The sequence below is a fragment of the Oryctolagus cuniculus genome, chromosome 7, assembly GCF_964237555.1.
Source record: "Oryctolagus cuniculus chromosome 7, mOryCun1.1, whole genome shotgun sequence".
Taxonomy (NCBI): domain Eukaryota; kingdom Metazoa; phylum Chordata; class Mammalia; order Lagomorpha; family Leporidae; genus Oryctolagus; species Oryctolagus cuniculus.
The window spans coordinates 111053430-111197608 of record NC_091438.1 but is presented as its reverse complement, the minus strand read 5'-3'; the positions used below and the strand labels follow the sequence as shown (position 1 = coordinate 111197608).

At 42.8% G+C, this 144179-nt stretch overlaps 2 protein-coding genes across 12 annotated transcripts in view; one reads left to right on the top strand and one right to left on the bottom strand.

Moving 5' to 3' along the window:
* Nucleotides 1-44032: 44032 nt before the first annotated feature.
* On the bottom strand, nt 44033-119486 carry TM2D1 (TM2 domain containing 1). 2 transcript variants are annotated; one of them, XM_070078399.1, is made up of 7 exons: nt 119206-119486; nt 117496-117569; nt 102949-103057; nt 85722-85813; nt 76513-76586; nt 63052-63182; nt 44033-44423 (listed from the first exon to the last, which is right to left on the bottom strand). In XM_070078399.1, exons 1-6 carry the CDS (start codon nt 119370-119372, stop codon nt 63072-63074), a joined length of 627 nt encoding a protein of 208 aa, XP_069934500.1. In that variant the 5' UTR covers nt 119373-119486; the 3' UTR covers nt 44033-44423; nt 63052-63071. The 2 variants fall into 2 exon arrangements, with proteins under 2 accessions (XP_069934500.1, XP_051713659.1); XM_051857699.2 differs by lacking the exon at nt 44033-44423 and adding an exon at nt 61949-62264.
* A 10133-nt stretch (nt 119487-129619) lies between these two features.
* PATJ (PATJ crumbs cell polarity complex component) overlaps nt 129620-144179 on the top strand; it is a 438074-nt gene continuing 423514 nt past the window's right edge. For 9 of the 10 annotated variants that reach the window (XM_070078398.1, XM_070078393.1, XM_070078397.1 and 6 more), the window contains exon 1: nt 129620-129829. The gene's annotated coding sequence lies outside the window, so the exon portion shown is untranslated. Of the gene's footprint in view, nt 129830-129925; nt 130330-144179 lie in introns of those variants that run through there. The other variant, XM_070078389.1, reaches the window with a different exon arrangement.

The following is a 144179-nucleotide window of genomic DNA, read 5'->3' as shown; positions in this document are numbered from 1 at the left end:
AGTGGAGGATGGCCCGGGTGCTTGGGCCCCTGCACCCACATGGGAGACCAGGAGGAAGTGCCTGGCTCCTGGCTTCAGACTGGCACAGCGCACCGGCCGTAGCGGCCATTTGAGGGGTGAACCAATGGAAGGAAGACCTTTCTCTGTCTCTCTCTCTCTGTCTATAACTCTACCTGTCAAATAAATTTTAAACAAATACCTTTTCCCATGAAAGGAAACCAAGGATTTCTTGAGAATTGGCTGAGGCCAAGAAAGGGGTAGAATATATATAAAATGTGCCTGGAACATCTTGATATACCAGACTGTTAAACGGACTCCTACTGGCCAAGGATGGGGCAATTTCAACTTCAATAAAAATTATCATAGATAGCAATTCATCAAATATGTTTAAATCCATGAGTTTATAATATTAAAAAGAAAACAACCAATTGATCACATCATAAAGATAAAAAGGAACCCACTTTTTTTTAATTCATTTATTTATTTGAGAGGTAGAATTACAGACAGTGAGAGGGAGAGACAGAGAGAAAGGTCTTCCTTCCGTTGGTTCACTCTCCAGATGGCCACAATGGCTGGAGCTGCATCAATCTGAAGCCAGGAGCCAGGTGCTTCCTCCTGGTCTCCCATGTGGGTGCAGGGGCCCAAAGACTTGGGTCATCTTCTACTGCTTTCCCAGGCCATAGCAGAAACCTGGATTGGAAGAGGAGCAGCTGGGACTAGAACTGGCACCCCTATGGGATGCTGGTATTGCAGGCGGAGGATTAACCTACTGCGCCACGGTGCCAGCCCCAGTTCACGTCTTTTGAACTGAGTAAATTACCAAATTATCCTTGCCTGTTTTTTTTTTTTTTTCCAGATCTATTTATTTCAAAGCAGAGTGACAGAGAGAGACAAAGAAATGGTAAGAGAGCTTGTATCTATTGGTTCACTGACCAAATGGCCACACAGCTGGATCTGGGTCAGGCTAAAGCTAGGAGCCAGGAACTCCAGCTGGGTCTCCCACATGAATAGCATGAGCCCAAATATTAGGGCTATCTTCTGTTGCCTTCCCAGGCATATTAAGAAGCTGGGTTGGAAGCTGAGCAGCCAGGACTCAAATCAGCACTCCAATATGGGATGCTGGTGTTATAAGTGGCAGCTTAACCTACTATGCCAGAATACCAGCCCAACTTTGCCTATTTCATATGAACTGCCTTATGAAATTGTAGATAAGAAGTGTCTCTTCATACAATTATTCTATAATTTATACAATTATTCTAATATAAAAAGAAAATGATAAAATATCATAAACTTACAACAAATGAACAGATATAGACTTTTTGAATCACTAGATGCTAAAATCATAAAATGTAAAGAAGCAGACAGACATTATTTGCCTTCTGTTGAAAGCATACACCATCACCTATCATATTGCCAGAGGAATTGAACATGGGGCCACGCCTCTGGCTCCAACTTTTCATTCACAGGAAATCAAATGGTAAATAAACACTAAATTACTCCATGAATATGTGATTGAAGAATCCAGGCTTTGGGAAACTACAATTCAAATGGACTGGGATAAATTGTGAGGAGTAAAAGAGAAGACATAGCGAGGGAATCAGGGTGAAAAGCAACTTAAAATACACACTTTAAGATGGGCATGATTAAGCTACAACATGTAAGGATGCGCATTTAAGTATCGATCACTACATAGAAGTTAGGACAGTTGCTACTTTTCATAGAAAAGAGGACTGTGGTTGAAATGAGGCAGACCTAGGAGCTTCTGGAGCGGCTAGTAAAGTTGTATATTTCTTAACTCTCTTGACTCATGTTTGGTCACAGATATGTTCACCCTAAAGTCATTCACTAAGCTATAAAAAATAAGATTTGAAAGATGTTGAAGTGGTGCTTTTTATCATAGCCCCATTTAATTCACTATTTTGGCTATTGCCAAATGTGTACAGATTTTGGAGAAAGACAGTGGAGTTCTTAAACTTATTTATGTGGTAGTATTTCAATTGCAATCACTTTTTCAAATATGGTCTGCTTTTTCCCCAAATAAATAATTTATTTAACGAGTACAAATTTCATAAGTACAACTTTAGGATTATAGTGATTTATTTTATTTTATTTTATTTTGTAACAGGCAGAGTGGACAGTGAGAGAGAGAGACAGAGAGAAAGGTCTTCCTTTTGCCATTGGTTCACCCTCCAATGGCCGCCACAGCCGGCGCGATGCGCACCGCACTGATCTGATGGCAGGAGCCAGGTGCTTCTCCTGGTCTCCCATGTGGGTGCAGGACCCAAAGGACTTGGGCCATCCTCCACTGCACTCCCGGGCCATAGCAGAGAGCTGGTCTGGAAGAGGGGCAATCAGGACAGAATTCAGCACCCCAACCAGGACTAGAACCCGGCGTGCCAGCGCCGCAGGTGGAGGATTAGCCTATTGAGCCACGATGCCGGCTAGTGATTCTTCAAATACGGTCTTTACTTGAGCAAATCAACACAAACTTGATGCTTGGAATGCAGTTATAGATCTGATGATGCTTTGTTCTCTACCCCAATGAGCAAAGAAAACCTTCTATTTGGCAGGAAAGAAAGTGGATCACCTAAACTGTTTGACCTCAGGGCTACAGCAACTCTGGCTCTCCACAAAGTGTGGTCACCAGGATATTGCTGGCCTCATCACCACACCGGACATTATGCTAACTGAGTACACTGATGACATGGTATTCGTAAGATATCATAAAGAAGAAGCAGCCACAGTCCTAAACACTTTGAAGAAACACGCACCTGCAAGGGCGTGGGGTAAGTTTCATAAAAATTCAGGGTTTTGCCACCTTGCTACAGAGACACTTAGAAGGCTCGAAGGATTTCGGAGATACTCATACCACATTCTGATAAGCTACTGGGCCTATTTACCAATACAGCCTAATGCTGTCGGCTTTGATTAGGTCCCAAAGAAAGTGATGATTCTTCAGCTGGCCCAGGATGTCAAGTAGCTAGCAGAAGCATGACGCTCAAAGTGTGTATAATGGATGAGGACACTGGACAGATAGCTCCAAGTGAAGAATCAGCACAAGGCCCTGAGGAGCAAAACCAAAGGAAAATTGTGACCAGCTACATCAGGAGTTCAACCTATCATCCACAGATACCTAGTGTTTCTTTTTGAGAAACGTATCTTAGCTAGTGCACTGAATCCTTGGCCATGGGACACCAAGGGGCTGCATGACCCGAGTTGTCCATTATTGGCTGTGTATTATCTAATCTATCAAGCCACACAGTTGGGCATTACAGCAAGTCTCTATAATCAAGTGGAAGTGTTAAACACTCGTATAAGATTGTACAAAGGTAGGTGGTAAAAGCAGAGGTGAGCTGCACGGGCCAGTGAGTCCCACTTGTGGTGCACCTGCTCCAGCAGGTAATACCACTTTTCTTCAACTCATTCTCATAGTTAGTTTCGTGGGGAGTCACTTATGAAAAGTGACTCTGAGGCCAGCATTGTGGCACTGTGGGTAAAGTTACTGCCTGTGATGCCAACATCCCATATGGGTGCTGGTTTGAGTTCCAGCTACACCGCTTTTTTTTTTAAAAGATTTATTTATTTAACAACAATAAAACAAACAACCCAGTTAAGAAATGGGCCAAGGATTTAAACAGATATTTTCAAAAGAGATAATCAAGCCCTTTCCCTCCCCTTTTTTTGTCATAATGGACCTTTGTGGCCCTTGTTGCCCCGTACCTTCGGGGCACGTGGCCTTCTGGCCACCTGAGTTCTCTGCCTTAGCTTTGCTGCCAGTGATAAGCTACTAGTAGTAGATGCTCATAACCAAACACTTGCTGCATGTGGCTTTTGGCCTGCTCTCTGCTCAGTATGAATCTACATTTCCTTTCTCTCTTAGATATAGCCCCTCGCTCTCCTATGCATTTGTCTCACTGAATGAAAAGCTTAAAAAACTTAAAAAAAAAAAAAAAGAGGAAATTGAAATGGCCAACAGACACATGAAAAAATGTTCAGGATCACTAGCCATCAGGGAAATGCAAATCAAAACCACAATGAGGTTTCACCTCACCCCCATTAGAATGGCTTTCATACAGAAATCAACAACAAATGCTGGCAAGGATGTTGGGGGTGGGGAGGGGGGGAAGGTGTTGGTGAGAATGTAAACTAGTAAAACTACTATGGAAATCAGTTTGGAGATACCTCAGAAATATGAATATAGACCTACCATATGACCCAGCAATCCTACTCTTGGGAATTTACCTAAGCAAAATGAAATCAGCAAATAAAAAAGTTATCTGTACCCCATATTTATTGCAGCTCAATTCACAATAGCTAAGACATGGAATCAACCTAAATGCCCATCAGCTGAAGACTGGATAAAGAAATGATGGGATATGTACATTATGGAATACTACACAGCAGTAAAAAAAAAAAAAGAAATCCAGTCATTTGCAACAAAATGGTTGAATCTGGAAAACATCATATTTAGTGAAATAAGCCAGTCCCAAAGGGACAAATACCATATATTCTTCCTGGTCTGTGATAACCAATGGAGCACCTAAAAGGAAATCTATAGAAATGAAATTGACACTTTGAGAAGCAATGACTTGAACAGCTCTTGTCTGCCCAGGAAGTTTTTTTTTCTTCATGGAGAAATAGACTGAGAATGGGAGAGGGAAGAGGAGGTGGGGTGGGAATAGGGGTAGGAGGGCAGGTATAGTGGGAAGAATCACTATATACTTAAAGTTGTACTTATGAAATTCTTTTTTTTAACTTTTATATAATGAAAATAAATTTCCAAAGTACGGCTTATAGATTACAATGGCTTCCCCCCCATACCGTCCCTCCCATCCGCAACCCTCCCCTTTCCCACTCCCTCTCCCCTTCCATTCACATCAAGATTCATTTTTGATTCTCTTAATATACAGAAGAACAGTTTAGTATACATTAAGTAAAGATTTCAACAGTTTCTTCCCACACAGAAACATAAAGTGAAAAATAATAGATGATTTTTTAAATGATGATGAAATCAGATCAGACCTATTGTCATGTTTAATCCCAGTGAGAGTCAAGTTGGGAATTGATAATTTCTTTTTTTTTTTTTTTTTACAGAAGATCAGTTTAGTATACATTAAGTAAAGATTTCAACAGTTTGCACCCCCATAGAAACACAAAGTGAAATATACTGTTTGAGTACTCGTTATAGCATTAAATTTCAATAAAGTTGTGCTTATGAAATTCTCACTCATTAAATAAATGGTTTCTTTGGTGAAAAAAATACTAGTTAAGAGATTTCCCCCTCTGGGGCTGGCGCTGTGGCACAGTGTGTTAAAGCCTCCGCCTACATATGGGCACCGGTTCTAGTCCCCGCTGCTCCTCTCCCAACCCGGCTCTCTGCTATGGCCTGGAAGAGTAGTAGAAGGTGGCCCGAGTCCTTGGACCCCTGCGCCTGCGTGAGAGACCCGGAAGAAGCTCCTGGCTCCTGACCAGATCGGCTCAGCTCCAGCCACTGCAGCCATCTGGGGAGTGAGCCTGCGGATGTAGGACCTCTCTCTGTCTCTGCTTCTCTCTGTAACTGTCTTTCAAATAAATGCAATAAATCTTTAAAAGAGAGAGAGAGAGAGGTTCCCCCCAAAATTTTTATTTATTTATTTGAAAGGCAGAGTTACAGAGAGGCAGAGAGAGAGAGAGAAAGAGAGAGAGAGAGAGAGAAAGGTCTTCCATTTGCTGATTCACTCTCCAGATGGCTGCAATGGCTGCACCAATCCAAAGCCAGTAGGCAGGAGCTTCTTCTGGGTCTCCCACGTGGGTGCAGGTCTCCCAAGGACCTGAGCCATCTTCTATGGCTTTCCCAGGCCATAACATAGAGCTGAATCAGAAGTGGAGTAGCCAGGATTCTAATCAGCACCAATATGGGATGCCGGCACTGCAGACAGGGACTTTAACCTGCTGCGCCTCGGTGCCAGCCCCCCCACCCTCTAGCTGTTCCACCTCTGATTCAGGTCCTTACTAATGTGCCTGGAAAAGCAGCAGAAGATGTCCCAAATGCTTGGGCCCCTGTCACCCATTCGACCTGGAAGAAGCTCCTGGTTCCTGGCTTCAGCTTGGTTCAGCCTCGAGCCATTGCAGCCCTCTGGGGAGCTCTCGCTCTCACTCTCGCTCTCTCACTCCCTCTTCTCTCTCTCTCTCTTTCCCTTCCTCTTTCTTTGTAGCCCTGATTTTCAAATGAATAAATAAATCTTTAAAACGGAGAAAAGAAAATTGAGCCGAGGAAACAAACAAATAATCTGCAGTAATATGTGCCAGCTAAATGTAGACTGTAGGAGTCTCACATCCTACTTAGGGGGATCCTCAAGAACAAGAGAAAGGTAATTCTTTCAGTCGGCAGCACCTGGAGCAGTAGGTATTTTTGTGTCCTTTGCCTGAAAGGAGCCAGAAGAGGCAGAGATCTACAGCAATTTCTGGGTAATGCTGAACAGTTTTGCTAGATGGTTAAGGACTTGGGAGGAGCAAGTTTGGAGGGTCAGTAAAAAGGATGAATGTCAGAAAATTGTAAGGACAAATCTCACAGAATGCCACCAGAGTGTGAGATATCCTCTGTGAGTATTCATTAGAAGGCAGTCATGAGGCTGGCGCCACGGCTCAATAGGCTAATCCTCCACCTTGCGGCACCGGCACACCGGGTTCCAGTCCCAGTCAGGGCGCCGGATTCTGTCCCGGTTGCCCCTCTTCCAGTCCAGCTCTCTGCTGTGGCCCGGGAGTGCAGTGGAGGATGGCCCAAGTCCTTGGGCCCTGCACCCGCATGGGAGACCAGGATAAGTTCCTGACTCCTGCCATCGGATCAGCGTGGTGCGCCGGCCACAGCGCGCCGGCCCCCTTGGCCATTGGAAGGTGAACCAATGGCAAAAGGAAGACCTTTCTCTCTGTCTCTCTCTCTCTCACTGTCCACTCTGCCTGTCAAAAAATGAAAAAAATTTTTTAAAAATTTAAAAATTAAAACAAATAAAAAAAAGAAGGCAGTCATGATCTCCATAGCAATAGGAAAATGATGATTTGTATACTACTAATCCCTGAGTTTGCTCATTGTGTTCACGAGTAAAGTGGCCATCATTGCAAAGATGATTGTTATTTATGGATTCAATAATGTAGATAGATTTCTCTCCCTTGCTGTGCTAGATCTGTATCTCACCACTGCTGAGTGCTTGCTCTTCCAACAAGAAGACTCATGCTTAGCCCCTAGATGATACCATATCCTGGGGAGACAAGCCAGCCACTGGGAGGCAGATTAACTGAACCATTTCCATAACAGAGGGGGCAGTTCTATGGCCTCAGTGGATTAGAAGTTGGTTCTAGGCCTGGATGTACCTTCCCTGTCAGTGGGGACGGATCATCATAATACACCACCTTAAGAACTTAGAGGAGTCAGATACAGTAGTGATTTATATAGGGAGAGATTATGACTAGGAAAATCAAGTACAAAGGAACATTTAAAAAAAAAAAAAAAGCTACTCAAAGTCAGTCTATATCTGCCAGGTGCTACCACAGTTGCTGCAATTCCCCTGCCTACAGGTTGTTTATATTTCCTTACAGTGCAAAGTCAGTGTCTCTGCCACTCACTGTCACCAGCAAAGTTCCCAGCATGCGTAGCACTGTGCCTGGGATGTAGCAGAATTCAATAGATAATTGTTAAATGTTCATTGAATCTCTCATACATTTTAATATCTATCATAATACCTTAAACATATTTTTAAGATTTACTGATTTAGTTGAAAGGCAGAGTTAGAGAGAGTGGGAGACAGAAAGGTGTTCCATCCACTGGTTCACTCCCCAGGTGGCCACAATGTTTGTAGCTAGGGCAATCAGAAGCCAGGAACCAGGAGCTTCTCCTGGGTCTCTCATGTGGGTGCAAGGGCCCAAGCACTTGGGCCATCTTCTGCTGCTTTTCTAGGCCATTAGCAGGTAGCTGGATCAGAAGCGGAGCAACTGGGTCACAAACCAGCACCCATATGGGATCATGGCACCACAAGCAGAGGCTTAACCTACTATGCCACATCGTCAGCCCCCTTAAAAATAATCTGATCTATGCAAGTCCTTAACAAACACTTGATAAGTGAAAAAAAATTATCAGGATGAGGAGTCAGCAAACTAAAGCCTGCTGGCTAAATCTGGCCTGTCATCTGTTCTTGTATGACCCACGAGTGAAAAACAGATTTTTACATTTTAAAGGGTTGAAAAAATCACAAGAAGCATACTTCATGACAATTACGCAAAATTCAAATTTCAGTATCCATAATAAAATTTTATTGGAACACAGCCATGCTCATTTGCTTACATGTCCATGGTGCTCTTGCACAAGGGCAGAATTGAGGAGCTGTGATCTTATGACCTGCAAAGCTGAAAATATTTACTATCTGGCCCTATACAGAAAAGGTTGCTGACCCTTGAAACAGATCTTCCAAAGTACAGAGCACAGGAATTTGTAAGAAATTGGTTAATACAAATGTAACGCTGATCCTTTTTCACTAGAACACTTTAACTTCTTCTAAGGAAAACCATTTTTCTTGTAGGTCTTGGCTTTGCGGCATAGTTCATTTCAAATTTGTCTGTCTCTTTAGGTTCCACTTTGCCATGTTTGAGACAATCTGATACACAGTAGTGAGACAAATAAATACGCACAGAGGCATGGAAGAAGAGCAATAGAGAACATCAGAAGAAAAGACAGGATGTTGCACTCGGGCACATTCAATCAGCCAAGGGAAATTTCCTTCTGCAAGCATCAATTCAAAAGAATGTAACAGAGCCTTTTCCAAAGCTTACTACCATTTTTATTGCAGCAAAATGTTTATTGTGATTTCTGAGAGAATGGTTGTCTTAAAACTGGTATTTACTATAATACGGTTTGATCTGCATTTGATGAAGCTGTATTTCATGAGAACACATAGAGGTTCATGAAGGAAACCAAATCTTCCCAAAGAGAGAAATTGGAGAATTTATTTTTCTGAAAAAATTATTTCATTAAATCTGAAAAGTTGCTATATTCTATTATTTGACTTCTTCATCAGTCTCTATAAAACATCACTTAGGGTGGGCATTGGCCTAGCAGTTAAGAAACCTACATCCAGGGACTGGTACTGTGGCATAGCAGGTAAAGTCATGGTCTGCAGTGCCAGCAACCCATATGGGTGTTGTTTCAAGTCCCAGCTGCTCCACTTCCAATCCAGCTCCCTGGTGATGTGCCTGGGAAAGCAGCAGAAGCTGGCCCAAGTCTTTGGGCTCCTGCACCCATGTGGGAGACCCAGAATAAGTTCCTGGATCCTGGCTTCAGATCAGCCCAGCTCCAGCCATTGTGGCCATTTAGGGAGTGAAGCAGCAGATGGAAAACATATCTCTCTCTCTCTCTCTCTCTCTCTCTCTCTTTCTGCCCCTTCCTCTCTGTAACTCTGCTTTTCAAATAAATAAACAAAAACTTAAAAAAAAATAAGAAAGAAAAGAAACCCACATCCAATATCAGAGTGCCTGGGTTTGACACCCACTTGCAGTCTTGATTCCAGCTTCCAGAGAATGTAGACCTTGGGAAGCAGTGTTGATGACTTAAGTGATTGGGTTCCTGCCACTCACATGGGAGACCTGGATTGATTTCCCAGCTTCTGGCTTTGGCATGTCCTAGCCTCAGCTGTTGTAAGCATATGCAGAGTGAACCAACAGATCTCTCTCTCTCTCTCTCTCTCTCTCTCCAATAAACAAATATATAAATAAAATTTTATTGTCAAAAAATAGACCTGTAGACCCATAGAACAGAATAGAAACTCCAGAAATCAATCCATGCATCTACAGCCAACTTATCTTTTAAAAAGGAGCTAAACTAAATCCCTGAAGCAAGGACAGTCTCTTCAATAAATGGTGCTGGGAAAACTGAATCTCTGCATGTAAAAGTATGAAATTAGGTCCCTACCTTACACATTATACAAAAATCCAATCAAATGGATCAAAGACCTAAATCTATTACCTGATACCATCAAATTACTAGAGAACATTGGGGAAACTCTGCAAGACATTGACATAGGCAAAGACTTCCTGGAAAAGACCCCAGAAGCAAGGCAATCAAAGCCAAAATTGACAAATGAGATTACATGAAGTTGAGAAGCTTCTGCACTGCAAAAGAAACATTCAGTAAAGTGAATAGGCAACTGACAGAATGGGAGAAAATATTTGCAAACTATGCAACTGATAAAGGATTAAATATCCAGAATATATAAAGAGCTCAAGAAACTCAATAACAACAACAAAAAAATCCAGTTAAGAAATGGGCAAAAGACTTGAACATTTTTCAAAAGAGGCACTCCAAATGGCCAACAGACATATGAAAAAAATGCTCAGGATCACTAGCCTTCAGGGAAATGAAAATCAAAACCACAATGAGATGCCGGCGCCACAGCTCACTAGGCTAATCCTCTGCCTGCGCTGCCGGCACCCCTGATTCTGTGCCGGTTGCTCCTCTTCCAGTCCAGCTCTCTGCTGCGGCCCGGGAATGCAGTGGAGGATGGCCCAGGTCCTTGGACCCTGCACCCACGAGGGAGACCAGGAGGAAGCACCTGGCTCCTGGCTTCAGATCGGCTCAGTGCGCCAGCCACAACTCGCTGGCCGTAGCAGCCATTTCGGGGGTGAGCCAACGGAAAAAGAAGACCTTTCTCTCTGTCTCTCTCTCTCACTAATTCTGCCTGTCAAAACACACACACACACACACACACACACACACACACAATGAGGTTTCACCTCACCCCAGTTAGAATAGCTCTCATATAGAAATCAATAAACAACAAATTCTGGCAAAGATGTGGGGAAAAGGTACCCTATTCCACCGCTGGTGGAAATGTAAACTGGTACAGCCACTGTGGAAGACAGTATGGAGATATCTCAGAAATCTGAATATAGACCTAGCATGTCAGTCAGCTATCCAACTCCTGGGAATGTACCCAAATGAAAAGAAATCAGCATATGAAAGAGTGACCTGTACCCACATGTTTATCGCAGTTCAATTCACAATAGCTAAGATATAGAACCAACCCAGATGTCCTTCAACTGAAGACTAGATAAAGAAATTACGGTATATATATATATATATATATATACACACACACACACACACACATACTATAGAATACTACATGGTGGTATAAAAAATTAAAATCCTGTTGTTTGTAATAAATTGATACAACTGGAAACAATTATACTTAGTGAAATACACCAGTCCCAAAAAAACAAACACTATATGTTTTCCCTGACCCAAAGTAATGAATAGGGTACCTAAAAAGTAATCTATAGGAGTGAAATTGGCACTTTTAAGATCCAACGATTGTTTATAGCCCTTTTCTCAACTGTTGAGGAATAGTGTTCTTTTCCTCATACTATTTGTTGAGATCTTTTCTTAGTGTAGGGTTAATGTTATGAATATAAAGTCAACTGAAAATAGATCTTAGTTAAAAATAAGAATGGGAATAGGAGAGGGAGGAGGAAGAAGGATGGTAGTGCGGGTGGGAGAAAGAGTTGGGTGGAAAGTATCACTATGTTACTGAGTCTGTTTAAGGAAATACATGAAATTCGTATAGCTTAAATAAAATTTTTTAAAAATATGGGCTGGCGTGGTGGCGAAGCAGATTAAGCCTCCACCTGCAGTGCCGGCATCCCATATGGGCACGGGTTCAAGATCCGGCTGCTCCACTTCCAATCCAGCTCCCTGCGAATGCACCTGGGAAAGCAGCAGAGGACGGCCCAAGTGCTTGGGCCCCTGCACCCGTGTGGGTACATGATTGAGCTCCTGGCTTCTGCCTGGCCCGGTCCTGGCTGGTACAGCCATTTGGGGAGTGAACCAGAAGATGGAAGATCTCTCTCTCTCTCTCCCTCGCTCCCTATAACTCTGACTTTCAAATAAATAAATAAATATTTTTTTAAAAAATTTTTTAAATAAATAACTTTTTAAAAATGCATCACTGCAGTCGGCGCCGCGGCTCAACAGGCTAATCCTCCGCCTAGCAGCGCCGGCACACCAGGTTCCAGTCCCGGTCGGGGCGCTGGATTCTGTCCCGGTTGCCCCTCTTCCAGGCCAGCTCTCTGCTATGGCCCGGGAGTGCAGTGGAGGATGGCCCAAGTCCTTGGGCCCTGCACCCCATGGGAGACCAGGAGAAGCATCTGGCTCCTGCCTTCGGATCAGCGCGGTGCGCCGGCCACAGCGCACCGGCCGTGGCAGCCATTGGAGGGTGAACCAACGGCAAAGGAAGACCTTTCTCTCTGTCTCTCTCTCTCTCTCACTGTCCACTCTGCCTGTCAAAAAATAAAAAAAATAATAATAAAAATGCATCACTGCATTTATCTACTATTCATCTCAAGTAACCACATGGTAACAACTGACTTTCATTTGTTTTTCTCCACTCTTCAGAAATTCTTTATCATTTAACTTTATAATAGGCAAGCAGAGTCTGGCCTCTACTAAAGTGACAAGGACTACTTTCTCAATTACTGTACCTAGATAATAGCATTTATTCGGGCAGGTCCAGTGCTATTCAATCAGGAAAGATTCAATACCAAAAAAAGCTGATTTGCCAAAAGGGAGATTAGCATAAGTGCCTCCAGTCACATTCTATTTTTTGAAGTTTACAGGTCTCAGGGAGCCCTCCTTGTTGGAAGTTCTATTTAAAAATTATGGGAGGATTATGATACTAGCATCCACCTGATAGAAGAAACAAGAAAGGCAAGTGGGCCATTTGAGAAATCACAACTTTTAAGCTAATTGCAATTTTGAAAGTGAACCTAATGGCACCACAGAGAACAAGAAGAAGGTCTCTAATCTAATCCTGCAGCTTTGTGACTGTGAACAGTAGACCACATGGTATATTCACTTCCCCTTTGTGAGGGTTCGCATAGCTACCTTCACCAAGGACTGCTCTCTGCTCCTCCGTTGTGTATTGCGACACTCATGGTTGACGAATTGTTGTCAAGGGCACACTAAGGCTCTTGCATTTTACCAAACAACTTTTACAGAACACAAAAATTTTCCAGGGGAAAAAATGCAGATTTAGCATTATGTGTTTTCCTTAACACGTTAAACAGGATGGTCTGATACAAATGGCAAATAAAATGAGAGCTAGCTTGAGAAAGCAACTGCATGTGGTAGAATTAAGGGTAAACATATGCAAATAGTCTCGGTCCTAAAGCTGACTTCTGAGGGAAATGTCAGTGCTACTGAGTATTTTTCAGAAGTAAAAATGGCAAGCACCATTGTTTTGCCCTTTACTGGGATCACTAGAAGGAAACACTTCTAACCCAACCCCAAATGTCATTTCTAAATAGAAAACTTATATAATATGCTCGTAATGACCACAAAGCTTGGAAGTATTTTGCTTCATTTTATTTTTTTTCCTATCTGAATTTTTAAAATAATTTCTTAATCTGTCTCCAACAGCCTGTCTCAGGATGATTGTAATCTCAACTACAAGGCAGACCAGCAGTTCTCACTGAGTCCTTGTCAACACCTGCAAAGAGTTACAACCTTTAGGGACTTCTCTAGGATGAGACACACACCCTCTTCCTTCTCTGTACTAAGGTGTATGCTTCAGCACTTAACTTACAAACCTCATAAATCCTGGGGTGCAACTTTGGCCCTTGGAAGCAGGAGAAAGGACACATCAAATGACAAAAGGTCTGACAGAAATAAGAAATGCATGACCATTTGTTAATTCTGAGTGGTGGGTACAAGGATGTTTGTCATTTTCTGATTTTCTGTATTTGGAAAGTTTTGCATCTTTTAAAATCATTTTTCTCAATAAAAAAAAAATGCCAAAGAAGTTACCAGGTACTCGAATTCTAAATGAAGAAATGAAAAGGCAGGGGGAAAACTGCACAGCATTTTTCTTTTTCAGGGGTAGTAAGTTGAAGCAAACTCTGAACTATAGTTGCATTGGAGGGACAATGATCTAGGGGGTCCCTGGGAGCAATATTCCTATTCCACTAAAGGAGGTGAGCCAAGATACTTATAAGCTCAAGAGAACCTTTAACACAGGAAGCTATTTATCATAACAAGCTTGGTTGATACTGTTCCCATACTGAACCAATTAGGTTCGCCTATTTCGTCATACTTCATAACTTGGGATGATAGGTTTCCAAGTATGGTACAGTGTAGTAATTGAATTTTGATCAAACACACATGGCCCATAACCCAGTATGTGAAATTTTCAGAACAGTTCACAGCTTTTAAATATCCAGTCAACATGTTGCCAAAAGTACAGGATGTACTTGATGCAAGGGGGAGAGAAAGGGGAGGGCTGAATCTTGGTAGAGCTGTAAAACAAATATTTTTGTTCTTGTTCTCTTCTTATTTTTCAAATAGCAGTGGAGAAAGGCCGTGGGATATCATATCATAACTCATGTCTTCCCCTTGCTTGCTCCATGTGCATAAATATCTTCGAGTCTCATTTCAGATTAGGATTTTGTTTTGCACAGAAATATTTTCATGCCACAGGCCTGCTACACATGACCTACCAGTATTTCTCATCATAGCACTGTACAAAAAGTATTTCTCAACAATCCACAAGGTACACTGGTAAATATCTGAACAAGAGTCATTATCCCACCTCCATGTGATCTACAAGGGATGAAGAGACAGACGTAAAATAAAATCAAAGCACGAATAATTGTGTAATTATAACCTATGACAAGTAGAATGAAAGAAAAATAGGGCATCAAAGTGACAATAGGAGCAGGTGTTTAGCACAGCAGTTAAGACGCTACTTGAACCCCAGCCTCCCATATTACAGCGCCTGGTTCAAGTCCTAGCTCCTCCTCTTCCAATCCAGCTTCTGGCTAATGTGCTCCCTGGGTGGCAGCAGGTGATAACTCAAGTAGACCCACATGGATCTCTGGCTCCTGACTTCAGCTGGCCCTAGACCTGGCTGTTTCTGGCATCTGGGGAGTGAACCAGCTGATGGAAGATCTCTTTCTGTCTATCTCATTGTTTCTCTGCCTTTCAAATTAAATGAAAATAAATTTGTAAAGAATTTTAATTGCTAAAAATGAGAGATAATAATAGGGCATCTGATTTATCCAGAAGGGATAGAGTTAGGGAGGAGAAACTTACGTCTTGGCTCTAAGGAACTGCCATTTCAATTGATTTCTGAAACATGAGAAGGGATTCAGTAGACGAAATGCAGAGAGAAAGAGTATTTTCAGAAGAAATGAGCACACAGAGAGAGAAACCTTGAACTAGGGAAGAGTTTAGCAAGTTCAAGGACCTGAATATAGGCTACTATGTTTAGAGAGAGGCTAAAAAGACAGGTCAGGGCCAGACCACACAAGGCCATGAAAAGGATTATGCTAACGCAGTCACTGAAGGGTGGCAAGCCAGGGAGTGACACGATAGAAGACAGGCAAGACTAGAAGGAGAAAAACCAACTAGAACACCTTGGCAATTGTCCAGGTGGGAAATGACAATAACTTGGAAGACAGCAGGGATGGAGAACAGTGGACAAATGGGAGTGAGATTTTGGAGAAGAGTTGATGTTATTGGATGATAAGTAGATGCTGAAAGCGAGGTAGAAAGGATATTCCCAGGTTTCTAGCTTGAGCTGCTTAATGAAGAGGGTCTAATGAATAACAACTTGTTAGTGTAACTCCAAAGGCAACACCAAAGTGGTATGAGAGTCAGTTATACAGGATGAGAGTTAGACAGTTATACAAGCTCCCACGCCTGCTACGGTGCTCGGCCATCATTGGCTGCTGTAGAAACAGATGCATTAATCAGGTACCAGGACACAGAAATCTGCCACCTCGATGCTCATCAAACTTTCCTTTCCATAAACCAGAAGCATGTCTCTGAGCTATGAAAATCAGACTCGAATATGAACTCTGAAAGTTCACCCTCGGCTCTTACAGACATGGTCACAGATGCCTGGCTGTTGAACTAGGAGAGCTTGAAAGAAAACAAACTGCCCCTTGAAGTTATTTAAAAACTAAGCAAGATTCTTTATTCATTCAACCAATTTATACTGTGTTTACTGTAAGGGGTATGAGGCCAATAAGATGTGTTCTTTGCCTGGGCAAAGAGAAAAAGAGGCATAAAAAAGGTACGTACAACAGTGTATTGTGTTCCATAGAGCAAGCTACAGACTTACAGCTAACAGATGGTAGGCATATTAATTCTAAGTGGGACTACTACACAGGCATAGCTGAGAAAGATTTCAGAGAGGTGGTTGTATTTGAGGCAAGTTTTGAAGGGGCCACAGCACAGACAGAGCCATGAACACCTTAAAGAGCCGGAAGTATTCTCATTGGAGCCCTCTTTAGGGAGTCGTAGGGTGTCTAATTCCAGGCTGGAAAAGTATTATTCTTTTTTTTTGTAAAGGTTTTAATTATTTATTTGAAAGTTAGAGTCTTTTTTTTTTTTTTTTGACAGGCAGAATGGACAGTGAGAGAGAGAGACAGAGAGAAAGGTCTTCCTTTGCCATTGGTTCACCCTCCAATGGCCGCCACAGCCGGCGCACCGCACTGATCCGATGGCAGGAGCCAGGTGCTTCTCCTGGTCTCCCATGGGGTGCAGGGCCCAAGCACTTGGGCCATCCTCCACTGCACTCCCTGGCCACAGCAGAGAGCTGGCCTGGAAGAGGGGCAACCGGGACAGAATCCGGCGCCCCGACCGGGACTAGAACCCGGTGTGCCGGCGCCGCAAGGCAGAGGATTAGCCTAGTGAGCTACGGCGCCAGCTCAAGGAAAAGTATTATTCTATTCCAAATTCTGAAAACCACTACCAGCCTGATTGATCTGTTATCATTTGATGCAAGTAGAAAATTCTAATTTGTGGGAACCCAAACCAATAAGCACCTTTTTTTAAAAGATTTTTTAAATTTATTTATTTCAAAGATAAATTTACAGAGAGAAAGTTCCTCCATCCACTGGTTCATTCCCCAAATGGTCTCAGCGGCCAAGCGAGCTAATGCAAAGCCAGGAGCCTCCTCCGGGTCTCCCAGGAGGGTGCAGGGGCCCAAGCACTTGGGCCATCCCCCACTGCTTTCACTGCTTTCCCAGGCCACAAGCAGAGAGCTGGATCAGAAGAGTAGCCAGGGCAAGAACAGGTGCCAATATGGGATGCAGCACCCACCCCGAATAAGCGTCTCTGGATGTGGCCATACATGAGTACTTCCAGCACCCGTGTGAGCTTTGGGTTTCCCTATTTATGTGGCAGGTCCTCTCTCCCAAGATTCACAAGCAGGCCCACGATTTGGCCACGGCTGTGGGACCCCTCTTTCTCAGGTGCCTAGAAAGATGTGGCATCAGCCCAAGGCAATGCTTATGTGGGCCGGAGAGCACAGACAATAGTATGACTGTGACATTTAATCTGTCTGGCAAATTGGTGCAGCTGCTCTCCTACAACAAACAGGCAGGCAGAGGGAGCGACCACCGCCACAAACAAACAAACAAAGTGTGTGCGTGATCCTTAAATTTTAATAGCTATTCAGACAGTCCTTAGAGAGGAACTTGGCAGCTCCGGCCTCCAAGGCTGCTCCCCCACCTGTCTCCAGGCACAGCAAACACAGCTGTGTGAGGAAACAGGAAAGAAATGGTGCGAGCCGGAGGGCCGAGGGCGTGGGGGGAAGAATGGGAGCGCGCCTTTCCCATAAACCCACTTGGGACAGGGCCTGGCTAACAACTGCAGAAATACGGGAGGACACGCCGCCAGGCTCTTTGTAAGACTTCGCGTTAAGTGAAATCACTCAAGACGCAGCTCCAGGGCCACTTCAGAACCCCGAGGCCGAGCGCACGAGGGGCGCTCAGGGAGAGCCCGGGGCTTCTGCTTCTGTCAGAGTGAAACACAACGGCGCTGCATGCCCTGGCAGAGGCCCTGTAGAACTTCCTGAAGTGTCTAGAAACTTCTTTATCTGTATTTCCCCGGGCTGAGAAGTGCACACATTTTTAAAGTTCAGCCCTTGACAAAAGTCAAGACTGAGGCAAGATGTTTCAGCCGCCCTGATCCAAATGTTAGCATTTCTGCAGCGGTCAGGGGCTTGCCGCGCCCCAAAGCAACGGGTCGGGGGAGGGCGGGAATCGGGAGAGGGAAAGAAGTCGTTCGAGAGGATGAAAAACAAAGCCAGGAGGTATTTTTGGTATCATGGTAATCACAAAATAGCACGAATGCGGTCTGTGCCTGCGTGCTACCCCAACGTCGATTTGAATCCCACTGAACGCTGGTTTGAAATTTTCCATTTTTGTAATTTGCTTGCCTTTGTTAAGCCAAGACTTGAGAGAAACCTGGCAGCCGGCTGCAAGTCTGGCACGATTTCACCTCAGACGCACCCGCTGGCTTGGGACGTTGAGGGAGACCGCACAAGAGCGAAGGCGGCGCTGGGAGAAGCGGCGGCTCGGCAGCCGCCCGGGCAGGCCCGCGGCCTCGCAGCCAGGGGGTTTGGCTCCCCCTACCGGAATCGCGAGGCCGGCAACGCCGCGGCCTGGTGGGGGTGGGGCACCGGGCCACCTGCCTGGAGAGTTTCCCAGCCAGTGGGAAGGGAGGCAAAGCAAAAGGAGTGGGAAGCAGGGATTTCCACACCACATCGAGGCAACAGAGCCAGGTCCGAGTCAGCACAGCGCTTCGTGTTTGGAGGAGAAAAGATAGGCACGCTGCCTCCATCAAATTTACGTACAAACTTGGGCCTCGTGCTTACATGGAAACCCGGGTTGAGAGCCAAGCAGTGAGTGGTCCCAGTGTGCAGGCCCAGCACATAGTGTGTGCTTAGCAGATAAATGCTGATTGAATGAATGAATGAATGAATGACCCCCGGGCCGGTGCTGTGGCATAGTAGGTTAAGCGCGGGCCTGCAGCACCGGTTCCCAGCGGCGCCTCTTCCCATCCAGCTCTCTGGGAAAGCAGCAGAAGATGGCCCAAGTGCTTGGGTCCCTGCACCCACATGGGAGACCCAGAAGAAGTTCCTGGCTCCTGGCTCCTGGCTCCTGGCTCCTGGGTTCTGGCTTTGGATCGTCCCAGCTCCAGCAGATGCCACCGTTTGGGGAGTGAACCAAGGGATGGGAGACCACTCTCTGTGTCTCTCCCTCTCTGTCTGTAACGCTGCTTCTCAAATAACTAAATAAATCTAAAAAAAAAAAAAAAAAGACTCAATGCACTAAATAACCTACTCTATCAAACAGAGAGCGAATGTGATTAAAAAAAAAAAAAAACACTTCCCTGCTTTTTCCAGTATTCATAAGTTGTAAGATGGGTTTTGTTCATGGCTAGTAATTCCTGCAAAAATCCTGCACCAGGTAGGCTAGTCCAGTGCTCTTGCCCCCACCCCCAATGTGCATAGCAGGGATTGAGAATCAACCCCATTCCATGCCCTCATTTGGAGAACTTCAGTGCATTTTCCTGTGCCAGCCAGTTGCTGACAGATCTGGTTTGGGGCTAACTTTTCTTGACCTCTCTAATGTTTATTTTCTAAGGCAAAAGAATCATTTTGCCTTACTGTAGGTTGGTCTGCAGGCTATCTTGGGAGGAAGTTGGCTTCCCTGCATACTTGTTGTTCTGTCCCTGAGGTCAGTCCCAGCTTCTGCTCTGGCCTGAGGCGGCTGCTCCTGCTGCTTGACTCCCAAGATCAGATGCTGCCTGAAGCTAATGCCAGCTGGTTGCTAAACTTATGAATGAATTTCTTTAGCCTAAAAGACAGAGTCTTTGCTCTTGTGGGTTAGTGAGCTCTTAACAGGCAGGTGCTTTGTTTTAGTGGGACAAGTGTCTTACATCCAGTGTCTACCACATCCACTTAATAAGCCGTTGCTGAGTTTCTCAATGATAATTATAGGCGAACATGGTATTTTCCAATTGAAAAGGAACTTTTGCTGTAGGCAGTTAGCGCTTGGTTTCCAAATTAAAAGGTGAACATCTTTCTGGTAAATGAGAGTCCATTTCGTTATATTGGGTGAATGTGATCCTGTGAAAGTTAAGGGTGGAAAGACCCAGGTTCTAACCACAGCCCATCTACAAAATAGAAATGGCACTTCCATGACCTCTGAAAGCACTGGAAATGAATTCGTCTTATTATTAATCATAGTAGCAATAATAGCTTTGAACTATTAAGTGCATACTGCATTCCTGGCTCTCTGCTATCCACTCGATGTGCATTGTAAGCTGCAATCATTAGCCCTGTTTTACAGAAGGAGGCGAAACTCTCATCCATGGTGCCAGTTTACAGTGGGAAGGCCAGTACTGGAACCCAGTCCCGAGTCCAGACTCCTAGACAATACTGACCACAGTAATCAAGCTGTTCCCTGATTCTGTGCTGGTAGCACTCAAATCTCAGCCTCCAGTTCTGAGCTCTCAAGGCAAGTCCAGACCTCTAACTCCAATTAATGAAAGAACATAATCCACGACATGTCCCAATATTGTCTTTTTTTAAAAAGATGTATTTATTTATTTGAAAGTCAGAGTTACACAGAGAGAGAAGGAAAGGCAGAGAGAGAGAGAGAAAGAGAAAGAGAGAGGTCTTCCATTCACTGGTTCACTCCCTAGTTGGCTGCAATTGCCGGAGCTGTACCAATCCGAAGCCAGGAGCTTCTTCTGGGTCTCCCAGACAGGTGCAGGGGCCCAAGCACTTGGATCATCCTCTACTGCTTTCCTAGGCCATAGCAGAGAGCTGGATGGGAAGTGGAACAGCCGGAATACAAGCCAGCACCCGTATGGGATGCCAGCACTGCAGGCGGCAGCTTTACCCAATATGCCACAGCACCAGCCCCCCAATATTGTCTTAAACTTCGAAGGGCCTTTGCCAAACTCCTTCCTTCCTTGCTTCCTTTCATGAGCATTTACTGAGAACCAACCAGGTTCAAGCAGCTATGGTTTAGAGTCCAGCCAGTGGTTCTTAACCGGGAATGATTCTGCCCTCCAGCGACCATTTGGTGATGTCTGGAGTCATTTTTGATGATCACAGTTGTGGGTAGAGGATTCTACTGGTATCAATTCAGTAGAATAAAAGTTGCTCTAAACGTTCTATGACATGCAACATAGCAATAGCAAACCACGAATAAAGAATTATTTAGCCTAAAATATCAATGGCTCTCAGTTGGGAAACGTCTGATAAACACCATCATCAATCATGGAATATAGCAGAGGTGTGTAGCAATTTTAAGCACAAATTTTACATAGATACCTGTGTGATGACCAAGAAGTGCCTGGAGTTCCATCAGCAGCAATGGGGTTTGTTACAGGAAAGGCTTGGTGGAGGAGGTGGCACTTGAGGCAGGCATCAAAGAAGAGATAAGATCTAGATTCAGGATGAAAGGAGCAAATAGTGCACAGGGTGTGGGTGGACCTGAGGAATGTTGGTTTAGTTTAATTGCGGTAGAGGAGGTGTGAAGAGGAAGAGTGGAGAAAATGGGGTAATATTCTGCCAGGACCAGATCAAAGGGCCCGAGAGCCCAGAGAAGGACTTTGGCCTTTATTTGGAAGAAATGGGAAGCCATCTAATATTTTCACATAGGGGAAAACGTGATCAAAATGTTCCAGGGTGGGCCGGCGCTGTGGCCTAGCAGGTGAAGCTGACGATGCAGTGCCAGCATCCCATATGGGCACTGGTTCAAGTCCCGGCTGCTGCATTTCTGATCCAGCTCTCTGCTGCAGCCTGGGAAAACAGTAGAAGATGGCCCAAGTCCTTAGGCCCCTGCACCCACATGGGAGACCCAGAGGAAGCTCCTGGCTCCTGGCTTCAGATCGGTGCAGCTCCGGCCATTGCAGCCATCTGGGGACTGAACCAGTGGATAGAAGACCTCTCTCTCTCTCTCTCTCTCTCTCTCTCTCTCTCTGCCTCTGCCTCTCTGTAACTCTGTTTTTTCAAATAAATAAAATAAATCTTTTAAGAACCATGTTCTGGGGAAAGGACTCTAGCAGCTAAATAAAAAATGGATTGCAGTGACTAAGCGGCTGTAGTCAGACAGGTTAAAACAGTGTCACTATATATTTACTGTTTATAAAATCCACTTAGCTGCTTTTGTTATTATTAGTAATGAACAGTAATTGAGTGATTATTATGAATCAGGATCTAACTTAAACATGATATATATAATCTTCCCAACTAGCATAATAAGAGTTTCCCCCATTTTATAGATAAGGAAACAGAATTTTAAAGTAAATAGTAAGTGGCAGATTCAGGATTGGAGTCCACCTCTGACTACCAATGACTGCTCCTAATTGCTTTTTTTTTTTTTTTTTTTTTTTTTTTTTGACAGGCAGAGTGGACAGTGAGAGAGAGAGACACACAGAGAGAAAGGTCTTCCTTTTGCCATTGGTTCACCCTCCAATGGCCGCCGCAGTTGGCGTGCTACGGCCGGCGCACCGCGCTGATCCAATGGCAGGAGCCAGGTGCTTCTCCTGGTCTCCCATACGGGTGCAGGGCCCAAGCACTTGGGCCATCCTCCACTGCACTCCCAGGCCACAGCAGAGAGCTGCACTGGAAGAGGAGCAACCGGGACAGAATCTGGCACCCCGACCGGGACTAGAACTCGGTGTGCCGGTGCCGCAGGTGGAGGATTAGCCTAGAGAGCCGCGGCGCCGGCCACCTAATTGCTTTTTGTGCTGGCTGCACGGTCTGCATTTTTGGCCTTTTTGACCAGATCAGATAGTTTCTAAGGCAAGCAGTAAAACCTTGCAGATCAGACTAGCACTGGGGATCAGTGTAAGACAAGCAGCCTCAGGAAGTCTACTTCTCCTTGACAGTCTAGAGCTGACTGGGGATTAAGGGACTCTTTCACTGATCTGATCTGGGAGGTGTGTGGAGCTTAGGCATATGTCCTATTACAAATGCAACTATCCAATGGTTTTTGCAAATCTACTTTGAATTAACTGCATTTCTCCCAGGGCGATGGTCAAGGAGAGCAACAATGGGACCCTGAATGGGATAGCTGAATCCCAGACTGCACCGTTTGTGTGAGGCCTCTCCTGCCTGATGAGGTAGCACGCAGGAGGTAGGCAGTGGAGGAGAAAAAGGCTATGATTCAGAAATTCCTTGTTTACTTGGCTGCTCCACAGATTGCTAACTGGGTTCAGGTGTGAGCTCTGGTTTTGTTTCAGAGGCTTCTGGCCACAGGTGAGGGAAGGAGAGGAAAGCTGTGGGCAGAGCCAGTGGCAGCACCACAGCTGGTAGAGGTACAGACAGGGGCAGGGTCTTACCTGTCTGCTGGCCCCAGCAACACTGACAGGCCTGTGCTATGCCTGCTGCCAGAGTGTCTTTGGTACCCAGGGCACCAGCTTTTGTCATGAAAGGAGATTGCAAGGAGCCAGAGAAGAAGAGGATCAAAATGTTGGCCACAGCCAGGCAACCAAGAACCGGGAGGTAAAGTCCACGTGGGAGCTTCCTTGAATCCTTCCGCAACTGCCAGTAAGGAATTGAGACAGTGACGTTCTCACCATGCAGGCAGGTTGGAGTCAGAAAGACACTGTCTGGTGGCCATCTTCACTGTCCTAGGTCACTCTCCAACACAGGATCGTCTTTAAATTGTTTTGGAAAGTTTGGGATCTATGCTTTAAAGGTCAAAGGTTACAGGATTCCAGGAGTACAATTCTGTCTAGAATCCCACAGCTTCAAAGAATCATAGATTCTTGCTGGAACCTCTTACATTATAACTTTCTTTTTCAAAAAAAATATTTATTTATTTATTTGAAAGTAAGAGTTACACAGAGAAAGGAGAAGCAGAGAGAGAGAGAGAGGTCTCCCATCTGATGGTTCACTCCCCAGTAGGCCGCAAGGGACAGAGCTGTGGCAATCCAAGCCAGGAGCCAGGAGCTTCTTCCAGGTCTCCCACGTGGGTGCACGGGCCCAAGGACTTGAGCCATCTTCTACTGCCTTCCTAGGCCATAACAGAGAGCTGGATCGGAAGTGGAGCAGCCAGGTCTCAAACCGGCGCCCATATGGGATGCCAGCACTTCAGGCCAGGGCGTTAACCCAGTCCGCCACAGCGCCGGCCTACATTTTAACTTTCTAATAAATACACTTTATAAAAAAATCAGGTTATGATCTCCCTTTTCAGACTTGAACTCAAGGTCAAGGATGAAATCTGTACCACAGAGCTCAGGAGATGTTTAGGAAGAGTCCTCTCTGTTTAGCTAGTGCAACATTCACTCAAAACATTGACAGCATTCATTAAATGCATTAATAAAATTTTTTACATCCAAATTTTATTTTCACCTAGTTAAAAAATAAAATAAACACTAACCTTATGCATCAATATGCCTGTTTTCACAAAGCCTTTCCCACAGTCTGTAAGTTGTCCTAATACTAAGACCAAATGCCAAAAAGCAAATGTTTTTTCCTTGAGAAAATCTGGAAGAGGTAATTATACTAAAACATACTACTCAGAAGGATCTGTTTCCCTGTTTTGCTTGTGTAAGTGGCATAATTAGGCCTCTTCAAGCCAAACAGTGTCCTAAGCAAAGAGTAAAAGCCAGAAATCAAACTTCTCATCACAAAAGCCTCTCCGTTTGGTTGCTTTTCAGGGAAGTTCCTGATGGAAATGAGTCTTGAGACTAAAAACACGTTTCTCAGGATGTGAGGGTCTCAGACAACTGGTCTCTGCACGCCCATGCCATACTTCAAACTATCTCGCTAATACCCGACCTAGGGTGTGATGTATTGTTCAACATTGAAGTATTAGATTAGCTTCAAATCTTTATTGAGTACCTATTATGTATTCAATGTAGAGTTATAGAGATAAGAAAAGTTAAAATATTACCTTAACCCCCAAAATTTGGCTCCTTGAAGAAAACAGCGATATAGCACAATGAAAACAAAACCCACTCCACACTCACTCACTGAGTACGGTCCTTGAGGTAGGCCCTGTGCTCGATTAGGGATACCAAGGCTCATTTGGTTTCATTTTATTCCACACTTATTATTTGCTCAGCATATATGAGTATTTAATGAATGTACCCATATCAGACCACTGCCTTTAAAACCTGAATGTGTATGCAAATAATTCCGATCCAGTAAGTCTGGGGTAGGACTGACACTGTGCAACTCTATAAAGCTCTCAGGGAACACCAATGCTGCTAGTCCGTGAGCTTTGACTAGAAAGTAACTATACAGTGTCCTAGTCCCTGGCTATCCAGAGGCAAATAAGATAGCCATGGCCATGATCCACTGAAGCTATTATTCTAAAGTGGATATAAATATTAGACAAGTCAATATAAATATAAGGCAAGAACTTACAAAAGAGCACAATGATAGGGAAAGTTCAAAGTTATTTTGGGAGCATTGTGTGCGAAAACCTAACTTCATCTAGGGATCAAAAAAAAGTTTCCTGAAGAAGTAATGTTTAGGTTGATAGGAATGTGTAAACAAAAAGCGAAGGAAGAGAATTTCAAGCAAAAGGAACAGCATTTTGAAAGTCTGGGGGAAACAAATGAAAAAAAAAATTCCTGAGGCTTTTCCATTATCAGACTCTGGGGTGAGTATAAGACTCTGGCCTGGGGAATGCCACAGTTCAAGAACAGATACGGAAACAAGACTTCAAGACAATGTGGTGGGGCAGGCGCTGTGGCGTAGCGGGTAAAGCCACTGCCTATGGCGCTGACATCCCATATGGGCACTGGTTCGAGTCCCGGTTGCTCCACTTCTTATCTAGCTCCCTGGTAATGGCCTGGGAAAGCAGCAGAAAATGGCCCAAGTCCTTGGGCCCCGGCATCCACATGAGAGACACAGAAGAAGCTCTTGTATCCTGGCTTCAGATCAGCCCAACTCTGGCCATTGCAGCCATTTGGGGGAGTGAACCAGTGGATGGAAGTTCTCTCCATCTCTCTCTCTCTCTCTCTCTCTCTCTCTCTCTGCCTCTTTGTAACTCTGCCTTTCAAATAAATAAAATAAATCTTAAAAAAAAATTCAATACAGTCTACTTAAAAAAAAAAAAAAAGACAATGTGGTGAGAGTTTCAACAGCAGGAAGCACAAAGTGAGAGAAGAGTTCCCAGACCATTATCTAACACAGCTCAGAGAGAGGATATTTGAGCTGAGCTTGATGAGAGGGAACAAGGCAGCAGAAAAAAAGACATGGTAAGGTGGGAGATCTGACACCTACTTGTAAGGACACCATCAAGGAGGGAAAGTGCTGGGGCTGGCACTGTGGTGTAGCAGGTAAAGCCACCACCTGCATTGCCCGCATCCTATATGGGCACTGATTCAAGTCCCGGCTGCTCCACTTCTGATCCAGCTCTCTGCTATGGCCTGGGAAAGCAGTAAAAGATGGCCCAAGTCCTTGGGCCCCTGCACCTGTGTGGGAGACCCAGAGGAATCTCCAGGCTCCTAGCTTTGGATTGGCGCAGCTCCAGCCATTGCAGCCATCAGGGGAGTAGTGAACCAGTGAATGGAAGACCTCTCTCTCTCTCTCTCTCTCTCTGTAACTCTTTCAAATAAATAAATTTTTAAAAACCTTTTTTTTTTTTTTTTTGACAGGCAGAGTGGACAGTGAGAGAGAGAGACAGAGAGAAAGGTCTTCCTTTTGCCATTGGTTCACCCTCCAATGGCCGCCGCGGCCGGCACAGTGCAGCCGGCGCACCACACTGATCCGAAGGCAGGAGCCAGATGCTTCTCCTGGTCTCCCATAGGGTGCAGGGCCCAAGACTTGGGCCATCCTCCACTGCACTACCGGACCATAGCAGAGAGCTGGCCTGGAAGAGGGGCAACCGGGACAGAATCCGGTGCCCCGACCGGGACTAGAACCCAGTGGCCGGCGCTGCTAGGTGGAGGATTAGCCTATTGAGCCATGGCGCCGGCCAAAACCTTTTGTTTGTTTTTTTTTTTTTTTTTAAAAAGGAAGGAAAGTAGACATTTTGTGCTGTATGGGCCCCATTATAATACAATCAAGTATCTAGGAACAGTGTCTGTCACTTAGCAGGCATTCAATAAACATGTTGAATGACTGAATACATAAACGCTGTTAATGGTAAGCACAGGATGTCCTAGATATAATTGGCACTAAATTGAGTTTTACCAACTCCAAGAGATTTGATCTCCTAAGGAATTAGAACACAAAAAGCTTTGAAAAGATGTAGGACCTGGTATTGTGGTGCAGCAGGTTAAACCACTGCCTGCAATGCCGGCATCCCATATGGGCACCAGTTCACGTCCCGACTGCTCCACTTCCGATCCAGCTCCCTGCTAATGTGCCTAGGAAAGCAGAGGAGGTTGACCCACGTATGTGGGCTCTGAGTCTATGTGGGATATCCAGATGGAGTTCCTGGTTCCTGGCTTTGGCTTGGCCCAGCCCTGGCCCTTGTGGCCTTTTGGGAAGTAAACCAGCTGATGAAAGGTCTCTCTTTCTCTCTCTCTGTCTCTCTCCCTCTCTCTCTCTCCCTCTCTCTCTCTCCCTCTCACTCCCTCTCTCTCTCTCTCTCTGTCTCTCCAACTGTATTTCAAATAAATAAACCTTTTTAAAAAATAATGAAAGAGTGTGAACATGAGCTGGGCTCAAAAGAAGCATCAACTCTGTAGGATGTGGGCAGACCAATAGACCTCCAACCTGAGAAGGGAAAATACCAGTGGGAACAGTGGGAGTAAAGGGTGAAAAAGGCAGGAAACGATCACCAAGCGAGGTTTCCTAGCCCTGGGTCCGTGGAACTTTGGGGGCACTGAGAGCATTTTTTTTCTAGAGAAAGGGATGAGAAGTTTCTTTAGGTGATCAAAGGAATTCAACATCCCTAAATAGGTTAAGACCCTCCGGGCAGAAGAGAGAGCCTGTTCCAGGTAGTTGATGCATCACTCACTGATGACAAATACTTATGCTGGTGGAATTCCAACACAGGAAACCTTGGGTCTGAATGAGCTGGATCAGTTTCAGGCCTGCCTTTAAGTAGCATGTTAGCATGTCCTTGCTGCTGCCTATCAATCCAGACCTGTCCACGTTGTCAAGGCCTTCTTAGCAGCCCATGGCGATGCCTCCTTCCAAAGGCGATTTACATGTACTAAGGTTCTTCCTCCTAATGAATTTCCAGTGGGGACAGTGCCCTCTTGTTAGACTGTCAATTGTTCCTGTTTCTCTGATCTTTTCTCAGCCTATCCATTGAGCTACAGTTGCTGCAGCCACCTGAGTATCGCATGGGCAATTAATTGGAACAGATTTAATAAATGTATTAGAGAAGGAAGCTGTATGTTTATGGACTACAGCAAGCACCTCCATGGCCATGCATAATGGGCCAGGCACTTTTCCATCCACCTGTTTATGCTACCATAGTGAACACAAAATTTACATACCTGGAAGAAAACAGTATTTTCTGAAACATTAATAATAAGTGCAGGACATTTGTCTGCTTTAGGTAGATATCTCCATGGCTCAATTTTGCATTTTCAGTTAACAATATCTACAGTGTTTCCCTTTATCTTCTTCCTAAAATACACTGGTGGTAATTGAAATGGCCCTTCTTCAACCAAGAATTGGGGTTTTTCAGGGACCCGTGTTGTGGTGCAGTGGATTAAGCTACCACCAATTACACCTGCATCCCATATCAGAGTGCTGGTTCAAGTCCCAGCTGCTCCACTTCTAAGCCAGCCCCCGGCTAATACACCTGGGAAAGCAACATTAGATGGCTCAAGTTCTTGGGACTCTGCCACTCACAAGGGAGACCTGGATGGAGTTCCAGGCTCCTGGCTTCAGCCTGGCCCAGTCCCAGCCATTGTGGCAATTTGGGAAGTGAACCAGCAGAATGAAGATCTATCTCTCTCTCTCTCTCTCTCTCTCTCTCTCTCTCTCAATAACTCTGACTTTCAAGTCAATAAATTTTTTTAATTTTTTTTGAAATAGCAAAGAGCCACACCCCAAATTGAGGGCACAGGGACTGATTAAAGTTCTTAGAATAAAATAACCACAGAGCAGAAGCCTTAGCAAGCAGACTCTTCGAACAGAAGTGAGAACTGTGATGCTCAGAGGGAGGCGCACTGGGCCTACCATCTCAGGACTAGACAAACCACAGAGAAATGTTATTCAGGACTGGATGCCACATCCTAAGGGGGTAACAACAGGTCCATGAAGCTGAGAAGTGCTCATGAGAGGAAGGCAAGCAGCAGGAGCTGCCACTGAAGGAATCTTTTCAAAGCGCCACTTACCGTACATTTCACCCTTGCAACCACGCTAGGAGGGCACTGCTCTTGTTTTGCCCATATCACAAATACAGAAATCCAGGGGCATTCACACAAGTGGAGAAACTGGAACGCCTTGCAGTTGCATTTGACTCCAGTGGATCTCAGTGCAGACTGCTAGAGATGATGGGAAATTCTAACAATGAGACCATTGCCACTGTGTGCACCAATTAGAAGACACCCGCTATGAAGGCAGTGGCCACGTTAATGTGATGCATTTATTTACTCTCCAGGCTGAGCACTGAGCTTGGCACAAGGAGGTCTTTCTCACATCTTTTGTTGCATAAAATAACTGATTTCAAAATGCTCTAAAAACTGAATTATTTATCAGATGAGTGAGGATGTAGGGGGGGACACACTGTGGGAGCATAGATTGTTAAGTCATTTTACAGGACACTTGGTCAGTAATTATCAAAAAGTGAAGAACGTGAATCCCTTGACCCATGTTACATATCTAGGAATCTATTCAATCTATTCTGCCTAAATTCTGATGCATATATTCAAAGAAAAAATATAAATATATATATAGATGCACAGAGATAACCAGATATATAGATACAAAGATACATACACAAAGATATATATATATATACACATATATATATTTCTGTTTTATTACTGTTCTGTTTTATTAGCAAAGAAAATGGAAACAACCTAAATGTTCATCAATGGGGTAATAGCTTAAAACAATTGTGATATGGGGTGGGTGTTTGGCTCAGCAATTAAGTTACTGCTTGGGCTGCCCACATGTCATACCAGAGTGCCTTGTGTCCAGCTGCCTCCCTGCTGCCCATTCACAGAAAAACCCACACGAGCCATCCCCATATCTCCAACTCTTCTGCTTCCAATCCAGATTCCTGCTAATGTGCAGAGGATGAGTCATGCTACCCATGTGGGAGACCTAGATGAAGTTCTGGCTATTGGCTCCAGCCTGGCCCATGCTTGGCAGTTCAAAGCATCTGGAGAGTGAACCAGTAAATGGAAGATCTCTCTCTCTCTCACTCTCTGTGTGTGTGTGTGTGTGTGTGTGTCTGTCTGTCTGACTTTCAAATAAAATGCAAATAAAGTTTTAAAAAATTTTTAAATTATGATACAACCATACAATGCAATACTATGGAGACATTAAAATATGGGACTAGATGTACTAGGTCAACATACAAAACTGCAAATTCTTTACTGCTATTGACCTGAAGAAATAACAATTTTATATGATGCAACTTAATATATGTACAAACATGAAAAGATTGCAAAGCATATCGTTCATTGAAAAACGCCAGATGCAGAATAGTACATGTAGTATAACATATTTATGTTGAAAACATAAGAACCAAAAACATAGAAATAGGAGTTGACACTGTTGCACAGCGGGTTATGTTGCCGTCTGCAGTGCCGGGATCCCACATGGGCAGCAGTTCAAGTCCTGGTTGCTCCACTTCCTTTCCAGCTCTCTGCTGATGTACCTGGGAAAGCATCAGAAAATGGTCCAAGTCCTTGGGCCCTTGCACCCATGTAGGAGATCCAGAAGAAGCCTCTGGCTCCTGGCTTCAAATTGGCCCAGCTATGGCCATTGTGGCCACTTGGGGAGGGAACAAGCAGATTGAAGACCTGTCTCTTCTTGTCTCTCTGTAATTTTGCCTTTCAAATAAATAAATAAATGTTTAAAGAAAAGACACAGAAATAAACAAAAAAGGCACTCACCAAAGAGTCATAATGGTTACTTCTGGGCTTGGCAGCTTTCATATTTTACTCAATAAAGTTGTATATTGTCTTAATCTTTTATGATGAGAATGTTTTCATAATTTATTTTTAAATTTTAATTACTTCAACTGATTTCAAAATATTAATACATTTAGAAACTTTTTTTCCCAGTTCTACAAACTCTCAGGAACTCACCATTTTTCTCCACTGGCATAGACATGAATAATGAAGAATTAGCCCTAATCATTCAGGCAAAGAACCCCAGATTATTATGAGAACAAGGTAAAGGCACAGCCTTGGCTTGGATTATCGCGAGACAATTATCTGAAAAGTTCCTGCTTATTTTTCCTGTTTGAACTTGGCTTTTCAGATTAACGTGAAGTGATCTCTTTTTTCTGTGACTCAGAAACTCACAGAATTTGGCAGGCAAAGAAATACAAGGAAAAAAAAAAGGAAGAAAAGGCCCCGGGAAGGTGGGGCTGAGGGAAGGTGGTTGGAACTTGAGAAGGCTTTGCTAAGTAATAGAACTCACCACGTGCCCCCTGGGAACAAAGGAACAGAGGCCAGGGTAGACAGTAGCTATTCCTCCTTTTCAAAGCAGAAACACCTAACATGCTACACCTCAACTCCTCCTCACCCCATAAGTGGCTGATATCTCAGAAAGAGACAAAGAGAGGCAGAGAGAGATCTTCCATCCACTGATTCACTCCCCAAATGGCTGCAACAGCAGGGACTGGGCCAGGCCGAAGCCAGGAGCCAGGAGCTTCTTCTGGGTCTCCCGCGTGGGTGCAGGGGCCCAAGCACTTGTGTGATCCTCCGCTGCTCTCTCCCTGCATTAGCAGGGAACTGGATCGGAAGTTGAGCAGCTGGGACTTGAATAGGTGCCCATACAGGATGCCATCATCGCAGGCAACAGCTTTATCCACTAAGCCACAACGCTAGCCCTGGCTGATATCTCTTACTGGGATAGCTGTATAACAGAGGATTTCTTTTTCTGTTTCCCTAGATGATGGGTAATAAGGGGGAAAAGTCACCATTACCAGGTTATCCAGATTGTCAGTATCTCTTGATTCTTATTTCTCTAGATCAACTTTATTGAGGTATATTTTGCATACAGTAAGATTTTGTTTGTTTGGTTTTGGTTCATGTCCATGAATTTGAAAACTATACAAAGGCCAACAGGGGTCGGCATCATGGCCCAGTAGGTTAATCCTCCGCTGGTGACACTGGCATCCCATATGGGCGCCAATTCTAGTCCCGGCCGGTTGCTCCTCTTCCAGCCCAGCTCTCTCTGGGGCCTGGGAGGGCAGTGGAGGATGGCCCAAGTCATTGGGCCCTTCCACGCACATGGGAGACTGGGAAGAAGCATCTGGCTCCTGGCTTCAGATCGGCACAGCTCCGGCTGTTGTGGCCATTTGGGAGTGAACCAACAGAAGGAAAAACTTTCTCTGTCTCTTCCTCTCACTGTCTGTAACTCTACCTCTCAAATAAATAAATAAAATCTTTAAAAAAAAGCCAACATTTTAGCTCAACTATTAATGGAATGCCTAGAAGGAGGAAAAGGAGGCAAAAGTGAAAGAAAACCATGCAGAAAATCTGTTGGCTTTGGTGTGTTTGAACCACTCAGCTGTGAGCTTTCCCTATACTCGCTGAGTTGATCTTCGTAGCTCTATGAGGATGCAAGTACTATTTTTATTCCAATGTTACATACAAAGAAGCTGTGGCTCAGAGAGGCTGACTAATCTGCTCATAGTCACACAGAACAGAGTGGAGTCAGGATTCCCACTCAGCAGCTACTGCTCTAAGTATTAGTTGCTGTGTTAGGTCAATAAAAATGTGAGAAAACTGATCTCAGCCTTTGTGAGCTCATGGGTATACATGGGACAAGATTTTCACTTTGGGAAAGTGGCCTAATATTTCTAAGTAAATGGGAATTAATAATCTTTTATTGCCTTCTTTACAAGGTCCATTTATTTATTCCACAAATTCTTAGTGAACATCTATTGTGTGCCAGGTGTGGTGCTGAAATTCTCCCGTGGAGTTTACATTCTAGAAAGAAGAGAAGGCAATAACCATGTAAGAAATAGATATAGAATTAAGGGAAAGGGGAGTGGCAAAAGGAGGAAGAGGAGAAGGAAAGAAAGAAGAGAAGCAGGAAGACAGGGAAGAAAGGAGGGAAGGAAGGGAAAAGAATGGGTGTTGGTTTATATTGCTGATTTCATAATAATCTGTTATGGGGCCGGCACTGTAGTGCAGCAGATTAAAGCCCTGGCCTGAAGCACCAGCATCCCATATGGGCACCGGTTCTAGTCCCAGCTGCTCCTCTTCCGATCCAGCTCTCTGCTGTGGCCTGGGAAAGCAGTGGAATATGGCCCAAGTCCTTGGGCCCCTGCACCCATGTGGGAGACCTAGAAGAAGCTCCTGGCTCCTGGCTCCTGGCTCCTGGCTTTGGATCGGCACAGCTCCAGCCGTTGATGCCATTTGGGGAGTGAACCAATGGAAGGAAGACCTTTCTGTCTCTCCCACTCACTGTCCATAACTCTACATCTCAAATAAATAAATAAAATCTTAAAAATAATCTGTTACACAGTGGTAGGAAACTATCACAGGTGCAGAGTACATTACTGAGTGACAGAAAGTCCTGAAGTGCTTTTGAGACAAATCTAAAGGACAGGTGCCAATTCAGTCTAGCTGATCCCAGCCTCATCTGGCTCCCCATGTGTGATGGGCCATGAACAGGGATAGGGTATTTGGTGATTATGTGACCCTATCAATATTTGATAGTCTCTCTTCCTGGCCCATCTACCAAATGCAATATTACTCTATTCTTGGCCCTGTGGCCACATTTGGTTTTGCTAAACTTGTAAAAACATTATTCAACTCAGGAAAACCTGTATCTATAGGGCTGGCATCTCCTGGCTAGAGGGATAAGGAGTTTTGTGAGATCACAACACTCACCTACTTCTTGAATCCTTCCAGAACACAGAACCCCAAGGTTGGGAGAGATCTTGATGGTTTCGCAGTAACATCTACTTGCAGTTGTGTGACTCCTCCACAGCCTGTCTGCTATGGCCTCTGTTCAAGGGTTGAACGTCTCCAAAGAGAAATTGTGGAGACACACCTGGTTCTAGATTCAGACTCTGTTTCTTATTACCGGCTGGTCATGAGAAAGTTCCTAAATATGCTTGAGCTTCAGGTTCTTCAGCTGTCAATGGGGAACACTGGTATCTTGGCAGAGCTGCTTTGATTGAGCTAATTAATAGTGTGAATCACTGACTCCTGTTCCTCCCTGTCTCCCTCTAGTGACGAAACACTCTAGCCCAGTTATTATTTCCTTTCTCTGATTTCTTTCTTTTTAAAAATAGCTTCATTTTTAATTGACGGGTAGTTACTGTACATATTTGTTGGGTACAGTGTGGCATTTCAATACATAAATACAATGGATCATAATCATATCCATTAGCTCTGACATTTATCATTTCTTTGTACTGGGAACATTAAAAAATCCTCTCTGCTAGCTATTTTGCAACATTTAATTGTTGTGAACTACAGTTGTCCTGCTGTGCTGTAGAATATTAGAAATTATTCTTTCTATCCAACTGCACCCATGTACCCATTCACCATTCTCTCTTCATTGCTCCCAAACTCCTATACCCTTCCTAGGCTCCAGTAACTATTATTCTACAGTCTATTCCCATGAGATCCACTTCTTAGCTTCCATATTTGAGTGAGAACACACAGTATTTGTCTTTCTACATCTGATTTCTCTTTACTTTTACCCTTTAACAGCTATTTTGGACACCTAATCACATGTTCTATTTCATTGTTCCTCAATTACTTTATATGCATAGGTCATGGCCTCCCAAACATACTGAGGACAGGTAGCCATATTTTATTTTTCTTGGGGTCTCCCAAAGGATTTAGGTCAATCCAGGGCATGCAGCAAGCATACAGTAAAAGAGTAAGACCTGCCAAATTAAATTAACCATCCATCATCAGCAGAGGAATTTAAAACTGGCCATACTCAATGAACCGTCATTTAATTGGAGTTTCTCGTAAAAGGGCCCCCTTTCTACAATATCCATTTTCAAGTTAAAAAAAAATACTGAGTGCAAAGGCCTTTGCTTTTAAAAAGAAATCTTTTCATGCACCTCACGTTTACATTTGAAACACAACTTCCTAGCCAAACCAAAAAAGAAAGAACTAAAAAATGAAGCAGCCTAAAGTGTACAATTCAGGTGTTCTTTCCTGTCCCCAAGATTAAGACCTGCTGAGCTCCAGATTTGCCCCTTTCTCTTCTCATTTGCCTAGCCATTTGTATATCCAAGAGTTAAGAATTTCAAAGGTTGACTTTTAAAAGAAATGAATCCAAAATCTACATACAAACTCTAAGGCTCTCATTTCAAGTGGATACAGGTTAGAGTATGTTTGACCATAAAAGCAGAAAGGCTAGGGTAAAGTGCCATGAGGAATCTATTGAAAGAGATGGGATCAGATAGATGTGGTGCACTTCTCTTAAGTGCATATCACTTAACTGCATAATCAGCTTGTGCTCCCAAGAATTATGCAGTTTCTATCTGGCCCCCATTAGACTGAATGTGTTGGTACTCCAGTTAATTGCGTATCAGCAAATTGCATAATTCAACTATATGCACCCTGAACCGACTTCCAAATGCCATCCAGTACAATGTAATCAAACGGGGGAAGTGGAGAGCTGGAATACTTATGAGATTCTGCCCATTTGTCACATTTGGTTTGAATAGTCTGCTCTGTAAAGAAGGCAGCCCTTTCTTTGGTTGTATGCCTGTGTGCTTTGGATTCCTGTACACCACGTCCCCCACAATGCCACCACCTCATGCAATCTCCATCCCAAAATTAATTAAAATGTGTCCAAAAGAAAGCAGGATGTCACACGTAAAAATCTGGTTGAAAAGTTAAAATTCTGAATCATAATCGTGGTGCTCTCCTCCCCAGGACTCACAGTACTCCCAAGGCAGGGTGGAAAAAGCACGTTCTAGTCTTCTGTCACTAACTAGCTGGGCAAGTCTCTTTATCTCTGGGCCTCACTAAGCTGTTAGGAAGATGAGGTGGCTCTGCATGGTAACCTACAAACTAGCGTACAAAGTTATCACTAGCTGCACAGAGTGAGGATAAGAAATGGAGAGTTTGGCAAGCTGATAAAGACATTTCGGTAAGGAAGCAGATGACAGAAAGTGGTAACATAGAACCGAAAAGAAAGAAATGCTACTGACCCCATGACAAAAGTTTCAAAACTTGGATGTTATCCTGGGTTTGGGTTCAGTTTTTAGTCTAGAGGCTCAGTACTCTGTTTCATATACACATGCCATGCAATGAGAGCCTCATTCCTTTGCTTGTTTAAAAGAAAAGGCAGGATATCCATATTATTCAACAACAGGTTTAGGGGTTAGTTTTGAAGGAAAAAAAAGTGTTCACCACACAATGCTCAAAGCTATCCAAACACCACAAGGAGGGGTTGGACATGCAGGTGCCTGTATCTTGGAACCTAGAGGAAATCTTCGTATGCCAATTGGCACCACTAGAACGGAGCTTGAAGATTTCAAAGATCGTCCTTTGCTTTTTTGCAGACTGACATCTATTAACACTAAGAGTGACATTTTTTAGAGCCTCTTTCTCACTTCTAATATATTTTGTTTGAATCACCCATGAGAGTATTTGAGTCACTAGTTGCCCAACTATAGAGCAATGGCTACTTGTTTATTGTTGTGGAGTGGATAAGAAGACTTGAGCCCTAGTTCGGCCTCTTAATAGTTATATAATCTCTGTAAATTACTTAATCTCATTGTCTTGCTTTCCTTTTCCCACAAATTGGCCAATCCAAGTATTTACCTTCTAAGGCTTTTGTGAGGGATAAATGGAATCGCAAAAGCAATGAAGGAGGCACATACTAAGTAATGCGACAATTTACTAGCACAGAATTCACATATTAGCAAAGACTGTTACAAATGACACATCAACATTTTTACAGAGTACTGAAGTAACATTTGTTGCAACAACAACAAAAAAATAGTTTTATGGCCGGCGCCGCGGCTCACTAGGCTAATCCTCCGCCTTGTGGCGCCAGCACACCAGGTTCTAGTCCTGGTCGGGGCGCCGGATTCTGTCCCAGTTGCTCCTCTTCCAGGCCAGCCCTCTGCTGTGGCCAGGGAGTGCAGTGGAGGATGGCACAGGTGCTTGGGCCCTGCACCCCATGGGAGACCAGGAAAAGCACCTGGCTCCTGGCTCCTGCCATCGGATCGGCGCGGTGCGCCGGCCACAGCGCGCCGGCCGCGGTGGCCATTGGAGGGTGAACCAATGGCAAAGGAAGACCTTTCTCTCTGTCTCTCTCTCTCACTGTCCACTCTGCCTGTCAAAAAAATAAAAAAAAAATTTTTTTTTAAATAGTTTTAGATAATTTAATCTGCATAGCTCACTTAAGTCCCTAATAACTTTAACTTTGGAATGAAAACACAATAGAATTCAATAAAATGTGGGCACAAATCATTCTAGAAAATTGGCAGGAGAAGAAATGACTTAGTACTGTACTTAGTACTGTACTCTGACCAATGCTTTCAGGTACAACCATGTTTTATGGTTTGAGAGGATGAGGACAGCGTGCTTGTACAGAGGAGAAGCTTAAAATATTGGTTGAGTGAAACTGTGTTGGTTAAGTTGAATTAAGGGCAGAAATTCAACTGATCAATTGTTCTAAATGAAGACTCTACAATTTTTCAACAAATGGATCAAAACTCTGAGCAAAGCTTTTGGTCTTACATTCAATATCTGGCTGTTTTGTTTATCTCAAACCCCTAGAATCTAGAATCTAGTGCCTGATGGGTAATATGTGCTGAACCAATAATGGTAGAAAAAGTTAAGTAAGGACTTCAGTCTTTGTTTCCAACATATTTTCCACTGTCAACATGAGCCCTTCATTGCATCCAGGCTTATCCACTAATGGTTTCCTAAACAATTCATTCTTCTCTCTCAGCCATTATTCACAAATCTTCCCCACATGCTATGTTCACTCTTTCTCTGAGGAAAATGTGTTCTGCATCCTAAGGTAAGATGGTTTTGAAATGTGAATTTGTCTGAATTAGAACCACATTTCCAAGGATTTCTTTTCCTTTAAGATTTCTGGCTTCAGTGGACCAAAAGAGAAATTTAAAAGGAGTTCTAGAAGGTTAAATTCTTGATTAGATATGAAAAGGAACAAGAGCAGAGGTGCTAACAGGTTCCTATTGGCCCCCCTCTATCTCCTGTTCTGAGACCAGCTCTTCTTTCCAACTGTTAGAACTAACAACCACCGATTCCCTGAGTCTACCCTTCCATGAGCTTATCCATCAGTCCCCCTTGGTAGTCCAACTCTAGAAGTGAATATGTCAGGCTACCTACACATCCCTTGCAAATTCCTACTCATCCAGTGGTGCCAGTGTTTGGGGGCAGGGGCGGCCATATGCTATTAGTGAGTTTATTTCTAATTCTCCAAATCCCCTTTCTCACTTCCTCAGATCCTCACAAGTATGTAACATCGATTCACTATAATAAACCCCTTATACCACAACACTCATAGTTGTTCTACTTCCTGGATCCAACCTGGATTGACACACAAGGCTCAGTTTGCAGAGAGCTGCTCCCTGATGCCTTCTCTGACATTCCAGAGAAGATTCTCTACATTTCTTCAGAACTCTTTGTTTGTGTCTTCCATTGGCAGTAGTCACTCACTGCCTTGTATTGCATTCACATCCACACCCGCCTTCCTTTCTTGGTTGGCATTCGGAAAGTACAATTTGGTCAGAGCTTAATGAGTAAATGAAAGTTTACATGGCATATTCCCCCCTCACCCTTATAGAAGACATTAGTTATTGATCCTATCATTCATTCCATCACACTTGAGCTCAGCCCCACAATCCTTTCGACACAGTGCTATAGACAAGCAATTGGAGCTGGCATGGAAAAAGAAACCTGCTTTCCATACTGAAAATCCCTAAGTATATTTGTAATGACTTAGACTGCTTAAGCAAATTAAGAAGCATAAAGGAGCACAGTGCACGTATCTACTGAAGCTCAGTTAATGCTGATTCCCCTCTCTACTTCCCACCATACTGAAACCTACCTTTCACGTAGTAGGTACCAAAAAATATTTGTTGAATGGGAAAATGTCAGTGTAACCTTCACTAAATAAGCTGTGTGTTCTCCACAAGCCAGAGTGACTCACAAAGGTCCCACCTTTTAAAATAATGAAAAAACAAAAGCTCAGCTAGAGAGCACATCATGCATTTTAAGGAGGCCATTCCAGCTACTAATGTACAAACAAGCCCAGTCCCCAACCACAACCAACAGAAAAGTGACAGGTTGCCAAGTATTTGGAAAGAGGGAAAACCTTTGTAGCTTTTGTTCCTCCAGTGTTATTAGCCCACTGCTTGGCAGCCATGCAGGAGGAAGACTGCGGAGGATGAAAGAAGTCTGGCTTCAAAGGAATCAGATTGAATGTTAGATAAGACATATAGGATCTAGGAAAGGATTTTTTTGTTGTTGTTCTTTTTTGAGAAGGGAACAGGGATAAATGCATGATTGATTTATCACACAGAAATATTATTTTTGGTTTGTTCTCTTTTCCTGAATTCTGCCTCAGCAACGAAGGCTCACATCTGTGAGAATTCTGACAGGTCCTTCCCATTCCTGTGCTCATTCTCTCAGTTCCTGCTCCTACGAATGGGAGGTAATGATACTGCTGATTAGCCTGCAAATTGATCATTGAAAGCATCATTGCCAGAAAAGTAAATTAAAATTCTTTTGTCTATTCTAATCAGTGAAAGGTAAATGGAATAGGCTTAATCAGTTGCATAGATGGTAAGCTGTTCTCCCTAATCTTTGCAAAACACACATACAATCTTCCTACTAAACTTATAATAAAAGGCAATATTGTCCTCCTCCATTGTCTTTCTCACTTGAAAATTATGTGTCTGGTTTCTGTTGGTTTCTCATTAGGAGAGAAATTTCAAGAATTTCTCATGCTCATAAACCCAAGCCTAGGGTGTGCATAACCTAACAGGCGCCATACTGCATGCATTCTCTGCTTCTCCATCAATCAAAAGATCATGAAGTCTTAGGTATCTGTTAAATATGAACTATTCTCATTTCTTCTGCACATTTTTGGAAGTACTATCTTAAGATGGTTCATGGATCCACTGCCTACATATTTTTCTAACAGACTGAAAACAACAAGAGGGCCATACATATTTTTGTGTGTGTACATGTTTGCAACCCAAAGATTAAAGCAAGGCTTGACACAGAGTAGGTGATGAGCAAATATTTCTTGAACAAATGAATGAGCTTTACTACAATTACTATTATAAGCTGATTAAATGCCACCCTGTAGGATGGTCACATGCCAATTTCCAAAACCTTTGAATATATTATCTTACATGGTAAAAGGGACTTTACAGATGTGAATAAGATAAGAATCTTAATTCAGGGAGTTTACCCGTATACTGTGAGCCCAAGATAACCACAAGGGTTCTTAAGGAGGAAGGCAGGAGAGGCAGAGTCAGAGGAGACAGGATGACAGAAGCAAAGACTGGAGTGATAGGTGGAAGGCCACAAGCCCAGGGGCGCAGGCAGACTTTACAGCTGGAGGAGCCAAGGAAACAGATTCTCCCTTTGAGCCTCCTGAAAGACACAGCCCTGCAGACACTTTCATTCCAGCCCAAGGAGACCTACTCTGCACCTCTGACCTCCAGGCCTGTAAGACTGAAAAATCTGCACTTCTTTAAGCCAGGGATGTTCACAGTAATGTCTTACAACAATGATGGGAAATGAATACAACTAGCCCTTACATAGTAAGTCACGTAAGGAGTCATTTTAATGGATAATCATCAGGATGGAAGCTAGGGTTTGTTGAGTACTTAGGGAGAAGTACAGTACAAGATGCTCTAATAAATATTAATTCTAATTCTCAGAACTATGCCCTTAGGTAGATATTATTATTCTTCCTAAGATTTAGGAATCAGGATTTGGAAAAGTTAAGTAACTTGATCATGGCCACACAGTTAACTATTAAACTCAGGACATCTGACTCCACATCATACTATGTCCCATGCTAGTGCTGAAAAGTGTGTAAAACAATGGTGAACTACAAGATAATTCTGGCCTTCAAGGAACAAATAGTACGGAAAAGACAATTCTAAGATAAACGTCACATTAGAGAGGACAACTCACAAATGCTAAAGGGTCTATGACCTGCATGCAATGAGGAAAGAGAACAAGAAAGCTGGAATACTCTGGACTGAATGGAGTTGGACCTTAAAGGGTACTTGGGCTGTGGGAGGCCGATGCACAGTGGAGCTCCTGGGGAGCTTTGGGGAAATGGAGTGAGCAAAGGAATAGTTGGTGCAAATGAGCATGGAAATGGGGAAAGAAAGTATCCACTAGAGCCTACAAAGGGAAAAGTCTGAGAAAGAAAAATAAAAAGATGAAACAATTATTTCTATGGGAATGATAACATGCACTGAGAACCCATTCCACCATAAAGGGCACTTTCACATTTGTTATACTTTTTAATCCTTACAAAACCCCTACTAAATGGGTATTATTAGCCTCATTTTTACAAAAGAGGAAATAAAACATCCAGAGGGATTAAGTAATTGCTGAAAGGCACGTCCTCAGTAAGTTTGATTCCAAAATTCGGTCTATTTCTTTTTGCCCCCATAACAACCTCAGCCCTTCTCTGAAAAGATGCACGTTTCCATTAAAGTAAGAATGATAGGCAGAAATGTCCAGGAAAAAGAAAATAGAAAGAAGTGCCTCAAAAGGTGGCAAGTTAAAGGCAACCAGGCAAGCCTAGTTGTTAATTCAGCAAGTTGTTCAACAGTGTTGATTGAAAAGCTGTAAGCCAACCACCTGGAATAGAGAAATCACAACAAAGCGACACATGTCATCCTTGCCTTCCCTTCAGGTGCCAGCTGTTTAGTAAGGGAGACAAATGAGTCTCGAGGTTTCAGGCTCGAGGTTACCTACCTAGAGAAAGGGTGGAGAAAGATCTAGGAAGGTTGGAGATAGAGCTATTTCTTAAGAGGAATAAGAGAAATCTGAAACAAATATGGCAGTGACCCATATCTATTCCACCTTGGTGCTAGACGTACAGGTGTCTGTTAACATTCCTCTTCTTCACTGTTGTTTACAATACGAAGGACCTTCAAAGAGCTCATGGGAAATACATCTGATGGAAAAACTATGCACGGATTTCAAAAAAGTTTTTGCTCCAAAATAAACTGGTCTTTTCATTCTATTTTCCCACAAACTTTTTGAAGTGCCCTTGTATCAAAAAATCAGGCCCCAATCAGTTATTACTACTTTTAAAAGGGATTACCACAATCCTTTGTAATCAGCACCATCCAAAAAGGTAGCATCAGCTTCCACAGAGGGGCAGGAGGGGCGTCTCACTCCAGGTAAACAGAAAAATGGAGAAGCAAGGAAGAAGATTGCCCCCTGCAGCCTGCAGAATGACACAGCCCTTCCAACACCTTCCTGGTAGCCCAGTGACACTGGGTTTGGACATCTGACCCCTGGCCATGTCTTCAGGAACCTGCAGGAGACATCTGGAGGTGGGTGAGCAGAGTGTTTCAGCAACAAGCAGAGGTCTCTGTAAGAGAAGCTCAGGGCACAATCTAATCATCTCAAGGGGTCAGTTCACCGAGTATTAATTGTGAGAGAAGAGGGTCAGGTGGTGAGAATTCAACCAGCACAAACCTTTTAAACCAGGAAAAGGGATTTGAATTGTATCTTAAATAAAATGGGTAGATTCCAGGGGATTTTAGCAGGATGTAGAGATGACCAGATTTGCTTTTCAGAATGATCATTCTGGTGGGATAGGAAGGGCAAGCCATAGAAATTGGGAATCTGGCCAGGTAGAACAGGTAGGCCTTTATCATAGGATGACAGATAAGAAATATTCAGCAGCCTGAAAAAACACTGTTACAGTGAGGATGCAGGAATGATTTCAGAGCATAAGAGGTAGAATTTGAAAGTTGGGTAATCCATTGAATCAAGAGAGTAAAGTGACATCAAAAATAATTTCTGGACATCTTTATTCATAGATGTGTTGCTGTTTCTCCTGACATTAGGACTGAAAGAAAAATCTTGTTAAGGGGCCAGCATTGCCGCACAGCCGGCTAAGCCACTGCCTCAACAGCAGCGCCCACAGGAGCACCAGGTTCAACTCCCGGCTGTTCCAGTTCTGATCCAGCTCCCGTCTAACGCTCCTGGGAAGATGACCCAAGTGGTTAGGCTCCTGATATTCACAAGGGAGACTTGGATGGAGTTCCAGGATCCCGGCTTTGACCTGGTCCAGGCCTGGCTGTTGCAGCCATTTGGGAAGTGAACCAGCACATGGAAGATTGCTCTGTCTCCTCTGTTCTCTCTGTGTGTAACTCTGCCTTTCAAATAAAATAAATAAATCTTTTAAAAAAACTTAAAAATTAAGATGTTTTTCAACAAATGCTAGAACAACTAGACACCCACATGCAAAAAAATGAATCCAGACTTAGATTCATATCCTTCACAAAACTCACATTCTTCACAAAAATTAGCTCAAAAGGGATTATAAACCTAAGTGTAGGCTGGCGCTGCGGCTCACTAGGCTAATCCTCCATCTTGCTGAGCCGGCACACCAGGTTCTAGTCCCGGTCGGGGCGCCGGATTCTGTCCTGGTTGCCCCTCTTCCAGGCCAGCTCTCTGCTGTGGCCAGGGAGTGCAGTGGAGGATGGCCCAAGTGCTTGGGCCCTGCACCCCATGGGAGACCAGGATAAGTACCTGGCTCCTGCCATCGGATCAGCGTGGTGCGCCGGCCACAGTGCGCCGGCCGCGGCGGCCATTGGAGGGTGAACCAACGGCAAAGGAAGACCTTTCTCTCTGTCTCTCTCTCTCTCTCTCTCTCACTGTCCACTCTGCCTGTCTAAAAAAAATAAAAAAATAAAAAAAAATAAGTGTAAAACACAAAACTATAGAACTCTTACAAGACCACGTAGGAGAAAATCCAGATGATCTTGGGTTCGGCAATTCCTTTTTAGGTCGGACAGCAAAATGTGTCTGCAAAGCTCAATGTTAAGAAAATGAAAAGACAAACTACAGTCTGAGAGAAAATATTCACAGAGGACATTGATGATAAAGAACTAGTATTCAAACAAAGAACTCCGGTTTTTTGGAAACATGTGTGCCTTTATTGCGGAACAGGCTACTTGAAGCTGCAGCAGGCTTGTAGGTGATGGAGAACTCGCCCAGGTAGTGGCGATCTTCTCTGGCTTGATTTCCGCCTGGTTGAAGGTCTTGGTGGCGGCATGCACAACATGCCGCCCACCATCTCAGGCAGGATGTTCATGTCCCGCAGAAGCCTCATGGCCACCACTGGCTGCTCCATGGGCGGCGCCTCCCTCCCGGCCTTGTGTCAGTGCTGCTTCCCCATGCAGGCCTGGGGCTCAGCGGCCACTGCTGCTGGCAGGATGTGTCCAGCAACTGGCTGAGAGCCACCCCACCAGAGGTGAACCTGCAGAGGTCTGCTTCTTCTGCTCCACTCCTGCCATCTTGTCAGCTTCCGGAAAGGAACACAAATAACTCTTAAAACTCGACAGTAAGAAAACAAACAGCCAGATGAACAAATGAGCCAAAGACAGTAGCATAACTAAAAAGTGATCCCTGTTAAATATAAGAGTGGGAATAAGAGAGGGAAGAGATGTACAATTTGGGACATGCTCAAGCTGACTTGCCCCAAACGGTAGAGTTAGAAACATACCAGGGGATTCCAATTCAATCCCATCAAGGTGGCATGTACCAATGCCATCTCGCTAGTCCAACTGATCAATTTCAGTTCACAATTGATCACACTATAGGTCTAAGAGTCAAAGGGATCACACAAACAAGACTAGTGTCAGCTAATACTGATAGAATCAAAAAGGGAGAGAACGATCCAACATGGGAAGCGAGATACACAGCAGACTCAAAGAATGGCGGATAGTCCTAAACAGCACTCTGGCCTCAGAATCAGCCCTTAAGGCATTCAGATCCAGCTGAAAAGCCCATGAGAGTATTTCAGGCATGGAAAGCTGACACTCTGTCAAAAGAAAAAAAATTACCTAAATGAAAGATCTCTGCGAGTGAGATCCCAGTGGAAAGAACAGGTCATCAAAGAAGGAAGTACCTTTCTCTGAAGAGAGGAGAGAACTTCCACTTTGACTATGACCTTGTCTAAATATGATCAGAGTCGGTGAACTCAAAAGGCTTCCATAGCCTTGGCAACTCATGACAAGAGCCTAGGGTGATTACTGAGGCCATAAACAAGAGTGTCAATTTGCTAAGTCAACAACAGGAGTCACTGTGCACTTACTCCTCATGTAGGATCTCTGTCCTTAATGTGCTATACATTGTGATTTAATGCTATAACTAGTACTCAAACAGTATTTTTCACTTTGTGTTTCTATGTGGGTGCAAACTGTTGAAATCTTTACTTAATATATGCTAAACTGATCTTCTATATATAAAGAGAATTGAAAATGAATCTTGATGTGACTGGAATGGGAGAGGGAGCGGGAATGTGGAGGGTTGCAGGTGGGAGGGAAGTTATGGGGCGGGGGGGAGCCATTGTAATCCATAAGCTGTACTTTGGAAATTTATATTCATTAAATAAAAGTTTTTTTTTTAAAGACAATAGCAAATACCTTGACAAAGAAAGTACATGGATGGCAAATAAGCACAGGAAAAGATACTCCATATTATATGTCATCAAGGAAATGCAAATTAAACAATGAAGGTATCATATTCTAGGTTGTGCCTAAGTTCCTATTCAAGGCTCTTTCCTTTTACTTATAGAAACATCCTAAGTACAGGCACAAACACAACATGCAATGCGATGAAGCTTATTTACAAAGTGATGAAAACACACATGCACACGTGGGCATTGTTCAGGGGGAGTGGGCCAGGAAAGGAAAAGAGAGCTTTTCAGTCCCTGCTGGCTCTGTGTCCATAAGGAGAGCCAACCAGCATGGCTTCCCTTTACTTGGATTTTTAGGAGCTTAGAAAAGGAAGTGCTTCCATGATGCTGCCTCCAGGTCCTGGGTAGGGCAAAGGCCATCTGATTGGCAGGTGGGTGAATAAGATTACATGCAGCAGGAGAGGTGTGGCTTCCAGCTCCTGACCCTATTCTTGCTACTGACTTATCCCAAATCAAAGGGGTAGGCACTCAGCCTGGTAGTTAAGACACCAGTTAAGACCCACATCCTATATGTGAATGCCTGTATTTGATGACTGGCTCCACTCCTCACTCCAGTTTCCTTTCAGTGTAGACCCTGGGAGGTCATGGTGATAGCTCAGGTGACTCAGTTCCTGCCACTCATAAGGGAGACTTGAATTGAGGTCCTGGCTCCTGACTTCAGCCCCAGCCATTACTGACATTTGGGGAATGAACAAGTGCATAGGAGCTCTCACTCTTTCTGTCACCATCTGTCTGTCTCTCTGCTTCTTAAAAAAAAAAAAAAAAAGATAAAAAGAAGATAATGAAATATATATATATATATATATATATTTTAAGGAGGAGAAAAAAAGATAATGACATAGTACTATACACTTACTAGAATGCCCAAAATCCTGAACACCACCAAATTCTGGTGAGGATGTGGAGCAAAAAGAACTCTCATTTGTTGCTGGTGGAAATGCAAAATGGTGCCACCATATTGGAATATAGATGGGTAGTTTCTTACAAAACTCAATGTACTGGGGCTGGCACTGTGGCACAACAGGTTAAAGCCCTGGCCTGAAGCACCAGCATCTCATATGGGCGCCAGTTCTAGTCCCGGCTGCTCCACTTCCGATCCAGCTCTCTGCTATGGCCTGGGATAGCAGTAGAAGATGGCCCAAGCCCTTGGGCCCCTGCATCCACGTGGGAGACCTGGAAGAAGCTCCTGGCTCCTGGCTTTGAATCAGCACAGTTCCAGGGTTGGGCCATTTGGGGAGTGAACCAGCAGATGGAAGACCTCTCTCTCTGTGTCTACCTCTCTCTGTAACTCTATCTTTCAAATAAATAAAATAAATCTTTAAAAAAAACACAACTCAATGTGCTTGTTCCATATGACCTAGCAATTGCTCCCCTTACTGTTTACCCCAATGAGTTGAAAATTTCTGCCCACATTAAGAACCTGCACATGGATGTTTATAGCAGCTTGAACCCTAATTGCCAACAACTTGGAAGCAATAAAGGTGTCCTTCAGAGGCTGGTGTTGTGGCTCAGTGGATTAGGCCACAACCTGCGACTCCAGCCTCCAGTATGGGCACTGGTTCAAGTCCCAGCTTCTCCACTTCCAATCCAGATCCCTGAGAATGTGCCTGGGAAGGCAATGGAAAATGGACCTTGGTTCCCTGAACCCACAAGGAGGCTCAGATGGAATTCTTTCAGCCATTTGAGGAGTGAATCAGCAGATGAAAGCGCGCTCTCTCTCTCTCTTTCTCTCTGAAACTTTTTCAAATAAACAATCTTAAAAAAATGTCCTTTGGTAGGTGAATGAATAAATAAACTGTGGTCTGGGGCTGGCATTGTAGTGCAGTGGGTTAAGTCACCATCTGCAGTGCCAGCATCCCAGATAGGTGCCAGTTCAAGTCTGACTTCTCTGCTTCCCATCCAGCTCCCTGCTAATGCACCTGGGAAAGCAGGAGAAGATGGCCCAAGCTCTTGGGCTCCTGCACCCACATGGGAGACCTGGAAGAAGCTTCTGGTTCCTGGCTTCAGCCTGACCCAGCTATGGCCCTAGTCGTTGCAGCCATTTGGGAAGTGAATAAAAAAAAAAAAAATCCGTGGTCTAGCCAGTTAAACTTGGCACTAAAAGGAAATGATCTATAATACCATGAGAAGACAAGGAAAAAACTGAAATGCATATAATTAAGTGAAAGGGACCCATATGAAAAAGTATGCACTGTGTGATTCCAACTCTATGGCATTCTGGAAATAAAAAGACGAGTAGTTGCCATGAATTGGTGGGGTCAGTGGAAGGGATAAGTAAGTAGAGCATAGTGGTAAAATCACCTTGGATGATATTATGATGTTGGTACAGTCATTATAGCTTAGTTCCAACCCGTAAAAGCTGCACCACCAAAAGTGAACCCGAATGTGACTGTGGACTTTGAGTGACTGTGATGTGTCTATGCAGATTCATCAGTCGTAACAAATGTGCCATTCTGGGGGTGGGTGTTGATAATGAGAGAGACTCTGAATGTGTATAGGGCAAGGGTGTATGGGTGGGAGGTCTCTTCACTTTCAATGCTCAATTCTGCTATAAACTTAAAACTGCTCTTAAAAATGTTTATTGTTCTCTAAAAAGATGATGAGAACCATTTTAAAATGCTACATATTGATCCTGAGATATAAGCAGAAATGTTTAATGGCAGTTTCGTATTATTACTTCATCTTCAATTTATAGATGAGAATCCTAAGGCACAGAGAAATGAAGCCTGTTGCCCACGCTTCCACAGCACACTAAGTGGCAGAGCAGAATCTGAACCTAGGGAATCTGACTTGTGACCGCATGGGTAGCTGTATGTGAAATGAGGTTTTCGGGGTCTATATTTGTTTCCTGTTGGTGCTGTGCTGAATCTCAAAAACTTGATGCCTTCAGACAATATGGTTTCAGGATCTTCTGGAGGCACACAAGCTCAACACAAGCCTCACTGACCTGCAGTGGAAGTGGGAGCAGCACTGTGTCCAGAAGTCACCAGAGAAGAATCTTCTTCCCTGCTTTCTCAGCTTCCTTCTAGAGATGTTCGCTCTTCTTCTCCCATGGCCCCCTTTTGTCTTCAAAATAGAAATCATGATGCTGGAATCCCACATGGACATCGGTTCCTGTCCTGGCTGTTGCACTTCTGATCCATCCATTAGCATGGAGCTGGATCAGAAGTGCAGCAGCTGGAATATGAACCAGCACCCAAATGGGATGCTGGCATTGCAGGCAGTGGCTTTACCAGTTACACAACACCAGTCCCATGGCTTCTGCTTCTATTGTGATATCTCTTCTGATCAAGACACACCATAATTAGATTTCTGAAAATAAAGGCAAAGAGGGGCCAGTGCTGTGGCGTAGCCAGTAAGACCGCCACCTGCAGTGCTGGCATCCCATATGGGCACCAGTTCAAGTCCCAGCTGCTCCACTTCCGATCCAGCTCTCTGCTATGGCCTGGGAAAGCAGTAGAAGATGGCCCAAATCCTTGGGCCCCTGCACCCACATGGGAGACCTGGAAGAAGCTCCTGGCTCCTGGCTTTGGATCAGCGCAGCTCTGGCCATTGCAGCCAAATGAGGAGTGAACCAGCAGATGGAAGACCTCTCTCCCTCTCTCTCTCTCTCTCTCTGCCCTCCTTTTCTCTCTGTGTAACTCTGACTTTCAAATAAATAAATAAATCTTTTTTTAAAAATGCTGATGGAGTTAGTGGATTCAAAAGGATTCCATAACCTAGGCAACTCATGTCAAGAGCCTTGGGTGATCACTGTTGTCATAAATAACAGTGTTAATTGTTTTGTTGTTGTTGTTTCTGAAAAGATTTATTTATTTGAAAGAGTTACAGAGAGGCAGAGGCAGAGAGACAGAGAGGAGAGAGAGAGAGAGGGAGAGAGAGAGAGAGAGAGAGAGAGAGAGAGAGAGAAGACTTCCATCCACCAGTTCACTCCCCAAATGGCCCCAATGGCCGGAGCTGGGCCAATCCAAAGCCAGGAACTTCTTCTGGGTCTCCCAAGTGGGAGCAGGAGCCCAAAGACTTGGGCCATCTTCTACTGCTTTCCCCGGCCATAGCAGGGAGCTGAACCAGAAGTGGAGCAGCCAGGACTTTAACCAATGCCCTTATGGGATACCAGCATTGCAGGTGTTAGCCTTAACCGCTAAGCCACAGCACCAGTCCCAAGAGTGTTGTTAAACTAACAACAGAAATCATTGTGCACTAACTTCCGATGCAGGACCTCTGTCCTCAAACAATTGTATAGTGAGAGTTAACAGTAAAGCTTGTTCTCAAAGATTTATTCCGTTTTAGTGTATTAAGAGGAGGATATTCTTATGTCTCATAAGTTTTAGTTATGCCTAAGTGTCCAACTCCATTGCTTGTTTTCTTAGATGCTTCTTTATTTAATGGAAAAAAATTGTTCTCAAGGACTTACTTTCTTTTAATGTATTAAATGGAGGATATTCTTATGTCTCACAAGTTATAGTTATGTCTAAGTGCTTGAAAAGATGTATCATTCTTGGGTGCTTCTTTAAAGTTAGTTAAGTTTCAAAAAAAAAAAAGGAAGTGAAATTAACTTCAAGATGCAATGACTTTGAACAGCCCTTGTCTTGACTGTTGAGGAACATTTTTTGTGTGTGTGCAAATTGTTGAACTCTTTATCTAGTATAGAGTTAGTCTTCTGTGTATAAAGTTCATCGAAAATGATCTTAGTGGAGAACAGGACTGGGAATGGGAGAGGGAAGAGGACGTGGAAGAGGAGGAGGAGGGGTGGGAGTGTGAGTGGGAGGGCAGGTATGGTGGGAAGAATATTCCTAAAGTTGTACTTATGAAAGGCATGAAGCTTGTATTCCTCAAAAGGTTTCTTTGGAAAAAAAGAAAACTTCATTTTGAACATAACCACTATAGCCAAGTGCTACAGTAACAAATCGCATAAACTCAGTGGGGAAAACCTACAGGCAATCATCTTACAGCTGTGGAGTTGTTGGTCTGAAATGGGTCTTACCTGGTTAAAATCAAAGTATCAGTAGAGCTGTGTTCTTTGGGAGACTTTAGGGGAAAATTCATTTCCTTTCTTTTCCAGTTTGGAGGCAAACTACATTCCTTGGCTCAAGGCCCCTATTTCCGCCTTTGAAGGCAGCAGCCAAATAGCATCTTTAAATCCCTCTCCTTCAGTTGTCTCCTCTCTGACTTGGCTGCCTCCCTCTCTCCCTATGAGGGTTCTAGTGATGGATTGCATTGGGACCCTTTGGATAACCAAGGATGCGCTTCCCATCTCAAGATCCTCAATCACAATTACAAAATCTCTGCTGCCATGCAAAGTGACATAAAGCAGGTTCTGGAGATCAGGAGGTGCACAACTTGGGAGGGGACGGAGCATTGTTCTGCCTACCACAACACTCCAGGTGGAAAAGGTAGGCAGACCAAAGATCCTTTCATAAATGTGGGCCCAGTAATGAGCTATAGCCTGACATTTCATCAAAGACTCATGAAGCTAAAATCCTAAGAACCAGGTGTCCTTGGGGATGTAGGTCATGGGCATTTCCAGGCACTGCAGTTTACTGGGGCAGATGCCACTAACATCTTCCAGGTCTGATTTGCACTGGCCCAGAGTTTGGATGGGGTTGGACCAGCAAATGGCAGATTTTATTATAGGCAGCAGAAGCAGTCAAGGGCTAAGACTCCCTGGGACAGGGAAAACCTGGGAGGGATGCTTTTTGGATGGTCTTACAGACTCTATGGGAAAACTTAGCATGGGAAAGAAGATCGTAACATACAACACACAACCCAGAGTATGAAATAACTCAGTTTCAGGAAACTGTGGTATTCTGAACACAGGAGGCTAAGCTAGGAATCAGGTAAGCAAAGCAGGTCACGCTGATCTCTCAGAGGAAACTCTGGGAACTGTTTTCACAGCAAAAAGCAATGCCCTTCATAGTCAGTTGGGGGGGGGGGAATTAAGGAAAGAGCACAGGGATGGGCATCAATAACCCCTATAAAATGACAAAGGAAACAAACTTCTTAGATGTTTTTTCCAGCTCTACGGTTTTGCTAGTCCAAATGCAGAATCAGAATAGTGTTAAATGCAGAATCAAAATAGTGTTAAAGTTTTCTAAACTTCCTTGATATCAGGTGTTGATTTTTTTTAACTGTGAGGCTGTTAGCCTGAGTCAGCTCCAGTGCTTTTGTAGCCAAACTGAAACCCAGATGTACATAGTAAAAGAAACTAAAGACTGTGCCAGTCAGAAACTGCCAACTGACCTACTAACTTGGAGCCTCTCTGCTCTAATCAATCAAATATTTCATGTGTGACTGTCTTCTACAGTCAGCTGATAGGTGTTCACTACCTGTGCTATGGCAGCCAAACCCTTGGGACATCTTCATTTCCAATTGCTTCCTGGTTCATGAATCCTTCAGTGCAATAAGTCCTGTGAAATAAATTTTGTTTCATTTTTTTTTCTTTTTCCTTTTTTAAAGATTTATATATTTGAAAGGCAGAGTGCTACAGAGATCCTCCATCCTCTGGTTCACTCTCTAAATGGCCATAAAAGCCAGGGCTGGTCCAGGCAATTATTTGGAGTTCCTGCTCCAAAGCCAGGAGAAGGAACTCCATCTAGGTCTCCTACATGGGTAGCAGGGACCCAGGCACTTGGGCCATCTTCTGCTGCCTTCCCAGGCACAGTATCAGGGAGCTGGATTGGAAGTGGACCAGCCAGAACTTGAACTAGTTCCCTGATAAGATGCCACAATTACAAGACAGCTTAGTCCACTGCACCACAATGCCAGACCCTAAATTTCTTTTGACACAGGGAATCTCCTCTAAATCGATATGACAAATGGACCTTCAGTGTCCACTTAAGTCCTCTAGAAGGCAGGGAGAGAATCTCTTCTATTTTATGATGGTAAATGATAATCTAATGGTAAGAGACATATCCTATGCTGAACTAAAACAGTTCTCCAACTTTCAACATTGGACTTTCTTATTTAAGTCACATTGTAGCTACAGTACATCTTCTTTTAAAAGTGAAAACCAGCTAATGTAAAAAAAAATTGACAATACCAAATGTTAGTTAAGATGTGCAATATCTGAGATTTTTATATTTTGCTGATAAAAGAGTGTTAACTGGTACAACTGCTTTGGAAAAATCTTAAGGCAGTATCTGCTAAACACATGGCTAAGATATGATCCAGAAATTCCACTCCTGCACATATTTGCCCAAAAAAGCACTTATGTCTAACAAAAGATGTATCCATAGAAGATATACTCATAATAGTTCCAAACTAGAAATAAACTAAATCTAATAGTGTACATTGGACATATATTTTTGGCATGTTTGTACAATGGAATTAATAATGATGAGTGATGGGCTGGCGCCGTGGCACAGTAGGTTAATCCTCCGCCCATGGCACTGGCATCCCATATGGGCACCGGTTCTAGTCCCGGCTGCCCCTCTTCCAATCCAGCTTTCTGCTATGGCTTGGGAAAGCAGTAGAAGATAGCCCAAGTGCTTGGGCCCCTGCACCTGCATGGGAGGCCGGGAAGAAGCTCCTGGCTCCTGGCTCCTGGCTTCGGATCAGCGCAGTCTGGTGGTTGCGGTCATTTGGGGAGTGAACCAATGAAAGGTAGATCTTTCTCTCTGTCTCTCCCTTTCACTGTCTGTAACACTACCTCTAAAATAAATAAAATCTTTTAAAAAAAATGATGATGATGAGTGAAAGAAGCCAAACACACGATTCTATTCCTAGGAAAATTCAAAACTGGCGGACCTAATCTATGATGATACAATCAGGAAAAAGTGTTTTTGTAAGAGTGACTACTGATTGGGAAAGAATACAAGGGAACCTTCTGGGGTACAAGAACTGTTGTTTATACTGGACTGAGTGGTGGTTAAATGGGTGTATATGTACATAAAAAAATGTATTTGAAAGGCAGAGTGACTTATATACCTTATACTTAAGATTTGGGTACTTTACATATACCAGAATAAAAAATTTTTCCGAAACGGAGCCAATAGGAGCAGGCATGTTGCACAACAGTTATTACCTGGGATGCCCATGTCAGAGTGCCTAGATTTGAATCCCGGCACTGCTTCCAATCCAGCTTCCAGCTAATGTACACCATGGGAGGTAGCATGTCATGGTTCAAGTACTTGGGTCACTACCACCCATGTAGGAGACCAGGTTGAATTTTGGGCTCCCACTTTTGATCAGGGCCAGCCCTGGCTATTGTGGGCATTTGGGGAAAGAACCAGTGGATGGGGAAGTATCTCTCTGCCTTTCAAATAAGTAATGTAAATAAATTAAAAAAAAAAAAAAAAGAAACCAAACCAAACCACTAGGTCCTAATAGGAAAGATAATCCACCACACTAAGTGGAATTTATACCTGGTACACAGGGATAGTTTAACATACACAAAACAATAAATGTGATACTGGGGCCAGTGCTGTGGTGCAGCAGGTTGGCGCCCTGGCCTGAAGTGCCGGCATCCCATATGGGTGCCAGTTCTAGTCCTGGCTGCTCTTCTTCCAATCCAGCTCTCTGCTATGGCCTGAGAAAGCAGTGGAGGATGGCCCAAGTACTTGGGCCCCTGCACCCACGTGGGAGACCTGGAAGAAGCTCCTGGCTCCTGGCTTTTGATCGGTGCAGCTCTGGCCATTGCGGCCAACTGGGGAGTGAACCATCGGATGGAAGACCTCTCTCTCTCTCTCTCTCTCTCTGCCTCTTCTTTCTCTGTGTAACTTTGACTTTCAAATAAATAAGTAAATCTTTTAAAAAAATGTGATACATCACATCAAAAAATAAAAGATAAAAAACATGATTATCTCAATAGATGTAGATAAAGCATTTGAAAAAATACAGCATCTTTTCATGATAAAAACATTTAAAAATTGGGTATAGAAGGAACACATCTCAACACAATGAAGGCAGCCAGCATCATATAGAATGGGGCAAAACTGGAAGCATTTCCATTAAGATCCAGAACCAGACAAGGATGCTTTACTCTCACCACTGTTATTCAATACAGTTCTGGAAGGTTTAGCCAGAGTCATTAGGCAAGAAAAAGAAACCAAAGGGATACAAATTGGAAAAGAGGAAATCAAATTACCCCTGTTTGCACATGACATGATCCTTTACATAGGGGAACCAAAAGACTCCACTGAGAGCCTACTGAATCTCATAAGATAGTTCAGCAAAGTTGCAGGATATAAAATCAACACATAAAAATCAATAGCATTGTGGGGGCTGGCACCGTGGCTCACTTGGTTAATCCTCCACCTGTGGCACCAGCATCCCATATGGGCGCCGGGTTCTAGTCCCGGTTGCTCCTCTTCCAGTCCAGCTCTCTGCTTTGGCCCGGGAAGACAGTGGAGGATGGCCCAAGTGCTTGGGCCCTGCACCCGCATGGGAGACCAGGAGGAAGCACCTGGCTCCTGGCTTCAGATGGGCGCAGCGTGCCGGCTGTAGCGGCCATTTAGGGGGTGAACCAAGGGAAGGAAGACCTTTCTCTCTGTCTCTCTCTCTCTAACTCTTCCTGTCAAATAAAAAATAAAAAAAAAATCAATAGCATTTGTATATACTAACAATGCTATGGCTGAGAAAGAACTTGTAAAATCAGTCCCATATACAATAACTACATAAAATTTTAAATATCTTGGGATAAGTTTAACCAAGAATGTGAAAAATCTCTACAATGAAAAATACAGAACACAAAGGAAAAGAAATAGAAGGAAAGAAATATTAGAATACACAAAAAATGGAGAAATCGTCCATGTTCATGGATTAGAAGAATTAATAACAAAATGTTCATACAAACCATGGCAATTTCTGATTTGATATGATCCCAACCAAAATACTAAAGAAATTCTTCTCAGATCTAGAAACAATCCTAAAATTCATATGGAAACACAAAAGACCCAGAATAGCCAAAGAAATTTTAAGAAATAAAAATAATGTCTCTCATTTCAGATTTAAAAAAATACTCCAGTGGCAGGGCACACGTTTGATGCAGTGGTCAAGATCCCACTTGGGGAGCTGACATCCTATATTAGAGTGCCTGGCTTCAGGTCCCAACTCCACTTCCAATTCTGCTTCCTACTGATGTGTACTCTGGAAGCCTGCAGGTGATCCAATCAATCCCTGCCATCCACATGGGAGACTCGGATTGAGTTCCTGGCTCTTGGTTTTGCCCCAGCCCAGCCTTGGGAGCATCTGGGGAGTGAATCAATGGATAGAAGCGCTCTCTCTCTCTTTCCTAATTTCAAGTTAACAATTCAACATTAATACAATTAGTAACATTATACTACTCAACATTCTAAGCACTGTGACCATCAAGGAATTGAATGAATCAGAATTCATTTCCTCACCCACCCCCAATAAAGAATAATTAGGGTTAGATCCAGGTTTAGATGCCAACTTATAAAGTATCCAAAGCAGGTTTCACTCACAAAATATTCTTTGAGAAATTATTACGTTCAAGGCACTGTTCTAAGTACTGTGGATACAGCAATATTGAAGGCAATGAGGGGCCAGTGTTGTGGTGTAGCAGATTAAGCTGCCAACACCAGCATCCCATGTTAGAACACTGGTTTGAGTCCTGGGAACTCCACTTCCAGTTCAGCTCCCTGCTGCTGTGCCTGGGAAAGCAGTAGAGGATGGCCCTGGTACTTGCGCCCCTGCCAACCATGTAGGAGACCAAATGGGACTTAGCCAGCAGACGGATGATTGCCCTGTCTCTCCTCCCTCTTTGTATCTCCCCCTCTCTCTGTCATTCTTTCAAACAAATAAATAAATTCTTATATAAAAAAAAAGACAATGACGGCCATGGAAATACAGCGTTATGCATGACAATGTCCCTGCCCTCATCAGGCTTACATTCTAGTAGGGGCAACAAAGGAAGAAAAAAAAAATCAAAAAAAAGGAGGCAGAGAAGAATTCAAAGAGGGGAGGGCTGGGGCAGTGTGGGAGAAAGGATGAGCAGGGATAAGCCTTGAGTGCAGACCTTGACGGGTGAGGAAGCAAGCCATGTAGACTCGGGAAAGGGCACTGCAGAACAAAGAGCAAGTGGAAACATCTTCATGGAGGAGCCAACGTGGCCTGTTTGGAGCATGACAGGCATCCACTGGAGAATAGGCAGAGAAGTGACATGTTTTCATTCACTTACTGTGTGGAGAATACACTCATGTTGTAGGAAGATAAGGTCAAAGAAGGTATATGCTAAGTCAACAAAGCTGAGAATTAATAATCTATTTCTTTTGAATATCTTTTGGAAAGCTTGATGTACTTATTAGTCATGTCTTAGATCACTTCACTCAGCCTCAGACATGCCATTTTTCCTGATGTTTCTTATATTATAATGTGAATTTCATATTCCACTCATAGAATTTGTCAGTTATTAAGGTTTTTCTGAAAAATCAAAGATGGCAACTTGAGTCTTCATAACCATACCCTCTTAAATATAAAATTAGCTCACATGATTAAAAGTCTGAAATGACACTTTCTAAAGTGTTCTGGTAAAACAACATTGTTCTTTGGCATGTACGGTCCAAACAGCTCTAACTTTAATCATTTTTTAAGTTTTAATCTCCACTTGCTTGGCATATTCTGGTAACACTGACAGGTTAAAAGCAACATTCTGCTGCATGCATGGTGATTGCTTGCAATTAACCATAATTTAGGCTGAAAGTAATCTGATCATCTGCTTCACAGCAACATTTCCAAATTTATTAGGTAAATATCTTGAGAGAACTTCAGATTTAAAAGCAACAAAGGGGGCCAGCGCTGTGGTGTAGCCAGTAAAGCCACTGCCTGTAGTGCCGACATCCCACATGGGTGCCAGTTCTAGTTTCGGCTGCTCCCCTTCTGATCCAGCTCTCTGTTGTGGCCTGGGAAAGCAGCAGAAGATGCCCCAAGTCTTTGGGCCCCTGCACCCATGTGGGAGACCAAAGGAGGCTCCTGGCTCCTGGTTTCGGATCAGCGCAGCTCCGGTCATTGAGGCCAACTGAGGGCTAAACCAGCGGATGGAAGACTTCTCTCTCTGTGTAACTCTGACTTTCAAATGAATAAATAAATCTTTAAAAAAGAAAAAAAAAAAAACAACAAAGATAGAATCTGCAGCGTTTAAGCTTTCCTTTATATAAGGAGTCTTGAAGAAGTGAAGGTGCCAATAGACAAATTCCTGAGAAAAGGCATGTTTGACCATTTATTATACCAAGTAGCTGCAGATAAGGATAATGATAACGGAGAAAAGAAAAACTTGGGTCAATAATTCCCAAAACAAGCATATTACCTTCTTCCTGTAAAAGGGACTTCTGAGCCCAATGCTGTTTTACTTAAGGCATAACCATGTCATAACCCAAATGTCAGGAACTGCTTGCAAATTTCAAAGGGATCTTAACAGGGCTGTCATAATTCCATCTCTGTAAAGTGTGCTCAATAAGGCAGTAATTTGTTCAAAGCAACTATTACCTATGTCATTTAATTTCCCAATATTGCTGGACTGATGTCATCAGTCCCATTTCAGAACAGAGAGGGTAAACTAAGGGGAGTTGAGTGTTTACAGGAATGCAAAAGAATCCAGCCAAATCAAGTTGTATAAATATGAGAACTGGAGAAAAAGATAAACAAGTATTTTCTACCACATTGTAAAAAGAGGGTAAATGGTCATTTTACTCCCTTTGTGGAGTAAAAAAATTTGATGGAATAGATTTGTTTCTAAATATATATACATAAATGTGTATTTATTTATTTGAAAGGCAGAGAGACAGACAAGGAGGGACAGAGAGCAATCTTCTATCCCTTGGTTCACTCCCCAAATGGTCTCATAAGGGTCTGGGCCAGGCTGAAGCCGAGAACTACAAACTCCTTCCTGGTCTCCCACATGGAGAGTAGGGGCCCAAATACTTGGGTTATCCTCTGCTGCTTTCCCAGGCACATTAGCAAGAAGCTGGACCAGAATGGGAACAGCCAAAACTTGAACAGGCTCTCTGATATGGGGTGCCTGAGTTGTAAGCGGCAGCTTGAACTGTGCTACAATGCCAGCCTCCTATTTTATTTTTGGAAAGGGTACCTATTTGTATTTATTTGAAAGGCAGAGCAGCAGCAGCAGAGAGAGAAAATCTTCTATAACCTGGTTCACTCCCCAAAAGGTTGCAACAGCAACAGCAGAGGTTAGGCCAGGCTGAAGCCAGAAACCAAGCTCTCCATCCAGGTCTCCTATGTGGGTGGCAAAAACTCAGGTACTTGAGCCATCATCTACTGCCCACAAGTGCACAGGAACAGGATGCTAGACTGGAAGTGGGGCTGGACTTAATCCCAGGCACTCTAACAGGGGATGTCAGCATCCTAAGTGGTGGCTTAACCCACTATGCCACAAACCCCACCTCATTAAACCTCTAAGACCTCGAGGTCAGAATGGTTAGTTCTTCAATTACCAAAAAAGTAAGTGACAAAAGTCAGGATGCAAACCTAGGTCTGTACTGTTCATACCATCCTGTGTTAACTCTGCCTTTTCCATTTGAATATTTCTACTGTTTAAAGTCAGGGTCATGGTGGCTGGGGTCATGATACCTCAGGTTAAACCACCGCCTGGGATGCTTGTATTCCTATCAGAGTATCAGTTTGGTCCCAGCTGCTCTGCATTTCATCCAGCTCCCTATTAATGTGCATAGGAAGTAGCAAGCAGCTCAAGTACTTGAGTTCTGCCACTCACGTGGGAGACCTGGGTGGAGTTCCTGGCTCCTGGCTTCTGCCAGGCCCAGTCCTGGCTGCTGCAACCATTTGGGGAGTCAACCAGGGGATAGAAGTGCTCTCTCTTGCTTTCTCTCTCTCTCTCTCTCTCTCTCACTTACTTTCATATAAATAAGTCTTTTACAAAGTCAGGATATTGGTAGAAATCAGGGTAAGTGTATCTTCAGGAGAGAAAGAAGAGTATAAGATTTTGGGGGCTTCCATGTTCTACTTTACCCACATTATTATTTATTGTGTCAAATAGACACATAGAAATAATGTCTTTATTGTAAAAGTGTTAGAAAACTCAGACAAGCCCAAAGAAAAGTGAGCTGTAATCTCACCACCTACAGATTTCTCTAGTTTCATTTCACCTTGGCAAGACCAAGCAAAGCTGGATGGTATGATCCTGCTTGACATCTCTCCCACTGTCACACATACTCCCCAAGGCTAACCTGGCCAGACCTCTGTTCCAGAAAGTGCTGCAAATATCAGATGAAGAGGCAGCAAAAAATCGCCAGGTTTTTGGTGACAATCAATGCTCTTAGTCTCAAGTTGATATGCATAAAACATTTTGGCACTTACATGATGCAAAGTTGTGAAATCTGAATAAATAAGTTCTTTGTTTTAACTAATAAACTGTTAAGCAGAACAACTCAGCAGAGGCAGATATTTCCATTTTTACTGAAAATGTTAAACTACATATGAAGAAGTCTCTTATACAATCATTAGCAATATATTCTGAGGAAATCTGTTGTAACCTATTACTGCAGGCAAGATAACAGAGGATCATCTCTCAAAAATACAAAATTTCCAATTAATAGATCTGGGCTTAAATTCTGGTTTCACCATTTAGTTCAAGACCTAAATGGGTATAATGACTCTTCAGAGAGACCCTTTGCAAATTATATGAGAATCAAATAACTTAAAGTTTATAATGTGTTTCATTAGCATAATGCTTTGAACATGGAGTACAACTTTCTACAAGTTAAAATGCTAAAATTTTAAGGCTTGTAAGACAATTTTTTTTCCTTAAAAATTTTTTCTTAAAAATTCGTATTTTCTAGGAAAACAAATAATATTCTTCTTTCATCACTGATTTAGCTTTAAGAGCATCGCTATATTTACAAAGAATTAAGATATTAGGATTTTAAAACATACAGGATTAAGTGGCTACTACTATGAAGATTAGCTCAACACAAATGCTTTATTCCAGCGTGGACTGGAATTCTACTCACTACTGATTTGTAACTTTTTCTATTTTCCAAATTTACCCATCTCATTTTCCCTCCCAACAGGGGAGAATAAAGACTATTATAAAGAGCCATTACCATTTAGTCCATCTTAAAACTCTTCTACCTTGTATAGAAAAAAAAAATTTAAAAAATGGGTAGCATTATGAGGACATAAAATTTTCACCTTTTTTTTTTATTTGACAGGCAGAGTGGACAGTGAGAGATAGAGACAGAGAGAAAGGTCTTCCTTTGCCGTTGGTTCACCCCACAATGGCCACCGCGGCCGGCGCACCACGCCTATCCAAAGGCAGGAGCCAGGTGCTTCTCCTGGTCTCCCATGTGGGTGCAGGGCCCAAGCACTTGGGCCATCCTCCACTGCACTCCCTGACCACAGCAGAGAGCTGGCCTGGAAGAGGGGCAACCGGGACAGAATTCGGTGCCCCAACCAGGACTAGAACCCGGTGTGCCGGCGCCGCAAGGCGGAGGATTAGCCTATTGAGCCGCAGCGCTGGCCAAAATTTTCATCTTCTTAAAACACTGCTGAACCAAAAGAAAAGGCTGGTGCTAATGTACAGATGTTGGTTTCCTCAGACACTGGGTGTCACTTAAGGTATCTGTGCTGGCATCTGTCTGGGGTGCTCAAAGATGGAAGACATTGATCATCTATTTGGTGTTCCCACTTTGTCCATCCAGCTTCAAATATAACTGCAGTGAGCTAGATGAGTCAGCAACTGCTCTTCCAAAAGCTACTGCATGACTCCCAAAGCAACATAGGGAAAAGTTCACACTTCAGAGGCCTGATGAATGCCAGAATGTCCATGATGATCATTAGCTTCCTAAATACTAAGCTAAAGGCAGATCTGAGAGCTGCAAAAGAAACAGGTGAGGCCAGCGCCGCGGCTCACTAGGCTAATCCTCCGCCTTGCGGCGCCGGCACACCGGGTTCTAGTCCCAGTCGGGGCACCGGATTCTGTCCCGGTTGCCCCTCTTCCAGGCCAGCTCTCTGCTGTGGCCAGGGAGTGCAGTGGAGGATGGCCCAAGTGCTTGGGCCTTGCACCCCATGGGAGACCAGGAGAAGCAACTGGCTCCTGCCTTCAGATCAGCGTGGTGCGCCGGCCGCAGCGCGCTAGCCACGGTGGCCATTGGAGGGTGAACCAACAGCAAAGGAAGACCTTTCTCTCTGTCTCTCTCTCTCACTGTCCACTCTGCCTGTAAAAAAAAAAAAAAAAAAAAAAAAAGAAAAGAAAAGAGAAAGAAACAGGTGAGTTGTCACCACACAAGAATGTAGTGCTAGGCAACATAAATAGCATTTCTTCAAAACACAGATGAAGCGCTCTGAAGGATCAAAATGCACAAGGCAGCTACACTCAACAATTAAGAAGATTTTCTTAATAATAATGCACTAAAATATGTGAATAAGTTATACTTTTATTTTTCAGAAGCAAAAAATTATAAGTGGCAATTTGCCTTTGTAAAAGACATTAAAGAATATCAGAGTAATAAGCTATCTATCTCATAGAGACAGTAGCCTCAGAAAGACTATTATACAGCTTTCAAAGTCCTATCAAATCTCATAATCATATACTTCTGACTAAATTAACAAAACAAAAATAATCAACACAGCAACAAAAAATCAAATGGAATCCATAGAGTGGATATATGAAGAAGGAAAATCTGGAAATCCATATACTGGGAGTTCTCTACTAAAATCAAGGAGACCCAAATCCTAAAACAGAAAAAAAGAAATGCATTAAAACACAGCATATTTTTAAAATCTAAAGAGGTTATCACAGAGATACTTTTTAACACTTCACTTAAGACATCTTTTCTTACTCTTGGCAATTCTACATAGTATAGGGAGATACCTGCCTTCTCAATGGACTCTTCAAGTTTTAAATTTCAAATCTGGGACTGGAATTCTAATTAAATACACAATAGATGAAAGAGAATAGAATCACTTTTTAAACTGGATTTGCTTGTTTTTTTCCTCACTATAGTTTAAAAACAATCTATATAGTTTTTAAAAATGCTTAATTCACAGTATGAATAATAAAGTTATGTCAAGCTACATAACTCTTCTCATAAAGGAGGAGAAACATGGGGCTGGCACTGTGGCATAGTAGGTAAAGCCACAGTCTGCAGTGCCAGTATCCTATATGGACGCCAGTTCAAGTCCTGGCTACTCCACTTCTGATTTAGCTCCCTGCTAATGTACCTGGGAAAACAGCAGAGGATAGCTCATGTCCTTGGGCCCCTGCACCCACATGGGAGACCTAGAAGAAGCTCCTGGCTCTTAGCATCAGATCAGCCCAACTCCAGCCATTGCCACCATTTAGGGAGTGAACCAGTAGATGGAGGACCTCCCCTCCCCATAAGTATACCTGAGCTTTCTGATCAGCAAAATGATAAGTTCACAACTAATCGATCTCTTAAAATTTCCTGTGGTTGCAAAATCCTTATAACTTTATGTGAACAATATACTATAATTAAGATTAGATATACACATCACTTACCATTTCTTTTTTTAAATGATTTATGGATACAACTGTGTCTTTCTAAATGTTTCATTAGTGATACTCAGTCTTGTAAGTCTTGTTCCATAATAATCTATAATATAACTACTTCCATCTGAAGGTCCAACAATCTAGAAGATACAAATATTCAAAATTATTCATTTTAAAAAAGATAGCTCACAATAATTTGAGCTTACTTTTCTAGGTTGTTAATAAAATTACTTCAGTAGCAACAAAAACCCAACTCAAAATTAAGCAGAAAAGGTAATTTAGTGGATCATGTAGCTGAAAATAGAGGCATCAAAAGAATACAGGATCAAAACACTATATGAATCAAACCCTCAAGGACTGAATTCTGCCCATGGTGCCCCTGGTTTGACCTTCCTGCCCCTTTGCTTTGCTTAGCTCTGCCTGTCTTCATTCTTCAAACACGCACTCTCAAGTGATTGCCAGGCAGCTCTAAATTCACACATCGCTAGTTCAGCAGCTCCTGACAGGAAGTAAAATTTTCTTCCCCAGTGTTTCTATGCCAACTCCAGGGGAAGACTTTCATTGATCTGCTTGGACTTTATGCCTACTGTTGGACAAATTACTGATCCGAGGGAATAGGATTAATATGATTGGCTAGGCCAGTCTGCCTGTGGTTGATGAGGCAGTATGACTGACAGTCCTGACAGAACCATCTGGAATGGAAAAGAGACAGCACACACAACACACACTCACTACAATCATCGTGTCCACTAAATCACATCTGTGACAATCCAGTTAATATAATCTGTAGAAATCCTCAAACTGTAGCCCTAAGGATTGACAAAGATCTACCAAGATGTATGTGTACCCAGATTCTCTTTACTGGTTCATTCTACAAATGGCTACAAAATAATCAGGTCTGGGACAGACCAAAGCCAGGAGCCAGAAAGGCCATCCACATCTCCCACATGGGTGGCAGGGGACAAAGCACTTGGGTCATCTTCTACTGCCTTCACATGTGTAATAGTAGGAAGCTGGACTGGACACAGAGTAGCTGGCACTAGAACTGGTACTCAGATTTGGAATGTTGGCAATGCATGCAGCAGTTTAACCCACTTCATCACAACACCAGCCAGCCCCAGGAACTCTCCTTTAATCAAAGGTCCAAAGGAAAAAACATGTTTTGCCATATCTTGCTCAAGAGGTGCATTCCCAGTATTTTCCTTTTGCTTAAAAATAATTCGGTGAATTTATAACCTCTTAATGTTTTGACCAACTGTACATTATTAATAATTCAATCCAGAAATCACAGAAATTTTAAATGTTTTAATTTTAGTAAATAAGATCATCAGTAGGAAGTTTTCAAGCATAAAAATATATTACATTAGGATAAAACTCAGTGGAAGGTAGGGAACACATAAAAATTCAAGGAAAAGATACAGTATAAAAAATAAAATGGTTTGTGAAGGGTATATTCATATATTTTCAAAGTTGATGATATTTAAAATCCTTCAGCATTTATATTCTGTTGGATATATTCGAAAATTGTTGCAACAGTTTTATATAAATATGTCAATATTTTGCAAACTAGAATTACATTCTTTACAACTACTTAAATTTATGATGAAAAACACAAATGTCAATTTAAAAATATGCACAGGGTATGGACTTTTAAAACAAGTTTTTGAACATGCATGGGAGAAAGGACAATCTTTTCAATAAATGGTACTAGAAAAATTAAACATCAAGTTTTTCTGGACTGAAACTAAACCCCTCTCTCTCACCATTGTGAAAATCAATTCTAGGCCGGTGCCGCTCACTTGGCTAATCCTCTGCCTGTGGCACCGGCACCCCGGGTTCTAGTCCTTATTGGGGCACCAGATTCTGTCCCGGTTGCTCCTCTTCCAGTCCAGCTCTCTGCTGTGGCCTAGAAAGGCAGTGGAGGATGGCCCAAGTCCTTGGGCCCTGCACCCGCATGGGAGACCAGGAGAAGCACCTGGCTCCTGGCTTTGGATCAGCGCAGCACACCAGCTGCAGCATGCCAGCCATAGTGGCCATTTGGGGGGTGAACCAACAGAAAAGGAAGACCTTTCTCTCTGTCTCTCTCTCTCTCTCACTGTCTAACTCTGCCTGTCAAAAAAAAAAAAAAAATCAATTCTAAATGGATTAAAGATCTAAATGTAAGATGTGAAACTATGAAACCACTAGAAGAAAACAAGGGAAATGCTTCACAGCATTGGAATGGGCAAGCAATTTTGGGAATCAGATCCAAAAAGCACAGGGAACAAAAGCAAAATAGACAAAAGGGACATCATCAAACTAAAGATCCTCTATACAACAAAGGAAATAATCAATAAAGAGAAAGGGAGAAAATATGTACAAGTTATTCATCTGACAATAGGTTAGTAACCAGAATATATAAGGCTCTAACAACTGAATAGCAAAAAAGCAAATAATTCAATTTAAAAATGGGTATTTAGGCCAGCGCCGTGGCTCAATAGGCTAATCCTCCACCTAGCGGCGCCGGCACACTGGGTTCTAGTCCCGGTCGGGGTGCGGGATTCTGTCCCGGTTGCCCCTCTTCCAGGCCAGCTCTCTGCTGTGGCCCAGAAAGGCAGTGGAGGATGGCCCAAGTGCTTGGGCCTTGCACCCGCATGGAAGACCAGGAGAAGCACCTGGCTCCTGCCATCGGATCAGCGCGATGTGCTGGCCGCAGCACGCCAGCCGTGGTGGCCATTGGAGGGTGAACCAACAGCAAAAGGAAGACCTTTCTCTCTGTCTCTCTCTCTCACTGTCCACTCTGCCTGTCAAAAAAAAAAAAAAAAAAGGATATTTAAAAATAAAACTACAATATAATCCACCAATCCTACTACTGGGTATTAATCCAATGAAAGTGAACAACAGGTCGAAGAGACTTCTGTACTTGCACATTTACTGTAGCACTGAATACAACAGCCATGAAACAGAAATAACCTTAGTGCCCATCAACTGATGAATGGATAAAGAAAATGTGGCACATAAATATAATGGAATATTATGCAGCCATAAAAACGATGAACTCTTGTCATTTGCTACCACATGGAAGGAACTGGAGATTATTATGTTGAATGAAATAAGCCAAGCACAGAAAGACAAGTAGTCTCAAAAAGTTCTCTCAGATGTTGAGAATAGAATGGTGGTTGCAAGAAGCTGCAGAGAGCAGGTAAGGGTAAAAAAGGAACTGTTCATCAAAAGGTATTAAGTTAAGGCGGGCAATTGGCATGACAGTGAAGATGCTGTTTGGGATGCCTGCATCCCCTATCTAAAAGCCTGGGTTCAAATCTTGGCTTCTCTGCTTAAGATGTGCCCTGGGTAGAAGCAGATGATGGCTCAAGTACTTGAGTCCCTATTGCTCAAGTGGAGACCATGGATTGAGTTCTGGGCTTCTGGCCTAGTCTCAGCTACTGTAAATTGGGAAATGAACCAGTGGATAGAAGATCTCTATCTCTGCCTGTCAAATGAAATGAAAATAAATAAAGTTTAAAGAAACTAAGTTATAAATAGCATTCTGTTGCACAGGATAACTATAAATGATAATGTAGTATATATTTTCCTAAAAAAAAACAAGCCTGTGATATCAACACCCTATATGAGTGCTATTCGAGTCCCAGCTGTTCCACTTCCAGTCCAGCTCCCTGTTAATGTGCTTGGAAAAACAACAGAAGATGGTCCAAGTCTTTTGGCCCCTGCCACCAACGTGGGAGATGCAATGAAGCTGCTGGCTCCTGGTTTTGATCTGGTCCAGCCCCATTTGGATCTCATATGCAGCCATTTGGGAAGTAAGCCAGCAGACTCTGTCTTTCCTCTCTCTGTAATTCTGCCTTTCAAATAAATTAATGATCTTTGGGGGAAAAAATAGAAGAAAGGATTATCAATGCTGTTTATCGTAAAGAAATGATAATTATGAGATAGATATGTTTACCCTGATTTGAACATCATATAATGCATACATGTATCCTATAAATATGTACAATCCTTATGCATCAGTTAAAAATAAAAATAAGGAGTGGGCATTGTAGTATAGAGGGTTAAAAAATGGCTTGCAATGCTTACAGTCCACATAGTTTGAATTTCTGCTACTCTACACTCTTGATCCAGCTTCCTATTAATGCACCTGGGGAGGCTGCAGATGATGGCCAAATACTTGGGTTCCTGCTGTCCAAATGGCAAACTATGATGGAGCTCTTGGCTCCTGGTAGGCCTGGCCTACCCTGGCTATTATGAGCAGTTTGGGAGTAAATCAACAGATGGATGATCCCTCTGTCCCTATCTCCTCACCTCTCTGTCACTCTTTCAAATAAATAAACAAATCTCTTTTGAAAAAAGAAATGAGGGGCTGGCGCTGTGGCGCAGCAGATTAAAGCCGAGGCCTGCAGTGCTGGCATCCCATATGGGCGCCGGTTCGAACCTGGCTGGTCTACTTTCAATCCAGCTCTCTGCTAAGGCCTGAAAAAGCAATAGAAGATAGCCCAAGTCCTTGGGCCCCTGCACCCACGTGGGAGACCGGAAGAAGCTCCTGGCTTCGGATCACTTCAGCTCTGGCCATTGTGGTCATGTGTAGAGTGAACTAGCAGATGGAAGACCTCTCTCTCTCTGGCTCTACCTCTCTCTGTAACTTTGTCTTTCAAGAAATAAAATAAATCTTAAAAAAAAAAGAAAGAAAGCAAGCAAGCAAGCAATGAAGTCACAGACAGGCTGGTTAGACCCCACTGATTAAAGTTTTTAAAGTTGTAGGCAAGGAGGAGCAGGAGGAGGGAGAGAAGGGGGGAGGAAAAAGAAGGAAGAGGAGAGAGAAGGAGAGGGAAGGGGGGGAAGAAAAGGGGCAAGGGGGGAGGCGAGAGGGAGAGGGAGAGGGAGAGGGGGAGGGAGAAGGAGAAGGAGATGGAGAAGGAGATCCAGCATGTAGCTTGGGAAACTTTAAAAATAAAATTTAACTTCTACGGGTTATATCAGCACAGTATGAAGAAAGCTGCTGGGGCTGGCACTGTGTACAGCGATTAATCCACCACCCGCAACACCAGTATCCTATACATGTGCCAGTTCAAGACCAGGCTGCTCCACGTCCACTTCCAGTCCAGCTCTCTGCTATGGTCTGGGAAGGCAGTGGAAGATGGCCCTAGTGCTTGGGCCCCTGTACCCATGTGGGGGACCGGGAGGAAACTCCTGGTTCCTGGCTTCAGATCAGCCCAGCTCCAGCCATTGTGGCCATTTGGAGAGTGAACCAGCGGATGGAAGACTTTCTCTCTGTCTCTTCCTCTCTATCTGTAACTCTGCCTCTCAAATAAATAAAAATTTACAAAAAGATGAATTTGGCCCTAAAAATTACCCAACAAATATTTAAATTCCACAGTATTCCAGGTACTGTGCTAGGTATTACATACATAATAGTGAACCACCTCTGCCAACAGGGAGCTTATACTAGTGAACAATGAATGTTAATATTCAAATAATACTAACCATATACGTGCTACACATCATGTCAGGTGCTATTTGATTTACTTTCAAAAGATTTAATTAATTTGGTTTGATATTTATGAAATCGAAACTTAAAGCCTTTTTAGTGGCCAATGTCACAGAGCAAACTATGAACATTAAGCCAAGAAACAGAAGAACTGTGCAATGAGAAGTTATAGAATGTTCTGAGACCAGAATGAGGGAAACAAAGGTAAAGCACAGCTAGCAGAAAGAGGCCTAAATTGTCCTTTTTTTTTTCCCCTACATCAAAAAAGGATCCTATGATTGGGTAACATCTTAACATCAAGGATTTCTAATAAGCCCACCTAAGGTTTATTTGAGTCTCATAGGAAATTTCATTGTTTAACTAAAAACTGATTAGGGTGTAGATGTCTTGCCAAGGTAGCAGTTAACTTACTTGAAGTGTTGGTTCCTCCTCCTTCCCCACTGCATCCTCTCCTAGCACCTGTAGAGAAGACTGCCCCTACGATTACAATTTTATGACCCGCTACACATGGTACTTTTTTGTATCTAAGTTAGCAATCTCATTACAGCATTTCCTTCTCATCAAACTATGGATTCTGGTTCTTCAACAACCAGTTCTGAGATGGTTAATTCCATTGCTCTTTCAACAGACTGGTTCAGCCTGGGAACGTAACAGAATTCCGGCCAATACTTTGAGACAAGGTCATTTGGGAACTTACTCACTCTTAAAAAGAAATGTGTGAAAGAAAACCAGGCACTTATTTATTCTTTAAGAGACATGTATGAGAGTAAAACAGAAGAATTTCTGTGCCTGGAAGGGACCATTGAAGGAAATAATGCTAACCAGAGGACCTAAAGATGGGAAAGAAAAGAAGAAAAGAAGGCAAGAAAGAGGCAAGGAGACAGCAAGGGAAGACTGGATGGATTGAAATCCTTCATTTTTTCTTTTCATTCTGAACTAACATATTTTAGAATTACCTTATGTCCCACCTTTTTGTTTTTTAGTTTGGGATTTAACAGATTTATTCTAAAGTTAAAATAAGAAAAAATAAAGAACAGTTTAGAAAATTCTGAAAATATATTCTAAAAAGCTACAACAATTAAAACACTGAGGTAGGGGCCAGCATTGTGGGTAGCAGGTAAAGCCATGGCCTGCGATGCCAATATCCCATATGGGAGCCAATTTCAGCCCCCACTGCTCCACTTCTGATCCAGCTCCCTGTTAATGTGCCTGGGAAAGCAGCAGCAGATGACCCAGTGCTTGTGCCCCTGCACCCACGTGGGAGACCCTGATGAAGCTCTTGGCTTTGATTTGGCCCAGCCCTGGCTGGTATAGCCATTTGGAGAGTGAACCAGTGGATGGAAGACTTCTCTTTTCTCTCTGTCTTTCCTCCTCTATCTGCAACTCTGCCTTTCAAATAAATAAATAAGCCTTAAAAAAAGAAAAAAGGAACACACACTGAGGTAATAGCACATGCCTACATTTTATTTAATAAACCACATAACTGCTACTTGTAACCCAAATCCCAAACAATGCATTTCTTTTTTTTTTTTTTTTAAGATTTATTTACTTACTTGAAAGAGTTACACACACACACACACACAGAAAGAGAGAGGTCTTCCATCCTTTGGTTCACTCCCCAGTTGGCCGCAACAGCTGGAGCTGTACCAATCCGAAGCCAGGAGCCACATTGGTGCAGAAGTGGAACAGCTGGGACTCAAATTGGCACCCATATGGGATGCTGGCACTACAGGCAGTGGCTTTACCCGCTACGCCACAGTGCAGGCCCCAACACTTGTTTCTAATACCTCCCTTTTTTTTTTTTTTTTTTTTTGACAGGCAGAGTGGACAGTGAGAGAGAGAGAGACACAGAGAAAGGTCTTCCTTTGCCATTGGTTCACCCTCAAATGACCGCCGCGGCTGGCGCGCTTCGGCCGGCGCACCGTGCTGATCCGGAGCCAGGAGCCAGATGCTTCTCCTGGTCTCCCATGGGGTGTAGGGCCCAAGCACTTGGGCCACCCTCCACTGCACTCCCGGGCCACAGCAGAGAGCTGGCCTGGAAGAGGGGCAACCGGGACAGAATCCGGCACCCCGACCAGGACTAGAACCCGGTGTGCCGGTGCCTCAGGTGGAGGATTAGCCTAGTGAGCCACGGCGCCGGCCGTCTAATACCTTCTATGGACAACTGCAAGACTACTAAAGCACAACACCAGTTGCTCTTCTCTGCCAAAACAACCTGAAAAGCTGCCCCAAAGGCAATCAAATTAAATCAAGTTTGGTAAAACATTAGATTAAAGGTCAGTGTTGTGGCAATAGCAGGTTAAGTTGCTGCCTGTGGTGCCAGCATCCCATTATGGGCACCAGTTCGTGTCCCCACTGCTCCACTTCCAATCTAGCTCCCTGCTAATGTGCCTAGAAAAGCAGCAGAAGATGGTCCAAGTACTTGGGCCTCTGCACCCACGTGGGAGACCTGGAAGAAGCTCCAGGCTCTTTGGCCTGGCTCATCCCTGGCCATTGTGGTTATTCGGGGTAGTGACAGCAGATGGAAGATCTCTCTGTGTCTCTGATTTTCAAACAAATAAATAAATCTTTAAAAAAATAGAATGAAAGGAAACTTGGAAGAGAAAATTGCTGTTAACTAGCTATAGGTTCATATACCTTAATCCTCTCTGGATCTCAGCTGTTCTTATCTACATAATAAGGAATAGAACAAGCTAGTCTATATGATACTTTTTAAGTTATAATGTCTGCTATTACTACAACATTTAAACATAAACAACTCAGCTTAGGCCTCTACAACCTGTGAACATACTTTTGTTTCTTTTTAAAAAAAGATTTATTTTATTTATTTGAAAGGCAGAGTTCCAGAGAGAGAGAGAGAGAGAGATCTTCCATCCACTGGTTCACTCCCCAAATGGCTGCAACAGCCAGAGCTGCACCAGGCTGAAGCCAGGAGCCAGGAGCTTCTTCCAGGTCTCCCACATGGGTGAAGAGACCCAAGCACTTGGGCCATCTTCCGCTGCTTTCCCAGGCACATTAGCAGGCAGCTGGATCAGAAGAAGAACAGCCAAGACTCAAGCCATTGCCCATATGGGATGCTGGCACCACAGGTGGTAACTTAATTTTCTATGCCGAAATGCTGGCCCCCCAATATAATTTTATTCCTTCTTTCCTTCCTTCCTTCCTTCCTTCCTTCCTTCCTTCCTTCCTTCCTTCCTTCCTTCCTTCCTTCTTTCCTTTCTCTCTCTCTCTTTCTCTCTCTCTCTTTCTTTCTTTCTTTTTTGACAGGCAGAGTTAGACAGTGAGAGAGAGAGAGACAGAGAGAAAGGTCTTCCTTCCATTGGTTCATCCTCCAAATGGCTGCCACGGCTGGTGTGCTGCGCCGATCCGAAGCCAGGAGCCAGGTGCTTCCTCCTGGTCTCCCATGCGGGTACAGGGCCCAAGGACCTGGGCCATCCTCCACTGCCTTCCTGGGCCACAGCAGAGAGCTGGACTGAGAGGAGCAACCAGGATAGAATCTGGCGCCCCACCGGGACTAGAATCCGGGGTACTGGCGCTGCAGGCGGAGGATTAGCCTAGTGAGCCACGGCACGGGCCTCTCCAGTATAATTCTCTATGAATTATCCTAGGAAGAAATTGTTCTCTCCATTTAATTTTTAAGGAAATTATCAGCTGTAAAAGTTTTAATCATTCAAATTCACATTCCCTCACCAACATAAAAAATAATCTATTTTAAGCCTTTCATATACATATAAATGTGCCAATTAGAAAATTTCGTATTATTATATTAATTAAATATCATAAAGCTGGGAAATTTTTCACTCTGTAAATATGTGCATATCCATTTGTTCATAGAAGAGAAAATGAAAATTAAAATTATTAGTTTATTTCTCTGTTAAGTCACAACCTGAAGCCAAATTCTGCAGTATAAAGTATTTATATTCAACAAACTGGGGCAGGGGTGTATATTTGTTATAGCAGTTAAGATACCCCTTGAGAGCCAGTGCTGTGGAATAGCAAGTTAAGCTGGTGTCTGTAGCGTCAGCATCCCATTTGGGCACCAGTTTGAGTCCTAGCTGCTCCACTTCTGATCCGGCTCTCTGTTAATGCACCCGGAAAGCCAGCAGAAGATAGTCCAAGTCCTTTGGTCCCTGCACCTATGGGGGAGACTTGGAAGAAGCTCCTAAGCCCTGGCTTAGGTTTGGCATGGCTCCACCCATTGTGGCCATTTGAGGAGTGAACCAGTGGATGGAAGATTTCCCTCTACCTCTCCCCCTCTCTCTGTGTCACTCTCCCCTTCAAATAAAATAAATAAGTCTTTAGATTAAAAAAAAAAAAGATACTACTTGTGATGCTTGCATCTCATATTGGAGTGCCTGTGTTTAAGTCCCAGCTCTGCTTCCAATTCTAGCTTCCCGCTAATGCACACCCCGGGAGGCACCAGCGACAGCTCAAGTACTTCGGTCCTTGCCATACGGGAGACATGGATTGCGTTCTGTGCTTCTGACTTCATTCTGCCCCAGCCCTGGCTGTTGCAGGCATTTTGGGAAGTAAACCAGCAGATGAAAGACCTTTCTCTCAAATAAATTTAAAAATTAAAAAATTAAATTTAACATTCTTAAAACAAAGTAAGCAGGGTCAGATTTCTGGGATCTATAGGAAAAATGATCACCTACACACTTCATTCCAATGGATGAGCCAACAGATTGCTACAGGTCTTAAGTGATTTAGCATCTTAAAGGGTTTCAATGGTCCTTGTGTAAATAATTCTAAAACCCCTAAGAAAGCAACTCATATTCCCCTGTACAAGTTTCCTAAGAAAGCTGTAACAAGTTTTATGAAATAGAACGATAAAAATGTCCAGTTCTAGAAGCCAGAAGATTGAAATCAGCACAATTGTGCTTTCTATAGGAACTCCAGGGGAGACTCTGTTTCACCTGTTCTAATGGCAAACAGCACACATCTTTGACAAAACAGATTGGGTTACTCAGAAGTGAAACTATAGGTCTGGTCACATTATCGCTCTAAACTGAAAAGCTTAGGTTTTTAAAAGTTTTTGTAAAATTCAAATAATTTATACAACATAAAATAAATACAAATATTTTTTTAAAAAGTCTGAATTTCGATGTGGTGGGCGTTTAGCCTAATGGTTAATATGTCCCATATTAGAGTACCTGAATTTGAAACCCAGCTCTAGCTCCCGGCTCCAGCTTCCCACTAAAGCAGACCCTGCCAAGGCAGTAGTGGGTTCCAGTAATTGGGTGCCTGTCACCCATGTGGGAGACCTTGATTAAAGTCCTGGTTCATGGCTTCAGCCATGGCAGCCCAAGCCATTGTGGATATCTGGGGAGTGAATGAGAGGATAGGAGCTCGCTCTCAAAAGAAATTTAAAAAGCCCACATTTACCAAGAACATATTTTTTTCTATGGTAATAAGTAGAATGTATTATCAGACCAGTCTTGGGATAGTTATATTGCAAGTTGCTTTAGGGCAAGGGCCCCAACCTATTATATGCAAATTGTTACTCCCTAAACTCATTTCCAATAATGGCATAAAACTCTTTCAAATAAATAAATAAATCTTAAAAAAAATAAAAAAAGAACTCCAACATACCTCCTCCTTACTACTCTCTATATTTCATCACATATTTCCAATTGTCCTCTATATATTCTCATCTTTCTGAGTAGTGGTTACTTCATATGACGGAATCCCAGTCCTGGGAGATCTTTAAGAAAGGAACTATTTATTGTGAAAAGTTCAGGTATACATGTACCAAGAAGCAGTGGCTGAATCGAATCAGTTCTATAATTTATTAACTAAAGCAGCAAAGCAAAGACCATATCATCAAAGAACCTAGCATGAAAATATTAACTAAATGGTTAGGATTCAAAGATATCTTAATTAGAAGAATTCCAAATAAGCATTAAATTCCTTGGATCCTTGTATAATTTAGAAACTCATTCTAAGCATATTTACACAAGTACTTTAGCCTCTTTACGCCTGACTGCCTGTCCCAGAGTTAGAGAAGGCAAGATATTTGGTTAGGCATATGTTTATGAGTAAAGATAGGAAAATTCCAACTTTAAAACCAAATATTTTCTTTGTATAATTCTGGTATCTTATTGGTCCATATGCTGCCTCCTCCTCACAGTATGGTACCAGAATCTCCTAGATTTTTACTTTCCTCTTGAGTATAACAATATCAGCAAGTAGACGGAATTAAGAAGTAAAAATATTGTCTGAGCAAACAGACGGTGAGCTAAATGCACATGGATGCAGTTGCTGAAAACATTAGGTGCTCCATAAGTGCCTACTAAACTCATGTTTGGCAGTATTTGTTGTGTTAAATTCTTCTCTTTCCCTAACAAACAAATCTTCATGAATTAACTACAATCAGTTCAGGATATTTTAAAAGAAAACATCTGGTGTCACTTTTAAAAGCTAAGGGACGGCCGGTGCCACGGCTCACTAGGCTAATCCTCCACCTTGCAGCGCCAGCACCCCAGGTTCTAGTCCCGGTCGGGGCGCCGGATTCTGTCCCAGTTGCCCCTCTTCCAGGCCAGATCTCTGCTGTGGCCAGGCAGTGCAGTGGAGGATGGCCCAAGTGCTCGGGCCCTGCACCCACATGGGAGGCCAGAAGAAGCACCTGGCTCCTGCCATCGGATCAGCGGGGTGCGCCGGCCGCAGCGCACCAGCCGCGGCGGCCATTGGAGGGTGAACCAATGGCAAAGGAAGACCTTTCTCTGTGTGTCTCTCTCACTGTCCACTCTGCCTGTCAAAAAAAAAAAAAAAAAAAAAAAAAAAAGAGAAAAAAAGAAAATGAGGCTAATACAGAGAAGCTGAGTAGAGTCCCGAACACATCATTTGTTTTTATGTGTTCATAAAAACAGGCCTCAGGCTATCCCCACCCCTAGATTTTCCACAGAGTATGTATACATTCCCTCATTCAATTTTGCTTACACTTGCTGGATTTCAATTTCTGTAATCTGCAACCAACAGAATACTAGTATTGAGTGCCTGTCCAGTGCAAAAGAAAATCTTATTTCTGATTCTACAATGTCCAAAGGTGTATCAGAGGGGCCAGCGTTGTTCTGTAATGGGTAAAGTTCAAGTCCCAGAAGCTCCACTTCTGATCCAGCTCCCTGCTAATGTGCTTGGGAAAGCAGCAGAAGCCCCTGCACTCACGTGGGAGACTCAAAAGAAATTCCTGGACCCTGGCTTTGGACTGGCCCAACTATGGCCTTTGCAAACCTTTTGGGGAAAGAATCAGTGGATGGAAGACCCCCCCCCCCCCCCCTCTGTACCTGCCTTTCAAGTGTCCCACCAATTTCCCAACAGGATCACTGACAAGGTGACTGTGAATGTCAGGAAAAGAAAAAGTAAATTTGAGAAATATTCAGAATCCTTCTTAAACACTCACTACATATTATGAGAAGCTAATCAGTGAAAAACAACTCTTCGAACCAATTGCACTCACACAGACAAATCATATTTGAGCATGGGATCCTTTTTATGAACTTGTTGTGTTCTTTAGAACTACTACTTGGTGAAGTCTGAGAAATGATAGCTGGAAACACGGCCAGCATCCCTTAGATTCAACATCTGAAGAAAAATTGAAACAAACACTCCTATCTTCTTCGTAATTTTAGCATAGCAGGTTAAAGCCACCTACTATGCATCCCATAATCAGAGTGCAAGTCCAAGTCCTGGCTACTCTGGTTCCAAACCAGCTTCCTGTAATGCATCCTGGGAAGCGGTAGATGATGGTTTAAGGGCTTAAGCCCCTGCCATTCCTGTGGGAGACCTGGATGAAGTTCTGGTATCCTGGTTTTGACCTGGCCCAGCGGGCATTTGGGCAGAGAACCAGAGGATGGAAGATACCCCAGTCTCTCTCCCTCTGTCTGTTGCTCTGCCTTTCAAGTACAGATAAATATTTTTTTAAATGCACCGAGAGATGACAATTCAATTTTGAAAGTAAAAGCAGTTTAAACTTTAGATTGAAATGAACTTACCTGCATTGAAATAAGAATGAAATCAATTAGGCTCCCAATTCCACAAAACCCTACAGTGCAAAACTTTAACAAACCTAGAAAAGAAGACAAAGTAATATACAACGTGGAAATTCTAAAAAACATTAGCAATGTTTTCCATTTTCAATAAACCATTATATTTACAAAAAGAATATAAAAGCAAAACTTTAAAAATCAAATATTCACCTGAAAAAATGAGAAAAAAGTGTTTCTAAATCAAGAAGGATCCATTTTTAGTTCCACCATTACTATTAAAAATTCTTTCAAAAAGACTTTGCTTCCAGATGCTTTCAGCTTATGCTTCCTTTTCTGAGTGTGCTCTCTTTTATGTTAGTAACTTTAAACTTTACATCTTAAAACATAAATTTGGCAATTGGATTTCCTTAGGTATAAAATAAAGAGAACAAACATTAGGTTTTTGTATTTGAAACTTTTTTTGTTATTTTCGTTTCATTAAAGGTTGTGTCTTACAGATGCTTTGCTGTTTGCATAACTGCTTTTTATAACTACAGATTATTTAATATTGAGGTTGTTGTCTGCCAAACCCCAAGTGTCCTACAATGATGTGGTAATTAGGTCTCAATTATTCTTTTTGTGTTTGCACCTATAAAGGAATACTTTCAGGTCTCAGAAAAATTTAACCTGCAAATTCCTTTGTCCTATGATGACGTTATATGCCTGTCCAAACTAGTAACTTTGCAATTCAAATCAAACAAACAAAAAAAAGGGGATAATATAACCAAAGATTTTCAATATTTAAATTTAAAAAAAGATACTCTGTTATTTTCATAAGGAAATATTTACATTTAAAAATGAATATCGGGGCTGGCACTGTGGTGTAGCGGGTAAAGCTGCTGCCTGAAATGCAGGAATCATGTATAGGCACCAGTTTGAGACCCGGCTGCTCCACTTCTGATCCAGCTCTCTGCTATGGCCTGGAAAAGCAGTAGAAGATGGCCCAAGTCCTTGTGTCCCTGCACCCACATGGGAGACCTGGAAGAAGCTCCTGGCTCCTGGCTTCAGATTGGCGCAGCTCTGGCCGTTGCGGCCAATTGGGGAGTGAACCAGCAGCTGGAAGACCTCTCTCCCTCTCTCTCTCTCTCTCTCTCTTCTCTCTCAGCCACTCTGTAACTCTGCTTTTCAAGTAAAAATAAAGAAATCTTATTTAAAAAAATTAGTATCACTATGAAAAAGCAGCATCTTGCTTCCAAAAGAGTGATAATCTTTGGAAATCTATGTTTTAATGCTAAAGATGAGCACAACAAAACATGCTAGTTTTGCATTTTGCATGTTTTTTTTTTATTTTTATTTGACAGATAGTGAGAGAGAGACAGAGAGACAAAGATAAAAAAAAACAATGCTAAAATTCATATGTAAACACAAGAGACCTCAAATAGCTAAAACAATTTTAAACAACAAAAACAAACCCAGAGGCAGTACCAGATTTCAAGACATACTTCAGGGCATTTATAATCACAACAGCCTAGTCCTGCACAAAAATAGACATGCAGACCAGTGGAACACAATAGAAACCCTAGAAATTAATCCACACAGCTACAACCAACTAACCTTGGGCAAATGATGTAAAATAAATCCCTAGAGGAAGGATAGTCTCTTCAACAAATGATGCTGGAAAAATTGGATTTCTGCGTGCAGAAGTATGAAACAAGACCTCTAACTTACACCTCATACAAAAATCAAATCGCAATAAGCAAAGATCTAAATCTATGACCTGATACCATAAAATTACTAAAGGAAAACATCAGGGAAGCTCTGCAAGACATTGGCATGGGCAAAGACTTCTTGGAAAAGACCCAGAGGTCTTTTTTTGAAATCAAAGCGAAATAAACAAATGGGATCACATCAAGCTAATAAGCTTCTGTACTGCAAAGGAACCTCAACAAAGTAAAGAGGCAACCAACAGAATAGGAGAAAATATATGCAAATATGCAACTGATAAAGGATTAATATTCAGCATCCATAACAAGCTCAACAAACTCAACAACAATAATAATAACCCAGTCAAGAAATGAGCAAAGGACATAAACACACATTTTTCAAAGGATGAAATACAAATGACCAACAGACACATGAAAAAATGCTCATGATCACTAGCCGTCAAGGGAATGCAAATAAGAACCACAATGAGGTTTTACCTTACCCATTAGAATGGCTATCATCCAAAAATAAAAAAATAATAAATGCTGGCAATGATATAAACTAATAGTACAAGCATTATGGAAGACAGTATGGAGATTCCTTAGAAATCTGAAAATAGATCTACCATATGACCCAGACATCCCATTTCTGGGAATTTACCCAAGGGAAATGAAATCAGCATATGAAAGAGTTACTTGTACCCCATGTTTATTCACAATAGCTAAGATATGGAATCAACTCAGATGTCCAGCAACTGATGGCTGGGTAAAGAAAATCTGGTATATATACATATGTAATACTACTCAGCCATAAAAAAGAATGAAATCCTATCTTTTGCAATAAAATGGATATACCTGGAGACCATTATGCTTAGTGAAATAAACCAGTCCCAAGAAGACAAACATCATATATTTTTTCTTATATGTATTAGTTAATATAGAATACAAAAATGTACAGGAATGAAATAGACATCTTGTAATTTGATTGTTGTTTTTAGCCCTTATTTATACTCCTGTGGAACTGTGGTCTTTACATTTTTTATCTGATGAATATTATGGTTAGTGGTACATTAACCCTGTGATTACCGAGTGAACTGAAATTATGTTTTGCAAAGACTAACGAAAAAAAGGGAGGAAGAGGGCCGGTGCTATGGCATGACGGGTAAAGCCATAGCCTGCAGTGCTGGCATCCCATATGGATGCCGGTTCGAGTCCTGGCTGCTCCATTTCCAATCCAGCTCTCTGCTATGGCCTGGGAAAGCAGTAGAAGATGGCCCAAGTCCATAAGCCCCTGTACCCATATGGAAGACCTGGAGGAGGCTCTTGGCTCCTGGCTTCAGATTGGCGCAGCTCCAGCAGTTGCGGCCAATTGGGGAGTGAACCAGTGGATGGAAGACCTCTCTTTCTCTCTCTACCTCTCCTTCTCTTTCTGTGTAACTCTGACTTTCAAGTAAATAAATAAATCTTAAAAAAAAAAAAAAAAAAAAAAAGGGAAAGAGGGGGATTGAGGAAGGAATGGGAGATGGAAATATGGTTATCTTCTTAAAAATGTACCTGTAAAATACATGAAATCTGTTCTCTTTATATTAATAAAAATTTTAAAGAAAAAATATTTTATTGTAATTTTACTGAATAGGACAGAGAGAAGGAAAAAGGGTGGGAGTATGGGTGAGAGGGAGGGTAGGATAGGAAGAATCACTATGCCCCTAAATTTGTATATATGTAATGCATGAAGCTCGTATGCCTTAAATAAAAGGTTTCTAAGTTTAAAAAAATGGAAAAAAAAAACATAAAGAATATTAGGAAAATAAGGCATTTCATGGTGAAAAAGACTTCATTTGTATACTAAGGAATAAATCAATTTTTAAAAGCAGATAGAAAGTCATAGCAATTCACCAAAAAGGAACCTAAAATATCTAGAAAATTTTCTTAAATTTTTATATCTCATAAAAGTGTATTCAATCGAGCCACCTCCAAATTTCTCTTAATTCTGAAATAGCATACCCACCATTAAATCACTTAAAAAGAACGTTTCATATCTGCATGATTTACATTATTTACTCAAATGAAATGACATTTTCCCATTAATGTACACAAGCTATGGTTCCATACTGTGGCTATTGTGAATAATGCTGCAGTCAACATGGGCGAGGTGTCTCTTCAAGATAATGATTTCCTTTCCTTTGGGTAACTGCCCAGAAGTGGGATGGCTGGATCATATGACAGTACTATGTTTGAGAAACCTCCATACTGTCTTGCATAATGGAAGTATCAACTTACACTCCCACCGACAGTGTACAAGGGTTAAAGGTTTTCTTTTCTCTACATCCTTGCCAACACTTGTTATCACTTGTCTTTTTTATAATAACTAACCTAACAGATACAAGGTGGTATTTCATTGTGGTTTTGACGTGCAATTCCCTGTTGATTAATGACGTGAAGCACCATTTTATGTTCCTGTTGTATACCTTTATATATCTTTCTTGGAAAAATGTCTATTCAGGTCCTTGACCCATTTTTTATTTGCATTGCTTCTGCTATCAACTCCTTTGAATCCCTTATATATCTTGGATAGTAACTCCTTATCAGAGATATGGTTTGGAAATATTTAAATTCTAGCAGACATGAATGCATATACACAGAGAATAAGATTCAGCCTCAAAAAAAAGAAGGATATCTTATCATTTTTGACAACATGAATGAACTTGGAAGACATTGTATTAAGTGAAATAAGCCAGAAACAGAAAGCAAATATTGCCCGACATTACACACATAAAATTATTAAGGAAGCAGATATTAAGTATTCATACTATACACACACACACACACATACACACAAGCAACTGTCAGTTGACAGACATGTCTATTCCATTGCAGGAATCATTATACAAGTTACATCAGAACCCCAGTTTGTTGGGGTGGGAATTGGATCTGGTGGTTAAGCTGCCAGCTGGGATGCCTGCATCCTATATCACAGTGCTTGGGTTTGAGTTCTAGTTCTATTCCTGATTCCAGCTTCCTCTTAATGTACACCCTATGAGGCAGAAAGTGATGGTTCAAACAGTTGGGTCCCTGCTACCCACACGGGAGACACAGAATGAGTTTCCAGCCTCTGACACTGGCCTGGTCCAGCCCCAGCTATTGTAGGTATTTGGGGAGAGAACAGGCATATGGGGGCTGTCTGTCTCTCTGTCTCTCAAATAAATTTTAAAAAATACAAAGTAAAATTAATAAATCCTACCACTGTCATCTTAAAAATATATTTGATAATCAACCTTAAGTTAAAAATAATTTTTAAAATAATATAATTAAAATAAACATAATTACTACTAAACTCAATTTAAAATATTTTAAAATTTTAAGTCAACACTCTAATCTTCACATTTAGGTCAAGTTAGCTGATAAAATACACTAAAATTCTTAACATTAAAATAGTTTAAATATAAAAAAGGTACTGATAAAAATATTTGAATGCTTAAAATGATAAAACAACGTTTAGTTAAAGGTAACAAATTTGACGTGCCCACTTAGTTTCTCTTACTCCAAGACTCCACTAAAAAATGGAAAGACATTTTTAAAGAGTCATAAACTCAACAGAATAGAGAAAATAGAAGATAAGACACTACAATAAGCTAAATGCAGATGAATGAGGCTATCTGCTGTCTTAAAACAGTATTCAAAGTATTTATTGAATTAATCAACATCCAATGATTGTCATAATAAATTTTTAAAGTTTAAAAATAAATATTCATATTTGAGCATTAAGTAAATGTTACATATTAGATTTGCAAATGTATCAACTCCTAGCCTCAAACTGAAAGGTTGTCTTTGATTTATGCTGATAACAGACTGGAGAGCAATGGAGCAGTCAACTCCTAGTCTTAAACTAACCAGTCACTCACTATACATAAAAGAGCTTTATTAGTCAGAGTTTCATTGGCTAAGGAAAAAATTCACAATATGTATCAACATATTATTATGTGCCATAGAAAGTCAGAAACATTAACTGATATGACAGGGTAGTCTACCTGACACAGAAGAAGCTAAAAAGTCACTAATTAGGCTAAATCATTAAAGATACAAAATATAGGCCGGCGCCATGGCTCACTAGGCTAATCCTCCACTTGCAGCTCCAGTACTCCAGGTTCTAGTCCCAATTGGGGCGCCGATTCTGTCCCGGTTGCCCCTCTTCCAGTCCAGCTCTCTGCTGTGGCCCGGGAAGGCAGTGGAGGATGGCCCAAGTGCTTGGGTCCTGCACCCACATGGGAGACCAGGAGGAAGCACCTGGCTCCTGGCTTCGGATCGGTACAGCATGCCAGCCGTAGTGGCCATTTAGGGGGTGAACCAACAGAAGGAAGACCTTCTTTTCTGTCTCTCTCTCTCACTGTCTAACTCTGCCTGTCCAAAAAAAAAAAAAAAGATACAAAATATATATTATTTAATATCATTGCAGAAAAAACTGCTCCAAGGAATAGTGTTTCTCAGGATGAAGCCACCATGTGCAGTACTGGCATGCCATATGGGTGCTGATTCAAGTCCTGGCTGCTCTATTTTTGATCCAACTCTCTGCTAATGTGCCTAGGAAAGCAGTGGAAGATGACCCAAGTCCTTGGGTCCCTGCACCCATATGAGAGACCTAGAAGAAGCTTCTGGCTCAGGCTTTGGCCTAGCTCAGCCCTAGCTTTTATGGCCATTTGGAGAGTAAACCAGCAGATGGAAGATCAATCTGTCTATCTCTCTCTCTCTCTCTCTCTGCCTGTCTCTCTGTAACTCTGCCTTTCAAATAAATAAATAAATCTTAAAAATAGGTGTTAAAGAAAAAAATAGCATTTCTCTTTCCTTCCTAATCTTTAAAAAATTTAATGTTAGAAGTCTTTTTTAAAAATACATGTGGTCCTGTCCACTTGGAGAGAGAATAAAAGAGAATGTAGGGACTAAATCAGAAGGCTTGGGATATATTGTAAATCACTGTGTCATGTTACTTCCTCATTATAAATGTAGTTTCTTCATCCATCCACCTACCCATCATCTATAAAGGGGTCAGACTAGCATATTTATTTTGACAACTCAGAAACCTTCCTGCATACTGTATGGTCTTTAGCTGTGTTATGAAAAAGGTAGGATTGCTATAACAAATGACAGAAAAGAGTAGTTACATTGTTATACTCAGGCTACTGCATCAACCTCTTTTTCAGCTTACTCTGCTAGGAGTCTTGCTCCAATGTAAGTCATTTCCCACCGTTCTTCCAATATAAATCTGACCATGATACTTTGCTTTAAAACTTTTATTCCTTCTGATGCCTAAAGGATAAAGTCCAAACTCCCATAGCAAGATACTAAAGCCTTTTATAATCTGACGGCAGGCTACCTCCCTCCAGTCAATTTTATCTCCTGTCATCATTCTTCCTACATTATAAGGCTAAATTATTCTTATTCTCTCAACATATAGCCTTGCTCTATCATATCCTGCGGCTTTGCGCATGCTGTTCCCTGTAATGCCTTAAACCTCTTTAATCTCTTCATCCTTCAATACACAGCTCAAATGTCACCTCATCTAAGAAGTCTTTCACACTTCAAGGCCTACTCAAATTAGTCCTTTTTCTGTGTTCTAACAGCATTTTGCTATGATTGTCTTACAATGTATCATAAACTGGCCTACCAACACATTCATATTTCATATTTATTTTCTTTATGACAACTATATACTATGCTTTTCCTCATTATTTCTAAGGCACTTAATCTAGTTTTTTTTATTTTTTTAAAGATTTATTTATTTATTTGAAAGGTGGAGTTACAGACATGCAGAGGCAGAGAGAGAGGGTGAAAGAAGTCTTCCATCTGCTGGTTCATTCCCCAAATGGCCGCAACAGCCAAGGATGGGTGAATCTGAAGCCAGGAGCTTCTTTTGGGTCTCCCACGCAGGTGCAGGGGCCCAAGGATTTGAGCCATTTTCTATTGCTTTCCCAGGCCATAGCAGAAAGCTGGATTGGAAGAAGAGCAGTCAGGATTTGAACTGGTGCCCATATAGGATGCCAGCACTGCAGGCAGCAGCTTGATCTACTACGCCACAGCACCAACCTCCTTGATATAGTTTTAAACATTGAAGAAATGTTTAACTGAATAAATTAATGTATAAAGTACTTTAAAACTTGACTTTTATTTGTCAGTGGTTAACACTGATTTTAGGTACTGCTATCAGACACCCAACTCCCATCAAACCCACATGGAATGAATAGAGTTAGCTGAAACAAGCATTGAAGCAGAGCATTCAAAACTTTAAATTTACTCAGTGAAGGGCTAATATGGAGGCAGAGTACTACAGTAAATAAAAGATTGATCTCTGGAGCTGGAAAATTTTGGTTCAAATTGAGGTCAATAGCTGAGTGTCCTTGGGTAAATCTCTTAATCTCATGACAATTTCCTTCTCCATAAAACAAAGATGATAACAACAAATTTGTCACAGAATAAAGCAAGGCCTCTAGTCTCAGTAAATCTCTTAACCTCTCTGGTGACAGTTTCCCTTTTTGTTAAAGAGGATTTAAAGAAGATGAGAAACTCAGAAAGTTGTAAAGGGTAGGCATGTGAAAATGCTTTTTAAACAAAAGCTATAGTAATATGTAAATAGCTTCCAATAAGCATTAGTGACTATGGCAAATGTGAAAACCGCAGCTAGGAGGAAGGTATGAAGAAGGACACTGAGAGTAATCAGTATTGCTAACACCCCAACTCAGGTTGGTTGCCACAATTCCAGCTCAACTTGTCCCAAAAGAAGCAGTTTCTATTCCTAGGGCAACACTGCCATAGGTTCAGGATTTTTTGGTGGGACAGACAACATGCATTCATTCATCAAAAAGCATCAGTAGTGAGAGTGCCAGTCTATTGTCTAAAGTAAATGCCGAGGCCGGCGCCGCGGCTCACTAGGCTAATCCTCCGCCTAGCGGCGCCGGCACACCGGGTTCTAGTCCTGGTTGGGGCGCCGGATTCTGTCCCGGTTGCCCCTCTTCCAGGCCAGCTCTCTGCTGTGGCCCAGGAGTGCAGTGGAGGATGGCCCAGGTGCTTGGGCCCTGCACCCCATGGGAGACCAGGAAAAGCACCTGGCTCCTGGCTCCTGCCATCGGATCAGCGTGGTGCGCCGGCTGCAGCGCGCCGGCCGCGGCGGCCATTGGAGGGTGAACCAACGGCAAAGGAAGACCTTTCTCTCTGTCTCTCTCTCTCACTGTCCACTCTGCCTGTCAAAAAAAAATAAATAAATAAATAAAAAAAATAAAGTAAATGCCGACACCATCTTCAGCGTGTGCTTTCATAAAGGTGAAACACAGTAGAGTCAATATCTCTTCCTTAAGCTGAATGGTGGAGCTAACTAATAGTTTTATACTCAGAAGAATGTTAACAATTCAATTCCAAATATATAGAACTTTGTAATACCAATAATATGCAGAGAATGAATCTCTAAAAATCTGTACATTTACTTGGAACTTAACTAGAACGTAAATTTCACAAGGAGGTTTTTTTTTTTTAATGAAACATACTCACCCAAGGCAGGGTATCCAAGGTAAAACCGATCTGCTCCCAACCATCCAAGAAAAAGAGACAATGCAACCGCCACTTTGTATGAATAGCCATTTCTGCACAAATTAAAACTGGGTGTCATAATTACACATTTCCAACATGTGAACATTTTAGAAAACAAAACTATTAATTATCACTTATTTGCTAATTGATCTATTCATTGAATTAATGCTTTTCATGAGCATACTGTGTGCCAGGTACTATTCTAATATTGGGAAATATCAATAAATAAGAGCAATAAAGATCCCTGTCCCTGAAGAGCTTATAATCTAGTAGCAGCAAACAAAAAACACAAGCATACTAAAAAGGTAAGCCAAATACTAGATTAGAAAGTCGTAAATTATATTAAAAAGGGAGGGGGGCAGAATCTCATGTGGGTGCAGTGCACCCTTGAGTCCTGGCTATTCCACTTCTGATCCAACTTCCTGCTAATGCACCTAGCAAAGCAGAAGATGGTCCAAGTCCTTGCCTTGGGCCCTTGCACCCACGTGGGAGATCTGTATGAAGCTCCTAGCTCCGGTTTCCCTCTGGAGCGAATAAGCAGATGAAAAATCTCTCTCTCTCTCTCTCTACCTCTGCCTCTCCTTCCTGTAGTTCTTTCAAATAAAAAAAAAAAAAAGTGGAGCAGGATGTATAGATAAGCAGAATGCTCAGGTGTGTAGAGAATCCAGAATGCCACTGAAACCAAGTGATGACAGCAGTCCTCACTGAGAAGGTGATATTTGAGCAAAGACTCAAGGGAAGTGAGTTAGCATGCCGTGCCTCCAAGATAAGTGTGTCCCAGAAAAAGAAACAACTGGTGCCAAAGCAACACACCTGGCATGTTTGAGGTTTATTAAGGCAGCCAGTGTAATAGGAATGCAGTGAGAGAAGGGAAGACTATTGGGAGACAAGATCTGAGAAGTCAGCTGGAGCAGCAGGGGTGAAGGAAGCAGTTCATTCCTTGCCTTGTATACTGTTGCAAATACTTATTTCTACTAAGAGAAATGGGGAGCTATCACAAGATTTTTTCTTTTAAGATTTTATTTATTTATTTGAGAGGTAGATTTACAAATAGAGATAGAGAGATAGAGAAAAAGGTCTTCCAACCTCTGGTTCACTTCGCAAAAAACTGCAACAGTGGGAGCTGAGCCAATCCAGGGCCAAGAGCCAGGAGTTTCTTCTGGGTCTCCCATGCAGATTCAGGGACCAAAGCACTTGAGCCATCTTGCACTGCTTTCCCAGGATATAAGCAGAGAGCTGGATGGGAAGGGAAGCAGCAGCTGGGACAGGAACCGGCGTCTATATGGGATGCTGGCAACCCAGGCGGAGGCTTAGCCTACTGGGCCACAGCACCAGCCCCTATCACTGGATCTGTATGACATCTGACTCATTTTAAAAATAATCATTCTGTTGTGCTGAAAAAAAAAAAAAACTACAGGAAAATATTTGTCAGCCACTGCCATAAAGATGATGTGTAACAAACCACCCTAAGATTCTGTGGTTTATAACAAACTGTCTCAAATTTGGTTACCATTCTCACACAGATTGCAGATTGGCTGTGTGTCAACAGACTTAGGCTGGTTAAGTATGAGATTCTGCTTCAGACTAAAGTTATGTAGAACTTGGATCTAAGGTTTAGATTTAGTTCAAGTCAGTTCCACTTAAGTTTTTCTAGGGCCCAAGCTGAAGGTACAGCAGTTACTTGGGACAAGTTATTTTTGGGACATATTATCAAAGTACAAAAGGATAGCTAAATAATCCTCCGCCTTGCGGTGCCGGCACACCGGGTTCTAGTCCTGGTCGGGGCGCCGGATTCTGTCCCGGTTGCCCCTCTTCCAGGCTAGCTCTCTGCTGTGGCCAGGGAGTGCAGCGGAGGATGGCCCAAGTGCTTGGGCCCTGCACCCCATGGGAGACCAGGATAAGTACCTGGCTCCTGCCATCGGATCAACGCGGTGCGTTGGCCGCGGCGGCCATTGGAAGGGGAACCAACGGCAAAGGAAGACCTTTCTCTCTGTCACAGTCTGTCTCACTGTCCACTCTGCCTGTCAAAAAAAAAAAAAAAAAAAAAAAGATAGCTAAAACCCAGAAAGCATACATAAGCCTCTGCTTGTTTTACACCTCCTAGCACTGTATAAGCTAAATTAGGCAACATGGTGAAGCCCAAATCAATGGAGTGGGATACCACTACCCAGCTGCCAGGGACTAAGAGGGATAAACATTCAAGCAAATTCAAACCATCACAGGGACAGAATAATTTAAAGGCTATTAAAATAATCCAGGTCAGAATCAACAGGGACTTCACTCAGAGTAACAGCAAAGGAGGGAGTGAGAAGAGATCAGATTCTGGGTACATTCTGAAGTTCTGTCAAATGCACTTCCTGATGGGTCAGATTCAGTATACAAAAAAGAGAAAGGAGTAAGGATAGTTCTAAGGTTTTATCCTTTTTAACCTTACTAATAAGAAAGATGAGGCTACCATTAACTGAGCTGGGTAAGGCTAAGGATGGGTAGATCTTGGAAGGAAAATCAGAATCTCAGTTTTAGACATCTGAGTCTTAGATGTTTACCAGATCTCCCAAGTAGAATGTACAAAAAGACATCTGGATTTGCAAAACTAGAGTTAGGGACAGAGGTCTAAAAGTAGAGGGTTATAAGCAAATAGGAAATATTTTAGTCACAAGACTGCCATGTGAGCACAATAGACCAAAGAAGAAACCTGAGGCCTAAGCCCTGAAGTATTTCAATATTAAGAGATGGAGAAGAGCTGGCGCTGTGGCATAGTGGGTAAAGCCACTGCCTGCAGTGCTGGCATCCCATATAGCAGCCAGTTCAAGTCCCAGCTGCTCCACTTCCAATCCAGCTCTCTGCTATGGCCTGGGAAGGCAGTAGAAGATGGCCCAAGTCCTTGGGCCCCTGCACTCGTGTGGGAGACTCAGAGGAGGCTCCTGGTTCCTGGCTTTGGATCATCCCAGCTCCAGCCATTGTGGCCATTTGTGGAGTGAACCAGCAGATGGAAGACTTTCTCTCTCTGCCTCTCTATAACTTTCACTCTCAAGTAAAATAAATAAATCTTTTTTATTTTTAAATTTTTTTTATTTTTTGATAGGCAGAGTGGACAGTGAGAGGGAGAGAGAGACAGAGAGAAAGGTCTTCCTTTGCTGTTGGTTCCCCCTCCAATGGCCACCGTGGTCGGCGCGCTGCAGCCAGCGCACCGCGCTGATCCGATGGCAGGAGCCAGGTACTTATCCTGGTCTCCCATGGGGTGCAGGGCCCAAGCACTCCCTGGCCACAGCAGAGAGCTGGCCTGGAAGAGGGGCAACCAGGACAGAATCCGGTGCCCCGACCGGGACTAGAACCTGGTGTGCCGGCACTGCAAGGCAGAGGATTAGCCTAGTGAGCCGCGGCACCAGCAAAATAAATAAATCTTTAAAAAAAAGGGGGGGGGGGGGGATGGAGAAAAGAAGAAACCAGAAATGATACTGGAAAGATAAAACTAGAAGAACATGGTATTCTGGAAGTCAAGGGAAATCTGTGTATAAGCAAAGCAGAGTGGTCAACGGTGCCAAATGCAGCTAATGGATCACATAAGATAATGACTGAGAATTTACCACTAAATTTAACTAAGGTGAGATCACTGATGACCTCAATAAGAATTCTAATGGACACAATAAGGGCAAAAAACAGAATGGGGCAGATGGTGTGCCACAATGGATTAAGTCACCAATTGGGACACCTATACCCCATATCGGAGTGCCAGTTCTAATCCTGGCTCCTTTGCTTCTGATTCAGCTTCCTGTTTGCACCTGGGACGGCAGCAGATGATAACCCAAATCCTTGTGTCCCTACCTCCCACACGGGAGAAACAGGAGAAGCAGTTAGAATTCCTGGCTCCTGGCTTCAGCCTGGCCTGATCCTGGCTTGGGGGCATTTAGTGACTGAAATGGCAGATAAAAGATCTCTCTCTGTCTTTATCACGCTGGCTTTCAAATAAATAAATTATTAAAAAAGAAAGAATGCAAGGAAAATAATTGAAAAGAAGAAGCACTAGATAACTCATCTTAGGAGTTTTGTTACAAAGGGGAGTAAAGGAACAGGGAAGCAGCCAGAGCTATTGCTTTAAACATTTTTTATTTATTTGAAAGACAGAGTTACGGAAAAGATGGCACTAGTTCACTCCCCAAATGGCTACAATGGCAGGGCCTGGGCCAGGCCAAAGCCAGAAGCCAGGAGCCTCTTCTAGGTTTCTGAAGTGGCTGCAGGGGCCCAAACACTTGGACCATCTTCTGCTGCTTTCCCAGGCACATTAACAGGGAGCTGGATCAGAAGTAGAGTAGCCAAGTTTGTTGTGGGTTAGAGGAGGTAGTAAGTGGCCAAAAGATCCTGTTTATGTGCATAGTCTAATATTATAAGGAGTTAAACTTTACGCTAAGGGTAGTGGTGTCGTATGTACACTAGAAGGGGGATATGAGATTAGAATTAGAAATATGAATTAGGAGACTGCAGAAACTCTGACAGAAATCTAATGAGTAGCAGCAGTGAGAGAAAGAAGTAAACAAAATTGGGAAATATTAAGGAGAAGCAACCAGACTACACGTGGAGAATAGGTAAAAAGGAAAAGAATGACTCCAAAGTTTCTGCTTAAGAAACAAATGTCATTCACTGAGACAAAGGAGATGATTTGAAGAAAGATAACAGAATCAGTTTTGGACCCTATATACATATAATATATATACATAAATATAAAATATATAAATGGTAATAGTACATATGTATGTGTGTGTGTGTGTGTGTGTGTGTATGTACATGGTGAGAGATGCCAAAGGAGCTAATGAATGAAAAGAATGATCAGGATATAATCTTAGGGATACCAAGGTTTATAGACAGAGTAGAGGAATAGGAATCAAAGAAAATAGAACAATTTTTTAATAGTAAAAGTCAAGGAAAGAAAATATTTGAAGAGAAGGTAAGAATAGCTGAATGTTATAGGAAGATTAAGATAAGGACTGTAAAAAAACCATTTGATATAGCAATAAAAATCACTGGTAAATTTTAGCATGGTCAAAACCATACTGTGTTACAAAGAAAATTTCATAATAGATAAGTATTACAGAAACAACTCTTTCAAAATAGCTTGGTGGTGAAGAGGAATGAAACTAGAAAAGCAATTATCTATGAAAGTAAATCACACTAAAGAATAATCTGAAAACTGATGGCATATCAGAGATTTTCCAGTTATTCACTGAACCATTTCTCTTTTTCTTATGGATATATAGCTAAACTATCAGCCCATCGTGCAGCTACATGCAGCCATAATTGAGTGGTGTTGTCCCACAGAACGAAGACAAAAATGGTATATGCCATTACCAGGTCTGCCTATAAAACACTGCTACAAAGGGTTCCCTCTCTTATTTCCCATCTGTTGGCTGAATGAAAAGGATTCTTAAGGACTAGAGAAAGAAAAGCCACAAGAAAAAGTAGGGCCCTGTATGGAACAACTATCAACCTGCTCATCCCACACAGTCTTTTAAGTCAACACAAATTGGAATACATGTGAGTGAGAAATAACTTTTATTGTGTTAAATCACTGAAATTCTGAGGACATTTGTTACAGCACTTGGCATGCTCCAACTAACATAGATGCCCAGTATAAAAATGCAGATGGCTTGGTAATCAATCAAACATGGCTACCAGACCTCACTTTCCAGAGGCCAGAGAATAAAATATAAGAATGTCTATATACTGCAGCTGGCTCTGTAGGTTAATCCTACAGTGCTGGCATCCCTATGGGCACCAGTTCTAGTCCTGGCTGCTCCTTTTCTGATCCAACTCTCTGCTATGGCCTGGGAAAGCAGTGGAAGATAGCCCAAGTCCATGGAAAACCCAGAAGAAGCTCCTGGCTCCTGGCTTCAGATCAGCCCAGCTCTGGCCTTTGTGACCCTTTGGGGAGTGAACCAGCAGGTGGAAGACCTTTCTCTCTGTCTCTCCATCTCACTGTAACTCTACCTGTTAAATAAATAAATAATCTTAAAAAAAAAAAAAGAATGGCTATACTTGCAATACTAAGATGCAGTTTTAATCAAGTATTATTAGGTATGGTTTCAAAAATAATGTGTAAACAGGAATAGCAGGAAAATATGTAAACTGGAAAAGGGACACCCAGTGAGTAAGATTTGGCCAGTAAGTCTTCATTCAGTAGCTAACCAGCATCTAACTTTTTGCTAGACACATACTGAATATCCTGATTAAAGAATACATCTGGTCATCTTAACTTTGTGACTCTTACTATGAAAAATTATCCATCACTCTAACTCCTACTGTTCTGACTCAATGCTTATCATGCAAATTCAATTTTGGATTTGTAGATTTTACATAAAAGGAGAATAAGTTCACCAGCAGATCTGGAGTACATGGTTCCACTGATGGTTGCCATTTCTTATCAAAACTGACATTAGCCAGTGCCACAGCTCACTAGGCTAATCCTCTGGCGCCGGCACCCCAGGTTCTAGTCCCAGTCAGGTCGCCAGATTCTGTCCTGGTTGCTCCTCTTCCAGTCCAGCTCTCTGCTGTGGCCCGGGAGTGCAGTGGAGGATGGCCCAAGTGCTTGGGCCCTGCACCCGCATGGGAGACCAGGAGGAAGCACCTGGCTCCTGGCTTCAGATCAGCGCGGCGCACCAGCCGTAGCAGCCATTAGGAGAATGAACCAACAGAAGGAAGACCTTTCTCTCTATCTCTCTCTAACTCTGCCTGTCAAAAAAGCAAAAAAATAAACAAACAAAAAACAAAACAAAACAAAACAAAACTAACATTGGCTGGCACCGCAGCTCACTAGGCTAATCCTCCGCCTGCGGAGCTGGCACACCGGGTTCTAGACCCCGTTGGGGCTCCGGATTCTGTCCTGGTTGCTCCTCTTCCAGTCCAGCTCTCTGCTGTGGCCCGGGAAGGCAGTGGAGGATGGCCCAGGTCCTTGGGCCCTGCACCTGCGTGGGAGACCAGCAGGAGGAGCCTGGCTCCTGGCTTTGGATCGGCACAGTGCGCGGGCCACAACATGCCGGCTGTAGCAGCCACTTAGGGGGTGAACCAACGGAAAAAGGAAGATCTTTCTCTCCGTCTCTCTCTCTCACTGTCTAACTCTGCCTGACCCAAAAAAAAAAAAAAAAAAAAAAAAAAACTAACATCAATGTCTTGCAAACCTAATCAGTATAGCTCAGTCATAAAATAAAAAGCCACTGTGGTGCGATCATTCCAGGTAATATGAATCTGTAAAGTCCAACCTGAGTAGTTAGCTGTTCTCTTATTGTTCTAACTGATGATATACTAGATCAGCACTTAATACAGTTTTTGTTGTTTGGAATGTCTAAGGTAGAGATATCAATTGATAAATTTAACAATTTACTAAATCGTATCTAAATGCTTTGGGAATAATTCCTTCTAACATTACTAATGAGAAACTGTAGAACTCGAGCAGCCACCTGCAGCACTGGCATCCCATATAGGCGCTGTTTCAAGTTGGCTGCTCCACTTTCCAATCCAGCTCCCTGCTAATGCACCTGGAAAAGCAGCAGAAGATGGCCTACATGCTTGGGCTCCTGCATTCACGTGGGAGACCCAGAAGAAGCTCCTGACTCCTGACTTTGGATGGGTCCAGCTCCAGCTGCTGTGACCATTTGGGGAGTGAACCAGTGGATGCAAGATCTCTCTCTCTGTCTCTCCCTCTCTCTAATTCTGCCTTTTTTTTTTCTTAAATATTTATTTATTTATTTGAAAGTCAGAGTTACATAGAGAGAGAAGCAGAGGCAGAGAGAAAGAGAGGTTTTTCATCTGCTGGGTCACTCCCCAGTTGGCTGCAAAAGCCAGAGCTGTGCCGATCTGAAGCCAGGAGCACTATCCACTACGCCACGGTGCCAACCCCAAATTCTGCCTTTCAAAAATAAATAAAATAAATCTTGAAAAAAAATTCAGTAATTGGTTTGGGATTGCACAGCAACATAGGATCAACAGCTCCTCAATAACTCAATGAGGCAGGATTAAAGAAAAAAAGGGGCTTCCGGCAAGATGGCGGAATAGGAAGGGAGCACACTGATAGTCTGGGGAGAGATAGTTTAATAAAAGTGGAGATACTGCAGGTTCAAGGAAGAGTAGGGGAGGAAACAGCAGAAGAAACTCTTCCGGAACGCGTGACTCACAGCGGACCTGCGTGGAGAGTGTGGGAGCCCACAGTTCGGGACATCAGCGGCAGACTCAACACACCAGCGCTGGAACGCGAGGTGAGCCGAACCTCAATAGCCCGAGACACCGGCAGGCAAGCGGAGAGAGGAGACTAGAGGGAACGACCCCCGGGGGGGGAAGTTCACAAGGCTAACTGGAAGAGAGAGAGAGAGAGAGAAAAAAAAAAAAAGGGTGACTAGTACGGACACGGGTTTCTCTCTCTCCGCTCACCTCTCAAGGGCGAGCAAGACAAAGAGCAGGTGCCATCTTGGACATACGTCATAAGCAGAGCGACCTCAGGTCTGCACCGGCCCTGAGCCTAGCAGAAAAACCTGACTCTGGGCGGGGCGAATTAACAGGAGATTAGGAGCTAGTAAATTTGTGGTGCTACTGAACTGAGACTGTGAAAAAAGAGACGGTGGGGGAGAGAACTCACGGAATTCACGTGAGCACTCTCCAGAGACGCTACAATTCCGTAACTTTGGCAACCCAGTGGGAGGCTGAAGGAGAATTTGAGCCCACTCTGAGGGCTGAACAGATTCCCTGTGGGGATCTTGGGAAAGAGCTTCCGATCTCTGGCTCCTGTGGGTATATCATTTGCCTGCTAACTACCTCCAACTTCGTTCAGCTGTGCGGAATTACTTCCCTTTTGAATCAAAAAAAAAAAAAAAAAGAGAGAGAGAGAGATTTACCACGCCTAACCTGGGAGTGTCACCTTTGGCACAACAAACAGAGCTCTCAGGCCACACCCATCTCAAGCCCTAAGGCTCCATCAAAAACAGATAGTCCACTTAATCTAGAGTCATAGTATAACAAGAAAAAGCACCACAGTGAAGAAACCAAATATCTCCAATATGCCAAATAACAAACGCAAAAACCGAGGTAATAAAAACAAGGAAGTCACCATGACGCCCTCAAATGAAAAAGACACCCCAATTCAAGATTATGAAGATGATGACATAGAAGTAATGCAAGAAGCAGATCTCAAAAAATTGATAAGAACATTAAGAAGTTCTCAAAAACAAATTCTGGAACTACACAAATCCTTAATGGACAAGATAGAAAATCTCTCTCGTGAAAATGAAATATTAAGGAGGAATCAAAATGAAACAAAACAACTAGTACAACAGGAAACTGTGATAGTGACTGAAGTGAAGAATTCAATAGATCAAATGAAAAACACAATAGAGAGCCTTACAAACAGAATGGGTGAAGCAGAAGAGAGAATATCGGACTTAGAAGACAGAGAACAGGAAAGGATACAGTCAGACCAAAGAAAAGAAGAGGAAATTAGAAATCTGAAACATATTGTCGGGAATCTTCAGGATACTATTAAAAAACCCAACATTCGGGTTCTAGGAGTTCCTGAAGGCATGGAGAGGGAGAAAGGATTAGAAGGCCTTTTTAGTGAGATATTAGCAGAAAATTTCCCAGGTTTGGAGAAGGATAGAGAAATCCTAGTACAGGAAGCCCACAGAACCCCTAATAAACACGACCAAAAGAGATCCTCACCACGACACGTTGTAATTAAACTCTCCACAGTGAAACATAAAGAAAAGATCCTAAAATGTGCAAGAGAGAAACGTCAGATTACTCTCAGAGGATCTCCAATCAGACTCACAGCTGACTTCTCATCAGAAACTCTAAAAGCTAGGAGGGAATGGCGAGATATAGCCCAGGTACTAAGAGAGAACAACTGCCAGCCCAGAATATTATATCCTGCCAAGCTCTCATTTGTGAATGAAGGTGAAATAAAGACTTTTCATTGCAAACAGAAATTGAAAGAATTTGTTGCCACTCGTCCAGCCCTGCAAAAGATGCTTAAAGATGTGTTACACACAGAAACACAGAAACACGGTCATCAATATGAAAGAAGGTAAAGGAAGGAAACCAAGGAAGGAAACCTCACAGCAAAAGATCACAGGGAATTCAAAGCATATATTAGAACTTATCTTTGGCAAATGGCAGGGCAAAGTTACCACTTATCATTAGTCACATTGAACGTGAATGGCCTGAACTGTCCAGTTAAAAGACACCGATTGGCTGATTGGGTTAAGGAACAAAACCCATCTATTTGCTGCTTACAAGAAACACATCTTTCCAACAAAGATCCATACAGACTGAAAGTGAAAGGCTGGAAAAAGATATACCATGCCAACAGAAATGAAAAAAGAGCGGGCGTAGCCATCTTAATATCGGACAACATAAACTTTACCACAAAAACTGTTAAGAGAGACAAAGAGGGACACTATATCATGATTAAGGGATCAATTCAACAGGAAGATATAACAATTATCAATGTATATGCACCTAACTACAGGGCACCAGTTTATCTAAAAGATTTATTAACGGACTTAAAGGGAGACTTAGACCCCAATACAGTAGTACTGGGGGACTTCAATACTCCACTCTCAGAAATAGACAGATCATCCGGACAGAAGATCAACAAGGATACAGTAGATTTAAACGACACTATAGCCCAAATGGATCTAACAGATATATACAGAACTTTCAATCCTACAGCTAAAGATTTTACATTCTTCTCAGCAGTGCATGGAAGCTTCTCTAGGATTGACCACATACTAGGCCATAAAGCAAGTCTCAGAAAATTCAAAAGAATTAGAATCATACCATGCAGCTTCTCAGACCATAAAGGAATGAAGTTGGAAATTAGTAACTCAGGAATCCCTAGAGCACACGCAAACACATGGAGATTGAACAACATGCTCCTGAATGAACAATGGGTCATAGAAGAAATTAAACGAGAAATCAAAAACTTTCTGGAAGTAAATGAGGATAACAGCACAACATACCAAAACTTATGGGACACAGCAAAAGCAGTGTTAAGAGGAAAATTTATATCAATAGGTGCCTACATCAAGAAATTGGAAAGACACCAAATAGATGAGCTTTCAATTCACCTCAAGGATCTAGAAAACCTACAGCAAATCAGACCCAAATCTAGTAGGAGAAGAGAAATAATTAAAATCAGAGAAGAAATCAACAGGATTGAATCAAGAAAAACATTACAAAAAATCAGCCAAACGAAGAGCTGGTTTTTTGAAAAAATAAACAAAATTGACACCCCATTGGCCCAACTAACTAAAAAAAGAAGAGAAAAGACCCAAATCAATAAAATCAGAGATGAAAAAGGAAATGTAACAACAGACACCACAGAAATAAAAAGAATCATCAGAAATTACTACAAGGACTTGTATGCCAGCAAACAGGGAAACCTATCAGAAATGGATAGATTCCTGGACACATGCAACCTGCCTAAATTGAACCAGGAAGACATCGAAAACCTAAACAGACCCATAACTGAGACAGAAATTGAAACAGTAATAAAGGCCCTCCCAACAAAGAAAAGCCCAGGACCAGATGGATTCACTGCTGAATTCTACCAGACGTTTAAAGAAGAACTAACTCCAATTCTTCTCAAACTATTCAGAACAATCGAAGAAGAGGGAGTCCTCCCAAATTCTTTCTATGAAGCCAGCATCACCTTAATTCCTAAGCCGGAAAAAGATGCAGCACTGAAAGAGAATTACAGACCAATATCCCTGATGAACATAGATGCAAAAATCCTCAATAAAATTCTCGCCAATAGAATGCAACAACACATCAGAAAGATCATCCACCCAGACCAAGTGGGATTTATCCCTGGTATGCAGGGATGGTTTAATGTGCGCAAGACAATCAATGTGATACACCACATTAACAGACTGCAGAAGAAAAACCATATGATTATCTCAATAGATGCCGAGAAAGCATTTGATAAAATACAACACCCGTTCATGATGAAAACTCTAAGCAAACTGGGTTTGGAAGGAACATTCCTCAATACAATCAAAGCAATCTATGAAAAACCCACAGCCAACATCCTATTGAATGGGGAAAAGTTGGAAGCATTTCCACTGAGATCTGGAACTAGACAGGGATGCCCACTCTCACCACTGCTATTCAATATAGTTCTGGAGGTTCTAGCCAGAGCTATTAGGCAAGAAAAAGAAATTAAAGGGATAGAAATTGGGAAGGAAGAACTCAAACTATCCCTCTTTGCAGATGACATGATTCTGTATTTAGGGGACCCAAAGAACTCCACTAAGAGACTATTGGAACTCATAGAAGAGTTTGGCAAAGTAGCAGGGTATAAAATCAATGCACAAAAATCAACAGCCTTTGTATACACAGACAATGCCATGGCTGAGGAAGAACTTCTAAGATCAATCCCATTCACAATAGCTACAAAAACAATCAAATACCTTGGAATAAACTTAACCAAAGACGTTAAAGATCTCTACGATGAAAATTACAAAACCTTAAAGAAAGAAATAGAAGAGGATACCAAGAAATGGAAAAATCTTCCATGCTCATGGATTGGAAGAATCAATATCATCAAAATGTCCATTCTCCCAAAAGCAATTTACAGATTCAATGCAATACCAATCAAGATACCGAAGACCTTCTTCTCAGATCTGGAAAAAATGGTGCTGAAATTTATATGGAGGCACAAGAGACCTCGAATAGCTAAAGCAATCTTGTACAACAAAAACAAAGCCGGAGGCATCACAATACCAGATTTCAGGACATACTACAGGGCAGTTGTAATTAAAACAGCATGGTACTGGTACAGAAACAGATGGATAGACCAATGGAACAGAATTGAAACACCAGAAATCAACCCAAACATCTACAGCCAACTTATATTTGATCAAGGATTTAAAACTAATTCCTGGAGCAAGGACGGTCTATTCAATAAATGGTGCTGGGAAAATTGGATTTCCACGTGCAGAATCATGAAGCAAGACCCCTACCTTACACCTTACACAAAAATCCACTCAACATGGATTAAAGACCTAAATCTACGACCTGACACCATCAAGTTACTAGAGAACATTGGAGAAACCCTTCAAGATATTGGCACAGGCAAAGAATTTCTGGAAAAGACCCGGGAGGCACAGGCAGTCAAAGCCAAAATCAACTATTGGGATTGCATCAAATTGAGAAGTTTCTGTACTGCAAAAGAAACAGTCAGGAGAGTGAAGAGACAACCGACAGAATGGGAAAAAATATTTGCAAACTATGCAACAGATAAAGGGTTAATAACCAGAATCTACAAAGAGATCAAGAAACTCCACAAAAACAAAACCAACAACCCACTTAAGAGATGGGCCAAGGACCTCAATAGACATTTTTCAAAAGAGGAAATCCAAATGGCCAACAGGCACATGAAAAAATGTTCAAGGTCATTGGCAATCAGGGAAATGCAAATCAAAACCACAATGAGGTTTCACCTCACCCCGGTTAGAATGGCTCACATGCAGAAATCTACCAACAACAGATGCTGGCGAGGATGTGGGGAAAAAGGGACACTAACCCACTGTTGGTGGGAATGCAAACTGGTCAAGCCACTATGGAAGTCAGTCTGGAGATTCCTCAGAAACCTGAAGATAACCCTACCGTTCGACCCAGCCATCCCACTCCTTGGAATTTACCCAAAGGAATTTAAATTGGCAAACAAAAAAGAGGTCTGCACCCTAATGTTTATTGCAGCTCAATTCACAATAGCTAAGACCTGGAACCAACCTAAATGCCCATCAACGATAGACTGGATAAAGAAATTATGGGATATGTACTCTTTAGAATACTATACCGCAGTAAGAAACAACGAAATCCAGTCATTTTCAACAAAATGGAGGAATCTGGAACACATCATGCTGAGTGAAGTAAGCCAGTCCCAAAGGGACAAATACCATATGTTCTCCCTGATCGGTGACGACTGACTGAACACCAAGAGGGAAACCTGTTGGAGTGAGGTGGACACTATGGGAAATGGTGGCTTGATCAGCATGGCCCTGAATGTTAATGAACAACTTAATACATTATCCCTCTTAGTAGTTTTTTTATCTGTTCTACTTAATATGACTGGTTTAGATCTGTAATTGATGCACAGTTATTCTTAAGTGTTGAAAATTAACTGAAATGTGATCCCTGTTGAACATGGTGGTGGGAATGGGAGAGGGAAGAGATGTATAATTCGGGACATGCTCAGGCTGACTTGCCCCAAGTGGTGGAGTTGGAAGCATACCAGGGGATTCCAATTCAATCCCATCGAGGTGGCATGTACCAATGCCATCTCACTGTTCCAGGTGATCAGTTTCAGTTCACAGCTGGTCATGGTGAAGGGACTGGGAGTCTAAGGGAGCACATAGACAAGTCTAGTACCTCCTAATGCTAACTGATGGAGTAAATAAAGGGGAGAGTGATCCAACATGGGAAGTGAGATACTCAGCAGACTCATAGAATGGCAGATGTCCTAAATAGCACTCTGGCCTCAGAATCAGCCCTAAAGGCATTCAGAGCTGGCTGAAGAGCTCATGAGAGTATTTCAGGCATGGAAAGCCAAGACACTCTGGCAAAAGATCTCTGCGAGTGAGATCCCAGTGGAAAGAACAGGTCATCAAAGAAGGAGGTACCTTTCTCTGAAGGGAGGAGAGAACCTCCACTTTGACTATGACCTTGTCTTGTCTAAACAAGATAAGAGTCGGAGAACTCAGAGGGCTTCCATAGCCTTGGAAACTCATGACTGGAGCATAGGGAGATTACTGATGCCATAGACAGGAGTGTCAATTGGTAAAGTCAACAACAGGAGTCACTGTGCACTTACTCCTCATGTAGGATCTCTATCCTTAATGTGCTGTGCATTGAGATTTAATGCTATAACGAGTACTCAAACAATATATTTCACTTTGTGTTTCTATGGGGGTGCAAACTGTTGAAATCTTTACTTAATGCATACTAAACTGATCTTCTGTAAAAAAAAAAAAAAAGAAAAGAAAAAAAGAAATTATCAATTCCCAACTTGACTCTCACTGGGATTAAACATTACAATAGGTCTGCTCTGATTTCATCATCATTTAAAAAAAATCATCTATTATTTTTCACTTTATGTTTCTGTGTGGGAGCAAACTGTTGAAATCCATACTTAATGTATACTAAGCTGATCTTCTGTATATTAAGATAATCGAAAATGAATCTTGATGTGAATGGAAGGGGAGAGGGAGTGGGAAAGGGGAGGGTTGTGGGTGGGAGGGACGGTATGGGGGGGAAGCCATTGTAATCCATAAGTCGTACTTTGGAAAATTATATACATTAAATAAAAGTTAAAAAAAAAAAAAAAAAAAAAAAAAAAAAAAAAAAAGGACTCAATTCTTTCTAAGGATTCTAACAACTTACAGAAATAGCCAAATGATAGTTATTTCTTCATACAACTGCAAATAAAGTGTCATCAAGTAAAATGCAATAAAATAAAATACTGCAGGAAGGTAAAAATAATAAGTGACAATAATAAAAATGTGTAAAGTGGGGACAGCACTTTGGCACAGCCAGTTAACATCCTGGCCTGTTGCACCAACATCCCATATAGGCACCGGTTCAAGACCCAGCTGCTCCATTTCCAATCCAGCTCTCTGCTGTGGCCTGGAAAAGCAGTAGATGGCCAGGTCCTTGGGCCCCTGCACCCACGTAGGAGACCCAGAAGAGGCTCCTGGCTCTCTTGGCTTCGGATTGGCACAGCTCTGGCCATTGTGGCCAACTGGGGAGTGAACCACCAGATGGAAGACCTCTCTCTGCCTCTCTTCTCTCTGTGTAACTCTAACTTTCGAATAAATAATTAAAATCTTTTAAAAAATGTGTAAAGCATCATGTTTTCATTATAAAGCAGAAGTACAAGAATAAAATATAAGCTTTTTGATAGAAAAGATGAAAATCAAACATAGAGAACATTCCTAACAAAATGAAACCATTTGGGGCTGGCACTGTGGCATAGCGGGTAAAGCCGCCGCCTGCAGTGCCGGCATCCCATAGGGGCACCAGTTAGAGTCCCAGCTGCTCCATTTCTGATCCAGCTCTCTGCTATGGTTTGGGAAAGCAGCAGAAGATGGCCCACGTCTTTGGGCCCCTGCACTCATATGGGAGATCTGGAAGAAGCTCCTGGCTCCTGGCTTAAGATCGGCGCAGCTCCAGCCATTGCAACCATCTAGGGAGTGAACCATCAGTTGGAAGACCTCTCTCTCTCTCTCTGCCTCTGCCTCTGCCTCTGCCTCTCTGTAACTCTTTCAAATAAATAAATCTTTAAAACAACAACAACAAAATAAAACCATTTGTCTTACTATCCCAAACTGGTAACTTTCAAATTATTAATGTTACCATTCATTATCCCTATTATAGGAACGAAACCAAGTTTCAAAATGCTCTAAATGTGCAAACAGTTGACAATACTTAGCATCTTCTGATACAATAGATATGAAATCTTTATTTGTACTCTAGAAATTGCCCAAATTTTTGGGTGTTGTACTGTAGTAGATTAAGCCTCTACCTGCAGCGCCAGCATTCCATATTGGCGCCAATTCAAGTCACCGCTGCTCCTCTTCCAAACCAGCTCCCTGCTAATGGCCTGAGAAAGCAATGGAAGATGGTCCAAGTGCATGAGACCCTGCAGTCGCATGGGAGATCCAGAAGAAACTCCTGGCTCCTGGCTTCAGATCAGCTCAGCTCTGGCCGTTGTGGCCATTTGTGGAATGAACCAGCAGATGGAAGACCTTTCTCTCTCCCTCTCTCTCTCTGTAACTCTGCTTCTCAAATAAATAAATAAATCCTTAAAAAAAAAGAAGAAATTCCTCAAGTATTGAAAACAGAAAATGTTTAGAAACTATTTGGTGGCATAACCTGACAGCTGAACTGACACGGCATGAGGCCTTTTAAAGACTTTGTTTTTCCCACATAGTGAACTACTCAGATCTTCTTAGTTGACGAACTGTTTGTTTAAAAAAAAATAAAAGTACACTTAAAACAGAAGTTTCCTAACACAAGCAAAAAGATATGCTATATTTATAGGATTATATTTATAGGATTTCCCTCATAAATAATTTATTCAAACAATGGAATCAAAATATAACATAAGCAAGTAATATAAAAACTTAGGCTTCAGTAACATACTTACACATTTCGGCAAGATATAGGTTTGAGAAAACCAACTTCATTTCCTGTAAAATGTGTCTCATTGCCACTGAAATCCTTACAAGTTATGTTGGGTGCTGGAAAACATGGGACTGGAAAGGAAAAAGTCAACAAACCATTTCTTTTTTTCCTACAGAAAAAGTATATATTTTTTTCCAAGAAAAGCAAAGTACACAATAAAATATATTACAATACAATACCTTCCAATATAACATCTCACACAAAGCTTTAATTTAGATAGAAAAAGCTATTGTAGGGGCCAGCGCTGAGATGTGGTGAGTGAGGCCACCGCCTGCAGTGCTGGCATCCCATGTGGGCGCCGGTTCGAGCCCTGGATGCTCCACTTCCTATCCATCTCTCTGCTATTGCCTTGGAGAGCAGTGGAAGATGGCCCAAGTAATTTGGCCCCTGCACCCATGAGGGAGACCTGGAGGAAGCTCCTGGCTTCGGACTGGCATAGCTCCAGCCATTGCAGCCAACTGGGGAGTGAGTCAGCAGATCAAAGATCTCTCTCTCTCTCTCTGCCTCTGCCTCTCCTTCTCTGTGTAGCTCTGACTTTTGAATAAATAAATAAATTGCTAAAAAAAAGCTATTGTAAATTCATATATATTTATATAGTTATATGCCACCTAACAATGTTTCAATCAATCATAGACCATATATATTCATGTGTGGCTCCCTAAGGGATCTGAGAATTTGCTACTACCTAGTGACGTCATACCCATCATAATACTATAATACAAACATGACTCACTTGCCTGTGGTGATGCTTATGTAGACAAACATACTATGCTGTCAGTCACATAAAAGTACAGCATGTACCATTATATCCAGTACATAAGATCTGATAATAAACAACTTACTGGTATATGTATTCACTCTACTGTGCTATTTTTATCCATTTTGGAGTGTATTGCTTCTACTTCTAGAAAAAGTTTGCCATGTTACACCAGCAGCAGTCTCATAGGCATCATGTTTATAAGTCTACTGATTGCATCAAGAGGCCACATCAAGTGACTGACCTATGCCAATGAGATTTGTCTAAGTCCACTCTATAATGTACATGGTAAAAAATTTGCCTAATAGTATATTTCTTAAAATGTATCCCTATTGTTAAGTGATGTATGACTATACAAGATAATGATACACTGGTCTCAAAACAAAAATGTAAGAATTGTTAACACTGGGGTGGATGCACACATTTAATTTAATCTCTTGCCTCTAACAAAGGTAATAGTAAAGTTAAAGCTTTATATAGCCCCACAGCATAAAAGAACAATAACTTTGGAATGAGAATAACCTATCTTGACATTGCCCTTTTCAGAACCTTGGATCCTTTGTATGTAACAACAGCACTAAGATCACCTAGCTCACATCACAGAGATTAAGTACCTAAATAAAAGTGTCCAGTAGAAGGCACAGCATATAGTAGGTATTAAAAAATGTGAGTGAATTTTCTTCTTTAACATTTCAGACTGAAAAGTATTACTGTTTTAGACCAGTTTTGGCAAATGCTTTTCTCTGTGCTTAGCATCAACAGAGATTTTATGAGAAGATGCAAATTAAACTTTGTTTAGTAATCTAAGTAAAAACACATACTCCAGAGTTTTAGTATAACAGGAAAATGGCATTTTATGTCTACCTTGCAATTTTCTTAAGTTTTCTAGGGTAAGCATTGTGGCACACTGGGTTAAGCCAAGCCTAAAATGCTGGTACGAGTCCTGGCTGCTCCACTTCCAAACTAGCTTCCTGCTAATGTGCCTAGGAAAGCAGCAGAATATGGCCCAAGTACTTGGACCTCTGTAACACATGTGGGAGACTGGAATGGAGTTTCAGGTTCCTGGCTCTGGCCTGGCCCAGACCTGGCCATTGTGGCCTTTGGCAAGTGAACCAGCAAATGGAGTATCTCTTTTTCTTTCTCTGTCTCTCCCTTTCTCTGTCATTCTGCTTTTCATACAAATTAATCTTTAAAAAAATTATATCAAATCATTGCTTTTATAAAAGGCCATGTTAGCATCATGATAAAATGATATTAGGGGAAAAAAAACCTATAGTAACTTCTGCATGTTTGTTGGAATACTAATACCTCAAACTATATGATCTGACAAATTTTATTTATTTAATGCATTTAAATTTCTAAAACAAGGTGTTGCTTACAATAAAAGGCATAGATTCAATAAAACTGAAAACTACTTAAATAAAATGAGGGGAAGAAGGAGAGTGAAGACATAATCTTAATAGGAAATTAAGCTGTAGGAAAACATTATAATTGAGCCATAAATTTGGCTGTCTCCTGGTAGTTAAGGCAAAAACCTTTACGGTCATTGTGATATAACTGAAAGAAAGCATAACAACTTCAAGAATTTGGTTTGGCTTATGACACAAAAAATACAGAATACAATAGCCCTCAATAAGAACTTTACTAAAATATTAGGGGTTTTCTGCATAGCCACTTCTTTCACTGACTATAGATATAAAGAAGGGCATAAAAATAAGGTCTACAAAGAGATGGGGACAGGAATGGGAGTTGTGGTACAGAGGGGAATACTGGCATCCCATGTAAGTGCTAATTAAGAGTCCCAGCTGTTCCACTTCTGGTCCAGCTCCCTGCTAATGTGCCTGGAAAGTGATGGAAGATTGTCCAAGTACTTGGGTCCCTGCCACCCATGTGGAAGACCCAGATGGAGTTCTAACGATTGTGGCCATTTGCAGAGTGAAACAGTAGATAAAAGATCTCTTTGTAATTCTGCTGTTCAAATAAATAATAAACAAATATTTAAACAAGAGAGACAGAGACAGAGAGACATAGATAGCACTTCCCGTAGATGAGTACTGGTTTTAAGCTCCAGCTCAACTCCCAATTCCAGCTTCCTACTAATGTACACCATGGAAGGCAGCACCATAGAAGGCTCAACTGGTTGGGTACCCACAACCCAACCAGGAAATCTGGATTACATTTCAGGTTCCTGGCTTTCACTGGCCCAGTCCCACCTGTTGTGGTGTTTGGAATGTGCAGCAGTGGAGGGAAGCTCTGTTTCTCAAATGTGTATGTTTTTAAATTTTGCTTATATATTTTCTAATTTAAACAATTTTAACTTAATTAATTTATTTGAAAAACAGAGAGGGCCAGCGCAGCGGCTCAATAGGCTAATCCTCTGCCTGTGGTGCTGGCACACCAGGTTCTAGTCCCGGTTGGGGTGCTGGATTCTGTCCCGGTTGCTCCTCTTCCAGTCCAGCTCTTTGCTGTGGCCCAGAAAGGCAGTGGAGGATGGCCCAAGTGCTTGGGCCCTGCACCCATGGGAGACCAGGAGAAGCACCTGGCTCCTGCCATCGGATCAGCGTGGTGCGCCAGCTGCAGTGCACCGCGACCATTGCGGGGTGAACCAACAGAAAAAGGAAGACCTTTCTCTCTGTCTCTCTCTCACACTGTCCACTCTGCCTGTCAAAAAAAGAAAAGAAAGAAAAAAAAAAGAGAGAGAGAGAGAGAGAGATGGGTAGGCAAAGAGAGATCTCAATCCATAGCTTCACTCCCCCAAATGCCCAAAATAGCCAGCGACCAGCCTGGCTAAAACTAGCAGCTGGGATCAAACCAGGTCTTCCACATGGGTGGTGAGACCCACGTACTTGAGCTATCACTTGCTACCTCCCAGAGTGTGTACTAGTAAAGACCAAGAATCAGACGTGGAGATGGGACTCAAACCTGGTCACTCTGATAAAAGCCTAGCCTCTAAATGAACAAAAAAGCTGTCTACTCCCTCATTTAAATTTCCATATAATATTTCTTCTCATCAATTTTAATGATTGCAAAAAATGTAATTTAACATTGCCATTAAAATTAAAATATTATAGCCCTCTTAAAATAGGATATACAAACCATAGAAATTTGATATAACTATGTTATAGAGTAGGATGTATATGTTAGGTCTCTTTTTTATATTTCAGAAATTTTATATCAATTTTAGGAAACAGTACACATATAAAAGTTGTGACTCTAGAAATCAATTGTTTTAGAGACACCTTTTATGGGCTGAGTTATGTCTCTCAAACATAAATGTTAAAATCCTATCATTAGGTATGTACATCTGTACAGACATGTACAGATGTCTGGTTAAAAATATTAACATTTTACCTTAAAGAGGAACACTTCCACAACTATGTGACCTCCAAGAATATCGTTAAAAATAGATTTTCCCTCAAAAAGCAGCTTTAAATCTTTTCAAATCTTCAAAACATTAAGTAGAAAGTTGTATCATTAAATTTTAGATAATATTTCTCTAAAAGTACTATTTTGTACTTGCTTAGTTTGTAGTTGTCACTTTTTTGTCATATAGCTTTGTTAAACACTCTAAAATCTCTTTATAGATACTCTAAAATCAGGCCTTAGGAGTGGGCATCTGGCCTAATAGTTAAGACCCTGACTGGGACGCTGGCAACCCACAGCTGAGAATCTGAGTTCAAGTCCTTGATCTGCTACCAATCCCAGATTCCTGTTAATGCACACTTGGGAAACAGTGCTGTTGGCTCAAGTACACCGTTCTCTGGGAAACCGGGATTGAGTCCCAGCTCTCAGCTTTGTCATGGCACATCCTAGCTATTGTGGGCATTTCAGAAGTGAACCAGTGAATGGGACATCTCTCTCTGTCTCTGCTTCTCTGCCTTTCAAGTCAAGAAAATGAATAAAACTTTTGAAATAATATTAAGAAAGTAAATTCAGGTCTTAAATAGACAGTACAATGTGAAACACTACGATTCCGTTGGAGTTATTTTTCAATACACCTTGCCTAACAGAAATGAACTTTTTTATTATTATTATTTGAAAGGCAAGAGTTACAAAAAGAGAGAGACAGAGAGAAATCTTCCATCCACTGGTTCACTCCCCATATGGCTACAATGGCAAGGGCTGGGCCAGGCCAAAGCCAGGAGCCAGGGGCTTCTTCCAGGTCTCCCATGTGGGTGCAGGGGCCCAGGGACTCAGGCCATCCTCCACTGCTTTCCCAGGAGCATTAACAGGGAGCTAGACTGGAAGTGGAGCAACCAGGACTTATATGGAATGTCATCATCGTAGGCAGTAGAATTACCCACTATATCACAACGCCAGCCCCAGAAATTCACTTAGAAAAAAAAAAGTAATTTGTATGAAAGGCAGAGTTAGAGAGGCAGAGGAAAAGACACAGAGAGGGAAACCTTCCATCTACTGGTTCACTCCCCAAATGGCTGCAATGGCCAGGAGCCAGAGGCTTCTTCCAGATCTCCCACATGAGTGCAGGGGCCCAAGCACTCAGGCCATTCAGGCCATCTTCAGCTGCTTTCCCAGGAGCAAGGAGCTATATTGGAAGTGGAGCACCCGGGACATGAACTTATGCCCATATGGCATGCTGGCATTGCAGGCAGCAGCTCAACCCACTGTGCCACAATGCTGGCTCAAAAATGCACTGTTTTTTGGGATGACAGATTCCTGTAGAAAATTTTTGAAGACTACATATTTATTGTTGAGTTGTAAAAATGCCTTGTAAAAAATATTAAGAATTAAGACACATCATTTTATTTTTCAATTAGATACTATACTAACTCCATATTTTGATGGTTTAGTTTTCAATTATACATTGTTTAAATTTAATTATTTGAAAGATAGTTATCTCCCATCTGTTAGTTCACTCCCCAAATGCCAGAAACAGTAGGGCTGGACCAGAACAAAACCAGGAGCTGGAAACTCAATATAATCTCCCATGAGAGTGACAGAGACCCAAGTTACTTGAGCCATCATCTGCTGCCTCCAAGTAAGCACATTAACAGGAAGCTAGAATCAACAGCAGAGCCAAGAATCAAAACCAGACACTTGGAGCCAGAGCTGTGGCATTGCGGGTAAAGCTGCCACATGCAGTGCCTGCACCCCATGTGGGCGCCAGCTCGAGTCCGGCTGCTCCTTTTCCAATTCAGCTCTCTGCTACAGCCTGGGAAAGCAGTGCAAGATGGCCTAATACCTTGGGTCCCTGCACCCCTATAGGAGACCTGGAAGAAACTCCTGGCTCCTGGCTTCAGATCGGCCCAGCTCCGGCTGTTGCCGCCATCTGGGGAGTGAATCAGCAGATGGAAGACCTCTCTCTCTCTCTCTCTCTCTCTCTCTCTCTCTCTATGTAACTCTGCCTTTAAAATCAATAAATAAATCTTAAAAAAAAAAAAGACACTCCAGTATGAGATATGGTCTTGCCAAATAACTGCCCCCCATTTTTTCATTTTGCAAACAGGAATATTGAAGTTCAATGAAATTAAGTGAGTTGATCAAAGTTTCACAAGCAGGTAATAGTCTGTAAGTCCTACACTAACATTCATTACTCTTTTTTTTTTTTTTTTTTTTTTTTTTTTTTTTTTTTTTTTTACAGGCAGAGTGGACAGTGAGAGAGAGAGAGAGAGAAAGGTCTTCCTTTGCCGTTGGTTCACCCTCCAATGGCCGCCGCTGCAGCCGGCGCACCGCGCTGATCCTGGCAGGAGCCAGGAGCCAGGTGCTTTTCCTGGTCTCCCATGGGGTGCAGGGCCCAAGCACCTGGGCCATCCTCCACTGCACTCCCTGGCCATAGCAGAGAGCTGGCCTGGAAGAGGGGCAACCGGGACAGAATCCGGCGCCCCAACCGGGACTAGAACCCGGTGTGCCGGCGCCGCAAGGTGGAGGATTAGCCTATTGAGCCACGGCGCCGGCAACATTCATTACTCTTAATCAATATTTTTTCTATTATGCCATGATAGTTCCATGTTAACACTGATTTTTAGTAAGAAGCAAAAATAAACAAATCAATATGACAAGATCAAAAAGGCTGTTACCAATAATTGCTAACTATTAGAGAAAATTAAGCAACATACCACAAACCTGAAAGCTATTGAATTTGTAGTTTTATTTCAGAAAGATTTCGGGCCAATGGTTCAACTATCAATCAAGCCAATGACTGCACAATGTTTAATTACTAAATTAAAAAAAAGCACCACTAAGAAGCCGGTGTTGTGGTTTTGTGATTAAGTTGCCACCAGTGACACTGTCATTGCATATGGGAGCACTGGTTGAGTCCCAGTTGCCTGTTTTCCAATCCAGTTCCCTGCTAATAATGTGTCTGGAAAAGCAGCAGAATGTGGCCCAGGTACTTGGGTCCCTGCCTTCCTTGTGGGACACTCTGTATGGAGTTCTATGACTCTGGTTTTGCTGCGGCCTTTTGAGGGAGTGATCCCAGCAGATGGAAGATCTCTGTGTATTTCTCTCTACATTCTTTCAAACCGGGTTCTAGTCCCGGTCGGGGCGCCGGATTCTGTCCCGGTTGCCCCTCTTCCAGGCCAGCTCTCTGCTGTGGCCAGGGAGTGCAGTGGAGGATGGCCCAAGTGCTTGGGCCCTGCACCCCATGGGAGACCAGGATAAGTACCTGGCTCCTGCCATCGGATCAGCGCGGTGCGCTGGCCGCAGTGCGCCGGCCATGGCGGCCATATGGGGGTGAACCAACGGCAAAGGAAGACCTTTCTCTCTGTCTCTCTCTCACTGTCCACTCTGCCTGTCAAAAAATAAAAGAAAAAAAAAGATGAAAGAAAATTTTCTTAAAAAGAAATTTAGTTGCCTGCGCTGTAGCATAGTGGGTAAAGCTGCCATCTACAGTGTCAGCATCCCATATGGGCGCCAGTTAAAGTAATAGCTGCTCCACTTCCGATCCAGCTCTCTGCTACGGTCTGGGAAAGCAGTCGCAGGTGGCCCAAGTGCTTGGGCCCTTGCAACTAAGTGGGAGACCTAGATGAAGCTCCTGGCTCCTGGCATCAGATCAGCCCAGCTCCAACAACTGCAGCCATTTGGGGAGTGAATCAGTGGATAGATCTTTCTCGGGGCCGGCACTGTGGGTAAAGCCACCGCCTGCAGTGCTGGCATTCCATATGAGCACCGGTTCAAGTCCCTGGAAAAGCAGTACAAGATGGCCCCAAATCCTTGGGCCCCTGCACCCATGTGGGAGACCCAGAAGAAGCTCCTAGCTCCTAGCTTCGGATCAGCATAGCTCAGGCCATTGCAGCCAATTGGGAACTGAACCAGTGGATGGAAGACCTCTCTCTCTGTCTCTACCTCTCTCTGTAACTCCTTCAAATAAATAAATAAAATCTATTTAAAAAATAAAATAAAATCCTATTCCTGTTATGGCTTTGGACCCTCATTTTTTTTTTTTTTTTTTTTTGGACAGGCAAGTGGACAGTGAGAGAGAGAGACAGAGAGAAAGGTCTTCCTTTTGCCGTTGGTTCACCCTCCAATGGCCGCCGCGGCCGGCACGCTGCAGCTGGCGCACCGCGCTGATCCGATGGCAGGAGCCAGGAGCCAGGTGCTTTTCCTGGTCTCCCATGGGGTGCAGGGCCCAAGCACTTGGGCCATCCTCCACTGCACTCCCTGGCCACAGCAGAGAGCTGGCCTGGAAGAGGGGCAACCGGGACAGAATCCGGTGCCCCGACCGGGACTAGAACCCGGTGTGCCAGCACCGCTAGGCGGAGGATTAGCCTAGTGAGCCGCGGCACCGGCTGGACCCTCATCTTTATCTCTAAACTAGAAGGGTCAGAGTGAATACAATTTCTGTAATAGGTTATATGGTACAAAGGCCAGCAAATTAAATGTGCCAATCTAGGACTCAGGTGAAAACAAAAGCTAGAGATAAAGGTGCTAAGTGCTAATCTCATTTTCATATTTTCACAATAAAAGACAGCCCTCCTGGCCTACACCGAAACTCACTAGGCTCATCCTCCGCCTGCGGTGCCTGCACCCCAGGTTCTAGTCCCAGTTGGGGCGCTGGTTCTGTCCTGGTTGCTCCTCTTCCAGTCCAGCTCTCTGCTGTGGCCCAGGAAGGCAGTGGAGGATGGCCCAAGTGCTTGGGCCCTGCACCCGCAAGGGAGACCAGGAGGAAGCACCTGGCCCCTGACTTCAGATCGGTGCAGCGCGCTGGCCGTAGCGGCCATTTGGGGGGTGAACCAACGGAAGGAAGACCTTTCTCTCTATCTCTCTCTGTCTAACTCTGCCTGTCTAAAAAAAAAAAAAAAAAAAAAAAAAAAAAGACAGCCCTCCTCTGGAAGTGCTACAGTTGGAAAAATCATCATTTTACCACTATCACAGAAAAGAATGGCTTCAGTGAGAATTACCAGTGGATGGACAACCTAGGTGGAAATTCTGACAAGGGACAGGATATTTGCACACTCTTAGTCTCATAAATTCTTCATCAGTTGTAAAGGAAAAAAATATTACATACACAGTAGAAAAATCTGAGTAATCAATAATTATCGCCACCAGTGAGACAGATAGATATCATGTTCTCCCAGATATGAGATGCTAAGGACACCCACCCTTCATGTCATTTTTTCATCTTGGAATGTAAAACCTGTATTTGATCATAAGGAAATATCAGACAATTCCAAAACCGAACAATCTATTAAAATAAATTCGGGGGGCAGTGGCAGCTGTACTCATTAAAATGTCAGTGTCATTTAAATAAAAAAGTAAACAAGCTATGGAAGTATTATAACATATATAAAACTAAGGAGCCAGCATTGATGCATAGCTGGTATAACTGCCACCTTTGACACCAGCATGCCATATGGGTGTCAGTTCAGGTCCTGGCTATGCCACTTCCAGGCTAATGGCCTGGGAAAAGCAGTGGAAGATGGCCCATGTTCATGGGCCTCTGCTACCCACCCATGTGAGTAGAGCCCTGGCTTTGGCCTGGCCCAGCCCTGGCCATTGCAGCCATCAGGGGAGTGAATCAGTGGATGAAGATTTCTCTCTGTAATTCTTTCAAATAAATAAATAAATCTAAAAAAAAAAAAAAAGAAGAAGAAGAAGAAGAAGAAGAAAAGAAAGAAAACTAAATGCAAAACCTGGTTTTAGGATTCCCCACTTTATAGCAAAATGCTACAAAGGCATTATCTGGGTCACATGATAAAATTAGAATACAGATTAAAGTATGTGTGTCAATATTAAGTTTACTGAAGTTTATAACTGGACTGCATTTATAATTTTAAAATTTTTTTCTTAAGAAAAATACATAGGCCAGCACGGCGGCTCACTTGGCGAATCCTCCACCTGCGGGGCCGGCACCCCGGGTTCTAGTCCCAGTTGGGGCGCCACATTCTGTCCCAGTTGTTCCTCTTCCAGGCCAGCTTTCTGCTATGGCCCGCGAAGGCAGTGGAGGATGGCCCAAGTGCTTGGGCCCTGCACCCACATAGGAGACCAGGAGAAGCACCTGGCTCCTGGCTTTGGATCCGCGCAGCCGGCCGGCCGAAGTGCACCGGCCATAGCGGCCATTTGGGGGGTGAACCAATGGAAGGAAGACCATTCTCTCTCTCTCTAACTCTGCCCGTCCAAAAAAAAAAAAAAAGTATTTAGAGGCAAATATATATATATACATATAAGTAATATTTATAAACAAATTCAGAGACAGAATGTGTGAGAGAGTGATCAAGCAAAGATGAAAAAAGATGATACTACGAGGGATAGCATGGGGGCCAGTGCTGTGGCTCACTTAGCTAATTCTCCACCTGTGGCGCCGGAATCCCATATGGGCGCTGGGTTCTAGTCCTGGTTGTTCCTCTTCCAGTCTAGCTCTCTGCTGTGGCCCAGGAAGGCAGTGGGAGATGGCCCAAGTGCTTGGGTGCCTGCACCCGCGTGGGAGACCAGGAAGAAACACCTGGCTCCTGGCTTCGGTTTGCATAGCTCCAGCCGTAGAGGCCATTTGGGGGGTGAACCAAGGGAAGGAAGACCTTTCTCTCTGTCTCTCCCTCTCACTGTCTGTAACTCTACCTGTCAAATAATTAAATAAATAATCTTTAAAAACAAAAAAAGGGATAGTATGTTAATAATTGGTGGATCTGGATAAAAGATATCTGGGTGTTCTTAGTATTACTTTTATTCTCGGAACTTTTCTGAGAGTTTAAAATTATCCCCAAATAAAAAGTTAAAAAACAATATACTTTTCAAAACTTACTTATGCTATTAGAAGTTAGGATGAATAGTGGTTGGGCAGTGAGGTATGACAGTGACCATAACCGAGTACTGAGAAAGTTTTCTGGCATGTTGATAATGTTGTTGGGAGCACTGAGTTTGTGAAACTCACTTTAATTACACTTAGGACTACTTTTCTATAAATATATTATACTTCAGTATATATTTAAGTTAATGAAAAAACATATCTGCCAAAGGATCACAGCTTATTTTTGCACTTGAGTTGCTGATGTATGCATATATAATCTTTATTAAACCCTCCTTGAAGGCAGAGAATTACATCCTCTTTTGCACTTCATCTATACCACCTACCAGACACCTGTCATGCTATAACTGCTTAGTGAAAATAAATTATCAGTATATTATAAATGTTAAATTGTCTTAATTAACTTAATTATTTAATTAAAATGAACTTAGTTATTGAAGCATTTATTACAAGCAAATTAAAAGCATTCATTATAAACAAATGTGCTTATTAAATAACACTGAGTTGGGGCTGGCATTGTGGCATAGCAGGTAAAGCCACTGTCTGCAGTGCTGGCATCCCATATGGGTGCAGGTTCAAGTCCCGGCTGCTCCACTTTCGATCCAGCTCTTTGCTATGGCTGAGAAAGCAGTAGAAGATGGCCCAAGTCCTAAGAAGCTCCTGGCTTTGGGTGGGGGGCAGCTCCAGCCCATTGCAGATAATTGGGGAGTGAACAATGGACAGAAGACCTCTCTCTTTCTCTGCCTCTCCTCTCTCTGTGTAAATCTTTCAAATAATTAAATAAACCTTAAAAAAAAAAAAAAAAAGCTCTTGACTGAAGACAGGAATAAAGGGCCAGATGGTCATGAAACAAACAAACAAAAAAAAACAAAACACTGAGTTAACCTGAAACCATTTTTTTAAAGATTTTATTTATTTATTCGAGAAGTAGAGTTACAACAGTGAGAGGGAGAGACAGAGAGAAAGGTCTTCTGTCCATTGGTTCACCCCGCAAATGGCCAACAATCACCAGAGCTGCGTCGATCCAAAGCCAGGAGCCAGGAGCTTCTTCCGGGTCTCCCATGTAGGTGCAGGGGCCCAAGGACTCGGGCCATCTTCTACTGCTTTCCCAGGCCGTAACAGAAAGCTGGATTGGAAAAGGAGCAGCTGGGACTAGAACTGGATCCCATAAGGGATGCTGGCGCCTCAGGTGGAGGATTAACCTAATGCGCCATAGCACCGGCCCCTACCTGGAACCATTTTAAGATCACATCAATTTATAGTCAAAGATGAATGTCCTTAATCTTTTTTTCCAATTCCTACCCAGTAACTCCAATTTCCTTCTGTAAAACACTGCTTATATTCAACCCTTCCCAGAGGCAGTTTAAGAAAGTTAAACACAGACTGAGCATTCAGCAGAAGTCTTTCATATACTCAGTGAAAAATCTAAGGAAGAATAATTTTTGCTGGAAGAATGCAGTCATCATTTAACATACTTCTCAGTTTTCTCCAGTTAATTAGGTTAAAAAAAAAAAAAGCAGTATGTTTCAAGGCTCATTCTGATGTTTCTCTCTGATCACAACTCAGCAGTAAGTCACTGGAGCAGTTTGGATAAGATGCCCACATCCAAGGGGCTGGTGTTGTGGCTTAGTGGGTAAAGCCACAATCTGCAACACTGGCCTCCCCTATGGGCACCAGTTCATGCCCCAGCTGCTCCACTTCCAATCCAGCTCCCTGTAAATGGCCTGGGAAAAGCAACAGAAGATGGTCCAAGTATTGGGATCCTGTCAGCCCCATGAGAGACCGGAAGAAGCTCCTGGCTCCTGGCTCTGGTGTAGCCCAGCCCCAACCCCAGTCCTTTGGAGAGTGAACCAGCAGATTAAAGAGCTCACTCTGTCTATCCCTCTCTCTCTCTAACTCTTTCAAATAAATAAATAAACCTTAAAAAAAAAAAATGCCAACGTGCCACATCAGAGGTGTGAGTTTGATACCCAGCTCCTGCTCCTGAATCCAGCCTCCTGTTTATGCAGTCCTAGGAGGCAGCAATGATGGCTTAAGTGCTTGGGTGCCTGCCATTTATTTAAGTTCCCAGTTCCACTCTTTGGCCTAACTGAGTCTATTTGTGGAGTGAACCAGCAGATAGATCTCATTCTCTCAAATAAATTTTAAGAAAAAAAAAAGTGATTCTCCATGGCTATCCTAGTAACTCTTATGTAAAAAATACACCTAAATCTGTATATATGAAATACATGAAATTTCTTCACCATAAAAAATTAAAAATTAGGGGGCCAGTGCTGTGGCATAGCGGGAAAAGGCGCCGCCTGCAGTGCTGGCATCCCATATGGGCGCCAGTTCAAGTCCCGGCTGCTCCACTTCCTATCCAGCTCTCTGCTATGGCCTGGGAAAGCAGTAGAAGATGGCCCAAGCCCTTGGACCACTGCACCCACGTGGGAGAGCTGGAAGAAGCTCCTGGCTCCTGGCTTCAGATCGGCACAGCTCCAGCCGTTGTGGCCAATTGGGGAGTGAACCAGAGGATAGAAGACCTCCCTCTCTATTCCTCTCCTTCTCTCTTTGTGTAACTCTGCCTTTCAAAGCAATAAATAAATCTTTAAAAAAGTTAAATAAATGTTTAAGAAACTATACTGATGCCAAATTTGAAAAATAACTAAATAAAATTTCCCAGTTTACATAATTGGGTAAGATTCATTTTTTAAAAAAAGATTTATTTATTGATTTGAAAGGCAGAGTTACACAGAGAAAGAGCAGCAGAGAGAGAGAGAGAGAGAGAGAGGTCTTTCATCAGCTGGCCCACTCCCCAACTGGCCACAACGGCTGGAGCTGCGCCAATCCGAAGCCAGGAGCCAGGAGCCAGGAGCCAGGAGCCAGGAGCCTCCTCTGGGTCTCCCACGTGGGTGCAGGGGGCCCAAGGACTTGGGCCATCTTCTACTGCTTTCCCAGGCCATAGCAGAGAGCTGGATCAGAAGTGGAGCAGCCAGGACTCAAACGGGTGCCCATATGGGATGCTGGCAATGAAGGCGGAGGCTTTACCTGCTATACCACAGCGCTGGTCCGGTAAGATTCTTTTTAAGACAACTCCTAGGCTGGCGGTGCGGCTCACTTGGCTAATCCTCCGCCTGGGGCACCAGCACCCCGGGTTCTAGTCCCGGTTGGGGTGCCGATTCTGTCCTGGTTGCCCCTCTTCCAGTCCAGCTCTCTGCTGTGACCCGGGAGGGCAGTGGAGGATGGCCCAAGTGCTTGGGCCCTGCACCCGCATGGGAGACCAGGAGGAAGCACCTGGCTCCTGACTTCGGATCGGCGCAGCACGCCGGCCATAGTGGCCATTTGGGAAGGAAGACCTCTCTCTATCTCACTAACTCTGCCTGTCAAAAAAAAAAAAAAAAAAAAAAGACAACTCCTAGACAGCTCTCCAATTTTAAGTAGATTTGGAAACTGAATAATGTTATAACTTAAGAAAAAACATTTATTAATTATCTTCAGTTATCATATACTGATCTATAAAATAGCTAGTATTTTAAAAATTATTTTTAAAGACATTTTTCTGGAAGTCTTACCATGAGCTGTATAGTTTGTACAGTTAACTGGTTCTTGCGTGGCATCATTTATTTTTGGATCTTTACAAATATATGTAAAAAAAAGTTAAGGAAATAAAAATGACATTCCAATAAAAACATTATAATATCTTTAATATCTCTTATTATATACTTGTGTTAATATTCACATGTAAAGAGCAGCTGATAATGTCCAAGTCAACAGCACAAGTACAGTTTTAGTATTGCTAAATAATACCTGAAAATTAATTTATTACAGGAAAAGTATTAGCCTAATATATTAAAAGTTCTAATTTAAAGAACATCAGGGTATAAGCACAAAGCAAAAATTAACATAAAATTCTTTATAAAATTATTTTGAAAGCTTAAATTTAAAAACAAATCAGTTTCCAGAGATTTAGTCTGAATTGTTACAGAGTCCCCAGAATTACTATACAGATAATTTCATTTAACACAACCCTGTGGGTATATATCATCCTCCCCACGTTATGGAAGCACACACTGGGGTTCCATGTTGGAATGGTTTACCTAGAGTCCTATCAATGTACACAGCAGCACAGGTTTCCTGACTCAACGCCTAGGTCACTTTCCTTCAGACTGAGGTCACCCCAGCAGGATCTGGGCTTTTTCACAATGGGTGGGGGTGTACACAGTCTCTCTACCAAATATGTTATTGTTGACACTAAAGAGGAGGCAAGCATAGTTTGCATCAGGTATCTGGAGACAGCCCGGACCATGCTTAAGGTTTAAAATCACTATCATTGTTATGCCATGAATAACAGACATTTTCCATATGTCAGCACCTCACTGTCCTATGTCAGTCACTTCTCTCCAAGGTTCAACTCTTCACATTACCCAATTATTTTCTTGGAATGACCCTGACACTTTTGCCAAGAAAAGGACTCAACTTAGGGCACGTTAGTTAAGTGATTCTCAAACTCCAAGCATAATGGTAATTCAGCAAGTTATTCTGTTAAAAGTCTAATAATGGCTGATTCTTCTATAAAAATACTACAGAATTTTAATTTTAAATTTTCCTTCACAGAATCTTTCTTATATCTGTGACTTTAATAGTTTTTCTGATCTACAATTTGCATGAACACTAACTTTGCACAAAAGTAGCTATTTTAATTTGACTGTAACTCCCATTTCATCTTGTTCCTACATGTCTCACAAAGCTGTGTTTATTAGTTAACTTTTCAGCCCGTTTCCTCATCCCTAGATAGCTAATACATACAGTTCCTACTCTGCCAGGCACTGTTCTAAGTGGGTTACCTGCATTAATTTAACTATCACAACACACTTTGAAGTCAGGCCGTTGTTATCCATATATTTTTATTCATAATAAAGCAGAGTTCAAATAACTCGCCCAAGATTACAAAGTGGAGCAAGGAATTCACCTCCTGGCAGTCCCGCATCTCAGGTACACTAAACGCCCCTAAGATTGCTGAAAAGTAAACTCACCCCTGATAAATAAGTGGATGAGAAGAGGACGCGCCAAAGACTAGTAAAACTCCAAGGCTTAAGCCACGCAGGGTGGCCTCTGCCCCTCCCGTCCCCACACCGCTCTTACTTCCCAGGGTCCCTCGGTCCTTAGGGGCCACAGCTCCCCGTTCTCTTCAGTACAGCCCTAACCCGTGCTGAGGGCTGCGACCCACTCGCGAACCCACGTCTACCTCGCCTCCAGGACAGGGCGCTCCCCACAGAGGATATTGTCCCACTTTGAGGTCCTCGCACTTTGGCGTCTCCTCGCCCCCGGCAGCGACGGTGGCGACAGCCCCCCAGGGGCCTGGGTTGACTGTCACGAGCCACAGGACTCCAAAGAGCTGAGCGGCCAAGGCCTCCGAGGTACAGAGCCTAGGAGACCAAGAGGCCGCCATGCTGGGGACCGGCGCGTCCCCCACAGCTTCCGGTTCCGCCTCCGCGGGGCCGCTCAGGGAAGTGCAGAAGGAGGAGCTCTTAAAGGGACAGTAGCAGTGGCTGGAGCAGGTTCCGTTCCCTAGCGGGTTCCCTGGTTTGTGGGTCGCCGAATGACGTATTTTCTCCCCGCGGTGGGAGTTTCCCAGCGAGTCCTCGGAAGGAGCTCAGGTTGGCCTTGGAGCAGTACAAGGAGATGCAACCTTTTAGGAACCCGCAGTTCCCAGCCCTGGCTGGCTCCTGGTGCTGTGGGTTTTCGGTCTAGGGGCGTCCTGTGTGGAGATAAACTATTTCTTAAATTTTTAAAAATTTATTTCTTGTTTAGAAGTTGCAGTTTTAAGTCCATGAACACAAAAATACATAACAAACGCTTCCTAACAAGTGAGAAAAAGTCATTAATATATTTACAGACTTAGCACATAGTCCTTTGGAAATCAATAATGACAGTTATACAAGCATTAACGTTTTCAAATCACTCAGTACAGAGCCCTTCAGCTCTTAACTGTCTACCCAAAATTGAAAGTAGTTACTTTCTGGAGGCAGAACTGGCAAGCAACACTCAACCTTCCACCTGGGACATGGCTGCCACACTGTTCAGTTCCTTCACCTAAAGTCTTCTGTTGGGGAACTGTCTTTTATGCTGCTTTTTCTCTCTGCTCTGATCTTCCTGAAGCTTCATGTTTCAGATTTCTTCTCTTTCTGCTCTCATTCTCAGGGGAGGAAGCCAGTTTGCCAAATTCATAGATGGTTCAAAATTATGAGTTGGATTCTGAAAGAAACTTTCAACATACTGCCATACATTCACACCACAACCACTGAAGTTGTTTTGCTGGAGTACTTTTGGATTACAGCCTTTCATAACATCTTTGGAAAAACTTTTGCTTCCTTTCTAAACGTCCCATTCCATGTCTAAATACTCTTAGAATTTTGACAACATTTGACCTAGAAGGGCCTGGGAGTGAATCCATTAAGTAGGATACAAGATTGCTTAAAGATAGTAGGTGCTACATACTTTCCACACAGCATCTCCAACGGTCCTGCTCAGATTTGGGATCACCCCCAAAGAATCAGGCTAAAAGACAAGATGCTGGAAGGACATTGACCTTTTAACTATGTGGCTATGTTGGAATAAAATTGATGTTTGCAGATCTCAGAATCTGTGCTCTTGATAATTATAATACCATACCTCCAATTGCCTTTTTAAAAAAATAAAAAAGATTTATTTATTTATTTATTTGCAAGGCAGAGTTACAGAGAGGCAGAGGCAGAAAGGTCTTCCCTCTGCTGGTTCACTTCCCAGATGGCTGCAATGGCCAGAGATGGGCCGATCCAAAGCCAGGAGCCAGGAGCTTCTTTGTGGTCCCCCACGCAGGTGCAGGGACCCAAGCACATGGGCCATCCTCTACTGCTTGCCCAGGCCATCACAGAGAGCTAGATCAGAAATGGAGCAGCCTGGTCTTGAACTGGTGTCCATATGGGATGCTAGCACTGCAGGTGGTGGCTTTACCTGCTTTACCACAGCACAAGCCCTCCCCAGTTACCTTCTAAGCTAGAAGAATTTGTGGAAGGCTTTTACGCACAGAATTTAAGAGCTCAACAGTGAACATTTAGTTGGGAATTTTTGGTGAGGCTTATAATAAGAGACAAGAGTGTTTATGACTATACCAAGTGAAAAGTTGAAGGTTTTCCCCTCCATCTTTTCTGTCTTAATTTCTGTACATTCTTGATGTTCTATAGTAGAGAATTTATATAATGAAGGGAAAATGCAGGTTTTTTTCTCTTTTTTTGAGTGAAAGTTTAATTTGGGGCCAACATTATGACATAACAGGTTAAGCCTCTGCCTGTGACGCTGGCATCACTTATGGGCGCTGGTCAGAGACCAGGCCACTTCACTTCTCCCTGCTAATTCACCTGGGAAAACTACATCTTTCTGTAACTCTGCCTCTCAAATAAATAAAAAACAAATCTTGTAAGTTTAATTCAACTTGTCTAACATTAGAAAGATACTTGAATTTGAGTGGTGCATTTTCATCCACATTAGCACTAACTTTGAAGAATTATATTGTGCAGTGGTTCTCAAATCTTGAGTAGCATAGAATCATTTGTGGGGGCAGGTACTTGGCACATTGGTTAAGAAAAACTTTGGCCCTGCACCCTGTATTGGAGTGTCTGGATCATAGATACTGCTCTGCTTCCAATGCCAGCCTCCTGCTAATACTCACCCTGGGAGGTAGCAGGTAATGACACAAGTATTTGTGTCCCTGCTACCCAAGTGGGACCCTTGGATGGAGTTCTAGGATCCTGTCTTTGGCCTGGCCCAGTCCTGACTGTTGTGGTCATTTGGGGAGTGAAACAACAGATGAAAGATCTCTGTTTCTGTCTTTCAAATGATTAAAATTTTATACTAAAAAATGAATCACCTGCAATATCCGTTAAAGCAGAATGATGGACCCCACTCTCAGAGTTTCTGGAAGAGGCTATCTAGAGTAAGGCCAGGTAGTTTGCATTCTCAAGCATTCCCAGGTAACACTGGTGTTGCTGGTCTAGGGACCACACTTTGAGAACACTGGTGTAATATGTTATCAGGTGGTTCATCTGCAAAATAGTTTGGTAGACAGGAAACTTAGGTAGGAAGGCAGACATTAGTCTTTGTGTATGAGAGAGGCCAAAGGAAAAAAGACAAGAAGTTTGTGCAGGAAGGAACTTAGCAGTCTTAGAAGGGGCCATTACTGTTTACACTTCAAAAGTCCTACCCTTGTCTGATAAGCTTGTAGAGGAGTCTCAGCCTTTCTCTCCCCTCCCCCAACCAGATATCCCAGGAGAATCTTCCTAGCCTGGTGCCTAGGGGGCTATTCAGTCTGATAATACTGTGGAATAAAGCCTTGTGAGGAATTTCACAAATTTGAAGTCCTGAAAGTCCTTTGCCCATCAAAATCCCAGAAGGAAAGGGAAAGGGAGGGGGCAGCGGCAGCAAGAAGTGCACCCCATACCGTACTCACTGCAGACTGGACACTGCAGCAAGTTTCATGCTGAGTTGCCCACCTAGCATGCCAGGCATACTGCTTCATTAAACTTTGCTAGCTTGCTTTCTGCCAAGCTCTCTCTCATGCCTGAAATTCTTTTCTCAGGGGGCAAGAATCTCTATTCCAGCTGTCTCCAGTAACAAAACTATTTGAGGTAATATTTGAAAGAAACAGAGAGATCCATCTGCTGGCTCACTCTACAAATGCCCACAACAGCCAGGGCTGGCCAGAAATGTATAACCCAATCTAGGGCTCCCGTGTGGCTGGCAGGGACCCAGCAACTTGAACTATCATTGTTGCTTCCTAGAATGCTTATTAGCGGGAAGCTGGAATCTGGAGTGGAGCTAGGACTCAAATCCAGGCACTCTAGTAAGAGACCCAGGTGTCACAAGCAGGATCTTAACTAAAGTACCAAAAGCCTGCTCCTATTTAAAATAATTTTTTCAAAGATTTATTTATTTACTTGAAAGTCAGAGTCACAACAGAGAGAAGGAGAGGCAGAGAGAGAGAGAGAGAGAGAGAGAGAGAGAGAGGTCTTCCATCTGCTGGTCTACTCCCCAGTTGGCCGCAATGACTGGAGCTGTGCAGACCAGAAGCCAGGAGCCTCCTCCGGGTCTCCCACGCGGGTCAGGGGCTCAAGGACTTAGGCCATAGCAGAGAGCTGGATTGGAAGTGGAGCAGCCAGGTCTTGAACTGGCACCCATATGGGATGCCGGCACTTCATCCCAGGGCGTTAACCCGCTGTGCCACAACACCGGCCCCTAAAATAAATTTTTTAAAGATTTATTTATTTATTTGAAATTCAGAGTTACACAGAGAGAAGTGAGGCAGAGAGAGAGAGAGAGAAAGAGAGAGGTCTTGCATCTACGGGTTCACTCCCCAAATGGCCACAATGGCTGGAGCTGGGCTGATCCAAAGCCAGGAGCCTGGAACTTCTTCTGGGTCTCCCACACGGGTCCAGGGGCCCAAGGAACTGGGCCATCTCCTGCTGCTTTCCTAGGCCATAGCACAGAGCTGGATTGGAAGTGGAGCAGCTGGGACTTGAACTGGTGCCCATATGGGATGCTGGAACTGTAAGCTGCAGCCTTACCTGCTAAGCCACAGTGCCGGTCCCTAAAATAATATATTTTTCAAAAAGATTTATTTACTTATTTGAAAGGCAGCATTACAGAGATGCAGAAAAAGGAGAGAGGTGTTCCATCCGCTGGTTCACTCCCTAATGGCCACAACAGCTGGAGCTGCGCTGATCTGAAGCCAGGAGCCAAGAGCTTCTTCTGGGTCTTCAACATGGATGCAGGGGCCTATGGACCTGGGCCATCTTCTACTGCTTTCCCAGGCCATGCAGAGAGCTGGATTAGAAGTGGAGCAGCTGGGACTTGAACTGGCGCCCATATGGGATGCCGGCACTGCAGACCAGGGCTTTAACCCACTGCACCACAGCGCCGGCCCCTAAAATAATATTTAAGTGTTAGAACTACTTTTACATTTTTTATTAATTAGTATTGCAGCATTGCTGAACCATTTTTGTCTGATAACATGCATAATCAATGCTTTAAGTCAGGTTTAAATCATAGGAAATTTGAAATTTGCTAGCTCAAATTTGAAGTTACTATTTTAAGTGGACTCCTTCTGTCTCATCCTTTTTTTCCCTTCCACCCCCTTTCCCTCTCTCTCTCCTTTCAAAGAACCATTTATCAAGTATTTACCAGTATTAGGCTAGACTTTAGGGATTCAAAATAGGAGGAGACAGGAACTCAGCAATTAAGCATTTTATGTTTGGCAAGGAAAAATACTAATAGTAAAATACAACTTGATGGTTGTTACTGTTCAATCAGCTGGTAGCTACCATAGTGAGACAAGAGTTTTGTTAAACTGTTACCCCACAATAGTGTGTGTGTGCACATATATATGTATTTTTAATATAAATATTTATATATAGTCACCAGCATCAGGTTATTTAAAACTCCAGGACAACTGAGTCAACAGAGAAATATTTTTTTAGATTCATAATTGTGTAAAAATGTAGTCTAGAAAACTAATCATTAACTTTGTGTTTAAGAAAAACAAAACAATCAATAATGTGGACAACATTCATCTCAATACCATCCCTCAGCCTTATCTTAAGATAGATTTAAGAAAGGGTTAAGGATTAGGTAAAATCCAAGGATAGGATCAGAATTTCTTTTACAACTATTATCTTTTCTCAGACAGTAACTTTGCATTTTGACTGCTATTTTGACTTTCAGGATGTTTTGGTTTTATTTTTAAAATACAATCTAATGAAAATCAGATGCTTAAAGGATGCAGCTTTCTATTTTGAGTTTATTGGAATTTTGACAAAACTAGATGTTTTCCTTCTGACTGCCAGGATAATACTGATGTTTGTATTTGTGTCATTTTTTACATATTTTGAACAATTACCTATTTGAAAATACTGTTCCTTTTTGCTGACAAATCCCACAAGAATCTCTTTTTATAATTTCAATATTCCTTCCCACAATATGTAAACTAAAAAGAACAAAAAGGTTTCCCTGTGAAGGAAACAATATAAAATTTTGATTATTGAAGTGATGATGTGTTAAAAAAAAAAAAACCCTCACTTTGTCTTCTTACTGGCCTTTAATCTCTTTTCTCAAGATTCAGTAACATATGTGACTTTATTTCTTTGCAAACATAGTCTCTGACCACATGATTTTCTAATTTTCATTGTCGCATAGTCTGTAGAAATTCTATAGAATTCTACAGAAAACACAAAGGCAGGTGGAAATGGTTGTGCAAAAACATTAGGAAAGAGGATTACCAGCAAAGCCTGCACAAAGCTTCCTCTGGGATTCAAGGGCTCTCTCTATACATTGAATCTTTTCATTCCAAAGATTTGAACATACAACTAATTACATTAACAGATACTTCTACCTCATAGCAAGACTTTCTGAGGAAACCAACCCAATTCCTCTTTCGTGATTAAGATGCAAGCATTAATAGACAAAAGATAGTTACTCTCAAACCTCCCTTTTTTGTTTGAGTGTGATAGGCAATTTCTCTAGTGGTAAATTTGTATCAGGGCTCTGCTAGGTCTTTATCCTACCCTTCTGCACATTTGGAATTTTACTGTGTCCATGCTCCTAGCTCTCAAGTATTTCTGATTGTGTTCTCTCTTTGGTACACTGATCTAACTGCCTCCTATCCAATTAAGCTAACTTTGATTCACCGCTTAATAAAGCCTATATTTCATCTTGAATGTCAAATGGTCTACCTAAAAACTGATTTTTATCAGACTCTTGCCTCTCAAAAGACAAAACAACAAAATAAATTGGTTTTCTTTTTTAAAAAACATTATTTATTTGAAAGGCAGAGTGAGAGAGAGGAGACACAGAAAGAGATCTTGTCCTCTGCTGATTTGCTCCACAAATGGCCACACTGGCTGGGGCTGGCCAGGTGAGAGCAGCAGGCTAGAACTCCATTGAGATCTCCCTTGTGGGTAGCAGGGGTCCAAGCATTTCAGGGGGCCAGCGTTGTGTCATAGTGGGTGGGGCTGCCTTCTGCTCACTGCTCCACTTCCAGTCCAGCTCTCTGCAACGGCCTGGGAAAGCAGTGGAGGATGGCCCAGGTTCTTGGGCCCCTCATAGCAAGACTTTAAATTTTAAAAGGTTTTTTGTGTGTATAGTTGGTACATTCTTTTTTTTTAACAGGCAGAGTGGACAGTGAGAGAGAGAGAGACAGAGAGAAAGGTCTTCCTTTGCCTGGGTGGGAGACCCCAGACTCGTTTGATATAAAAGCTTCCATGATATTTTCAGATTCTCCATCATCAGTTATGTCTCACTTTATGGACTAGGACTCTGGGTTTTCTTCTGCTGTCACAGGTAACTGCCACACTCACTTCCAGCCATGGGCTTCATTTATTGATTGCTTTCCACATGCTAGTTACAGGCAGTGCATGGGTTCCACATTTAACCTTCAAAACTACCACCTGAAGTGAGCACTGTCATGGCAGTTTCATTAATGAGAATCCGAAGGGTAACTAGCTTGTCAAGGGCATGTTTTTAAGAAAATGGAGTTAGCATTCAAGCTCAGAAGTTCTGACCTCTGTGTTCTTAAGAACTAAATTCCCCGAGGCCAGCATTGTGGCACAGCAGGTTCAGCTGCTATTTGTCAGTTTGAATCCTGGCTACTCCACCTGCTAATGCACCTGGGAAAGCAGTGGAAGATGGCCCAAATACATGGGCGCCTGCCACCTATGTGAGCAACCTGGTTAGAGCTTCTGGCCTCTCTTGGCTTTTGCCCGGGCCCAGACCTGGCTGTTGTAGGCATCTGGAGAGTGAACCAGAAGACAGAAGATCTCTCTCTGTTCTCCCTCTATCACTCAGCCTTTCAAAACAAATGATCATTTTTAAAATTTAAATTCATCTTTATCATTCTATGAATGAGACACTTGAGGATTCTTTTTTTTTTTTTTTAAGATTTATTTTATTGAGTTGAAAGGCAGAGTTACAGTGAGGCAGAGGCAAAGAGAGAGGTCTTCCATCTGCTGGTTTACTCCCCAAATGGCTGCAACGGCTGGATCTGAAGCCAGGAGCCAGGAGCTTCCTCTGGGCCTCCCGTGTGGGTGCCCAAGGTCTTGGGCTTTCTTCTACTGCTTTCCCAGGCCATAGCAGAGAGCTGGATCAGAAGTGGAGCAGCCGAGACCCAAACTGATGCCCACATGGGATGCCGGTACTGCATGCTGGGGCTTCACTTGCTATGCCATAGCACTGACTCCACTTGAGAACTCTTAGAGGAAAACATTTTCTGACACAGAGAAAGCTTTTTAAGAATGTATCAACTAAGGCCGGCGCCGTGGCTCAATGGGCTAATCCTCCGCCTTGCGGCGCCGGCACACCGGGTTCTAGTCCCGGTTGCCCCTCTTCCAGGCCAGCTCTCTGCTGTGGCCCGAGAGTGCAGTGGAGGATGGCCCAAGTGCTTGGGCCCTGCACCCATGGGAGACCAGGAGAAGCACCTGGCTCCTAGCTTCGGATCAGTGCGGTGCAGCGGCCATTGGAGGGTGAACCAACGGCAAAGGAAGACCTTTCTCTCTGTCTCTCTCTCTCTCTCACTGTCCACTCTGCCTGTTAAAAAAAAAGAATGTACCAACTATACACACAAAAAACCTTTTAAAATTTAAAGAGCCAAGGGAAGGTTCACAGTAACACAAAAATGTGGAGAAATTTAGGTTAAATGTAGTGGAAATGTATGCTGGGGTGAGCCCTGAGTGGGCCTTGGAGGAAGGGTAGAGTTTCAGCATTTTCCATGCCAGGGAGACAGCTTGCGTCAACAACAGAAGGCCCAGTGGTGATTCCATGGCAAGAGAAAAGATCCTGGAGAGTTGAAGCACAAGATTAGATTGATGAGTCAGCACAAAAAGGAGACTATGGAAGCCTTGAATATTGAGAAAAGGAGTTTGAACTCACTTTCTTTGTCAATTCAAAGGTACGTGGCTTTTTGAGAATGGGAGAATATGTGTATAACATCAAATGTTAAAATCAGAAGAGACCAATGTCTGCAATGGGATACACTGAAACAACTGGCCTCCATGCTGTTCTTACTTGGGAAGCATTTCCTTATCCATTTTACCTAAGTAAATCCCAAACACCCATTAAAACCTTTTTAAGTCCTAACCAAGGCCTTTAACAAGCATGATAGATTTCTATTTCCTGAAGGTGTTGCTTTCATTCTCTTTGGTAATTTAAGTTGCTGTATACAGTTATCCCCACCCTCCCAATAGTTTGTTAGTGTTCAAACAGTAGGGGCCACGCTCATGTTGCGGATCTTCTTTTTTGGAGAGTATTGTTTATTGGTTTGGTTTTTTTTTTTTTTTTTTTTTTTTTAATTTAAGACAGCTCCTATCCACTCCCCAGATGCCTGCAACAGCTCGGGAGGAGAGGGGGTAAAGCCAGGATGGGGAACTCAATCCAGGTTTCTTTCCCACATGAGTGGCAGGGATACAACCACCCAAGCCATCACCAGGTCTGCTCTAGCAGGAAGCTGGAGCTGGAAGCAGAGGCGGGCAGCAAACTCATGTATTATGATAACAGGAGGAGGGCGTTTCAACCAAATGCCCTAAGAAGGAACACTTGCTTTAAAACAAGCAAACAAACTATAATAACCATAAACTGACAAATGCATGATCTTTACAACAAATGTCCCCATGTGGCAGCTGCTTGGTGTGTAGTCCATCTTCCTCGAGGACAGGGATGCAGAGTCAACTACAGTGCTTAATAAACACTGCATTTATTCATCAAATGAGATTCAGTGATTGAGACTGATTCTATTTAAGATTTATTTATTTGAGAGCCAGAATGATAGAGAGAAGTGGGAGGGGGAGAAACTTCCACTGGCTGGTTCACTCCCCAAATGGCTGCAAATACCAAGTCTGGGCCAGGGTAAAGCCAAGAGCCAAAAACCATCCAGATCTCCAAGAGGGTAGCAGAGACCCAACTACTTGAGCCATCATCAGCTGTCTCCCAGGTGCCTTAGCAGGAAGCTGGATTGGAAGTGGAACAGTCAGGACCCAAACCCAACTGGTCCCAAGCAGCAGCTTAACCCACTGGCCACAACATGGGCCCTTGATTCTCTTTATTGTTGAGTGGATTATATTAAGCAAAGTAAAATGCTTACTCGCCAAAACCCCAACGGTAATCACATTAAAGAGAGTGGAAGCGTGTCACGTTATGACCTACAGAATGAAACTATTAAAATGTGCAGTGAAATCCATGATGGATCTTATCTGGGTTTCGAACTTTGGACCAATCAATACCCATCAAGTGTGCTGTTTCTTCCTGGAGTAAATGAGGTAAGGTACAAGCTGGCAGACAAGTACGCTAGGTTTGTTTTTCCCTTCAACTAAATGAGAAGAAAATAATAATCCCCACAGGTACCCTTAGACTATCTGATGTTGTGTCAGAGGATCTAGAAAACACCAAGGAGGAGAGAACGGGAACAAAAAGGGCTGAGTAGGTCCGACCCAGGGCTTTCATTAACGTCCTCCTTCAATTCCCTTCACCTGGAGTCTCGCCCTCCGTCCAGCCCTGCCGCCACACCTGTCCAGCCGGTTAGTGCCGGCGGCGCCCACCGCGCGGCCTTTCTTCTGCCCACTCTGCCCCCAAGCTCTGGCAGTCTCCCCCGCCCCGCGAACCTCACCTGCCTCACGCGGCGCGGTGAACTGCCCTCCCTACGTCCCCGGAGCCCGCCGGTCAGCGCTCGCCCGCCCACCCGGGCCCCGCCCCTGCCGGGGAGGGTCGGGGCGAGGGGAGGGCCTGCAGGTGAGCGCGGTCGCCCTGGGCCTCGCACTTCCGCCCAGGTGAGGGAGGGCCGATGCCGAGCCCTCCCGCCCCAGGCTCCCACCCGCATCTCCGCCGGACCAGGTAAAGCGTGGGGTCCCGACAGGCGGCCGCGCGGCGCGCCCCGAGTGTCCCCGCGCCGGTGGCCCCTAGACCGCCTTCCCTGCCCCGCGCGCGCTCGGCTCGCCAGGCTGGAGGCGGAGGGCGCCCCGGAGCTCGGAGGGGTCCAGCACCGGCTGGCTCGGGAGGCGAGGCGGGGACGCCGTCTTCTCGGGTCGGGCCCGGCGACCCCACCGTGGTCTTCGCCCCGGTGCGCGGGGCCCGGCGGAGGCCGCCGGCAGGGGAGCCGCCCAGCCTCCGCAGGCCCTCGCGGCCTCCAATCTCGGCCCGCTGGTGCCCGGGAAGGGCACGGTTGAGGCTCGGCACTCAAGTTGCGTGCCTCCGCTCCCCTACCCCCAGAGCTGGGCGGAGCGTGTCCTCCACCGGTGCCCCGGGCCGGCGTGAACAGGTGGCGGCCGCCTCAGCAGCCCGAGGAGGACGGGGTACTCAGCCCCGGGCTCCGGGGACGACTTGGTCGCAGCCTGGTGGGTCACATAGCTGAGGGTTCCCCGGGCCGCTCTTGCTTCGTAGCTGGCAGGACCTGGTGGAGAGTCCTCTGGGGACATGACTGGATTTGTGCACCAAGTCAAGCTCGGGAAAACATTTGCAGACCCTTTCCACCCTGCCGGCCGCCGGCGGGCCGAATCAGCCTCCCGCTGGGGTGTTCTCTGGGCACTGTGTCCGGCCTCCGGACGGACGGAGACCTGGATTCCTGGTTTACCGGTTTGAGTCTGCCGGTGACAGGGCGCTCCTGCCGGGGCCTGATTTCCCTAGGTTGCTTCCTGATATCATTTACGGTCTTGCCTTGGGCAGGCGCGCCGCAAATGTTGCTTAGATGGACGAACCGGCCTTTTAGAGACCTCTACGGAACGCGTCAGTTCCACCAAGCTGGACGGTCCACATTCTAGACCGGCTGAACGCCTATTGGCTGCAGATTCATTGACACATGTGTTCCAGAGGGCAGCGGGGGAGGCCTGGGAGCGAGAAACTCCGGGCTGCTTAGCTGCGTTAGAAAGTGTTAGGTGACGTCGTGACTTTTAGCTAAAATGATCTTGGATGCTTGTAGGGCCCTGGCAGGCTTTAGAAGGATCATTTAACATTTTATGTAATTAGAAACTTAATATGGAAGCGGAAGGTACCAGCGGGTAGAATTTCTGAAATGAGTTCTGAAGAGATTTGTCCTTACTGGTTTAGATCCTGTTAGTGGTCACATAAAATGGGTCTGCCATCAGAAAAATAGGTTTGTTTCAAGTTGAGAAGAAATCGTATTACACCTTTGTCTGTTTAACGATGCCTTGATAAGTCCAAGTCATGTATTAATATTTTATAACCATAAAGCTAATAGTAATTGTAAAAAATTGGAGAGAATTTAAAAAATAGAAATGCATCCACCTGTTATTTGAGCGATAACCACTAACGTTTTCCTTCAATTTAACTTTTTAAAAAAGTTAGGAAAATCTGTGTATTTTCATATAGTGAATTCACTTTTAGAACCTTGTGATTCTGAGACAATGGCTCAAGATTTCTTGATCCTTACTGTTGTATTTTTTTTACTTGCAGCATTTAATAATTATTCATACGTTGAACTGCCAAGTGGTCTGAAGTAAATAACTTGCTTTGTTAAAGCTGAACAAAAATTCATTAGGTTGGGGGAACCACAGAGGGATTTCTTTTGTTTATTTAAGACTTTGCTCATGCTAGTGGTGGAGTAAGTTTTTTTTTTTTTAATTTTAAAAGCAGAACTATTGTACCTCCACATTAGAAAATGCATAATATATAGAAATGTTTTCTCATTTGGGTTTCTGTGTAGATGCAGTGCTGTTTTTTTTTTTTTTAAGCCTCCATCAGGTGTTCTAATGCAAATGGAGAGAAATTTAGTGACTGCCAATACTTTTGCTTTTAATCTGTGGGATAGATTGAAAGTGGATGTGTGTGTGTGTGTGTGTGTGTATGTTTATACAACTGTGCAGCCTGTTCAGTTTGGAAACGTGGAATTGGGTGTATTTACTGTATAACTTTTGTCAAGTCATTTGAGTCTGGTCCTCTGTTTTCTCACTTGTAAATGATCTGCCTCACCGAGATTTGGAGATGTTGGAAACAGTGCTTTGCAATCTGAATGCTGTTATTCCCCCACTCTTTGCTCTACTCTGCTGTTTAATTCTGATAAGATTGTGGAGGTCTGTTTTTTTTTTTTTTCACTGCAAAGAATTCTAGTTTGTGTTTTCACTCTGATAGTTACTTTTTTTTTTTTTTTTTTAAGATTTATTTATTTGAAAGTCAGAGATACACAGAGAAAAGGAGAGGCAGTGAGAGAGGTCCCATCTGCTGGTTCACTCCCCAATTGGCCGTATCCACCAGAGCTGCACCAATCTCAAGTGAGGGGCCAGGAGCTTCTTCTTTGTCTCCTACGAAGTTATAGGGGCCCAGAGCCTTGAGACATCTTCTGCAGGACGGCTTTACCTGCTATGCCACAGTGCCGGCCCCATCTGATAGTTACTTTGATAAAAGATAGAGACTCAACTGGTAAAGAAGATCACTGAAAACACTAAACAGGGATCTTTCTGAAAACTTTTCTGTCATACATATGTGACCATTAGGTAGGGCTAGTTGGGATTCAGATATGCTGAAAATGTGAAATATATACCAGATTTTGAAGAGTTAACCTAGGGGCCAGCACTGTGTCACCAGTACCTGGTACTCTGCTTCCAATACAGCTCTCTGCTATGGCCTGGGAAAGCAGTAGAAGGTGGCCCAACTCCCTGGTCCCCTACACCCATGTGGGAGACCAGAAGAAGCTCTTGGCTCCTGGCTTTGGATCTGCCCAGCTCCAGCCAGTGTGACCATTTGGGGAGTGAACAAGCAGATGGAAGACCTCTCTCTCTCTGCCTCTGCCTCTGCCTCTGCCACTCTGCCTTTCAAATACATAAATAAATTTTTTTAAAGAAGGAATTAATATGTAAAAAATTTCAAAACATCTCAGTTTTTAACTTATTTGTACATTGAAATGATAGTTTGTATTTACTGGATTAAATAAAATACATTGTAAGTGGAACATCCATAATCAAAAATCTGGAATGCTCCACAATCCAAAACCTTTTAAGTACTGACATGATACTGCAAGTGGAAAATTCCATTTCTGAGTTGCTGTCAAAATGTAGGCACACTAAAAATATGGTATAAAATTACATTCAAGCTATGTGTAAAAAGTGTATATGAAATATAAATTTAATATTTGGATTTGGGTCTAAATACTAAATACATCTCTGAAGTATCTCGTTAAGTATATGAAAATATTCCAAAATCTGAACAAAATTCAAAATCTGAAACACTTCTAGTCTTCGGCATTTCAGATGTTCAACCTATATTAAAATATTTTACCAGTTTATTTTTGCCTTTTTTTTTAAATGAGGCTATTGGAAAATTTAAAACTATGCATGTGGTTTAAATGTTTCTGTTGGATGGCTCTGGAATATGATTCAGTTTGAATTTGTTCTTTTTAAAATTTATTTGAAAGAGTTGGAGAGCTGGGCAGAGATCTTCAATCCACTAGTTTACTTCCCACATGGTTGTACTGGCCATGGCTGGGCCAGGCCTGAACCAGGAGTTGGGAACTCTCTCTGTATCTCCCAAGCACTAAGGCCACTTTCAGCTGCTTTCCTGGGTACATTAGCAGGGAGCTGGATCTGAAGTGGATCAGCAGAGACTTGAATTGGTGCTCATATGGGATGCTGCTGTTGTAGGCAATGGTTTAACTAGCTGTGCCACAATGCCAGCCTGAGTGTATTTATTCTAAAGAGGGTTTAGTTTGCTAAAGCACTTGCACTCTAGCTTTGTTGTTGTTATTTTGCAAAATTTATTTATTTGAAAGACACAGTTACAGAGAGAGAGAGAGGTCTTCCATCTGCTGGTTCACTCCTCAGATGGCTGCAATGGCCAGAGTTGGGCATATCAGAAGCCAGGAGTTTCTTTTAGGTCTTCCACATGGGTGCAGGGGTCCAAGCACTTGGGCCATCTTCCACTGCTTTCCCAGGCCATAGCAAAGAGCTGGGTCAGAAGAGGAACAGCCGGGACTAGACCTGGCACCCATATGGGATGCTGGCGCCTCAGGCAGAGGCTTAGCCCACTAGGCCTCAGTGCCAGTCCCAAGGACATAGAGCTGGAACTGGGGATAGAACCCAGTTCTCTATCATTTCAAAGATCCTAGGCTATAGCATCTCTCATATTTCAAGAATTGGGTATTGAGATGTTATTGAAGAGTATCAATGCCCATGTCACCAGTGGGGCTCGCTACATGATCAGAGTGCCATAAGTGTGCAAATTGCCCAGATTTGTTTATATGTTGCTCAGTGAAGAAAATTGCTACCTATGAATACAGAAGCATATCATAGAGTAGTTTAACCTTGTTCATACAAAAATGTCTAGTTACAAGATTATTGATATGCATTGGTTAACTTTGACTAGTTCAATGAGAATATTAATATTTTGCTCACTGAGTCTGGAAAATTGACTCAGTTTTGAGTTCTGATTCTGAGTTCGACATAGTATCTTTAAACATTGATTTCAGTATTTTCTGGATGGTCAGTGTCAGGTAGACTTAAGTATCACCTATTTCTTTGGCATATAGCCCGAAAATGTTAGGATTGTTGTGGAATTTATATGTATGTTTCTCAAATTCCAGAGATACAGTGATGTAGTTAAAAATAGTTTATACCTGAGAGCTTTAGAAAAGCTTTGGTTACTTGGTAGGCAAATGTATTGGTGTGCCAAGTGGAGAGCCAGCATTGTTCTTTGGCTGGGAGAGTTTTTTATTTAATCAGTACTTAGTAACTGCTGAGCTCTGAGGACAAAAGAATTAGAAACATTCTGAGCTTTACAATGCAAAAGAAGCAGTGGAAGCTTAGACGTCAATGTTTGAATAGCTTCTGAAATCAGGACTTTATTTACACTTAATAGCTCCTTGAGTCTTCAAATTCACTGGTTCTTTGAACCCTGGGAAATTCCCTCTGGGGCCTTATGTGCAGTCTAATTGTGATCTGCATGTGCAGTTAGAAGCTGAGTACCTGTACTCTCCAAAAGAGATCTCCAATGATCTGAAATTTCGAGATAGATATGTCAGGTGTCTTGTTAAGTCAGTAGCAGTTACATTCTTGTTAGCTCCTGGGAGTCTGGAAAGTGTGTTTCCCAGGGTCTTTAATTTATTTTAATTCTTTATCTGAGGAGGTTAATAAATCTTTTCAATAAGTTTCCTTCAACCAGAAATTTAAATTGAATTAAATTTCTATGTATATCAGCCTTTTTTCAAATATTCCATTAACTGGTGGTGGCTGAGGACATGGGTTTTAAGAAAGCCACAATATTATAATAATTTCCTTCAATCAAATTCTATAGTGAACCAGATATGAAAAATTCATAACCCAGACTCTCTTGATCAATGATGGTGTGAAAGCTGCTGAGTGTAATAAACTTCTTGTTTTCTGGAAGCAGTGTGACCATGGGGGTGATAGTATACATGGCATTTTAATGTCTAGGCTATGACTGATCGTGGGTGACCTTTCGATGACAAGTTTGACTCAGCTTTACCATGTTTATACAAACTTGAAATTCCATTCTATAACCCCTGTTAGTTTCTTGGCTAAATAGGTCAATTTTGTTTGGCTGAACATTTCCTGACTATAAGTGAGACTAGGTTTCACTTAGCCTGTGTAGTGCTTGCTGGATATTCAGTTGTAGAGCTGTTTGCATTTTTTCCTTCCCTGGTCATATACTGTTAGAGCTTTAGTTCCATTCCCTACATATTACCTAAAACTATGGAGTTGTAATATCCCAGGTGCTTTGTTGATACAGTTTAGCTTTATTAAAAATGAGAGGAGCTGGCATTGTGGCACAGTGTGGCCACTTGTGATACTGGCATCAAATATCAAAGCCCAGTTTGAGCCCCACCTGCTCCACTTAATATCCAGCTCCTTACTAATGTGTCTTGAAAGTGGCAGATGAATGTCCAAGTACTTGGGTCTCTGCCACCCACCTCTGAGAACCACATGGAGTTCCAGGTTCCTAACTTAGGTCTGGCCTACCTCTGCCCTTTGGGGCCATTTGGGGAGTAAACCAGCAGATGATAAATTCTCTCTCTCTTAGTCACTCTGCCTGTCAAATAAATGAATGTCTGAAAAATGAGTCAGAGGGTTGGACATTTAACTTTTTACCATTTTAACTTTTTACTACTATGATTTCTAAAATGTGTAGGATGATCCATTAGGAAGATGAGAAGAAGCCAGCAAAATTCCATTTGTAAATCTTTCTCTTACTTTAATTTAGTTTCTGTATTGTGTATCTTTTAAAACACATATGATGTTAGTATATTTCATGTTTATGATGATAAAAAATAAATTGAGGTGTGTAGTCAACATATTTTCACTGATAGGAATGTATGTTTTAAAAAAGTTTGAAGACCATTAATGTACAGTTATAAGAATTATGTTCTTATTTTTTATTTAAAAGGTTTTTATTTATTTATTTGAAAGGCAGAGTTGGTGGAGGGGGTGGGGAGGAGAGAGAGAGAGAGAGAGAAATCTTCCATCTGCTGGTTCAAGGCCTTAACTGCCAGAGCTGGGCCAGGCCAAGGCCAGGAGCCAGGAACTTCCTCTGGGTCTCCCACATGGGTGCAGGGGCCCAAGCACTTGGGCCATCTTCTGCTGCTTTCCCAAGTCATTTGCAGGGAGCTGGATTGAAAGTTGAGCAGCTGGGACTCCATCTTGTGCCCACATGGCCTGTAGGGTACTGTTTTACCCTGCTTCACCATAGAGAAACGGTGGTGAAAGATTAGATCATCTGTGGTGAAAGATTAGGCCCAAAATGGTGTTTTTAAAATAGAAATCTGAGATCGGCACCGCGGCTCACTAGGCTAATCCTCCGCCTTGCGGCGCCAGCACACCGGGTTCTAGTCCCGGTCGGGGCGCCGGATTCTGTCCCAGTTACCCCTCTTCCAGCCAGCTCTCTGCTGTGGCCAGGGAGTGCAGTGGAGGATGGCCCAAGTACTTGGGCCCTGCACCCCATGGGAGACCAGGATAAGTACCTGGCTCCTGGCATCAGATAGGCATGGTGCACCGGCTGCAGCGCGCTGGCCGTGGCGGCCATTGGAGGGTGAACCAACAGCAAAGGAAGACCTTTCTCTCTGTCTCTCTCACTGTCCACTCTGCCTGTCAAAAAAATAAAAAATAAATAAAAAATAAATAAAATAAAATAGAAATCTGGGGGCCAGTGCTGTGACGTAGCAAGTAAAGGCACTGCCTGCAGTGCCAGCATCCCATATGGGCGCCGGTTCGAATTCCATCTACTCCACTTCCAATCCAGCTCTCTGCTATGGCCCAGGAAAGCAGTGGAAGATGGCCCAAGTGCTTGGGCCCCTGCACCCATGTGGGAAACCCAGAAGTTTCTGGTTGCTGGCTCCTGGCTTCCAATTGGCCCAGTTCTGGCTATTGTGGCCATTTGGGGAGTGAACCAGCAAATGGAAGATATCTCTCTGCCTCTGCCTCTCTGTAACTTTGCCTTTCACATAATTAACTCTTAAAAAATAAATAAATAAAGCCGGCGCCACAGCTCAATAGGCTAATCCTCTACCTTGCGGCGCTGGCACACTGGGTTCTAGTCCCGGTCGGGGCGCCAGATTCTGTCCTGGTTGCCCCTCTTCCAGGCCAGCTCTCTGCTGTGGCCAGGGAGTGCAGTGGAGGATGGCCCAAGTGCTTGGGTCCTGCACCCCATGGGAGACCGGGAGAAGCACCTGGCTCCTGCCTTCGGATCAGCGCGGTGCGCCGGCTGCAGCGCGCTGGCCTCGGCGGCCATTGGAGAGTGAACCAATGGCAAAGGATGACCTTTCTCTCTCTCTCTCTCTCACTGTCCATTCTGCCTGTCAAAAATAAATAAATAAATAAATAAATTTTAAAAGCCCACAAAAATCTGGACTCAATATGCCCTTACTTAAAATCCTGTAGTTACTTCCTGTGGCCTACAGAATAAAGACCAGTGTGCTTAGTAGTATTTACAAGACCCTGTCAAACCATCTGTGGTGAAAGTTCGGAGTTCCCCATTCCCTGGTTTTTCAAGGACTGAAATTTCCCCCAAATAAATAACTAGAAAAATGAAATTTTAAAAATATACATAAAATATAAGGTCAGGTTTTTTTTTTTTAATTAAGTATAATGGATGCATTTTATTCAGCTATATTGCAGGAAAGTTTCTAAATTTCTCAATTTCCATACTTAGCTCTTTGAGGGTCAGTTCTCAATCTGCAGGCCACAATTACAGTAATACTGGTCTAAATGACTTTTTTCCCCTTTCTGCTGTAGCTACAAAACTGCTGGGTGGTTTAGAACTAGTTGTCTTTGCAGAAAGTCTTGCGCTATATTTGTTTGCAGTGATTCTTAAGTTATGGCCTCTGGGATGGTAGGGTGTCTTGTTAGAAATGGGTGTTATCAAGGCCTACTTAGTCCTCTTGATAATAAGGGTGTTTTTTCAGATTCTGCAAGTGATTCTGAATTGCATGCTGAAGTTTGAAAACACTGATCTAGAGTAGCCCCATACAAGAGTATTTCAAAAAGTTCACGGAATGCGTGCCAGTTGAGTCTTGGCAGGCTGCTTCACTTTCAATCCAGCTCCCTGCTAATGTGCCTGAGAAAGCAGTGGAAGATGGCTCATTTTTTGGGCCCCTGCGCCCACGTGGGAGACCCGGATGAAGCTCCTGGCTCCTTGCTTCTGTCTGGCCTAGCCCTCGCTGTTCAGACATTTGGGTAGTGAACCAGTGATTGGAAGATCTCTCTCTGCCTTTCAAATAAATAAATCCTTAAAAAAAATTCCATGGAAAATGGAATGAAAAGTTGATCTTGGTAAAAAATGTTTTAAATCTATGCATTTTTTAATACACATTTTCCTTGAACTTCTTAAAGACTTCTGTATGTTATTCAAACAGACACTTTTGAGAGTGAAAGGGTACACTATTGATGGTACTATTTAGACTGCAATTTGATACCGTCTTGGGCAATTTGATATCTCTCTTGTGCTCTCATTAGGCTAGCTTATCCATCCTTATCTTTCTGTTGCTATTATATTTTAATTATAAAATTAATACATAAATAAAATTCAAACAACACTCACCAATATCTATGTAGAGTCTAATTTATAAAGTCCAATTTTTTTAAATGTCTCTGTCCTGATTTCTAATTTTAGGAGAAATCACTATTATTAAATTGACTTTCCTTCCAAACCCTTTCCAGAAACCTACACACACACACACACACCTTCTTACAAAGATGTGAATATAATCCACTGTGTATATTGGATAACATCCGCATGTTAACACAAAGGGTGGGATTGCCAAGGCACACTCTCCAGAATGCGACTTCTTACCCAACTGCAGACCTTCCTCATGCTAGAGGCCGCAGGCGGGAGCAGTCCTTCCACAGGGAGCTCCTCGCTAGCAGGCACAGCTTTCTGCGTCACTGCTCTCCACATTCAGACATATTTGTGTTATGAACATGCCTAAACTACGTGGTTACATGTAGATTAATGTGAAGCCATTTATAAATGTGTTTCTGACAGTTTTACTGCACTTCTTGATCTGATTGCAGAAGTAAAGTTCGACTTCAGGACACACTTCTTGTTTCAGATCAACAAGTTCTGCATGATACACACAGGAAGATTTTCCCCTTTCAGAAGCCTTTTCTTTGTGGGTCTCTAGTTCTCTGCACCGTTATACAGTAGGTAGTGTCAGTGATCATCTCCCGTCTTCCAGCCAGCCATACCCCTCAAGTCCATACATCCTGAGATTATTTACTGAAAGCACTTAGACCAGATACACCCTGACACTTTAAAATAAGGCACTCTCTGTTCCCTGTTAAAAACCGTTAGTAAGCTGTTTGTGGGAAGTCTGCCTTCTTGCAGGGATCTCTCAAGCTGAAGGAATGAGCAGCAGGCTTGGTGTTAACCATTTCCTTCTCATTTCTTTTCAGTACATTCAGACCTACTTTGTTACTTAATGCCTGATTACTTCTGATAGTTTAATTTTTCCAGGAGTTTTGCTATTAAAAACAACATAATAAATCCTCATGTGCACACACCTTTGTGCCAATTTGTAAGTACTTTAAAATTTTTTTCACTTATTTGGGGCCAGTGCTGCGGCTCAGTGGGTTAAGCAGCTGCCTGCAGTGCTGGCATCCTATATGGGTGCTGGCTGGAGTCCTGGCTGTTCCACTTCTGATCCAGGTCCCTGCTAATGCACCTGGGAAAGCAGTGGAGGATGGCCCAAGTGCTTGGGCCCCTGTACCATGTAGAAGACCTGGAAGAAGCTCCTGGCTTTGGCCTGCCCCAGCCCTGGCCATTGTGGCCATCTGGGGAGTGAACCAGCAGATGGAAGACTCCTGTCTCTCCCTGCCTCTCCCTGTAACTCTGTCTTTCAAATCTAAAAATATTTGATTTACTTATTTATATTTGCTTAAAAGAATAACAGAGAGAGGGAGGGGAGAAGGAGGGAGGGGGAGAGATCTAGATCACCTATCTGTTGGCTCATTCCCTAAATACCTGAAATTGCTAAGCTGTAGCCAGGAGCAAGGAATTCTGATTCTCCCATGTGGGTGTCAGGGACCCATGTACTTGACCTGCTGCTTCCCAGGGTGTGTATTAGCAAGAAGCTAGATTGGAAGTGGAACTGGAACTCAAACCCAGCAACTTTGATTTGGGGTGCAGGCATCCTAAGTGTCACTTAATCATTACACCACATGCCCACTCCTTGAAAGTTTTTCTATAGGAGTTATGCTTTGAAGTTCTGAGTAAAAGAGAATGTAACTGTAATAGATGTTTATATATGTATAGAAACTACTATGTTGGCCTCCTAGAAGATGGTGCAGACTTACACTTCTGTTTTTCCATGATGTCTGGAGTATAGGCTGTTAATAATCTTTTATTTATTTATTTATTTATTTATTTTTGACAGGCAGAGTGGACAGTGAGAGAGAGAGACAGAGAGAAAGGTCTTCCTTTGCCATTGGTTCACCCTCCAATGGCTGCCGCTGATCCGAAGGCAGCGCACCGAAGGCAGGAGCTGATCTGAAGGCAGGAGCCAGGTGCTTCTCCTGGTCTCCCATGGGGTGCAGGGCCCAAGCACTTGGGCCATCCTCCACTGCACTCCCTGGCCACAGCAGAGAGCTGGCCTGGAAGAGGGGCAACCGGGACAGAATCCGGTGCCCCGACTGGGACTAGAACCCGGTGTGCCGGCGCTGCAAGGCGGAGGATTAGCCTATTGAACCACGGCGCAGGCCCAGTAATCTTTTATTTTTAAAGACTTCTTTTTATTTATTTGAAAAGCTGAATTAACAGGAGAGGGGGACGAGGAGATCCTCTATCCACTGGTTCAATCCCCAGTGACTGCAATATCTGGGGCTGGGCCATGTGGGAGCCAGGAGCTTCATCCGTGTCTCCCACGTGGGTGACAGGGGCCCAAGTACTTGGGCCATCCTCTGCTGCTTTCCCAGGCAGATTAGCAGGAATCTGGATTGGAAGTGGAGCCGCCAGTACTTGAACCAGCACCTGTATGGGATGCTGGCATCCCAGATGGCGGCTTTACACTCTACGCTACAATGCCAACCAGTTATTAATCTTTAATAGTAACTATCATTAACACTTGACAGTACAAAATGGCATTTTACCATTGAGCCTGCATTCTTTTATTTAGAGATGTTGATGTGTTAGTAACCTTTGAGATGTTCTGGCTGATCCATTGGTCTGTGCACTGCTTTGCAATGGGCAGTGTTACTTTGAGTGACCTGTCAGTGGGTACTTGTGATGTTGCATAGCTGAGGTGCTGAGTCTATTAGGAGTGTTCTGTGATGCTCACTTCGGTGGTAGCTACCACTGAATCTTGTGAACATTTGGATGGAGAACTTGAACTTTTTATCAGTGCCAGCGGGTGTCCCTTACTGAATTTTTATTATGCTTTCTTAATGACCTCGAATTAGAAGATGAAGCCACTGTATCCAAGAAATTTTGATTATATAATACTCAATTATTTCTTTGATTGTTCATTACAACAGTGTATCACTAGTAAAAATGATCAGTGTGAAAGTGCCATTTTGGTCCTAGCAAAAGATTTTGCTGGCTTTTTGAGTTTTGATAACATTGCATTTTAGGCTAACTTGAGCCAATCATTGCAGTTAAAATTATCCATAAAGAATGCCAGCTCGGGCAGTTTCCTTCTGGAGATTCACGTAAATCTTAGGAGTCATTTGTGTAGCTTGAATATTTTTCTTTTTTAAAATCTCCAAAATCTCGATTTATTAATTAGGATATTCTTCTCCAGATCAGAATCATTTTAAAAAAACTACTTTATTAAATTTTATTTTTCACACAGTAAAAATATGCCAATTTAAAGTGTCTAATTCAGTGACTTTTGGCACATGTATATATCTGTGTAACAGCAGCTCATTGAGATACTGGAACATTTCTCTCACCCCAAAAAGCTCCTTTGAACCCCTTCCCAGTGGGGGAGGGAGGAAAATTATCTTTTTCTTTTAGCTTCCAAGTTTTCAGTTGAGGCCTTTATAATAATAGGTGGATTAAAAAGAGAAGAGCATATACATTTAAGTTTTTTTGTGACACTGCTTTCGTAAGGCAATAAAAACCTGAAGATGGTTAAATCTAAATGTTTTTGTACTAGGTATGGTGAAGAATAGAGAATTATAGACAGACATGATAGGGCAAAGAGAGATTTGGGCTAAGAGTGATAGAGGGAAACAGCGAAGCCTGCTTCTTCAGGTTTCCCCTGTATCCCTCTGTCTCTAGAGAGAAGGATGCCCCTGTCCTCTGTGAAAGGGAAGTGTGTCACATGAAGACGGCCTTCAGCCGGGGAAGTCTTCCCTGTACCTCCTGTTTCTCAAATTCCTTTCAGCATAAGTAGCTAACATGCTAGCATGTCATATTTTGGAGTAGCCTGTTCTGAACTCTGTCACTGGCAACTCCCCTGTCCCCTGCACCAGGCAATCTAATCTGTAATTACAGGTTAGCTTTGTCATTTATTTTGGTGCAAAAATATTGGAATCCATACATAGTTTTTTTTTTTTTTTTTAAGATTTATTTTTATTTATTTGAAACAGTTACAGAGAGAGGTAGAGACAGAGAGAAAGGTCTTCCATCCGCTGGTTCACTCCCCAGATGGCCAAATGGCTGGAGCTGCACCTATCCGAAGCCAGGAGCCAGGAGCTTCCTCCGGGTCTCCCACATGGGTGCAGGGGCCCAAGGATTTGGGCCATCTTCCACTGTTATCCCAAGCCATAAAGAGAGCTGGATTGGAAGTAGAGCAGCCGGGACTAGAACCGGCACCAATAAGGGATGCCGGTGCTTCAGGCCAGGACATTAACTCGCTGCGCCACAGCGCTGGCCCCCATACATAGTTTTGTGTAACACACATTTCTATTAACTTTTTGAAGGCAGTGTTTGCTATTTTTGAGATTTATCCTTGCATGTTTCAGTATTTTTTTTCTTTTTAATTCTGAAGGTTATATAGGGGAACTTCAAAAATTTCATGGAAAAGTTGAATTAAAAGATAAAAATAAAAAATATAAATTTTATTTTTTCAACATAAGCACTATCAAATTCAAAAGACTTCTGTAAGTGTTGATGCCAACCATTTAGTCCATCTCTGAAGAACTGAGGGTCCTCGAAATTTAATCACATAGATGCAGGTTTTTTACACTATTAACTGAATAAAAATCAATGCCTTTGAAATATATCTCAGCCGGTGCCGCAGCTCACTAGGCTAATCCTCTGCCTTGCGGCGCCGGCACACTGGGTTCTAGTCCCGGTCGGGGCGCCGGATTCTGTCCTGGTTGCCCCTCTTCCAGGCCAGCTCTCTGCTGTGGCCAGGGAGTGCAGTGGAGGATGGCCCAAGTGCTTGGGCCCTGCACCCCATGGGAGACTATGAGAAGTACCTGGCTCCTGCCATCGGATCAGTGCAGTGCGCCGGCAGCAGCGCGCTGACCGCGGTGGCTATTGGAGGGTGAACCAATGGCAAAAGAAGACCTTTCTCTCTGTCTCTCTCACTGTCTACTCTGCCTGTCAAAAAAAAAAAAAAAAAAAAGTATATCTCAAGATTAGGAAACAAAAAGATGTCAGAAGGAGTCAAATTATGACTTTAAGATGGATGCCCAATGATTTTCCTTGAAACTTTTGCAAAATTTCCCTTGTTTGATGAGCAGAATGAGCAGGAATGTTGCCCTGGTAGAGAAGGACTCTCAGGGAAAGCTCTCCTGCTATAGCTTCTAACTTTCCTGCTACAGCTGCTAACTTTCTCAAA

Bases quoted from the DNA above. Each gene is read 5' to 3' on its own strand.
- TM2D1 (XM_070078399.1), bottom strand. From the start codon at position 119,372: ATGGCGGCCTCTTGGTCTCCTAGGCTCTGTACCTCGGAGGCCTTGGCC. The intron at 117,570-119,205 runs ATATCCTCTGTG...ACTTTTTTTTAC, and splicing joins GAGGACCTCAAAGTGGGACA to ATATATTTGTAAAGATCCAA. The intron at 103,058-117,495 runs GTAAGACTTCCA...TTTCCTTTCCAG, and splicing joins TACAAACTATACAGCTCATG to TCCCATGTTTTCCAGCACCC.